This window comes from Malania oleifera, chromosome 5, assembly GCF_029873635.1.
Source record: "Malania oleifera isolate guangnan ecotype guangnan chromosome 5, ASM2987363v1, whole genome shotgun sequence".
Classification (NCBI taxonomy): domain Eukaryota; kingdom Viridiplantae; phylum Streptophyta; class Magnoliopsida; order Santalales; family Ximeniaceae; genus Malania; species Malania oleifera.
In genome coordinates this window covers 76,455,340-76,599,518 of record NC_080421.1, presented here as the reverse complement: position 1 = coordinate 76,599,518, position 144,179 = coordinate 76,455,340, and the positions used below count along the sequence as shown (strand labels likewise).

The following is a 144,179-nucleotide window of genomic DNA, read 5'->3' as shown; positions in this document are numbered from 1 at the left end:
ACCTTGATTTTGACACTTTCAATTTATCATCTGATTTAGCAACGATATCACTTCATTCAACATCTGAGCATTTATTTGAAAACTTCTAGCATCATGGCTGGAAATGAAAACATGTAGGGAGTAATCCGAATAGAATGCTCAGTGAATATTTTTCATCCTATTAGGACCACCACTCCATCATGCATCATTATCCCTTTGAATGCTTATAATTTCAATTTAAAACCTGGTATGATACCATTGCTACCACATTTTCATGGGATGGATTCCAAAAATCCCTATTTGCACCTCAAGGAATTTGAGGAAGTATGCTCTATATTTTTGAATCAAAATTGTACCAAGGAGATGATTATATTGAAGTTGTTTCCTTTTTCTCTCAAGGATAAAGAAAAAATATGGTTAAATGCATTAAGGCCAATATCCGTTGGAACATGGTAAGAAACGCAAACTGAATTTTTGAAAAAAAAAAAAAATTTCCCAATGCTTTAAAGAGGCAAATCATGAATTTTACTCAAAAGGAAAGTTAGAAATTTTATCAATGTTTGGAAAGGTTCAAAGATCTTCCAAATGCTTGTCCACACCACGGTTACGAGGATTGGTGCATTATAAGTTTTTTTTTCCTTTTTTTTTTTTTTTTTTTTTATGAAGCTTTGATACCTAAGATGCGCCAATTTGTCAAATCATCTATAATGGAGAATTTTTTAACAAAGAGCTTGAAGAAGCATTTTCTTTTTTTGATTACTTGGCTGAGAATGCTCAATAATGGGACACTTCTTGTGTTTATGATCGAGCTGAAACATTAAGGACCGTAAGTGGGGGAGGCAAGTATACTTTGACTAAGGAGGATGATTTGCAAGCCAAATTTACCTTATTGTCTAAAAAATTAGAGGCAATTGAGTTAAAGAAAGTGCATAAAGTTCAGAGTGTTCCAAAGTAAGAAAAATATAGCATTTGTGAGGATGTTAGACATGTGACATCCAAATTACCTACCATTCCAGCTTTTAAGGAAGTTTTTTTTATGCTTCTGTTGACTTTTTGAGTCCGATTCCTGTTTTGATTATGACAAACCATAGTATCTCATCTATGTGCTAAGTGTATGAATAGGTTCATTTTTCTAAACACGGATGACATATGAGAATTGGAAGCCAAGAAGCACTTAAATGCGCACACTATTCAGTGCAATCCATGAAATTGCAAAGGAGCAGAGCATGAAGAATTTTTTTATTCTTTCAAGATGCATTGTAATAGTACTAAGTTTTATGGTATGTAATAATTGCACTGTATGCATGATTGGAGTGACAGCTCAATAACGACCATAGATTGACTATTAGGTTCCACAGCCCTTTAATTAAAATAACATAACTTGTTCACGCAGGGTTGGAAAAGCTTAAAAGCTAAGTAGGGCCAAAATTAATATCACAAAGACTTAGTTGACGGACATCGCATTTTTAGGCTTAATTAAAAAGCCTCAACCGACCGACCCCTCATGTACTAAATGACTCGGTCGACCGAACTTGCCATATGAGGCATGTGCTATAAAGCCTCAGTCAACCGAGCCATTTACTACTGAAAGACCTCGTCTGCCCGACCTTGACTTTGGCCTACCTCTTAAGCCTTGGCTGACCGGCCTATAAGCTTTAAAATTGGCTCAGCAAATTGGCCTTGTCCTCTCGGCAAATTGGCCCTTTCCCTCGGCCGACCGAACATATGATGGTTTGGCAAATCGCCTTGGTCAGCTGATTGGTTACACCCCACAGCCAACTGAACCCAAAAATTGATTTCAAAATTCTGTTTCTAGCCAGTCGACCGACCGAACCTATCGGGTTTAGCAATTTTTAACCGCGGTAATGAGGGTTAATTTTTAACTAAACTTTTTCCAAAATCCCCTCTGTAACCCCAACGGTGTAAAATTTTGGAAATTCTATATATACCCTTTCATTTTTCCATATTAGTATGAGATTAAAAACTTGAATAGCATTTTGATTAGAAAATTTTCTCTGAAAATCTTTTTTGTGCCAAAGCCCTCATACTCCCACATTTTCATAAGCTCATTGTTGAAACTCTTTCTCATACTCTATTGATTGCATATTTTTAAAAGAGTACATTTGTATTATTCATCATCATTTGCAAAGTTATTGTAACATGAGGTTTGAATAAACACTCAAATCTTGTGGGCATTTATACAATCTGTTTAAGCTAACTACTCTCACATACTTGCATTGTTTGAGATTGATTTTTTATAGTTAGCTATAGTTTTTCCCATTGTATTTTATTCATAAATATTATTTGGGAAAAAATCTGCAGTTCTTGTGAATCTTTGCATCGTTATTGCAAGATTCAAAAGCTTGCATATTGCTTTTGAAAAATATTTTTTGGCAAGCTTGAAAACCCTAATATCTGTTGTGCTTAATATTTGAAAAATATTGTTGAGATATTTTCTTAAGCCTTAAAGATTTTTGATAATACATATAGTAAATATATTGTTGACTTTATGAGTCCAATCCTATTTTGACAATAACTAATCACTTGGTACTGGACTTGTGCAATTGAGTTTGTGAACAGGATCATGATTTAGAATGCATGAATGGTGAACTTGTATGGAAGCTACGAGGAACCTAAAGTACATTTCACTTGGTGCAATCCCTGGAACTACAGGGATGAAAGGATGATGAAGCAAGCTTCAAGTTCTAAATCTTCAACGGAACGGGTATTTAGAATTAAATGTATTTACATATGTCACATGATATATCACGAAACTCTAATATGCCCTAGACAAACCTTAGAACTCATGCATTTCATGAAAAATACATTTACATTAGTTCTAAGTTGAAAGAAATTTTTTGTGGCAAACTTTAGAGGCCTCGTCGATGAACCCAATGGCCTCGTCGATGAACGTATGAAGGCCACTCGGCAATGAACAGTGTTGTCTCATTGATGAACAAATACCGAGAGCCCAAAAATTTTAGACAGTGCTCTCGTCGATGAACTCATGACTTCATCAACGAACAAGTGTTATACACTCGTCAACGAACTTACCCATTCATTGATGAAGGTCGGGACACTAATTCACGTTTCAGGATGGACATGGAGTAAAACTCTTATTTTAAAATGAACTAACATCCAGGATTTAATCTAGGGTCGAGAACACTTATAAAAACATTCTCTAAACCCTAGAACACCACTTTTTTGCCCATCTATTGAGAGCCTTAAGCTTATTGCATCAATCTTTGGAATATTATTGAGAAGCTTTGAACATACTGTTAAGAATCGTTGCCTGCACTACAAAGAAGTCACATTTTTTTGGGCATTCACATATTCAAGACCTAAGCAAATACAAGCACAACTTCTGCTAAATCTGGTTTGATCTTGATGTTTGGAAAAATATTTTATTGAGCTTTAAATTTTTTATTAATTGATCATCTTCTCCATTATTCGTTTAATGAAAAATCTTTTTGGGAGCAAGAAACTAATTTTCCCATAGCTATTTATTTGAAAAATATTTTGGGGACAGTATTGTAAAGTTTTGAATCTTTGGGATATTCAAAGTTATATTTGCATCCAAAGAGATCTATCTTTTTGGTGCAAAAAGTATTTGAAAAATAGTGTTTTAAATCTTTGAAATATTCAAAGTCATATTTTTATTCAAGGATTTAATCTTACGAGTTATTTAATAGTAAGAACTTAGATCTGCATAATATTTAAGACTATTTTTTTTAAAGATCTTATTTGGTATTTTTGCATAAAATGATTTGAACTCAAACCCTAAGTTCTCCAAATCATTTATTTATAAAAATTATTTTTGGGAGATATTGGTAAAAAAGTAGATTTGTGAAGCATATCATTCTTCTTATAAAGATCATATTATTACATACATACTGAGCTTCAAGTATTTATCACATGATTATGTGCTAGGATTTATCTTGTACTCACTAGTTTGGTTAGAAGCATTTTGAGTTGTTGCAAAAATTGTAATCTTTATTTTGCAATCACGGTTGGGACTGTGAATCGGGATTGAGGAGGAAGCTATGCCTCTTGTAAGCAGCAGGTTGAAAGGGAAGCTCCATCCCAGTTAAAGGAGTAGACTTTTAATGGAACCCTTCAATGGGTTGCTCAAGGCAAGGACGTAGGCTAAGGTAGGCGGAACCTCGTAAAAATCAAGTTTACATCTCTCTTACCCCTACTTCTCTTTAATTTCCATGTAATCTCATTGTGTATGTGTTGAACTTTTAGTATATGTGTGAGTAATTGGGTAACATTGTATGCTTGATAAAGACACACATAAAATTAATTAATTGTGAAACATTGAGGTGGTCTGAAATTGATAGTTTTCAAAATTAGAACCTAAAAGACCTATTTTTTTAAAATACCTAATTCACCCTCCTTTTGGAATAACACTGTAATTCAAATTTGGTGTCAAAGCAGGTTTACATAGACTTGACCGTTATTTTTGTAAAAGATCAAAATGGCACACACTGGTGTAACCCCATTCGATGAGGGACACTCGTCCACTAGACCACCAATTTTCTGTGGTATGAATTACACCTACTGGAAACGAAGGATGATTATATATGTTTTAAATATTGATTGGAAAGTGTGGAGAATAGTTTCTAAGGGAAACCATGTTCCTATGAAAGTATTTGATAAAGTAACTGTACCTAAGACAAAAGATGAGTATAATGATGATGATTGGAAATCTGTTCAGATAAATGATATTGCTATAAATCTTCTATACTGTGCACTAGAAGTTAGTGAGTTTAATAGGATAATGGCCTGTAAAACGGCTAAAGAAATATGGAAAAAATTAGAAGTAACATATGAAGGCACTAAGGAAGTAAAAGATAATATGATAGATATGCTGACTAGTGAATATGAAGCATTTAAAATGACTGCTGATGAGTCTATTCAATCCACGTACACTAGATTCGCACACATCACAAATTCATTAAATGCTCTTGATAAATCTTACCCTACTTATGACTTGATCAGGAAAATCCTTAGGGGATTACCGCCAGTTTGGGAAGTTAAAGCTATTGCTATAGCCGAAGAAGGGAATATGAAAGAGATGACGGTTGATGAATTGATTGGTTCACTCATCACATGTGAACTAGCAATAAAAAATAGGAAAAATGAGTAGAATAAAGCAAAGAGAGTTACAACTCTTAAGGCATTGTCTAGCAACTCTAGTGAAGGAAGTGACTTAGAATCAAAAGATGACATGGCCATGATAATAAAGAAGTTTGGAAAGTTCCTGAAGAAGAATAAGAAGTTTAACAAAAAAAATTGGAAGTTGAAATTAGGAAGAGGAGAGTCTAGTAAGAGGAAATAGAAGGAAGAGCTACCAACTTGCTACAGCTGCCGAGAGGTTGGACACATCAAGCCTGAATGTCCTAAACTAATGAAAGTCTCCAAGAAAAAGAAAAAGAAAAAGGCTTTAAAAGTCGATTAGGGCACGCACAACACAAGAAATTCTGACACTGAGTCCAGTGATGATCTGGTAGCCAATTTTTGTCTAATGGCACATGATGATATTGATGTACAATCATCTTTCTCAGCATCTTCTTATTATTCCAGCGATTCTGAAAATGAAAATAGCATGTTTTCTTACAATGAATTGCAACAATAATACTTGTACACTCTTAAAATGCTTGAGAAGAAAAATAAGAAAATTTATGATTTGAAATATAAAGTAAAATAACTCTCAAAGCATATTGAAAAACAGAATGAGTTCCATGCATCTGTGATAAAAGAAAAGGATTTAGAAATCGAGGAATTGGAAAGAAATTTGAAAGACAATTCTAAAATTATTCATAAATTCACAGAGGGCCAAAGTAACTTTGAAAGACTTCTTGGGACACAAGGAAATTCCCTAGATAAAGAAGGACTTGGTTTTAATGGAAAGGAAAGTTTGAAACAAAAACATCTTTACACAGGTTATTTTGTAAGAGAATCAAAAGCTTATACACCATCAAATGACTCTTATAAATATACTATATGTTTTAAATGTGAAAGGATGGGTCATATAAAAGTTGATTGTCCTTTTAAGAATAAAGATGTTAAAATGAAAAAGGTATGGAGAGTTAGAGGAGAGTCAAGCACTAACCTCTGTGGACCCAAGAAAAAATGGGTACCAAAAACAGTTACTTAAATGTTTATTGCAGGTATGCTTGAGATCATCCTCCTCGAAAGATAGATGGTATATGGACAGCGGATGTTCACGTCATATGACTGAGGATAAAACAAAATTCACATCCATCACACTAAAGGTTAGAGGACTTGTCACTTTTGGGGATAATGCAAAAGGAAGGATTCATAGGTGTAGGTAAAGTTGGTAACTATTCATCACTCTATATAAATGATGTTTTACTAGTTGATAGTTTAAAACATAACTTATTAAACATAAGTTAACTTTGTGATAAAGGTTATAAAGTATCTTTTGAACATGACAAGTGCATTGTTGGACATAAAACTAATAACAAAATTCTATTTACTGCTAAACGTCATGAAAATGTATATACCACCAGCTTTGATAACTTAACTTCTTAAAATGTGACATGTTTCTCTGCTATGAATGAAATTAGTTGGTTTTGGCATAGGAGACTAGGATACGCAAACATGGACTTAATAACTAAACTAGTTAAGGGAGACTTAGTTAAGGGACTGCCTAAGACAAAATATGTGAGAGAAAAAATTTGTAATGCATGTCAACTAAGAAAACAAGCAAAATCTAGTTTTAAGAAGATGAAAGTAATCTCTACTACTAGGCCACTCCAAATGCTACACTTAGACTTATTTGATCCAAACTCAATTCAGAGTTTAAAAGGAAAATCACACACATTTGTTATCATTGATGATTACTCTAGATTTACATGGGTACTATTCTTAGGTCGCAAGGATGAAGCATGTGAAAAATTTAATAAACTGTGCAAGAAAATTCAAAATGAAAAGGGATACACTATCACAAAAATCAGAAGTGATAGGAGTAGAGAATTTAAAAATCAAGGTATGGAAGAGTACTATGATTCATTAGGAATATCTCATAATTTTTCATCTCCTAGAACACCACAACAGAATGGTGTTGTTGAAAGAAAGAATAGGTCTATACAAGAAATGACCAAAACTATGCTTAAAGAACATAAACTACCTAAGTACTTCATGGCCGAGGTAGTAAATACCACTTGTTATGTTCTAAATAGAATCCTGATTAGACCATCTCTAAATAATACTCCATAGGAATTATGGAATGGCCATAGACCAAACATCTCACATTTCCATATTTTTGGCTGCAAGTGTTTTGTACTTAGAGACAATGAACATTTAAGAAAGTTTGATGTGAAATCTGATGAAATTATTTTTCTAGGATATGCCTTAGATAGTAAAGCCTACAGGGTATATAATAAACGAACATTAATTGTTGTAGAATCCATTTACGTTGTATTTGATGAATCCAATCCATTTGCTTAAAAGATTTATGAAGATGAAATTGAGATGAATAAAGAATTTGAAAATTTGTCTATTGAAAATAATTCAGATAAGAACATTGAAACTAAGGAAACATCCTCTAAAGATATTCAAGTAGAAAAAGAGATTAATGAACCACCTAGAGAATGGAAGTACATAAAGAATCATCCTATAGATCAAATTATAGAAGAACCATCACGTGGAGTAACTACACAATCCTCACTTAGAAATATGATTAGCCATTTTGTTTTCTTATCAAAATAAGAACCTAAGAATGTGAGTGAAGCAATTGAGGATGAATCATGGGTTATATCTATGCAAGAAGAATTAAATCAGTTTGAGAGAAATAAAGTCTGGACATTAGTTCCTAGACCTGAGGATAAGGCAGTCATTGGAACAAAATGGATATATAAGAACAAGAAAGATGAACATGGAATAGTTGTTAGAAATAAGGCAAGACTAGTAGCTCAGGGATATAACTAGGAGGAAGGAATAGATTTTGAGGAAACCTTTGCACCTATAGCTAGAATGGAAGCTATTTGAATGCTATTAGCTTATACTGCATTTAAGGATTTCAAGCTGTATCAAATTGATGTCAAAAGTGCATTTCTAAATGGCTACATGAGTGAAGAAGTATATATAGAACAACCCCCAGGTTTTGAAAACCATAAGCATCCAAATCACGTTTATTGATTAACTAAAGTCTTGTATGGTCTAAAGCAAGCTCCTACAACTTGGTATGAAAGGCTAAGTAGTTTTCTACTAAAAAATGGATTTACTACAGCAAAGATTGATACAACACTCTTCATAAAAGCTAAAAATGAAAATTTGCTTGTAGTACAAGTATACGTAGATGATATCATATTTGGAGTAACAAATGAAGAGTTGTGTAATGAATTTGCAAAGTGTATGCAAAAAGAATTTGAGATGAGCATGATGGAAAAACTTAACTACTTCCTAGGACTTCAAATCAAACAAGTAAAACATGGAATTTTTATAAATCAATCAAAGTATATTAGAGACTTGCTTAGAAGGTTTAATATGGAAGATGGTAAAACTCTAGGAACACCAATGAGCTTTTCTTTAAAATTAGACAAATACGAACAAGGCATACCAGTTGATGTTAAGCTCTATTGTGGGATGATTGGTAGCCTACTTTATTTGACTACCAGTAGGCTTGACATAATGTTTAGCGTATGTTTGTGCGCAAAATTTCAAGCTGCACCTAAAGAGTCCCATTTATTAGCTATTGAAAAAAATACTTAGATATCTTATTGGAACCATTGAAGTTGGATTACGGTATCCTAAGTATACCTCCTTTGAGATTATTAGCTATTCAGATGCAACTTTTTATGGTAGTAAAGTGGATAGAAAAAGTACGAGCAGAATATGTCCTTTCCTAGGACATTCGTTAGTATCTTGGTTTTCAAAGAAGCAGAATTCAGTTGCTCTTTCAACAGCCGAGGCAAAATATATAGCGGCAAGAAGTTGTTGTGCTCAAACGATGTACATGAAACAACAACTTATGGATTTTGGATTACACTATGACACAGTTCCTATAAGATGCGACAATATGAGTGCAATAAACATCTCAAAGAATCCTATATCACTTTCACAAACTAAACATATACAAATTAGACATCATTTTCTTCGTGATAATATGCAAAAAGGATATGTGACACTTGAGTTTGTATGCACAAATGAACAATGGACAAACATATTCATGAAATCTCTTCTGGAGGATAGATTTATCCAAATCAGACATGAATTAGGTCTGATACATAGTCGAGAATTTTCTTAGAATTATATTAGACTACAAAATTAAGGGGGAGCAACTTATATTAACATTAATATTTGGTTAAATATTTCACATTTGGAAAAAAATTTCTTACATTTGGTATTGAATTTAAAGCGAGGTTATTGCATGTTAAATTTTTTTTTTTGACACATGACAAATGTTGATGCAAAGATATACATCAGAAAGCGGGAGAAGTAAATTGAGTAACATGGGAAAAAATATTTTTGATTGCAAAGATGAGATATATTTATTTATTTTTTTTATATGTTTTTGTTGATATCAAAAAGGGGGAGAAATTAAAGCAAAAATGAAAAAAAGATTTTTTGGAGAAGTTTGTAAGAAAAAATAAATTATATTTTTTCTGTTATCAAAAAAAGGAAGAAGTAAGCAATATTTTTTTCTTTTTTAAATAAAGGAGGAGAAGAGTATAGTATAGATATATATGCTAGCAAAGATATTGCATATTCTACAATGTGTATGGACTTTATTCTTTGTAACCTATATTACTGAATTCTAAATTATGCATTATCTTAGGGGGAGCCTTGTTAGGCATAACCCATTTTTGCTCGTGTATTTGTCATCATCAAAAAGGAGGAGATTATTGACTCTATGAGTCCAATCCTATTTTGATAATGGTAAATCACTTGGTATTTGACCTATACAATTGAGTTTGTGAACAGGATCATGATTTAAAATGCACGAACGGTGAACTTGTATAGAAGCTACGAGGAACCTAAAGTACATATCACTTGGTGCAATCCATGGAACTAGAGGGATGAAAGGAAGATGAAGCAAGCTTCAAGTTCAAGATCTTCAATGGAGTTGGTATTTAGAATTGAATGTATTTACATATGTCATATGATATATCTTGAAGCTCAAATATACCCTAGACAGACCTTAGGACTCATGCATTTCATGAGAAATACATTTACCTTAGTTTTAAGTTGAAAGAAATTTCTTGAGGCAAACTTTAGAGGCCTCGTCGATGAACCCAATGGCCTCGTCGACAAACATATAAAGGCCACTCAAAAATGAACAATGTTGTCTTGTCGATGAACAAATACCGAGAGCCCAAAAAGTTCAGACAATGCTCTTGTCGACAAACTTATGGCCTCGTCGATGAACGAGTGTTATACACTTGTCGACGAACTTACCCATTCGTCGACGAAGGTTGGAACTCTAATTCATGTTTCAGAACGGACACTAACTAAAACTCTTCTTTTTCAATTATCCAACGACTAGGATTTGATCTAGAGCCGAGAACATTTATCAAAACAATCTCTAAACTCTAGAGCACCACTTTTTTGCCTATTTCTTAAGAGCCTTAAGCTTATTGCATCAATTTTTGGCATACCATTGAGAAGTATTGAACACATTGCTAAGAATCGTTGCCTGCACTACAAAGAAGTCACATTTGTCTGGGCATTCGCATATTCAAGATTTGAGCAAATATACGCACAACTTTTGTTAAATCTGGTTTGATCTTGAGGTTTGGAGAAATACTTTATTGAGCTTTAAATTTTTTATTAATCGATCATCTTCTCCATTATTCGTTTATTGAAAAATCTTTTTGGGAGTAAGAAACTAATTTTCCCATAGCTATTTATTTGAAAATTTTTTTGGGAACAATATTCTAAAGTTTTGAATCCTTGGGATATTCAAAGTTATATTTGTATCCAAAGATATCTATCTTATTGGTGCAAAAAGTATTTGAAAAATAGCGTTTTAAATCTTTGAAATATTCAAAGTCATATTTTTATTCAAGGATTTAATCTTCCAAGTTATTTGATAGAAAGAACTTAGATCTGCATAATATTCAAGACTATTTTTTTAAAGATCTTATTTGGTATTTTTGCATAAAGTGATTTGAACTCAAACCCTATGTTCTCCAAAGCATTTATTTATAAAAATTATTTTTGGGAGATATTAATAAAAAGGTAGATTTGTGAAGCATATCATTCTTCTTATAAAGATCATATTATTACATACTTACTGAGCTTCAAGTATTTATCATATGATTATGTGTTAGGATTTATCTTGTACTCACTAGCTTGGTTAGAAGCATTTTGAGTTGGTGCAAAAATTGTAATCTTTATTTTGCAATCACGGTTCAGGCTATGAACCATGATTGAGGAGGAAGCTACACCTCTTGTAACTAGCAGGTTGTAAGGGAAACTCTGTCTCTGTTAAAGGACTGGACTTTTAGTGGAATCCTTCAATGGGTTGCTTAAGGCGAGGATATAGGCTGGGGTAGGCCATAAAAATCGAGTTTGCATCTCTCTCACCCTTACCTCTCTTTAATTTCCATATAATCTCATTGTGTATGTGTTGAAATTTTAGTACGTGCATGAGTAATTGGGTAACATTGTATGCTTGATAAATACACACATAAAATTAATTAATTGTGAAACATTGAGGTGGTTGTGAGTAGCTTGCAAGTTTGAAATTGATAGTTTTCAAAATTAGAACCTAAAGGACCTATTTTTTAAAATACCCAATTCACCCCCCCTCTTGGGATAACACTGTAATTCACACATATTATCTTGAAATCAAAGATCTTACTCTCACACACATATATTGATATATACACATGTCTGAGAGTAGATATATTGTTTACCAAAATCTCATTGAGCTTAAACTCCTATCATGTGTGAGTGTATTTGAGCTTCATTGGTGTACTTATTTTCTTAGTAGAGAAGCACTTGTATTGTACACAAAATTCATATATGTGTTGTAATTCCTAACGTGTGATTGTCGGAATAGGATTGCACTGGCCTATAAAGTAATTCAGATTTCTTAGACCCGATTAAGAAAGCATCGGATGGTTTAGACCCGATTAAGAAAACCAGGTACACCTTTCTATGGTGTGGTTGTAAAGGTTAGGGTCAGCCCTGTGAATCTTACTTGGGATATTCCCTTGCCCACTAAGGAGAGGGTAATTGTAATCAGTGTCGCTCCACCCATAAGTGAGTATCTAGTGGAATCCTTTTGCTTGTGAGCTTGAGGCGGGGATATAGACAGTATTGGCTGAATCCCGATAATAGATCTTGTGTTGCTTTCTCTTTCTCTTATATTTTTACATTTGGTAAGTGTATGCTTGCTCTTAAATTGTTGTGAATGTTTTATATGCTTTAAATATCTACGTACATATTTATTTGGGAGAAACTGAGCCTGCTATACTTGTTTTGATTATCTGCTCAGTTTGATATTTGTGATATTTTTGTTTGCATAGAAAGACCCTAGGTTGTGTAATACTATCTGTGACTTGGATTCAACCTAGGAAGAATTGTAGAATACCCAATTCACCCCTCCTCTTGGGATTACACCAATTACATTAGCTTCTTACCCCGTTAACATGATTTCTAAGCCTTTTTTTGCACCATATTCTAACACTTATAATGTAGGTTGGAGAGATCAGCATAACTTCAGTTGGAGAAATGATCATCCCACGAGTTTAGCACATCCCTGAGTTGGTGCACCTTAATATTCAGTTCATACCCAACAAAATGCACCACCTCTAACTTGAGAATTAAGGTGTATCCCCAAGAGGGGGGTTAATTGGGTTAAAAAATTTTCTTTGTAAACTCTTTAGTTGAGTGTTATTGCTTTTCAAATTAATTCCCAACAATCACACAATCACAATAATACTAATCAACAACCTCACAATAACAATCAACAATCCTTAGTATGTAAGTATATTACCACAAACCAAATTCAATCTTCTATGAATAAACAATGTTCAAGATCAACTATAAATTTCAATGGGAAATATCAAGATAGAATTTCAAAGGATTGATCTCAAATATCTTGCAATATACCTTCAATGGGATATTCAAAGTCACAAAGTTTACTTCAGCTATTTTCTCAAAATTTCAATATTTAGAATTTTTCAAATCATACAACCAATCAATTACTTGATCCAAATACCAATTAAAATCAGGATTTCAGTAAACTCCCAATATTCAGCAATTTAGTATTCAAGTATAATCTGATTTTTCAATCCAACAACAAACAATTAATACAGTTCCTTGATCAGTATTCCAGCAATTCCCCAATATCCAATAAGTTCTCAACAATAAAATAAGCATACACACAGTTGATATAATCGCAATAATTTAAAGAGATTAAGGGAAGAAGAGAGGAACACAAGATTTTTTACAAGGTTCGGCCAACAGCCTACGTCCTTGCCTCAAGCAACACACTGTGAGGATTCCTTTCCAACTTCATTACCTGGTGAAGTTACAACCTATCTCCCTCAATGTTGAAGTTTGCCTCTCTAAGGTAGATAAGTCAATCTAGGGTGGTCTTGGTTAAATGTGGCGAGTAGGTGAGATGACACTAGGGTGAATGACCTGACACCTCATAAATAGGCTGGATTCCATTCTTATGAGACTAGTTCACTCCATTTTTAGTGTTAGTTCTTCAAAATATGTGGAATGCTTGATCATGACATTATTCCTCACATATGAGAGTGAACCTATCATCTTGAGTGTTTTTGAGAGTATGCCCACGTGGTTGAGTCAAGATGACCATTCTGCAGGTGTCCAAGAGTAATCTTAGCGTTGGAAGTAGTTTATTCCCAAGAGGGGGTTGAATTGGAATTTTATACTCTTTCCTAGGTTAAACCAGATATCAGTAATACACAACCTAGGGTCTTTCTAAGCATATACCAATTACATAGATAAAAATAATATGTAGCAATTAAATCATGCGCAACATTCATAGTATACAAAATATAACATACATGTGCATGAATATAAAGTGTTGGAAATTAAAAGTAGACACACGATATGTTATCGGGGTTTAGCCAACATTGCCTACGTCCCTACCTCAAGATAACAAGAAAGAGGATTCCACTAAGTTGCTCACTTCACGGGTGGAGCAACACCATTTAGAACACCTTACTAGGATGGTGCACCTAGTTCTCTTAACCGAGTCTGAACCAGTCTAGGACTATTCATAGGGCTAGTCTCCCACTTCCGACCATATGTCAGGAAGTTGACCTTATAGGTCGCGCCCGATTTTGATAATGACAAATACTCATTACATCTAATGGGTGTTTGAGGTTATATGTAAGAACTAAATTTGACAGATCATAATGCACAAAGAGAGAGTGAAGTTTGAAGACCAAATTTCTATTGAAGAACCAATTTTTTATGTGTTGTAATGTATTTCATTTAAGTAAAGGGTATGAAATAGTAATTAAGGTCTTCGGTTTGTAATAAGCACACACACATCACATGCATGATCTAATACGTAAGCTCAAACCAAGAATAACTGAAACAGGACTTAGAAATGACCCTAGGACACTCACTCATGCATACACATGTTTGATTATTTGAAATAGGGTGTTTGTTGGATGAAACAGGACCGAATTGCACGAAATGTGCATCTTCGGTTGATTGAAAATTCATGTTCATTTTTCCCACGGTCGACCGAACCTGGACCGGGTCAACTAGTTTACTACGGCCCGGTCGACCAAACTCCTACAGTTCAATTGGCGTCGGTCGACCGAACTTCCAAGGAAGTCAATAGTTTGACTTCTTGGTCGACCGAGTGATTTTTGACTACCACCAACCTGGTCGATAGAGTTCCCACGTGTGGGAACTCAACGGTCTTGTCGACCAATAGGCTTAGTTCAATTCAGCCTAGTCGACTGAGCCTCGCAGATGTTTAAAATTGCCTTTGAACTTACATATCCGGTCGACCGAAGACCACAGTTCATTTCACGCTCGGTCAACCGAACCCCAAGAACTTGGGTCGACAAGTGCTCTTAGGTTGGTTCGAATTTTTTACCGCAGTTAGCTCGTTTAAACAAGGTTAAATTAATTAAATATTATTAAAACTTTTATAATTATTCCACTTATGTCCTTAACGGTTATATTTCTGAGGAAGTTTATAAATACCCCCTCATTTGGAAAAATTAGAAGAAGATTAGCAATCTTAATTAGGAGAAATTATCTGAAATTCCAAAAATCCATAATACTCATTTCTAAGCTCTATACACTCATACTTACCTTCTCTTATTGTCAAAAGTCTTTTGTAAGTTTGATTTGAGTGTTGATTGCTCTATAGGTTTGCTCTCCTTTGTGTTGTGCATGATTGATACGATTTTGTTTGAGAGCAAAACCTTAAGTATTCTTAGGGGACTTTGTTAATAAGTCAATCCTAAGAAGACTTTGTTAGATCTTATGAGATTGCACCTTCATTGCAACATCTTGAGAAGCTCGTACCTTCGGTTGCAAAATCTTTTCAAAACATTTTCAAATATCTAGTGCATTTTATCTTGATAAATATTTGAAGCGATATTTGTTTATGTGATAAAAATATTTGTTGCAATATTTATTGAGTTATATCTTTTGTTGAATAAAAAGATTAAATTTCTTTTTGCAAACCCAATGTATACACTACTTGAACTTTATACGATTGAGAAAATCTACTGTTTGAAATATACGAGGGTTGATTGATACTTTGTTTGAGCATTTATACTAAATACATTTTGTGATACAAAGTTTATACTGGTTTGCACTCTCACGCATTGATTACATCAACTGCAAATATATTTGAGAGCATACATTAAACCATATTGAGCTTACATATTATATCATTTGGTGGTGAATATGATTGCGCGTAATTGGGTACATATCTGCTTTACCTGAAAGCATAATCACTATACCAATCTCATTGATTGTGAACATACTATTGTAATTCTAGGCACGGGCCTGAAGTGGGAGACTAGCCTTGTGAAATAGTCCCGGATTGACTTAGATCCGGTTAGGAAAGCTAGGTGCACCATCCTGTTAAGGTGTAGGTTGAGGTCAGCCCCGCTAATTGACCTGGTTATAAAGGTTGAGATCAGCCCTATGCTAATTGACCTGGTTGTAATCGGTGCCGCTCCACTTGTTAAGTGAGCCTTTAGTGGAATCCTTGGGCTTGCGAGCTAGAGGTGGGGACGTAGGCACAGTTGGCCGAACTCAGATAATATATCGTGTGCTTTAATTACATTTCTGTACTTTATATTTACTGCACATGTATGTTATGGTGTGAATGATGTGCTTGATTTAAATTTCTACACATTATATTATTGGCTCATTTGGAATTGCATAAAAAGACCCTACGTTGTATTATACGGGTATTTCATTTAACATAGGAGATAAAATTTTTAAATTCCAATTCACCCCCCCTCTTGGGAATACACCAACTCTAACAATTGGTATCAAAGCCTCGTAGCATTGACTTAAATGTTTTTGCTAAATGATCGAGATGACTCATATTGGTGTATCCCCATTCGGTGAGGGACAGTCACCTTCTAGCCCTCCATTGTTTTGTGGTGTAAACTACACTCACTAGAATATTAGAATGAGCATATTTGTAAAATATATGAATTGGAGGGTCTAGCAGGTGATTAATAAGGGAATTTGTATGCCAGTAGAAAATGATATTAATTTTATGCATTCAAATTCATATGCCATGGATCTACTGTACTGTGCTTTAGATACTAATGTTCTTCATGAGATTATGGCATGTAGTGGTGGTGCACAGGAAATCTAGGTTGAGCTGGAAAAGAGATATGGAGAGACCCAGGAAAAGAAGATTGCCACTTTAGAAGCTCCAAGATCAGAAGATCTAGTAGTGGCGAATCATGAGCTAGTAATCAACGAGGAGGTATATGATTCACCTCCTATTTCAGTTTGTTATACGGTTGATGATTCTTATGTTGATTGCTGCAAAACATTATGTGGAGAATCATCTGTTAATCTTTGTGAAAATACTACTGTTGTTGCAGGCAATGATTCATGTGAAAATTATTGTGTTAATTCATTTAATGAATCATTTGATATTCCTTGTGATAATCCTATTGAAAAAGCATGCAATGATTCATGTAATAATTATGATATATCTTATGATGAATCATGTATTGAATTTATTGTTGAAAGCATGCCTTTGTGTGAAAAACTAGAAAATGCTTTATTGAAAATGAATAGGTCTTTAGTTAGGGTGAACAAAAAGAAGGTATCTTTCAAAAATGAAAATGAAAGGATAGCTCAGCAATTAGAAAAATTGAAGGATTATCATGCTATCCTTAAGAAGAAAAAGATTAAGAAGGTCTTGAAAATCATCTGCTTAGAAAGAAAAATTGAAAATTATTCTGAAATGATTTTCAAATCTAAGAAGTATAGTTCAAATAAACTCTTAGGAGCTGAAAGAAATAAATTTTTCAAAAAGGGTTCGTCAATGAAATCAAGTGGTTCATCGACGAACCCATGAAGGAACTTTGTCGACAAAGAAGCTATTTCATCGACAAACCTAAAATTCCCTAAGCTTTCTCAGTAATCTCTCATCAATGAGACACATGTACCCCGTCACCAAAATCTATGGGGCATTCATCGACGAAGACCCTGGATTCGTCGACGAAGCCCTGTTTTCTCCCTTTTTAAAACATCCTTCCCTTTACTCTTTCCCTTGTTATTTTTATTATCCATGAATAACCTTTTTTGGGTCTCTACATGCGCTATCTCTCCACTCTTTTTAGCTGCCTCTCAACTCTCTCTCTCTCAATTTTTTGGCAATACGTGCGCCGATTGAAGAACAAAAAATGTGCCTAGGTTTCATTTCTAGTCACCAACGTTTTAACTTGAGTGATTTCATCATTAGGGCATCGTAAACACAACTCCTAGGATAAGGTAAGGGGAATATATTATGTTAGTTTATTTTGAAAATAATCCCAATTAAATTGTAGGAATTGGTCTCAAGAATAATATACATTATTTTATGAGTATTTAGGCTTATGGGAATGGTAATTTTGAATTATTATATGTATGTTTTGGGGAATAAATTTTAGTTAAATTAAACTGCAGGGTTTTGATCAGATTGGGATTTTTGGGAATATATACTAATTAAGTTAAATTCCATGGATTTGATCAAATCAGATTTTTTTTGGGAATATTTTGGAGTTAAATTAAATTGCTATGGTATGATCATATTCAAGGTTTTTTTAAAAATATGTTGGGGATTAAATTTAAAAATGAGGAATTGATCATACCAGCGTTATAATTAAATTTACCAATTATATATTTTAAAAATTATGTAGGCAATTGGTGAAAATATAATTATTAAATAAATTGTGTGGTATGAGATTTAAGTATATTTTACTGCATAATTGAATCTGAGTATTTTTGTGGTATTATAGTGGAAAAATGTGATTTATACTGATTGATGAAAATACTGGAAATGTGGGAAATGGTGAAACTTTGAAAATGACAGCTGAATGCCAAGATTGATTTGATGGCTAAGTGTCGGGTTTTGAAATAACGGTTGTATGCCAAGGGTTTGATATAACGGCTGAATGCTAAGTTTTTCTATGACATGTTTCATAATGAATGACAAAATGAGTTTAAATAATAGTTTTTATTACTTAAATTGCATTATATGATTTAAGAACCCTGAGCACCAGTTGTGATGAGAGCACGGTACCATAGCTAGTGATTGAGATAGTGCAATCACACTGTTCTGGATAGAAGTGTTGGTATTGACAAGTCAAGTTGGCCACGGAAGGGTTGTGTACCCCCTTGGAGTCTAGACCAGACTGGGTAGGCAAATCAAACTTTTAGATATGAGGTTTGACTTAGCCTGGTAGGCCAACCAGGGCTAGGTCCAATCTTCAGACCGCACAACCTGATCATGGGTGTTTATGCATGATGATGTTGTATATCCAAAAGGGGGTTTCTTCTACGCATATATGTGAATTTATGTAAATGGAGTTATTTAACGAACTATTTTATATTCTGAAAGAAATGTGTTTTTTCAACTGTATAGGTGTGAGTTATGTTGTACAAATATCATATCTTTCAAATAAATTAAATTAAAAAATGTGTTTAAATTCGTGAGAACTCATATTAGCTACACATTGACAACAATCTATCCGTCTTACTGAGAAGTGTCTCACCCCATTAAATATATGATTCTTTTAGGACCTTCAAGAAACCGAGTCTAGGAGCTTTAGGGCGGGACCTAGACGAGCAAGCTGAGAGTGAGTAGTGTTGGGACAATATTTTGTTTGTATCTAGTTGTTTTGGTTATTCGGTGTGGTAATATGTTTTTGGGGAGATGTTGATAGGTTGAGAGGTAGTACTCTCGTATGCATGGTTGTAAAAGTGTTTTTTTTTTTCCCATTATTTGTTTGTTTAAATTAATTATATAATGGTATTACTTTGGACCCCACTAGGTCTGAGAATATGGTGTGTGTGTGTGTGTGTGTGTGTGTGGTATCAAAAATAGCATTGATGATGTCATTATTATGATTATTTGTGGTTAAATTTCAGGCGCATTATAGTTATGGTATCAGAACCTATGTTGCTAGGTTTTGCAGACTCTAGAGGAATTATACTACCAGATTATAGGAATGATTGGTGATAAGAGTAGGAAAGGGGTAGCCTAGGTAAGGTAAAGTGGGTCATGTATAGGGGGGGATAGTGGATCAGAGTACTTGAGATCTTGGGGTTTGTCTTATAGCATGGAGGAAGAATTTCGTTGATGATCTTCTGTGGTTTTCCTGAGGCAATGGTCTCAGAAAAATCATGGCAAACCATTGATGGTTTTGTTTCTGGGAGGTAAGGCTGACCCTTAGGTTAGGGAGTTAGAGGTTAGATGGTTTATTTGTGCGGGAAAATTCTATCATGGAAGGTCAAAGCATTCTAGTACGGGATGTAGGGGAACTATATAGTTATAGTTACTTAATTGTATAGGTAGTGTTCCGCCACTAGAATTCTAAGAAACTATTCTTTACTTTGTTTTCAACATGGATCCCAAGGATAAGGGCGTAGACACCAGAGGTAATAATAATGTGGATACTTCCAGTGAGGAGGATGTAAATATCTCGGCGGTGCTACGATGTTTAGCCTGACAAGTTAGGAAGGAAATTCGGCGTGACCCCAAAGGCACTACAAAAAAAGTGGGTTTTAGTGACGAGAGTATTAGTGACGGTTTTAAAACCATCACTAAAAATGTTGTGTTAGTAATGGTTTTTAAGAACCGTTACTAATAGTGTAAGCATTAGTGACGGTTTTAGCAGTCGTCACTAATACAACACTATTTGTGACGGTTTCAAAACATTCACGAATACTTTCGTCACTAAAAAATGCGCAGTAAACAATTTTTGCTCAAATTTTTTTTTTGGGAAAATATTAGTGACGATTAACAAACCGTCACTACTAATATTTATGAATATATGAAAAAAATTTAGTTAATGGTATTAGTGACGAATCCCCCAATCCGTCACTAATACCCCATTATTAGTGACGGTTTGAAACCATCACTATTACTGTTTTTAGTTAAAAAATATATAAAAAAAATTTAGTTAAGGGCATTAGCGATGGATTGGGAGATCCGTCACTACTAATAGAATATTAGTGACGGTTTTGAAACCGTCACTAATAGTGTTTTTTATTTAACAAATATAAAAAAAATTTAGTTAAGGGTATTAGTGATGGATTGGGAGACCCGTCACTAATACTTCCTGTTTTAAAAAAATAAAAAATTTTAAGTTCGGAGTATTAGTGACAAATTTATAAATTCGTCACTATTGGTCCATTATTAGTGACGAATTTGAGAACTATCACTAATACTTCCTTTTTTAAAAAACAAATAAAAAAATTTAAGTTTAGAGTATTAGTGACGATGTTGTATATTTGTTACTAATAAGGGACCAATAGTGACGAATTTGTAGATTCGTCACTAATAGTTTTTTTTTTAAATTTCAGTTCATTGTATTAGTGACGAATTTGATAATTCGTCACCATTGGTACTTTATTAGTGACGAATTTCTAGATTCGTCATGACTAGTTCATTATTAGTGACGAAATGTGGGCCATCACTAATGCTATGTTGTTTATAAAAAAAATAGACGGAGAGTAGTAGTGACGGTTTTGAAACCGTCACTAACGCCCAAAAACCCTTATGCCTTTCCACGGGATATTTTCCCTCCCTCCTGCTCCAGCTGGCCTCTTCGTCTCCGCCTACTCCCGCGAACCTCTCTGGCTCTCAGTCTCCTACTGCTCTCGCCTGGTGCACCTTGTTCGCCGGACATCTTAGTCTCGTGCTCCCGCGAACCTCCTAGTGGACTGCCAGCCTAGTAAACCCTCTCCCAGTCTCCCGCTGCGACCCCCATCAAACCCCTTTCCTTTCCGTTGTTCCTAGCCGATTGACGACCTTCTTGCCAAACATCTTGGTCGGAGCCCTAGCCAACTCACGATCCCTGTCAAACCCCCTCTCCCAGTCTCTTGCTACTCCTAAGTAATACTCAAAATTTATTTTCTATCTTTTGCTTTCTTTTCTTTTTTTTTGAGTAATACATTGTAGTTTATCTCTTAATTTATTTATTTATTTTTATTGAAACAAGAATGAAAAAAAATTTATTGTTTAAAAACTTATAAAACTATAACTAATGAGTTATAAAAAATTTAAACTATAAGTAATGTTTAAACAAGAATGAAATTTTTAGAAAGATAACATGTTATGCATGTTGTAGGACTAATTACTCTTAGTGTGTATTGTAAAAATTTTGGGTATCCATTTCAAAATTTGGGCGATTCTATCAATTTATGCTTGCAAAGCTAGGTTAGAATTGTGATCTGTTTCTATTCATACACGAACATTATTCTGAACTCCAAAACATTTACCAACAGTTGTAGCCTCATGGATCTAGTATTGTATGTGCTTGCTTGATTAATACAAGTCTTTTTTCTTTTAAAAATTGTTTTTCAAGTGTTTGGTTAATCTAGGAAAAAAAAAAAAAAACTACTGGCTAAAAAAGACTTTCACAAACTCTAGTTGCATTCTGACGGGGTGCATACAAAGCAAGTTTAAATCCCACAAAGAGAAGGCCCATTCATTTTTCATAATTTGCCACATAACTTGTCGTTTTTCATCATCATATTGGAGGCTGAAATTATTTTTATATTTGAGTGAAAAAACAAGTTGTTTTTGTACTGTAAAATCTATTTTAATTTCTATATTTTAATTAGTACAATCAACAATTTATACTAATTCATATTTATATAAATACTTAAATGTAAATGATCCTATTAAGATAACAATTGTGTTGGGTAGGACCATTTTTGTATCTCTTAGTCTTAGGCATGAAGAAAATTGTTCTTCCCACTTACAACCTGAATGGACCATAGTTTTTCTTGTTATTATTTCATGAAACAAATGAATTAAGTTTCAAATTATATTTTTGAATAAAATTTGACATAATATTTTTTTTCTTAATTAATTAAACTAGTGATTGCACACACAAATACAGTTTTATTATACTTTATATAATCAATTGCCACATTTTATATTTTTCCATTTCTTCAACTTAGGGTGATTTTTTCCATCTTTAAAATTACCCCGCTATTGTAATATGAATCGTTACCCATTTAATACCCATGTGACCTTCATTTTCTAATATACTTTTTTCCTCATCTAATCCCCCTTTGCTTATTTTCTTGTAATCACCGTGGTTAGAAAAAAATTAGGGAATCTTCTAACTTTTTGTTTGCTATATTTCTTTCCGTTCTTATAGCAATTAATGGATCTTATTCTACTGATTAATCTTTTAGTCATTTTCTATGCAAGCAACATGATTAGTACTTTACTATTATTTTGCTAGTATTTTTATTATCATTATTATTTTTTTTTTCATTTTTATTATTATTATTTTCTTTATTTTATTTTTACTTTACTATAATAATTTTTATTTTTCATTTATTTTATTGTTTTTGATATATTATTATTATTATTATTATTATTATTATTATTATTATTATTATTATTATTATTATTATTAGCATTAGTATCTTATTTTGGCTATTATTATTTTTAGTAATGCTATTATTATTATTATTATTATTTATTACTTTTAATATTAGTATTATGACTTTATTTTTTAATATTATTATTATTATTATTATTTTACCAATAAGTATCTTAATTTTTATTTTTGCTATAATTATTTATTATTATTTACTATTAGTAGTAGTATTATTGTTATTATTACCTTTTTGATACTTATATGATAATAATTATTATTATTATTTCCATTTTCATTATTACCATAAGAATAAAAGCATAAAAAAAAAGAGAAAAAGAAAAATAAAATAAAAAAAGGAAGTTTGTTTTTAGGGTTTTCAAAAAAATTCTTTTATAAAAGAGAGGCCAAGGGGCCAAGGAAGAAAGGGGGTGGGGGGGGAGGGGGGGAGCGCAGCGTAGCCGGAGACCAAAAAGAAGCCAAGAAAAAAAAACCCTAAGCCTATTTTCTTTCCCTCTCTCTCTCGCTGCAATAGCAGCAGCTTTTTCCGCTCCGTCGCCCCTCGCCACCTCTCCATCACTCTCTGTTTCTCTCAATTCTCCTCCAGCTCCAGCAACCACCATCCCTCCTCTACTTCTCTGCAACCACAGCTCTCGGCCTCCTCCACACCAGCAGGTCACACAGCCGAACTCCAGCCCGAGGATCCCCTTCTGTGCCAGTAGTTCCTCCAGCCTGCAGCAGAACCCCCAGCAGACCACTCCACAGCCACTCCAGCAGAGCAGAACTCACGGCCCCCTGCTGCCACCGTCGCAACTCCACGGCCACCATCCTCTAGCAACCTCCGATCCGCCCACACCGCCATGAGCACCAACCGAGACCCTCATCATCTCCGGCCATCATCAATCTCTCCCCAGGACCTTCGGCCACGCACAGCAACTCTGAATACCAGACCCAAGCTTCCCCTGCTGCAGTCTTCATCACAGCAACCCAGGCTCTACTCCAGCAGATCCTCACAACTCCCTACCACCCTCGGCCACAGTCACCAGTCGAAATCATCAATAGTAGCAGCGCCAACCTTCTTTAGTAGTCTTGCTACACACAGCCCCTCTGGTGAGTCCCTGCAGCAAAAACACACTGCACACACACAAAACACACACACACACAGCACACACTGCACACCCAAAATACACACTCACAGCACACACAAAAACACATACACACAGCACACACTGCACATACAAAATACACACACACAGCACACACAGCACACACTGCAACACTCACACACAGCACACACAAAAACACACACACACACACACACACACAGCACACACTGCAACACCCAAACACAGAAACACACACACGCACGCACACACACACATTCACGTGCCCTTTTTTTTTTTTTCTCTTCTATTTCTTTGTTGACTTTTTTTTTTTATTTGTTCTAACATCTAATATCTGGTTTTTTTTCTTATATATGCAGGTATGTAGGTTTTTATTTTTATAGTTAGTTTAATATTTAGCATTCATGGTAAATTTTGGTTGTATTATTTATATAAGTTAATTGTCTTTATTGCGGAATTTTTATAATTGGAATTTGTCTAGATATTTAAAGTTTAATTTCATTTTATTCGTTGGATTGTTAATATTATTATTGCATTGTTTAATACGTAGTTAGAATAGTTATTGTAATTATTTACTTAATCCATATGTTTAGGGCTATTTAGGGTTTTCATCGTTGTTGTATGTTCAATTTTAATTACTTAGGGTTTTCTTTATTGTACGTGTTATCTATACTCATATTAATATTTTCTGATATTTAGTATTCGTATTCTAATATTTTATCATGTTTACATATAAAGGTATCAATCATTATGGTAAGTTTAGTATTTTGGTATATATTTTGCTATTATATTTAGTATGATATTGTATATGATATTATGGTATAATTATTATTTAGCTTCACTTATTAAGGCATTTTTTTTATATAGATGGTATTACCTTGTATAGTATCTTAAGTGTTTTAATATATATATACATATTATATTTTATTGCCTATTTTGAAAGTTGTAATATTTTAACAGATATGCTTATTATCATTACTATTCTTATATGCATTGTGATAATTTAATATTTTAACTTATTATCTTATCAATATATAGTAAAACCTCCCATACTAGTATTTTCCTATAAAAATTTTATATACAATTTCAAAATTTGGGAGCGTATTTTCTTAGATATCTTATTGATTTTTAATCCCTATGATTTTATTGCGGGGGTATGAGCCTTCGGGCATCACGTACCTTAAGCTCTGAGGGAATATATATATATATATATATATATATATTATATTTATTTATTTATTTACTTATTTATTTTTCATGTATATTTATAAATTCATAAAAAGGAGTAATTTAAAGACTTATTAAATTAACTTAAGGATAATTTCAAATTAATTAGGTACCATTCATAAGAACGGGCGCGTAGGGGGTGCTTATACCTTCCCCTCGCATAACCGAACTCTCGAGCCTAACTCTGATAACGTAGACCCACTCTACCCCTAATGGGGTAGTAATCATGTGTTCTAACCACACTAAAAGGTTAGTGGCGACTCCAACATTCCATATTTTCCTTGAAAATTAAAAATAATTTTTTATTTCGCCGCCCGAGGCACACGCGCTCTCGGGACGTCGCGACAACTTAGCAGGAGCAGAATTTTTGTTTGAGAAGTTCTGGCTCCATCCTAAAATCAGGGTAAGTAGGTTACTTTAGGGTATATATAGTTAGTAGGCTTTTCTGAATTCAAATCTTATATTAGATGAAAATATACTAAAATTTGAGTTGATTAAATTAGGGTGTTGTGATTTCAGGATTTGGGTTTTCGAACACCACAGACATGGGTTGAGGAGTCCAGCAGGTGTTTACTTAGGAACTCAGGTAATGTTGACAAATAATTAGTAATTTAGAATTTTATAGATAAAGAAATATGTGAGCTTGGGGAATGCGAGTATAGTTATCATTCTAAGTTGGGTTGATTGATTTGGGAAAAATATAATTTCAGGGTGTTGAGATTCAAACGTTGTGGGGGCGTAGACTAAAAGTTCCAGCAGGTTCAACAAGAAACAGGCAAGGGAAATATATTATGCCATCTAAACTAGAGATTTTTACCAGTGAAATATAGTAGTAGAGTAGGGATTTTTTCAGAATAAATATTATATAGTTTTACAAATTATAGTACATGGGTTTTACTTATTTAATTGTGTGGCATGAGTAAATAACAAGTTCAGTATAGAATTTGCACAATTTGCATAGGATCATGATTTACAGTTTTGAAACCTAAGGTGTAGTCCCAAGAGAGGGGGAGTGAATTAGGTCTTTTAAAAATTCCTTAGATCCTTTTTGTTCCTTTTTACAATCTTTTAAGGTTTTCTTATATTCTTGTTAACCAGGCAATCCACACAAACTCCTATTTCCTCTAATTAATCCACAATCACAACAACCACAATCAATTAATCAACTATTCAAGCAAAACAACCATACACCAAGAAATCATTTTGGAATATTTAGTGACCCTGTATATGAATGTGAAGTTCCTATAGTTGGCATTTGAATTTGAATATTAAAATGACATCCAAGCACCTTTTTAATATCAGAATTTAAATAAACCTTCAGCTAATAGGTTTTGGGATGTTAACCAATCAACGTACTTCCTTTCGGTTTCCACAAAAGATCAATTAACCAACGTACTCCCTTTCAGTTTCCGCAAGCCCAAAAACAAATTAGACTTTGGGCTTACTTAATTTCCAATATGCGTTACTTTATGATTAAAAATATTAAAACATCCATGCAGGTTATATCGTTGCTGAAATGTAAAAGAGAGTAAGGGAAAAAGAGTGACACCACCACTTTTACGAGGTTCGTCTTACCCCAGCCTACGTCCTCGCCTTGGGTTAAGCACCTAAGGAATTCACTATACCTTGTTCCTTTCGGGTGGAACAAAAACCTTACAACAATTACCCTCTTTTTTAGGAAGAGAAACCTCTCCAAGCAACAACTTGTGCTTGGTTCAACAATCCAACAAACCTTTGAATCATTAAAGATCAAGATGAAAGAAATAGATTTGCGTACAAAAACACTCTCACAATTCAGAGCAGGTTGTGCAAATTAAATTCTAAATCGTACTTCAAAAAACCAAAGCTAAATAGAAAATGTGAAACTTTAAAGGTTTAGAAGTCACCAATGGTTCTTAAAGAAAATTTGAATGCAACTTAGAACCAATCTCTTGTTTGTCAATCCACCAATATCGTATAGTTTTTCTCCAGCAAAATGATGTGAGCACACAAAAAATTTAAGGAGAATTTCAGTGCAGGGATCATATATAACTTCGGCGTATTGCTCGTTTGATCTTTTTGCTATTTTTGCTCGTGTATTTTTTTATTGCTCAAGGAGGTATTTATAGGCCTTTTCAAAGAAAAGTTTCCTCATTTAATATGAAGTATTTAGGTAACTTTTCAAAAAGTATTAAATTATATAATTAATTTTGAAAATCTTCCATTTAGGTAAATTTTTCAAAAAATATTAAATTATAGAATTAATTTTGAAAATCTTCCATTTAGGTAACTTTTTTAAAAAAATAAAATTATAAAATTAATTTTGAAAATTTTCCCACAAGTTTGAAATTCAAAGATTTTTAATTTTGACAATCTTCCTGCAAGTCAAAAATTCTCAATTTTGACAATCTCCCCATAAGTTTGAAATTCAAAGATTCTTAATTTTGACAATCTTTCTACAAGTCAAAAATTCTCAATTTTGACAATCTTCCCTCAAGTTTGAAATTAAAAAAATTCTCAATTTTGACAATCTTCCCACAAGTCAAAAAATCTCAATTTTGACAATCTTTAAAACTCTAGTTTACTTGAAAAACTTAATTGGAACATTTTAAAAACATTTGAAAGAGTTTTTCAAATAATGATCTTTGGGTCTTTGATTCTTAAGGAGTTTCACATATCTAAATAGCGTTGACTTTGACGTACAATCCTTCTAATCATAGTCTCGTTAGTCACTAAGTCCTTCAGCCTCCTTCAGCCTCTCGAGGTTCACTTTTGACTTTAAGATTTGTTTGGCCTTTAACTTCTTCATTTGTCATTCATTGCTTCAATATTCTAAGGAGCTTCCACTAGATTGACATTGATCTTCAGCGTATCAACTGTGAGTGTATTTTTACCTAGATCTGAAATCAAATCACTCAACACCACATGTTAAAGCATCATTCGCTTTGTTAACATCAAAACAAGATTGAAAAGCTCAATTAGGTCAACAAGTTTATACGTACAGAAATATGTTATACAGAATTTATTGAATTATGATTTACAATATATACACAGAAAGATATTTTACAGCATTTTCAGAATACCATAATATACAGATTACAGAACCATAACGTTCAGATATCAACGTTTACTTAGATAAGATATTACAGTTGAAATAGAATCATGGTAAAACCAGTAAGATATATTAAATAGTATTATATATTATCATACCCTAATAGGACAATTCAGTTTACAAAGCACGGTACCGTAGCTAATCAAATCAGAGTGCAACCATCTCAAATTGTGTGTGGATTTTGTGAGTAGTCGATGGTGCCTTGGGAGAGATTGCAGGCTTCCCAATAGTCTGGGTTGAAGCAGCCAATTTGACGATAGAGGTTTCAGTTAACTTATCTTAGTAGGCCAACCAGTGTTAAGTCCCACCTACGGGCCGCACAATCCTGTCATGAGGGGTTAAATCATGACATACAACCATTTATGGAAGTTTTCACAGTTTTGTATATATATAGATTTACAAAAAACAACAGTTATATTTATAATTACTAAAAGTATAATTAAATAGAAAGTTCAGAAACAATTGTATTTTAAGCCACATAGGTGTGAGTTATACTGTACATTATTTTCTATGTTATCTCAGTTTCGGTTGTTTAACAGTGTATTATTCAAGTAAACGCAGCTGCCACACAGTGGTAATAGTATATTTCATCTTATTGAGAGTTGTCTTATCCTAATATTTTTAACATATTTTAGGTAACCCAATTAGACGAGCAGATCAGGCTCGGAGATAGAGGGGACATTTGTACTGCCCTGTCTGCAGGGTAAGTGTTTCAGCAAGATGTATTTTTGAGTAGATCTTAGGAGGTCTAGTGGATGTTTCTAGAGTGATGTGTATGCATATTTTTGCGAAAATAATGAAATTCTAGTATTGAATTTATGGTATTATGATTTTATATTTTCCACTGCATAGGTGTGTTATCTTATGAACAAGCATTTCTCGGTGCCCACTTTGAGATAGAGATATTATAGTAGATGTTATAAGGGGTATCAGAGTAATACGATTATATAGAAAAAAAATGATATGAATTTTTGGGTCGTTACTCTCTCTCTCTCTCTCTCTCTCTCTCTCTCTCTCTCTCTCTCTCTCTCTCTCTCTCTCTCTCTCTCATCTCATTACTCCATCTCTCTTCTTGAATTAAATATTGTTGGAATTTATTTTCATTGTTAAGATTTTAGTTTATTTCAATTAAAAGTTTGGATTAAATGTATGTTTAAGAGTGTTTGTTTAATTTAAGAACCTTTTATTAGATAAAGTTTTGTTTAATCTCTTCAATCTCTCTCTTGCATTTAAATCTTTGTTTAAGTTATTATTATTGTTAACTTCAGTTTTGTTTTATTTAAAGTTTTTTTTAGGATTTAAATATTTGTTGGGTTAAGTTTAACTTTTTAGTTGGTGTTTAATTGATGATTTTATGGTTCAATGCTTAATTTGGTTAATAAAGTTTTGATCTTTAGGTTTTTCTACAAAATTTTGAACGTAGGATTTATTACCTGTCTGAATGGTTAAATGTAAGATTGTGTTTCACATTTAATTTTGTTATCGTTTATTTTATTATGCGAATAGATCGCTGAGTAGGGATATTAATTGTGTTAAATTTTATCGTTGTCTATTTATCGTTATTAGTTTCTTGTCATTAATTTTATTCGTGAGATATCCGTAGTTTATGTCTTGTTTCTTTTTAATTTCGTCACAAAATCTCAAAAATCCCAGAAACTGAATCTGAATCGTGTTCAGTAAAAAATTATTTTTTTTTATTTTTTTGGGATTATATGAAGTTTATAATTAAACAACATTCCCTGAGGAGACGATCTCACCCTTGAGTTAATTATTACATGACTAAATTCCTATACTTGGAAAAGTCTTTGCGCTGCTTATTTTTAAACTGAGTCAAGAAACTTGTTAAAATTCCATTCTTTTTATGCTTACCCAACTTTTGGCTTAATTTTTTTAGAGCATATTGTGGCGTGTGTTTTTAAAGCATAATGAATTGTTTCTTGCTCTCAGTAATCTTAAGTGGAAATATGATGTATTTAGGATCTATGTGATTGCTCATTCCGATTGAAGCATAAACTTGACTTGATCTATGTTTAAATGCTTGTTAGAAAAATGAAACATGATTGAACTTTGTTTTAAAATCATTTTGAAATATAAAAAAAGTATAGTTCCTTGCACCTTTTGATGATGTCAAAAGGGGGAAAATTTTAAAATAAAATGAAAATTTTACGGCAAGAAAAGAACTTAGAACACAAAAATATAAATCTTATCTGATTCTATCAAGCCACAAGTTAAAAGATTAAAGACATTCATGACATGTGGTATTAGGAATGTTATGAAACACAAATTTTTTTCATGAAGTTCAAAAATCTTAAGGGCTTTGTTGTTTAAATGATATTCTTGAAAAGGGGAGAAGTCTAACCCTTTTGCTGATGACAAAAGAGGGAGAAGTTTTTAAGCAAAATTCTTATAATTCATTTATAACTTGTATTCTCCTTCCTTTTGTGTTTCAAGATTGGAAATGATTTTTAGTAGAGGCTATTGTGACTATGGTTCTTAACTTTATTTTTTTAAAACTCACAGTAAAGCTAAAACATAGACATGATACTAGCTTGTTACCAAACTGTAATCATTTGTGTATCATGTGACTTAGCTTTACCTGAATATTCTTTCAAAGTCAATACTAAATGTAATTGAACTGAACTGAAATTATGCATATTGTAAGGGGGAGCCTTGTCAGGCTAACCTCATTTTGCTCTTGTGTTTGTCATCATTAAAAATGGGGAGATTGTTGATATTTTGAGTCTTATCCTGTTTTGATAATTACAAATTATAGCATCTCATTTGTGCGTTAAGTATACGAACAGGGTTAAGTTTCAGACAACACAGATGACTGATACAACATGAAATCTATGAAGCACTTAAATGAGCACATGTCTTGGCACATTCCATGGAAATCTGAAGAGCAAACCTTGAAGACTTACATTTTTCAGTTGTAATGTATCTAGATTTCAATTGTGCATGCATATTTCATTTGATTTGATGTGAAGCTCTCAACCATGACCTTAGTTGAACCCCAGGTACTCTATATTTCATGGAAAATCATCTTACAAATGTGCAAAAATTATTTCAAGTGTAAAATTCATTTTTGGAATGAAAAACTCCAAAACAAGATTTTCAAAATCCCCTTCATGTTTCTGCCGTCACATAGATAAGCACTTTCTCTATCAATATGTTCTCATCTTAAACATGTTCAACATGAAAGTTGTGGTATTTTCTCTTGATTTTTTGTAATACCAAGAACATCCCATTTAGAGTTTCCTAGAAAACGTAATGCCCAAAATACTGAAAGATGTCCGCAGTAGAAAATTCCCTTCATGTTTCTTCCGTTGCATTGATGAGCAATTTTATAAATCAATCAATTCTCATCTTAATATATGTTCAACATGAAAGTTGTGATATTTTCTCTTAGATTTCTTTCGATATCAAGAACGTCCCATTTAAAGTTTTCTAGAGAAAGTTATGTTTGAAATACCAAAAGGTGTCCGCAGTAGAAAACCCAGATTCAGTCAACTGAACCTCATTTCAGTCGGCCGAAGTTCATCCTAGTATGATCTAGTCAACTGAATCATGCTAAATTGGAAAATCACCTTGGGTTTAGTTGACCTAACCTCAGTTCAGTTGACCGGATCTCTCAGGTTTCACCAATAATGGTAAGAAAACAACTATATTTTCAAAGAATAAATATATTTTAAAGCCTTAACAGTCATATAACAACTATATCTTGGTTTTGCCTATAAATAACAAGCTTAATTAAACACTTGGACAAAAGTTGTTGATCATCCTAAGAGCATATTTGAATATTCTTTGATTCTTGAGCCTTTTTGAAACTCACTTTGCACATCATTTACAAACTTTTCCTATTCTTGTTTTGAAAATACTTTTGGAGAAAATATTTTGAAGTTCTCTTGGAAGCTTTGAGCATATTTTACTCTCACATTTATTAGATCAAAGCTATCTTACTTTTGATATTTCAAAAGTCTACTTTGAGAAAATCATTTCCATACTCTATTGAACTTTATCTTCAAATCATTTGAGAATACATTTTAGAAATATTTTCATTGCACTAATCAGCTCTTAAATGAGCATTCATTGTACGCCAAATTTATTTCCATTCATTTCTTTGCGATTCGGGCTTTAAACAGTGCTAAGTGAGGGTATATCACTTGGAGATGTATCTCCACCTATAAGGAGGGATTACGGTTTGGACCATACCGAGCAAGGGTATACCGCTTGGAGAGGCTTCTTTGTTTGTAAGGAGGGATTGTAGTGCCAGTTCCACCCAAGTTTAAAGGAGTAAGATAGTGGAAATCCTTAGGTGGTTTGCTTGAGGCAAGGACGTAGGCGGGAATAGGTGAACCTTGTAAATCACGGTGTCATTTTATCTATCCCTACTCTCTTTAAATTTCTGCAGATGCATGTTTATGTCTATTTTGTGGTGATTATGGTACATGCTTTAAATTTACATTTGATATTGATTGGAAATCGGTTAAATAGTCGTTAAGTTTTTTAAATACCCAATTCACCCCCTCTTGGGATTACACCAATCCTAACATTATACTTCCCGCATAGGCATGAGAGACGAGAATAATAAACTCTATCTTATTAGCATATTGAATACACTCACAACTTACTAAACATACATATGCAAATTTAATTGTCATGCAATATTACAAATTAAATATGAAACTTAAGCATGTTCCAAAAAGGAGGCACAAATCCGTGTGGGGCTCATGGAGTCGTGTGGGGCCGACAAGACCATGTGGGCCCACATGGGTTTTGGACTCGAACTTGCTTCAATATTTCACTTGGGTCTTCAAGCACCTAATTAGTCTTGAAATAACATATCCAAGCAAAATAATAATAAAGCCTTCAAACAAAGTCTTTCATCAAAAAGTCTTCAAATAATCCATATGTACCTACAAACAATTATAAACAGAAGTGGACATTGGGAGGTCGTTCACGTGTCACCATGTCTGTAAAGGAAATGAGTAAGGCATGTTGAACCTCATCAGTAAAAGGTTGAGAAGTTTTTAAATTGATTGATGATGTTAATTGAGGCAGCTTCCTTTCTTCAAAATTTCAAAATACTTAACTTTTTTATTTTTTAATAAAGAAATTTTTGATTAATTATAAAATAAATTTATTAAAAAATCACCGACCCATAAAAATTGTTTCCCAAAAAATAATTAATTCCAAATTATCAATCCTAAAACCATTTAATAAAAATCATTTTCTCAAAACACAACCACTTTATTGATTTTATTCTCTCAATTTCAAAATTAATTACACAAAAGACTTTATTACTTGTAATTTTATAAAAAAAAAATTTAATAGCCCTAAAATCATTTAACAAAAAATTATTTCCAAAAATACATCCACTTTATTGATTTTACTGTCTCAATTTTAAAATCAATTATACAAAAGATTTTATTTCTTATAATCTTCTTAAAAAATTACCAACCCATAAAATTTGTTTCCTTAAAAAAATAAGTAATTTCAAATTTGTCGACCCTAAAATTAATTCCTAAAACAAATAGGATCAACAAAATAATTGAAGTTTTGATTTTTATTCTATGTTTAAAACTCAATTTCTGTATTTGTTTACGTTTGAAAATTTTACAAATAGATTTTGTTACTCTAAATTTACTAATAATTAATATTTTAAGTTATTCTCAAAATTTGCTTTTAGATAATTATTGTTGAATATAATTTGGCATGCAAGAGCAATTAATTTGTTATTCACCAATAAAATTGTGTACGCTTATTCACTTATCTTCGGGAAGTGGTTTAGTGAATATGTTCACCCACTGTTCATTAGTGTATACAAACTCAAGAACCACATCTCCTTTTTGCACATGATTACGAAGAAAATGATGTCTAATTTCAATGTATTTAGTTCGTGAATGTGAGATAGGATATTTAGAGATATTGATTGCACTAGTATTATGACATTTAATCGGTATTACATCATAGTGCAATCCAAAATCCATAAGTTGTTGTTTCATATAAAGAATTTGAGCACAACAACTTCTAGCCGCAATGTATTCTACTTTGGCTATGGATAAGGCAATTGAGTTCTGTTTTTTAGAGAACCAAGAAACAAGAGATTGTCCTAAGTAGTGACAAGTGTCGCTGGTACTTTTTCTATCAACCTTACTATTGGCAAAGTCAGCATTAGTATAATTCACAATCTCAAAGGTAGTATGCTTAGGGTACCATAATCCTAACTCTATAGTCCTAACTAAATACCTAAGGATATGTTTAACTGCTTTTAGATGGGATTCCTTAGGAGCAACCTAAAACCTAGCACACATACACACACTAAACATAATATCAGGCCTACTAGCAGTGAGGTATAAAAGACTCCCAATCTTGCCACGATATAATTTTATGTCAACGGGGATTCCTTGCTCATCTTTATCAAGTTTAATGGAAGAGTTCATAGGTGTACAAAGAATCTTACAATCTTTCGTATTAAATATCTTTAGCAAGTCTCTGATATATTTATATTGGCATATGAAAGTTCCACATTTACCTTGTTTAATTTGTAGCCCTAAGAAGAAACTAAGTTCACCCATCATGCTCATTTCAAATTTGCTTTGCATGTATTTGGCAAATTCATTACACAACTCATCATTAGTTGCTCCAAAAATGATATCGTCCACATAAATTTGAACAAGGAGCATATCATCATTTTTGGCTTTGATGAAGAGTGTAGTGTCAAATTGCCACGGGTAAACCCATTTTCTAGTAGAAAACCACTAAGCCTCTCAAACCAAGCTTTAGGAGCTTATTTCAATCCATACAAGGCCTTAGACAATTGGTAAACATGATCTGGATATTTATGATTTTCAAAACCGATTGGTTGTTCTACATATACTTCTTCATTTATATAGCCATTTAGAAAAACACTTTTAACATCCATTTGAAACAATTTAAAATTTTTAAAAACAGCATAAGCAAGTAACATACGAATGACTTCTAACCTTGTAACAGGAGCATATGTTTCATCAAAGTCAATCCCCTCCTGCTAATTATAACCTTGGGCCACCAGTCTAGCTTTATTCCTAGTTACTACCCCATTCTCATTTTCTTATTTCTATATACCCATTTAGTTCCAAGAATGGTATGATCACTAGGCTAAGGAACTAGGGTCCATACTCTGCTTCTTTCAAATTGATTAAGTTCTTCTTGCTCGGACATCACCCAAGACTCATCCTCTATGACTTCTTTAATATTTTTAGGTTCTTCTTGGGACAAGAAAACATAATAACTCACTAGATTTTTCAAGGAGGATCTTGTGGTTACACCACGGGTTGGTTCACCTATGATTTGATCTATAGGATCGTTCCTAATAAATTTCCAATCTCTAGGTAACTCCTGAATTTCATTTTCATTATCTTCAGATGATTTTTCATTTAGTTTTGGATTTTCACTTGCATTATTTTCAATAGATAATTTATCTAAGCATGTTCTAATATCAATATCCTTTTCATCATCTTTCTTAGAAAATGGATTAGATTCATCAAACACAACATGGATACATTCAATAAGAGTCAATGTTCTTTTATTGAAAACCCTATATGCTTTACTATTAAGTGCATAACCTAGGAAAATACCTTCATCATATTTAGAGTCAAATTTCCCTAGGCTTTCGTTATCCCTAAGCACAAAGCATTTACAATCAAACACATGAAAATAGGAAATATTAGGTTTATGGTTGTTCCACAATTCATAAGGGGTTTTATTTGTTGATGGTCTAATCAATACCCTATTCATGACATAACAAGCAGTATTTGTGGTCTCGGCCCAAAAATATTCAGGTAAGTTATGTTCATTCAGTATAGTTCTACCCATTTCTTGTAGTGACCTATTCTTTCTTTCTATCACACTGTTTTGTTGAGGTGTCGTAGGTGCAGAGAAGTTATGTGATATACTTTCTAAGTCACGGTAATTTTATATGCCCTCATTTTTAAATTCTGTGCCTCTATCACTTCTTATATGTGTTATCTTATATCCTTTTTCATTTTGAATTCTCCTACAAAGTTTGGTAAACTGTTCACATGATTCATTTTTATGTGCAAGAAATAACACCCATGTAAACTTAGAAAAGTCATCTACAATTATAAAAGCATATGATTTACCACCAAGACTTTGCACAGAATTAGGACCAAACAAATCTAAATGAACCATTTCAAGTGGTCTAGTGGTAGATATGAATTTCTTTTTCTTGAAGCTAGATTTTGTTTGCTTACCCATTTGACATGCATCACAAATTTTATCTTTTACAAATGACATTTTAGGCAAGACTTTTACGAATTATTTTCAAACAAGTTTAGATAACAAGTCCATACTAGCATGTCCTAAGCGCTTATACCATAACCAACTAGCTTCATTTACAATAGAAAAGCAAGTTACTTGTTGTGAAGCTAGGTTATCAAGAGAAGTAGTGTAAACATTTTCATAGGCAATAAAAAGCACTTTGTGATCTGATTTATTTTCTACTATGCATTTATCATTTTCAAAAGATATTATATATCCTCTATCACACAATTGACTTATGCTTAGTAAATTATGCTTCAGTCCATCAACCAACAAAACATTATCAATAGTAAGAGAAGAGTCTTTACCAACCTTACCTACCCCGATGATGCGTTCCTTTGCATTTTCGCCGAATGTCACATATCCTCCATCCTTAGGAATTATTGATGCGAATTTTTCTTTGTCACTGGTCATATGCCGTGAGCACCCGCTATCCAAGTACCACTTGTCCTTGGAGGAGGACGATCTTAGGCATAACTGCAAAATAAGGTAAGTGACTGATGCTGGTCCCCAAATCTTGTTGGGTCCATGGGGGTTAGTAGTTGGACCGCCCTTAACTACCCAAACTTTCCTAATTCAAGCATGTTTGTTCATATGTGGACAGTCAAATTGAATATGGCCAATTTTTTTACATTTAAAGCATTTTATTCTACACTTAGGATCTTTAGGAGGGACATGAGATTTTGACTTACGCGTGAAATGTCCTAAGTAAAGATAAGGTCGTCTAACATTTTCAACACCATTAAAACCAAGACCCTCTTTACTTAAGGAATTCCTTTGGGCACCAAGTAGTTTTTCAAAATTGTGTTTGCCCTCAGTGAATTTAAAAATAATTTTGGAGCTATCCTCCAATTTCCTCTCAAGCTCAACAATAGCAACATCTTTTTCTTTTAAAATAAAAGCATGAGAGGTTTTTGCAATATTAAATAATTTTGACCAATTTTCACATTTCTTTTTCAAATCATCATTTTCTTTGATCGTTTTACTCAACAGTTTAGATACATGAATATATTCAAATTGTAATTCTCTAAATGTAGGCATGCAATCAGAATCACAATCATCAGATGAATAATATGAAGATAATGAACTAGAAGACGATACCTCATCGTCCTGTGCCATCAAGCACAAATTAGCGACCTCTGAGTCACTGTGGTCTGATTCTGAGTCACTGCTACTTAGTTTATCCCACGATGTCCCAGCCTTCATGGCTTCCTTCTTTCTCTTAGCCTCCTTTTTTAGCAGTGGGCAATATGGTTTGATGTGCCTGACCTTGTTGCAATTATAACACGTGGGAGCACTTGACTTTTCTTTTATTTTTCTAGACTCTCCCTTCTCAGTTGTAGACTCCCTGTATCTTTTATATGGCTTTCTGTTCTTCTTAAAGAATTTGCTAAATTTTCTAGTTAGCATGACCATATCATCACTGGTGTCAGATTCATTGCATTCACTAAATGTGTTAATGGAGGTTTTCAATGCAGTCACTTTATTTGCCTTATTATGTTCATTAAGTCTCTCATTTATGGCCAGTTCATAAGTTATCAAGGAACCTATCAATTCATCTAAAGTCATGACCTTAAGATCTCTATCCTCAGCAATGGTCGTAGCCTTGGCTTCCCAAACAGGAGGTAAGCCTCTAAGAATCTTCCTAATCATCTCATATGTGGGATAGGTCTTTCCTAATGCATGCAGTGAGTTTATAATATGTATGAATCTAGTGTACATGCTCTGAATGGACTCACCTACATTCATCTTAAAGGCCTCACACTCGCTAGTCAACATATCTATCCTACTATCTTTCACATCCCTAGTACCCCCATATGTGACCTCTAGTTTATCCCATATTTCTTTTGTAGTAGAACATGCCATAATTTTGTTAAATTCATTTACATCAAGACTACAATACAAAATATTCATAACAATGACATTTAAACTAACAACTTTCATATCATCATCATCATATTCTTCTTCAATCTTACGAATTCTTGTCGTACCCTTAGTTTTCATAGGGACATAATTTCCCTTAGAGACAATCCTCTAAACTTTCCAATCAGTATTCTGAAGGTAGATGCGCATCCTTTATTTCTAGAATGTGTAATTAATACCACTGAAAACAGGAGGTCGTGTGAAAGATGGTCCCTCAAGGAAAGGGGTCATGGAGCTATGAGCCATATGTGATCTTTTGCAAAATAATAGCTAGTTTATGCTACGTGGCTCTGATACCAATTGTTAGTTTTACCGTGATCCCAAGAGTGGGGGGGGGGGTGAATTGGTACTTTTAAAATTTAAGCCCTAGGTAAATCTCCTAACAATAGTATATTCACAAACCCTATGGTAAATATAGTGCAAGTAATGTAAATCAGTTGCAATATATACCAGTAATTAAATAAAGCAGTCTAATTAACAACACAAGCACCAGGAAGCAGTAAAGGAAGTGTGACATGCAGAAATGTTATCGAGGTTCAACTAATTGCCTACGTCCCCGCCTTGGCTAACAAGCATAAGGATTACCACTATACTTGCTCACTTAAACGGGTGGAGCGGCACCTAAACAAACCAAGTCAATTAGTACAGGGCTGACCTCAACCTTTACAACCAATCCTTACTAGGTTGGATTACTGCCCCCTCAAGCCATGCCTGGTAACACTCATATTTCACAACAATGATATTGGTACAGTGATTGTACTTTTATGTAAAGTAGATATGTACCCAGTTAGGTGCAATCACATACACCACCAAATAATATAATAAGTAAGCTCAGTATGGTTTAATATATCAACTCTCAAATATATATGCAATAGATGTAATCAATGTGTGAGAGTGCACACCAGTATGATCTTTGTATCACAAGATGTTCAATCTAAATGCTCAAACAAAGATGTCAGTCAAACTTCATACATTTCAACCAGTAGATTTTCTCAATCATATAAAGCTCAAGCAACGTATAAATTTGGTTTGCAAAAAGAGATTCAATCTGCGTGTTCAACAGATGATATAACTCAAAGAATATTGCAGCAAAGATTTTCACCTCTTAAACAAATATCTTCCCAAATATTTTTCAAGATAAAACACAATAGATATTTGCAAATGATTTTGAAAAGATTTTTGCAACCAAAATAATATACGAGCTTCTCAAGATGTTGCAATGGACATGCAATCTCATAAGATCAAAAGAAGTCTTCTTAAAAGAGACTTATTAACAAAGTCCCCTAAGAATACTCAAGGATTTGCTCTTAAACAAAATCGTAATAATCAAGCACAACACTTAGGAAAGCAACCCTACTCAACACTCAAATCAACCTACAAATGATTTTTGGCAATATGGGAAGGTAAAAACGAGTGTATGGAGTTTAGAAATGAGTAGTATTGATTTTGGATTTGAGAGAAAATTTGCTAATCTGATTTCCTAATCTTCTTGCTAATCATTCCAAATAAAGGGGTATATATAGACTTATGCTGGATTATAACCGTTAAGGACTCAAGTGGAATTATTAGGAAAGATTTAATATTATTTAATTGAATTAACCCCATTTAATAGAGTTAACCGCGGTAAAAAATTTGGACCAACTCGAGAGCACCGGTTGACCAGGACAAGTTCGGTTAACCGAAGTTCTTGGGGTTCGATCAACCGGCCGTGAAATGAACTGTGAGTTCGGTCGAATGGACTCATATGTCCAATGGCGATTTTCCATTTTTTGCGAGGTTCGGTCGACCGGGACCATTTTGAACTGAGCTGGTTGGTTGACCAAAAAGTTGAGTTCCCACACGTGGGAACTCGGTTGACTAGGTTGGTGATATTCAAAATATGCTCGGTCGACCAAGAAGTCAATAAGGTTGACTTCATGGGGGTTCAGTCGACCGGGATCAAATGAACTGCAAGAGTTTGGTTGATCGAGCTATGGTGAACCCATTGACCCGGTCCTTGGTTGGTCGTCTGGCGGCAAAATGTACATGAAATGCCGGTCAACTGAGTGTGCAAAGTTAGTGCATTTCGGTCTTGTTTCAGCAACAAATACCCTATTCAAATGACTAACACATACAAGTGAGTGAGCGAGTGTCCTAGGGTCATTTTTAGGTCCTTTTTAGTTTATGTTTGGTTTGAGCTTACTTATTAGATCATACTTTGGAAGTGTGCGTGATTATTACAAACTAATCCCTATTTACTATTACAGACCCTTTGCATGAAAGTGAAATACAATGCAATAGAAATTGGGTTTCAACTTCAATCTTTCTTTGTGCATTATGATCTGTCAATTAGAGTTTCTACACATAACCTCAAACACCCATTAAATATAGTAAGTATTTGTCATTATCAAAACCAGGAGTGACCTATAAGGTAAACACTCACTTTGCACATCATTTTCAAACTTTTCCTACTCTTGTTTTGAAAATACTTTTGGAGAAAATATTTTGAAGTTCTCTTGGAAGCTTTGAGCATATTTTACACTCACATTTATTACATCAAAGCTATCTTACTTTTGATATTTCAAAAGTCTACTTTGAGAAAATCATTTCCATACTCTATTGAGCTTTATCTTCAAATCATTTGAGAATTCATTTTAGAAATATTTTCATTGTACTAATCAACTTTTAAAGGAGCATTCATTGTATGCCAAATTTATTTCCATTCATTTCTTTGCGATTCGGGCTTTGAACTGTGCTAAGTGAGGGTATATCACTTAGAGAGGTATCTCCACCTATAAGGAGGGATTACGGTTTGGACCATACCGAGTAAGGGTATATCGCTTGGAGAGGCTTCTATGTTTGTAATAAGGAGGGATTGTAGTGGCAGTTCCGCCTTGGTTTAAAGGAGTAAGATAGTGGAAATCCTTAGGTGGTTTGCTTGAGGCAAGGACGTATGCGGGAATAGGCGAACCTTGTAAATCACAGTGTCATTTTCTCTATCCCTACTTTCTTTAAATTTCTGCAAGTGCATGTTTATATCTATTTTGTGGTGATTGTGGTACATGCTTTAAATTTACATTTGATATTGATTGAAAATCGGTTAAATAGTCGTTAAGTTTTTTAAATACCCAATTCACCCCCCTCGTGGGATTACACCAATCCTAATATTACACTTCCCACATAAGCACGAGAGACAAGAATAATAAACTCTCACAACTTATTAACATATTAAATACACTCACAACATACTAAACACACACATGGAGCCGTGTGGGGCCAACAAGACCATGTGGGTCCACATGGGTTTTGGACTCGAATTTGCTTCAATATTTCACTTGGGTCTTCAAGCACTGAATTAGTTTTGAAATAACATATCCAAGCAAAATAATAATAAAGTCTTCAAACAAAGTATTTTATCAAAAAGTCTTCAAATAATCCATGCGTACCTACAAACAGTTATAAACCGAAGTGGACATTGGGAGGTCGTTCACGTGCCGCCATGTCTGTAAAGGAAATGGGCAAAGCATGCTGATCCCTATCAGTAAAAGGTTGAGAAGCTTTTAAATTGATTGATGATGTTAATTGAGGTAGCTTCCTTTCTTCGCAATTTCAAAATACTTAATTTTTATTTTTTTTAATAAAGAAAATTTTTATTAATTATAAAATAAATTTATAAAAAAAACACCAACCCATAAAAATTGTTTCCCAAAAAATAATTAATTCCTAATTATCAATCCTAAAACCATATAATAAAAATCATTTTCTCGAAACACAACCACTTTATTGATTTTATTCTCTCAATTTCAAAATTAATTACACAAAAGACTTTATTACTTATAATTTTATAGAAAAAAAAAAAGTTAATAACCCTAAAATCATTTAACAAAAAATTATTTCCAAAAATACGGCCACTTTTGATTTTACTATCTCAATTCTAAAATTAATTATACAAAAGATTTTATTTCTTATAATCTTCTAAAAAAGTTACCAACCCATAAAATTTGTTTCCTTAAAAATACGTAATTTCAAATTTGCCGACCCTAAAATTAATTCCTAAAACAAATAGGATCAACAAAATAACTGAAGTTTTGATTTTTATTCCATGTTTAAAACTCAATTTCTGTATTTGTTTACGTTTGAAAATTTTACAAATAGATTTTATTACTCTAAATTTACTAATAATTAATATTTTAAGTTATTCTCAAAATTTGCCTTCAGATAATGATTGTTGAATATAATTTGGCATGCAAGAGCAATTAATTTGTTATTCACCAATAAAATTGTGTACGCTTACGTCATCAATGCAATTGAGGTGATTGCTTTCTGAGATTTTGTGTTTTACAAATAATTGAAAAATGCTTTTTTTATTTTTTATTTTATAAATTTATTGTGTATTTTAAAATTATTTTTTTTTTAAATAGCCAATGCTAAAATTTTATAGAAAATTATTTCTAAATTTTTTTTAACTATACCAATAATTGAAATTTCATATTTTAAAATATTATAATAAATAATATTTAAAATTTTAACTTTGAAATTATATCATGTGAGTAGCAAATCCCTACTAATATCTATACTATTATAAAGGAGATTCTCTTATTTGGCGTTAATTTTTCAAAAAATTCAAATTTATCCCTATAACTATCAATAATTATTTTAAAATACTCCTTTAGCTACGCACAACTTTTTCAAAATATCCTTACAATTATGTCAAATTTATTCCTATAACAACTCGTAATTATTTCAAAAGATCCTTATAACTATCTCGTAGTGTCCTCATACTATTTAATTTTTTATGCATTTTTTTAGAAAAAAATTTTAAAAAAAATAGAAAATCGTAGAACATTCATCTAGTTGACTAATATATATTAATAGGATGAAATGCTCATTCCATGAAAAATCACATCTTATATTGTTCAGTCAAAATCTGTTAGGTAGGTGACTCACAACTTCAATACTTTTTTCGATTCCTTTTACCCAAACATGGCGTTAAGGTATAAGTTCCTTAATGACAGAGGTTATGACCTTAGTGGATCTACTTGAGCTCCAGCTGGGAGTCACCTGTGAACACAATTCTTTGTTCTTTGATTCATTGATTGATTTATTTTAACATCTAACAAAGTAAAGTACTGCTGCACATTATTCTCATCATCCTTCAACGAGAATAAGCACTTTCCACTAAACCACCTGCCTTCCTTTTTTGGAGCCCTGCAACTGTTCTGCACACCTTCAGCTTGTATCAAGTTGTTTCTGTGCATTCACGCTGTTTATTGAATGTGCTAAATAATTAAATAGGTGTTTATTGAATGTGCTTTGTCCACCGCCATTTCTTTTTTTTTCAATTGTATGTGCATGACAGATTTTCTGCATTGGGCATGTTGAATTGACCCGCACTTGGTGGATCTAATCGTCTAGTTTTCTTTTCTGAAAAAAGAAAGAAAATAACAATGAGAAACAGGAGTAAAACCTAGAAAATCAAAGCCAGCGGGATTTTGGTTTATCTAAAATAAATAATGTCAGGCCTTGAACTGGCTACTATTTAAAATCTTCATTCAGACATTTCATCGAATGAGATGGGCACATTGAGATGAGGGATACATAAAAGCAAGCATCATACATGTTTATGCCAAGAGGAACAACTTTCACTTCTAAAATGCATGGTCAGGTTCATTTACATAGTTATTAATGACGAAAGTTATTTCATGATTCATGAGAGGCATTGTCGGCTTCAATTGATGGATGTTGTGATTTTTTTTTTATTAATTAAGAGGGCAAAGGTAGGGTGACCCAAGGCCGCCCAATCTTACAATGTCAAGGTTTCTCGCAACTCTTAACCAATGTTTCGAGCTCATATTGGCCATTTGAGGTAGAGTACTTAGTGTATATTTAAATTGTCTTCTCATAGAAGGATAACATCTCAATTGCTTACGTCAAAAGTTCTTTTATGGCTCAAGCATTATTTACTTTTACTCGCAGCTCATTTTGCTATTTTTTTTTTGAAAAAAAAAAAGTGGAAAAAGAAAAAGGCAGCTCATGCAAATGAGGTAAGCCTTATCATATAAGTTGAAGAGTTCCTATCAACTCGATCATCGTTAGGACAAAATGTTGGATGATATTCCTAAGGCATTGCAACTAGTATCATTTCATGGCCTTAATAAACAAAAATTATCTTCATAAAATTGTCATACACAATGTACCTCGCAACTGATTTCAACCATTATATTACACCTTTTTTGGAGTGTTCCCGCTGTAAAAAGGGCCATCTTAGTTAATTACGGAAAAAATCAATCAAAACACCATTGAAAATTTCTCTTGTATTATTCATAGTAAAATTTTATTTGCTTTAAGCAAACAATTCCTTCACCTATTCGCAATATGTATGGTGGCAAAAATTGACTTGGATGGGGTTGACTATAATTTTTTATTGGTTTGGTTTGAAAATGTAGACAAGATATTAGGAGGAAAAAAAAGGTATGTAAAAGGCTGGAGGAGATACGGTAGGAGCAAGCAATAATCCAAGTCAAACCACTCACTGGTCTATTGCACTCCATTTTCAATGAAATTTCCAACCAAGGGAGGTTGTATTTACATATAAGTTATTATGAATTCACGCGTGATCGCGGGTAATCAATGAAAGAGGGGAAGGTTGCAATGTTAATTATGATTCACTACGCGTGATCGCCGGAAAAGAGGCTTCTAAGAATTGAATCAACGCCTTCATCATCATCTTCTGCTTTCTCTCACGGCCACTGCCGTGGAGATCCCAGCGTCTGGCTTCATGGGTCTGTCTTTTTTCTTCATTCTGTCTTTTGGAGGAATGGGGACGTGCTGACCATGGAGGAGCTACCAACTAAACATCTTAAATTGCTTTCTGGACTCCCCTGCAGAGTGCTGAACGTGGCGTAGAACGTAGCTGCCAGCCTGCCAAATATATATATACATATTAATATCTGTGTAGAGAGAAAGAGAGAGAGAGAGATGGGAGGAGGAGAAGGGGGCACAGCGACGACATTAGAGTACACGCCGACATGGGTGGTGGCAGCGGTCTGTACAGTTATTGTCCTCATTTCTCTTGCCGCCGAAAGGTTCCTTCACTACTCTGGAAAGGTCTCTCGATCTCTCGCTCCCTCAATTATTCACATTGTTTCTTTTTCCTCTTCCCTGTTAACCCTGTATTAGTTATCTCGTGTATGTGCATATTTCATTGAACATCTTAATGACTGGTTAACGCTGCATGCACGCGCGGCTGCAGTACCTGAAGAAGAAGAAACAGAAGCCTCTATTTGAAGCCTTGCAGAAAATCAAAGAAGGTCAAAGCCTCTCTCTCTCTCTCTCTCTCTCTCTCTCTCTCTCTCTTAATGGCATCTGATGTGTTTGTGTGTGTGTGCGCGCCTGTATGATTGCAGAGTTGATGCTGTTGGGGTTTATATCACTGCTGCTGACCGTGTTCCGAGGTAGTATTTCTAAAATTTGCATCCCAAAGGACTTAAGCGATCGCTGGCTGCCTTGCAATGAGAAAGAAGAAAACACGGGGAGTAGTACTACTGCACGTCACCTCCTTGCTGAGGCATCTGCCGCTGCTTCCTCTGGTTACTGCCACCAAAAGGTATTTTCTCAATTTTATTAATTTATCAATGACCTTCTCCTTCTACCCCATCAAATTCATTAATGGGGCCAATTAATAATTTGTTTTGATCAAAGAAGCAGGACCATAAAAAAATTAATTAATTAATTAAGATAAATAATATCGACAAATAGATTATATTTTAGAAACAAAGATGCAAAAAAGATTAATTAATTATATGAGGTACTACCACTCAACTATATTGCTTTTCACGACTTTCTTTCTAATTTCTCTTTGTTTCCCATAAAATTATTTAATGTGGCAATTTATAATATGTTTTTGTTTGGAGGAAGGAGAATCATCACAAATATTGTTTAGTGATAAAAAGGAAATAAAATTTATAGATTATATATGGAAACAATGGTGCTCATTGAAAAATGTGCGGCAATTATGATGAATAGTACGAAAAATAAAGAGATAGAGTAACAAACACACTTGAATTTAACGTGGTTCGACAGTATGCTTACATCCACAGGAGTGAGCGGCGGTTGAATTTCATTATTGTAGGAAGTAGGATTACATCATATGTATTTATAGTAACCATGCATAGTTGTACAGAGTTATTAGAAAAATTCCTCAAATACCTCTGTACCGTAGCATCCCAACCCATTAGTCATCCCAACCAATAAAATAATAAATTTCAAATTCAAAAAATTGATACTGGATAAAACCATTGACAATTTCATCAAACCATGGGCGATTTTCTTCAGGCTAGCTTTCTCTATACATGTGTTTCACTTGATATAAGCCACATACTACAACAATCTCTACCTTGGTGAATATTCATCCCTTAGGAGAAAAAGAAAACATAACTTCGAAATCCACCTGGGATAATAGGTTGGGACGCCTCCCATTTAGCATTTGGATATGTTAATAAAGTCCAAGTAGTGCTTGAATTTATCTGTGGTAACATGCTTTGCCAACTTGTCTGCTGCATTCTTAGAATTGTGAACTTTCTCAATCAATAGTTCATCAGAAGAAACCAATTCCTTAATCCTGTGAAATCTCACATCTATTTGCTTGGTCCTCACATGATACACCTGGTTCTTTGCCAAATAAATGACACTCTAACTATCACAATGTAACTGAACTCCATCTTACTGAATACCCAGCTCCTTGATCAATTTTGTAAGCCACAAAGCTTCCTTGGCAGCCTCAGCCACTATCATATACTCCGACTCAGTAGTAGATAGTGCAACTAAAGACTGAACCATGAGCCTCCAACAAATAGCCCCCCTCCCCCACAAGAGGGAATACATAACCTATGGTAGACCTCCTGTTATCCAAGTCCTCCGCATAGTCTGCATCCACATATCCCACAACTGAAGGATAACCCTGTTATTTGCCAAACATGATGCCATAGTTTGTAGTACCCCTCAAGTATCTGAAAATCCACTTGATTACATCCCAATGTTGTCATCCCGGATTCGATAGAAACTTGCTCACCACACTGACAGCTTGTACCAAATCTGGATTTTTACAAACCATAGCATACATCAAGCACCCCACTACACTGGCATATGAAATCTTTGACATGTCTTGAACTTCATCATCAGTATTCGAGCATTGGGCGATATACAATCTAAAATGATTCGCCAAAGGTATACTAACTGGTTTTGCATTATCCATGTTGAACCTCTCCAACACCCTCTCAACATAGCTATGTTGAGATAACTATAATATCGTGGAAGCTCTATCCTTGCGAATCTCTATCCCAAGAATCTTTTTTGGCCGCACCCAAATCCTTTATGTCAAATTTTTTTCTCAACAAAGTTTTCAACTTGTTAACCTTACTCATACTCTTCGCAGCAATGAGCATATCATCCATATAAAATAATAGAAAATAAATGAATCATCATCAAGGCTCTTTACATAAATACAACAATCATACTCACATCTCTTGTAGCTAATTTGGATCATGTAGGAGTCAAATCGCTTGTACCACTGCCTTGAATTTTACTTCACCCCATAAAGTGATTTCCTTAATTTACAGACCAATGTTCCTATCCAAGTTGATTGAACCCTTAAGGTTGTACCATGTAAATCAGCTCCTCCAAATCACTATGAAGAAAAACTATCTTTTCATCCATCTACTCCAAATGCATATCAAAATGCGCTACCAAACCCAACCTACACCACATGCTCATTGCTACTGCAATTTTCTAACACCTATTTCTCTTCTTCCTGGGTACGCTGCAATAGGACTTTCTTATCAAAAATCATATCTTTAGTAATCGCTACCTTGTTTGCCTTCAAGTCCCAAAGCTGTAAGCCTTTCACCCCTTTTTGATACCCTAGAAAGATACACTGTCTAGATTTCGCATCAAGCTTCGATCTCTCCTCACTAGAAACATGCACGTAGGTTGAACATCCAAACAATCTCAAACCAGAGTAGTGTACAATGCTTCTTGTCCATACCTCCTCTACTACTTTCCCATATAGTGCTACACTAGGTGACCTGTTAATCAAGAAACATGACACATTCAGTGCTTCTGCTCAGAACTTCTTTGCAAGCCCTGCATTCAACTTGAGACACTGAGCTCTTTCAGTTATTATTCTATTCATCCTTTCCGCTACACCATCCTATTGTGGTGTATTGCATCCTGTGAAGAGTCTCTTAATCCCATACTGCTCACACAACTCTGTGAACTTTGAATTTGTGTACTCAGTACCATTGCTGGACCTGAGGCATTTGATCTTTCTTCCTATCTAGTTTTCTACTTTAGCTTTCCATAACTTGAACTTGGCAAATGTTTCTCACTTGTGTCGCAAGAAGTACACCCGAACCTTTTGCTAGTAGTCATCAATAAAACTCATGAAATATGTATGTCCTTCTCGTGATGCTACCCTTACTAGCTCCCAAACATCTGTATGAACATACTCAAGAATTCCGTCTATTTTATGTGTGGCTTTCTCGAATTGCACCCTAACCTATTTCCCAAGAACACAATACTTGCAGAAATTAAGCTTGCATGTTTTGACACACTTCAATAGATTTCTCTTATGAAGCTCCATCATCCCATCAGAGGTGCAGCCCGACCCGAAAAGCCTTGGATGAACCTATGATAATAGTAGTTTACCAAGCGAATAAAGGATCTTTATTCATATACATGTTATGAAGGATCCCCATGCTCACCCATATAACCTAACTGCATATTCCACAAGATTGTCATGTGATAGGAGCATTCCAGATCTAGAATCCAAGAATCTATGAGATGATCTGAATTGGATGAAACAGATAGTATATCCCTGTCACCACTCTTTGAGTCTTCTTATTCCACTGCATTCGTAGACTTTGATGGACCCTTTTTATTCTCCTTTTTTTTTAGATAATCTCGTTTTATGTGCCCTCTTTCCCCACACTTATAACACTATATGTCTTTCCTCTTTCTGGATTTAGACCGAGATTGTTTCTCCCACGTTCCTGGTTATGCCTCACCACAAGTCCTTCACCTTGTAAATTATCATCACCGGCTTTCTTCCTTTGATGAAAACCTAATAGAGCACTTGTGATCTCCTCCAATTCGGGAGTTTCTTTTCCCTACATAAGAGTTGTAACTAAATTTTCATACGTAAGAGAAGCAGGTAGGGAATTCAGTAACATCAACGCCTTGTCTTCTTCTTCAAACTTCACATCAAATCGCTTCAAATCACTGATAATCTAGTTGAACACGTTGATGTGCTAATTCCAATTTGAGTTCTCTGACACCTTAAGACCGACCATATAGTTTCTGCTTAAGATAAAGTTTGTTTGTCAACAACTTGGACATATGCCAACTTTTTAGTTTCAACCAAACTACCTGCTAATTCCTCATCCATGAATATTATGAAAAAACAAAGAGATTGAGCAACAAACACACAAAGATTTAATGTGGTTTAGCAGTATGCCTACATCCACAGGAGTGAGCGGTGACTAAATTTCATTATTATAGCAAGTAGAGTTACATCATATGTATTTATACTAATCCTAGTCATACAAAGGTATCAGAAAAATTCCTAAAATACCTTTGTACCGTACCTCAGGGGTGTTGCTCCTGCACCCTTAACCCATTAATCTTCTCAACCAATAAAACTATAAATTTCAAACTCAAAAAACTGATGTGGAACAAAATCGTCTTGTAATTGAATAAGTCTTGAATTCATTTGTGTAGATTATTAAATTTCTTTTTTATCTCCTGCTAGTTGCTTTCTTCTTCTTCTTCTTCTTCTTCTTCAAGTCTTTCTATTTGACTAGATATTTTTCCTATTAACAGCTGACTTTGTTGATGGCTATATTATTGATGATCTTTCTAAGATCTCTTGTTGTAGCTTGCTTCCTTGAAATGGTTGGTCTCCTTGCTTTCTGTTGATTGGAATTTTATTCATCTACATGCTACAAATTCAATTGAGTTGTAGATCTGAAAATAAGTTGGATAGTCATCCCCTATGATATTTTAACTCAATATAATGCCCACAAATCTTTTTCTAAAACTTGAATCAATCCTTTATTCTCTGCAAAGGGGTGTTTATTTTGCTGAATCTTTCAAGATTCCTAAGAATGTGATGTTCATGAAATCTTACTCTCATATTTGTTTAAGCATGTAAACTTGACATGACAGACATATTCATATTCCTGAAAAATATAAGAATTCCTATGAAACACGAGCATCCTATTCCCACCTCACCCTATGTATAGGTTTCATGAGAATTATATTCCCACAAAAATTCTACTCCCATGGGAAACCTATTTTAGTGCCCCACTAATATAATATACTCACGCTTTATTATTATATTCAAAATAATAAATTAATAATAAAGTAAAAGTAAAAATTTTAAAGTAGCATGAATATTAATTATTTTAATTAAAAATTTATAACAATTAAAATATCAATTAAATATATTAATTATAAAATTTTAATTAATTACTAAATTGGAAATAATTAAAATTTTAATTATAAAATATTAAAATTGCAATTAAAAATATTAATTGATATTAATTTTATTTAAAAATTATTAATATTTATGTTAATTACCATTTTAATTTATTCAATAAAATTAAGATTATTATTGTTTTTATAAAAAAAATAGTATAATAGTTAATATTTAGACACTATATTGTCCTCAATTATTTTGATTAGTCAATTATCAAGTTTTAAAGATATTGAATTTACAATTATGAAAATTTTAGGATACAGATTTAATTCACTACACATTCTTAGTAGATATTTGTATTGAAAAGTACAATTGTTCTTCATATATTTGTTGCACACATGTCAAGGGTATAATGGTCATCTTCTTAAAATACCTACTAGGATTCTTATGTTGAACCAAATAACATTGACATGGGAATCCTATGTGCAATCATGAGAATCTTACAATTTGAATCAAACAAAAATATTGACATGAGATAGGCATCCTATTCCCAAAAATGTCATTCCATTAGAATATTTTTTATGCTATGAACCAAATGGCCCCTAAAAGTCTTATATCCTTTTGGGAAGGAAATGGAACATTTTTTATAGCACTTCTATAAATAGCTAGAGGGTTCCTAACTTCAAAATGTTGCAAATCATTGTTTACCCATTTTCCATGCATTGTAAAACTATCGAGGGTGTGTGGTAGAGCTAGTTGTCGACCGATTATGAACTCAGAATGACTTTTGACTTTTGTTATGGAAGATTTTTTAGAATTAAAGAAAAAACTAAGCTACATCTAAAATGAAACCCAATTCTTTTGATTGGTGCTAATAAAATGTCAAAGATATTCTTATGACAACCCATTGAAGCACTATATCAGATTGTCTATTCATGGATGGTAGCTTATGGAGTCATTGAGGCTTAATCCCATTAAATGAAAAAGTTTCACCTAGAATTTATCAATTGTATTGAATCCCTTCTTTGTGAGGGTTCTTCTCATTATATAGCAACGTTTGAGCTAATTACAGGGTAGTTACATGACAGCAGCTAATTACATGGCAACTAATTACATGGCAACTACATGGATGCAACTAATTACATGGTAGTTAGATGGCTGCAGCTAGATCGTTTCAACTTACATACATATGAAGAAGAGGAAAAGGAAAAACTAGGTGGGAGGGCCATATAAATTTCCTCTTTGAGGTCACCGTGAAGAAATGTGTTTTTTACATCCATTTGATGAAGTGGCCAACCTTGTGAAACAACAATAAAAATAACTATACGCACTATAGTCATCTGGGCTACTGGAGCAAAAGTCTCCATATAGTCACCCATACTTTTGCTTGTTCCCAAGGGCAACCAACCATGCCTTATACCGGTCCAAAGTTCCATCAAAGCGGAGCTTGATCAAGTAAACCCATTGTAACAACCCCAAATTACCACCAATTTTTTTTCTTTATATATATATATATATTCTGCAACAATATAATATTACTTTGATACCTATAATAATATCCACTATAACGTCTTGGACCTCAAGTGGTATCGAGGATACCATTTCAAAAAACATACCATCTATGCAATGAAAAACATAAAAATACATCAACCTTATATACAATACCAAAGTTTTAGTATTTCCCAAAACATACATATACATCTCCCAGAAAATCCACAAAAACTCATAGGGACTACTCAAAATACATCCCCTAATACAACACTTACCCCTTCAGCGAGGGCAATACTAAAGTCCCCTCTATCTAGGAGCTCGCTCTGCATGCCTATTTGGATCACTTGAAATGTTTGGAATTCTGGGTGAGACATCTCTCAGTAAGACAGAATAAGTTACAACCAGTGTGTGGCAAATGAGTTTTACTCGAATAACATAATTATTAATTCAACTGTAACTGTGATAACATTTCAATGTAAAATATATCATAACTCACACCTGAGCCTTTTAAAATAAACTTTCTATTTGAACATACTTTTAACTGTTATAGATAGTTCCTATTCTCTGTAAAACTATATGCATTTATTTATATAAGTGTGAAAGCTTCCTTGGATGGATAACTGTAATGATGTATTAACCCTGCATGATCGGGTTGTGCAGCCCGTGAGCTGGACTTAACTATGACTGACCTACTAGGTTAAGTTAAATTATAATATGTTTGTAGTACGATTGGCTTACTCAACTTGGTCCGGACTGCCAGGGAGCTCTTCGAGTCTCCTTTTAGGCACAATCGACTGTCAACACCACACTCTATCTGAGATGTGTGGTTGCACTATCTGTACTGTAATAGCTACGGTACCGTACTCAGTGATATGCTTTGGTCCATTAGGTTCTGATACTATATAATTCTATTTCTGTATATTACTGTTTTACCATGATTCTGTATAAACTGTAATACCATGATTCTGTAATAACTATAAATCATAGTTTTGTAATAACTGTATATCATGGTTCCGTAAAAGCTGTATAGAATTCTGTATTAAACCTCTATACTATATTTGATATTTCTCATGCCACACAATTTAAATGAAACTCTTATATTATAATCTGTATGGGTAAAACTATATTTTCCTACTATATGAAAATAATACTTGTAAAACTTTCCTGTATCCCAAAATTTCTAAATTTTCACAAACATTTAATAGATGTAAAATTCAAATCCCATACTCTAGATTTTATATTCTATAATATCCAGTAAATCATATGCTAAAATCTCATAAACACATGTTATACTTTAATTGATAAATTCCCGAAATTAACTGGCCCTTACCTGATTATCGAGAGGCTTGCTAAAAATCTCTATATTCACACCCGCGGCGTTTAGAACTCAAAAACCCTAAAATCATGTATCCCCCGGAATAATATCACATTCACATTTTCCTGGACTATTTTATCAATGAAACTCCTAACAATTAAATATTTATCACCCTTTCCTCATTCCCTGAGAAAATGCCTACAAGAACAGTGAACCTATGCCTGCTGTGTTCACACCAAAACCTTGTATTCCACAAATCCCAATTTATCAGTTCAACCCTAGAATTATGTTCATATTCACATTCTTAGACCTATACACCCATTAAACCAGTTAAACCACCAATCAACATCATAAACAACTTCCTTACCTCAGTTTTGGGGTAGTGTCTAGGATCCTCCAAACATAATTCTGCTATGGTAAAATTAATAAGGATCGCTGCTAGGCCTTGAATTCAATGTCTGATCGTTAATTGGGCGAGTTTAGAGTGAGAAAATGAGGGGGGGGAGAGAGAGAGAGAGAGAGAGAGAGAGAGAGAGAGGGAGAGAGAGAGAGAGAGTCTTCGCAGCTTAAAGAGAGAAGGGAGAGGGTTTTGAATTTTTACAAGAAAAATGACATGCAACCCTTATATAGTATTCTGTCCCTAGCAAAAAATGTCAATGATTTTATTGGGCTTTCAAAAAAACCGTTGATGGTTTGGTCTTTAACCAAACCAGTTTTCACTATTTTACCCTTAACCTAGCTGCAGTTGAAGTATAACCGTCGACGATTTTCTTGGGCTCTCCCAACACTCTCGACGATTTGGTCCTCACCAAACCATTTTCCTCTTTTCTTCTATTTTTCTTATCGTTTCTATTTTTCGAGTCTCTACACGCATTTACAACTGATGGCTTTAATATTAGACGGGCATGGAACCACGTCCCATTTAAGATTATCTTGGAGTGCCCTAAGTTCCTCATCCATCGCTTTCCACCAACATTAATGTTTAATAGCCTCATAAAAAACATGTGGGAATGGGAATAGAAGTTAAAGTAGCATTAAAACCATACCGATTAGGAGGGTGTGATACTCATGTAGAGCGTCGAGGACCAAGTGTAGGAGCCATGTCAGGCTTAGGAGGCGCAGACGACATTGGATTAGATGTGGTGGAAGAGTAAAGCTCGAGAGAGGGCAAAGTTAGTAGACCTTGAGTATACAAAATTACAGGTTTGAATCATTTAGGAAGAGGAAAAAATTCATCATAACACGAAAAAACACTAAGCTCAGGCAAGGGCTCAACATGGGTAGAAAAGTAATATTGATTTTCAAAGAAAACAACATTACGAGAAGTACGAAATTTGTTAGAACGAGGATCATAGAAAGCATAGCCTTTGTGAGAAATACTATAACCCATAAAGACACATTTAATGGACTGAACAGAAAGTTTGTGATGTTCATGATAAGGTAAATGAACAAAACAAACACGTCCAAAAGCATGCAAATTAAGATAGCTAGGATGGTGATGATGCAAACGAAAATAAGGAGAATCAAAATTCAAGACCTAAGAGGGCGGTCTATTAATTAATTAAACTGCTATAGATAATGCCTCAACCCAAAATTTAGAAGGAACAAAGGACTCAAGCAATAAGGTGTGAACAACGTCCAATAGATGTCGGTTCTTACGTTTAGCCACCCTATTTTGCTGTGGGGTATTAGGACAGGAGTGTTGAGACACAATGCCTTTGTGGTGTAAGAAATCATGAAACTCGTGGGACATGTATTCCCCACTAGAACCAGACCGCAAAATCTTAATACCTATAGAAAATTGGGTCTCAATATATGCTATAAAGATTTGAAAACTAGAAAAAACTTTATATTTGGACCGAAGAAAATAGACCCAAGTATATCGACTAAAATCATCAATGAATGTCACAAAATATTTGTATCGAGCATAAGAAATTACAAGAGAAATACCCGAAACATCACTATGCACAATATCAAAGCATTTTGCAGCACGACTACCATGTGAAGGAAATGAAAGAGTTTTATTTTTTCCAAGTTGGCATACCGAACAATCAAATGACAAAGCTTTAGAAACATGTTCTTTATTGCCTAACAAACGAGAACTTTACATATGATACAAAACAACAAAGTTTGGATGACCCAAAAGTTTGTGCCATATTTCACTTTAGGAATTAACTATCATACAAGCCAAAGATAAACTAGGAATGGAAAAGTGTAATGGCAAAAGTCTGCCAACTTTAGGCCCCTTCGCGAGTATCTTCCTTGACACTAAATCTGCATAAGACAACCATTATGGGAGAAATGAACATCAAAGTTATTATCAACTAACTGGCCAACTGAGATAAGACTAGTAGAAAGTTCAGAAGATACATAAACATCTCTGAAAGAAGAATTAATATCCCCGGCCTCATTAGTAGCTAAATGACCCCCATTAGCTATCTAAATCTAGGATGAACCATGATAAGGGCAAACATTGCAAAGAGTGTCAGACAATCTAGTCATATGATTTGATGCAGCAGAATCAGCAAGCCAAGATTGAGATGCAGTAGTACCATTAGCTTGGAGCCTTAAGGAAAAAAAGGCCGACATAATCATCTTCTGAACCATTTATGGAGTAAGGACAGATTGATCACAAGTTGTAGAAGAACCAGCAAAAGAAGAAGGACCAACCGCAGCCTAATAGACATGAGCTTGACAGTTTTGGGAACGAATAGGACATTCTTTGATAATATGGCCCAACTTCTTGCAGTAATTGCAAGATTTCTTTGAACAGTGAGCAGCAATGTGCCCATACTCCCTGCAATTGAAACATTGAACCTTCCGCATATCCCTGCCCTTGCCTTTCCCATGAGCTGCATACGCAACGACATTAGATGTCATTTTATCTTGTTGAAAAATGACTTATGTTGCATGACGCTACTCCTCCTGAATTAATTCTCCAAAACACATATCCAATGAAGGAGAAGGGTCATGGTTCATAAAATTAGAGCGAGTTGCCTCGAATTCAGGCCATAATTTCATAAAAAATTGGTCTCTCTTGCTCTGTTCATGAACTTCCTAAACTGTAGATAGAGATGCAGCTGGCACCTTAGCACAAACCATGTCAGCAAATTCACCCAATAAGTTTTGAAACTTAGAAAAATAATCTTGAATGGAGATATTGCCCTAAGTGTAATTGGCAATCTCATATTTCAACTGAAAATGTCTGGTTGTGTTGTCTTGATTATAAACTATCTTAAAAAATTCCCATACTTTTTGCAGTCTTGTATGACCTTAGATATAGTACAATACGAGGATCAAAAGATCCTAAGATCCATGACATTACTCGAGCTAATCATTGACCTTCCATTAAGCCAAATTAGGAACCTTAGTTGGAGCCAAGTCACTACCATCAATATGACCCCATAACTCCTTCCCTATAACAAATACACAGAATTGAAATTCCCAAGTACCATAATTTTTACTTGTGAAGTGCACACTATAAGAATCTGAGTTGGTAGTCATGATGCATGTAACACAACAATAAAAGACAAGACAAAAAATGCCAAAAACACCAACCAGCAAAGCACAAACTATAACGCCCTAACCTAGGTCTGTTAGGGAGCACTGTGTCTCTCCTCCTCCACCTGGACCAAACAAGAAGGGGGCTGGTCTTATCAGACTAATAACTAGCCCCACATACCAACACGTGTCCTTTTTAGTGTGTTTTGTCCTCACTCACACACTTCTTGAGAAAACTTCCCGGAAGGTCACCCATCCCAAGATTACTCCAAGCCAAGAATGCTTAACCGTGGAGTTCTTATGGGAAAGCTTTCGAAAAGAAAGATGCACCTTATTGATATGGTAGTAACATCTAATCCTTTTAAAGCTTTTCTTCCAAGGGGTATCACATTCTCCCCCATTTACAGAACGCAACGTCCTCGTTACGAACCCACATTTCCAAACTCAAGTAATGTGAGTCTTATCACACTTCTGGTTGGGTAATATCTTTGATACCATTTTGTAACACCCCAACCTGGGTATACCAGGGAGCACTGCGTCTCTTCTCCTCCACTTGGACCAGACAACAGGGGGTGGGCCTTATCGTACTAATGACTAACCCCACAAACCAACACATGTCTTTATTAGTGTGTTTTGTCCTCACTCACACACTTCTTGAGAAAACTTCTCAGAAGGTCACCCATCCCAAGATTACTCCAAGCCAAGCACGCTTAATTATGGAGTTCTTATGGGAAAGCTCCCGAAAAGAAAGGTGCATCTTTTTTATATGGGTAGTAACATCTAATCCTTTCAAGTCTTTCTTCTTCGGGGTATCACACAAACCACAAAGGCCAATACAGCCCAAAAACAATTGACTTAAAATAACCCTCTTACTTAAGGCACTAGAAGCATGTCAAAACCAATCCAACCAGTAAAGGCCAAACAACCCAACACAAAGAAAACAAGCCCAAAACAATTACTTGCCCTAGAAAGAGAAGCAACCGTGTGTGCAATACAATCTATCCAGCACAACTAGCCCCCCTAGATCAAGCCGATAGCCTCCAAGTCTCTTAGACAACCACAAACTCACACTAGAATGTCTCTATAGCACCACAATTATGCTCATAAACTACTGACCACAAAATTCTCCCAAGAATGTCTTAGCAGCACCACCCAAGAATGTCTTGGGAGCACCACAATGATGCCCAAACACTACCAATAGCCACAAAACTCACACCATTATGAACCTCTAATGCCCAGAGATTCCCGAAACCAAAGAAAACTGCCTAAGGTGACTCAACAACCCTCACAATCATGAAAGAAATTAACCTAGAAAACCTAATTCAAGTTTTAGGCTCTGATACCATATCAATTGTATTGAATCCCTTCTTTGTGAGGGTTCTTCTCATTATATAGCAACGTTTGAGCTAATTACATGGTAGTTACATGGCAGCTAATTACATGGCAGTTACATGGCAACAACTAATTACATGACAGTTACATGGTTGCAGCTAATTACATGGAAATTACAGTTATAATACAAGAATCATGCCATAAATAGATAGGCTAATTATAGGCTCATTATGGCTTGATAACTGACAGAATTCCCCAAAGAATCTGAAACTTTGATCACTAACAAGGCTCTCTAGAACTCCCCACTTTTCACCAAATTTTTAAGTGAGTTGAGTTGTTTTCTCCTTGGAATAAGTCTTTTAAACTATCATACTTTGAAAAAAAAAAAAAAATTGTCAACTATCACTAAAATTGCATCATAGTCTTCAATTTATGGAAAGGTGGTAATTAATTCTAACAAAATGCTCTCTCATAGTCTTGCAAGTATCAACAAAGACTCCAACAATCTTGGAGTCTTCTTCCCTTACACTTTATCTTGTTGATAAATTAAACAAGTCTTTTTATATTTCACAACATCCTCCATTTGTGGCCAATCATAACCTTGTCTAATTTGGTTATATATATAATTCATCCCAAATTACTTGCCTACAATGTGTTGTGATGGTATAACCATTGAGCATACATCAACTTGCAACATTCGAGTTAGTGACTAATTTTGAATGCTCCAAATTGCACCACTTCAAGACACCTAATTTCATATTTTGGACTTCAAAATTTTGATCAAGCTAGCCATCAAGCTCTTCCACTTGACTCACCAGTTTAGTTTGTCGGTAATCTAGGACGTAATCAGTATAAACATGACCTAACCTATTTGTATAAATGTAAGTGCATATGCAAATGGTATAACACCATCCTTATTAGATTGCACCCATTTAAGGAACCTCCTAAATATAAATCTTTTCAAAGTGCCTAGGCATGTAAGGCAACAAAGGTTCCTTCCTTTTTCTACATTGGATATATAGCTCCCACTAGCCTTCTTTCTTCATTGAAACCAAATCAAACTTCAATTTGAAAAAACAAAAAAAAACCCTTTAGCAGTAGTTAGTATAGTATATGTTTAACTATTATCTTATTCTATAAAATCTTTGAAAACCTTGCATACCATGCCCATTTGTGTGTGTGTGTGTTACAATGTATACAAGTGTTTGCACAATGCAACATATTTTTGCATGTAACTCTTTGAATATCTCGTTACAATGCAAAATTTGAATCATTAATAATTAAAAAATTAATACTTCGAATATAGAGTTGTGTGCTTGTTTACATTTTAGTGAATGTTCATTTTGGCCTATAGTAAGAAAAAAGTTAATCTTAATTTCACATAGATATGATCAAATGCTATGCATTTCTTATTAAGGAAACCAAGGGACCATTTAAGTGTGGAAAATAGTTTTTATTTTTCATTTTTTTAGTTTTCCAAAGAATTATAAACGTTTTGACCAATTTTTTCATTTTTTTTTTCAAGATTCTTATTAAAAATGTAGAAAATAACATAGTTTGTTTAAATGTGCTAAATAATATTTTATTTTTTATTTCTAGATTTCAAAATAATTACAAAAGACAATTTCTTTTTCAATTTTCCAAAAAAATATATGAGGAAGCACTTGGATTTAGAAGAAACTCATTACGTAATCTATACAAATCAATGCCCAAGATCCTGATTCCATGCTTTCATACATAAAGTAAAAGTTAGAAATGTTACACTTTTTTCTATATAAACTTGGAAAACTAGAAACAATGTGGCATTTTTGTAATTATTTGACGAATTAGAAATGGAAGTAAAATTGTTTCCACAAGTGAATAGCGTCAAAACAATTTCTCATTGATCATTTATTTTGTACAAATTAATGCTGTAAAATTAAAAATTTAGCTAACTTCTTTATAATTTTTTTTAGAAAAATAAGATGGAAAAAGAAAACTATTTCCACAACTAAACGAGCCCCCGACATCTTCAAAAGTTTTTTTCTTAAAAAGTAGTATACAAAACATATCTAAACATGAAGGGTTTTAGAAGATATCAACAATTAATTCAACTTCCCAAGGCAAACATTGAACAAAATTGTAAACACCATTCATTTTGGTGAGTACTCAAAAGCATTGTATTAGTAGTTCTTTGTTGTATTACTCCAAATTTTTCAAACGAGTTCAGATTTTGTAATTCATATACAAAGTTAATGTCTTATAATATACAAGACCATAGACATCGTTTACCCCTAAGAACTTTTTTGTTTGGCTAAAAAAGGTTTTTTATGATTAATGCCCCCTAGCCAAGTCAACTAAATTTGACGTTCTCCTTGTAGAAATAACGATGAGTTGCTCAATTGATGATAGAATGAAATTTTCAAAAATTTATAGAAATATAAATTTTCTTAAAATTTAGGAAATTAATAATTATGAGCATTACTAGTTTGGCAGTCATTATTTAATAATAAGCATATCACTTGGCAGGACTACATCGAGAATTAATCATGGGGCAAGTAACATGCTTTATTTATCAATGTAATGTTCCACACGAGTGCACACAATTCGTAAATGGAAAATTTATATGCTAACTGTATTTCTTTTTTCAGGACAAAGCCCCATTGTTATCAATCACAGCGTTGCATCATCTTCATATATTTATCTTTGTGCTAGCAGTTGTGCATGTGACATTTTGTGCTTTGACGATTCTTTTTGGAGGGGCAAAGGTTAGTGTGTGCTAGTTGTAGTTACCAATACCAACCCATTTCTCCTTTTTTTTTTTTTTTTTTTCATTTCATCTAGAATTTTTAATTGCTTTGGTTATGCTTTATTTTGGGTTTTCTTCACTATTTAGTCTATATTTTCATATCAATATTAACCTAAAATATACTTTTTTCCGTTGGTATAGGTACGTCAGTGGAAACATTGGGAGGATTCCATCTTAAAGAAAGAAGATAATTCAAAAGAGGGTAATGCATATCAATGATCATCTTCTCCACTAACTCTGTACAACATTGGATTAGTTTTATTTATATTTTGTTAGCCCTGGGGGGGAGGGGGTTTGCATATGTTTGAGCTACTACTCCTTGTTGGGAATTAAAACCAAATTCCGAAACATGTGAGAAACAAAATAGAAAAAGAATACATGTCAAAGAAAAATGAATCACACGCACAAGACAGTATTTATGTGGTTCGGTAATTTTGCCTACATCCACGGAATTGTAAGGATTTCACTATTATTAGGGAGAAATATTACGGAGAGTGCAGCAGTACAATACTTTCCCTCTCGCTCTCTCGCGATGTTTGATCACAAACCCTAATCACCCAAAAACAATCCTTTTATATGTTACGCATAGGGTTCCGTTCCGAATGGGCCCAAGCCTTCGCTCCATGGACTAAGCCTTAGGATAGAAATCTCTCATTAAATAAAGGTCGGGTCATCATCCAAATTTAACACAACTAGGCTCCACAAAAGCCCAACAAATCTCCCACTTGGAGACTAGTTCAATCACCAATATTAACTGCAATCCTCCCAAATGAACAATCCTTCATCCCTGCAACTCAACCTCCTGTCCTCAAGCTAGAAGACCAACTGAAGCTACACACAGCTTCAGTTTCTCAATAGTAACACCCTTAGTCAACATGTCTGTCAGGTTCTTAGATCCACATATCTTCTCAAGTATTACCAGCTTATCTTCAACAAGGTAACAGATAAAGTGGTATTTTGTCTGTATGTGTTTCGACTTTGAATGAAAAGCCAAATTTTTGGCAAGAAAAATTGCACTCTGACTGTCATTGTGTAGAATGTCCATCTTCTGCTTCTTACCCAATTCGTCTAAGAAACCATGTAGCCAAATCATCTCCTTTCCAGTTTCAGTTGCTGCAACATACTCAGCTTTTGTAGTAGACAAAATAACAATCTTTTGCAAATTTGAAGCCCAAGATATAGTTGTACCACCAAGAGTAAATACAAATCCAGTAGTACTCTTTCTACTATCATTATCACTAGCAAAATCAGTGTCTACATAACCCTGCAATTTCAAACTTGGCACCTGGGAAGCAAAGACATGTATTTGATGAACCCCTCAGATATCTCAGAATCCACTTTACTGCCTCCCAATGCTGCTTTCTTGGCCTACTTATGAATCTGCTCACAAATCTCACTGTATGTGCAATGTCTGGCCTTGTACACACCATAGCATACATCAAGCTGCCAATAGCTGAAGCATAGGGCACCTTGCTCATATGGTCACTTTCTTCTTCTATCTTCGGTGACTGTTCCTTGCTTAGTTTGAAATGACTACCCAAGGGTGTGCTCACTGGTTTAGCTTCATTCATGTTGAACCTGCTGAGAATTTTCTTCACATACTCTGACTGTGAAAGCTTCAATGTACCATTAGCCTTGTCTCTAATGATTCTCATTCCAAGGATTTGCTTTGCAGCTCCCAAATCCTTCATTGCAAACTGTTTTGACAATTGCTTCTTCAAATTATTAATCTCCTCAATGCTAGACCCTGCAATGAGCATATCATCTACATATAAAAGTAAAATCATGTAAGAATTGTCAAAGAACTTAACATAACAGCAATGATCAGCTTCACATCTCTTGAACCCAATTTTAAGCATAAAACTATCAAATTTCTTATACCACTATCTTGGAGCTTGTTTTAGACCATACAAGCTCTTTCTCAGTTTACAGACTAAATTCTCTTGTCCCTAGACAATGAAGCCTTCTAGCTGAATCATATAGATGTCTTCCTCCAAGTCACCATGAAGGAATGTCGTTTTCACGTCTAACTGCTCAAGATGTAGATTTTCTGCAGCCACCATTCCCAGTACTAGTCTAATTTTTGACATCTTCACAGCTGGAGAAAATATTTCTGTGAAGTCAATGCCCTCCTTTTGCTGGAATCCTTTGACAACTAATCTGGCTTTGCAACGCTTTCTACCATCATGTTCGTTCTTTATTCTGTATACCCACTTGTTGTGCAAAGCCTTCTTCCCTACTGGCAATTCAGTTAGTTCCCATGTCTAATTCCCCAACAAGGAATCCATCTCACCCTTCATGGCTAACTTCCACTTGCTTGAACTTTCATCCTGCAAGGCTTCATCACAACACTCTAGCTCACCACCATCAGTTAACAGGAAATAATTTAGAGCAGGTGAATAATGCTATGGAGGTCTAATGGCCTTGGAAGATCTACGGACCATAGCTATATGTATATTTTGATTTTCCTGTGATTCTACATTCTCCCTATCATCTTCACCCCTTTCCTGGATAGTACTTTCAGTCAACTCATCTAAGTTAATAAACACATATTTCTTCTGATCTATCGCTGTGACATCTAACACTACAGTTGACCTATCCTTGTACATAACCTGTTCGTTAAATATAACATTTCTACTTCTGATGATTTTCATGTTTTGTTCATCCCAAAACCGATAGCCAAATTTCTCATCACCATAGCCAATGAAATAACATATTTTGGACTTTGCATCAAGTTTACTACGAGCATCAGAATCAATATAAACATAAGAAATACAACCAAAAACTTTTAAGTGAGAAAACTTTACCTCTTTATTGCCCCAAACCTCTTCAGGAAGTCTAAAATCCATGGGAACTGAAGGTCCTCGATTTATCAGATAAGCTACAATACTAACAGCATCAGCCCAGAAAGTTTTTGGTAGTCCAGCATGCAACCTCATACTCCTAGCATGCTTATTGAGAGTTCTGTTCATGCGCTTAGCCACACCATTCTGTTGTGGTTTCCCAGGAATGGTCTTTTTCATTTTGATTCCATGTGCAGCACAATACTCTCTGAACCCTCCATCTATGTACTCTCCTCCGTTGTCCCACCTCAAACACTTTACTTTCAAACCTGTCTTTGTCTCAACCACAGCCTTCCACTTCTTAAAAGTTTCAAATACATCATATTTATTTTTCAAAAAATAAACCCATACCTTTTTGGTTGAGTCATCAATGAAAGTAACATAGTACCTTGAATCTCCAAGGGATGCAACGAGAGAAGGCCCCACAAATCTGTGTGCACTAACTCTAATTTTTCAGCCTTCGGTGTTTTGCCACTTTTCAAGAAACTCACCCTTTTCTGCTTTCTTAAGATGCAGCTTTCACACAAGTCAAAATCAACAGACTTCAATTCCGGTAGTTTCCCTTTTGACAACAGCATCTTCATTCCTTTCTCACTCATGTGACCAAGTCTGTGGTGTCATAAGCTTGTATCAGTACTTGCTTCAGCAATTGCAATTGTGTCTCTTAGAGTACCAGATTTCTTTCCATAAGCCAATACTCTGGCTCCCTTTGTAACCTTCCAAGTGCCACCAATAAACAACATTGCATGCCCTTCATCATCAAGCTGTTCGACAGAAATTAAATTCCTTCTCAGGTCAGGAATATGTCGTACCTTCTCCAGTAACCAAACAGATCCATTGGGCAACGACATTCAGACGTTTCCCATACCCACAACATCTAAGGCTCTACCATCAGCCAAATACACCTTACCAAAATCTCCTGCTACATAGTTCTGTATGATTTCATGGTGTGAAGTGGTATGAAATGAAGCTCTTGAGTCCGAAACCCAATCATCAAGTGGACTGTCTACTGCAAGAAGTAGTGCATCCTGTACCTCTTCTATTACAACATTAGCAGAATCATCCTCACTCTTCTTCTTAAGACTTTTGCATTGTCTCCTAAAGTGACCCGTTTGCCCACAGTTCCAACATTGTCCCTTTTGGCCAGATCTAGATTTACTTCTGTTGCGATTATAGTTTCTGGATTTTGATCTACCTCGATCTGAATTTTGGTCATTACCTCTACCCCTGGTCTCAAGGTTTAGGGCAGAGCCAGATCCTAAGGTTTCACCCGCATCTCTTCTGCAAATCTCCTCAGCTAGAATTAAATCCTGTTTATCATTATACTTCAGTTTTCCTTTTCCGGTAAAGTTGCTCACTACCATCCTCATTGCCTCCCAACTATTTGGCAACGAAGCCAAAACGATCAGTGCATGAATCTCATCATCAAAATAAATTTCTACAGACGATAATTGATTTGCGATAGTATTAAACTCATTTAGATGTTGTGCTACTGATGCATTCTCTGCCATCTTCAAATTAATGAATTTCTTCATGAGATGTACCTTGTTATTTACTGACGGTTTTTCATACATACTAGACAAAGCTTTCATCAGATATGTTGTAGTCTTCTCCTACACAACGTTGTGTGCAACAGACCTAGATAAAGTTAATCTTATAACTCCCAATACCTGTCTATCAAGGAGAGTCCATTCCTCGTCCTTCATAGTAGTAGGTTTTTCTCCTAGAAGTGGTAGATGTAACTTCTTCCCATAGAGATAATCCTCGATCTGCATCCTCCAGAATCCAAAATCTGTGCCATCAAACTTTTCTACTCCAGACGCCTTTCCTGCTTCCTCTACCATTGCTCCCACTCGAACCTAACCCTAGGCTCTAATACCAGTTGTTGGGAATTAGAAAAGTTATAATTCCTTACGGCCCAAGCCTTCGCTCCATGGACTAAGCCTTAGGATAGAAATCTCTCATTAAATAAAGGTCGGGTCATCATCCAAATTTAACACAACTAGGCTCCACAAAAGCCCAACACTCCTAGGACTCATGTGCATGTAGTTAACATGATAAACTACTCAAAAGTTTAAGGCATTAGATTATGGGCTTACTCATGCATAAAATTCATCTTTTAATTCCCGTTGTCTCTATTATATATAGTAATTTTGCCACTTGCACATGCAATACAAACATTTTTTTTTTTTGCTTTTGTGTGGGTATTTTTGTTCCTATTCTTACTAAACCTATATGTATTTCCTAGCTCAATTAACCAATAAAAATTGAAGATATCCTTAATTCTTGGATGGTATGCCATCAAATTTTTCAATAAGTATTTGATTATTTTCAGTTGGGGATTAACATGACATTACATGCTAAATTCGTTACTTTTCAAAATAGTAGTTTGCTAATTTTTTTTTTTCATCCAGTTCTTTAATACAACTCCAATTTTTGCAGTTCTAGAAACAAAGTTCACGCATGTCCCTGACCATGATTTCATTAGGGGACGTTTCTTGGGAATTGGTAAAAATTCTACTTTGCTAGGGTGGTTGGTAAGTTTGTCATATCTTTTATGATAAAATCATGCTATTTGTTGATGAATTGAAATCTATGACCAACATTCACTAACCTTTTTACAGCATATAATCTATATCAATAATAATGAGTTCATTACAATTATTAACTAAATCACAAAGTTGATGATTTTATTTGTGGATATAAAACTCCTATATAATTGGCTACTAAGCAAATGGATCTCCTATTCCTTTACTAAAAACTTTACTTTTGATTAAGCATGTCAACTAATAAAAAATACTACTTTGTTGTACAAATGCCTTGTCAAAAAATTGGTCCCGCCCTTTTTAGATTTGAAAATATGTGGTTGGTATGTCCTTTTATATAATAAGTGCATTAAAACTTTGTGGAGGGGGGTAGTATTAGGGGTGGGCAAGTTTCAAATTTATGTGTATGATGAATTTAGAAAAAAGCAAGTAAAATTATGGAACAATGCTATTTTTGGTGATATACAAGAGAAAAAAAAATATGATTCTGAATATGGTTAAGTATTTGGATAAATGGAAAGAGGGTAGTTTGGTTGGTGAAGAGGATCAAATTAGAAGGAATTAACTTTGTAAGGATTTGGGATTGATCCTTTCTTAAGAGGGTGTTAGTTGTAGTTCTAAGTCTAAGGTGAAGTGGGTGAAGGGCTTCGTATTGTATAGAGTTTGATGTAGGAAGTGTGGTGCAAGACTCAAAATAAGTAGGGAGGTCATTATAAATTTTTAGTTGTGTACTAAGAGCTATATAAGTTGATTGATGATAGATGGTTTTGGTTGGAGTCTCATAGGTGAAAACCAACCAATTTGGTTAGAAATACTGATAAAGAGGTTACAGAGGCAATGCTTGACATGGATAGAGATAAGGCACAAGGCCCTAATGGTTTTACTATGGCTTTTTTTTTTTTTTTTTTTCAAAAATAGCTTGAAGATGGGTCAAGAATATTGGTAAGAAAAAAAATGTGAATCACACTTTTGTTGCTCTTGATTCTAATGAGTGCTCTAAAAGGGTGAGAGACTTTTTGACAAATCAACTTGAATACTACTCTTTAAAAAATCTTGCTTGAGGTTTCATCTAAGAGGCTTTTGTGCAGTTACTATGGAACAATCTACCTTCATCAATAATAGACTTTATATATATATATATATATATATATATATATATATATATATAGCCGCCCTCTTTTAGTAAATATATATATATTCTTTTGATTGCCAATGAAGTGGTGGAGGATGTGAACAAAAGGGGAGAGAGGAGTTTTGTACAAATTGGACTTTTTAAAAAAAATGGGATGGCATGGTTATTTAGGATTCTTTTGGACTACATGTTGGTTACGAATGGGCTTAGAAGTATTTGGAGAATTGGATTAACTAGGGTTTGTCCACAATGGCTATGTTTGTGATAGCAAATGGTCAACCAAGTGAGTGGTTTAAGGTGAGACAAGGGGATCCCATTTCCTTATTTATTTATGTCAACCATGGATGGTGCTAACTTGGGTGATTAATCATGCTCATGGTATTAATGTTATTTGGGGCCTTAAGGAAGGTGGAGTGGAGGTTTGTAGTGTCTTGTATTCAATTTTCCGATACACCCTTCTTTTTCTCAAAGATATTGTAGTGAATTTTTTTAAGGTTCTTACCTTACTCAAAAATTTCAATAAAATTCAAGTCTAAAGAACATTATGTCTAAGGGAGGGGATGAGGGTGTTATTTTTGGTTGGATTAAGTTAGAAAGCTTTGCTGATGCAAGTTGTTTTATTATGCATTGGCCTTTGGCTTGTTTGGGTTCACCTCTTGATGGTAATCCTAGTTGCTCCACCTTTTGGGACCAAGTGCAGAGAGAGTGGAAAGTATGTTGGAGGGTTAGAAAAGGACTTATTCATCCTTAAGAGGTTGTACTACTCTCACCAATACTGCATATTTTCTATTTTTCCATTTATTTTCTTTCTCTTTTTAAATTTCTAGTGGGATGGCTGCTGTGTATGGTTCTCTTTGTGCTTGCTCCTCACATATTTGTTATATGGTTTATTTATCTCCATCAAGTGCAATATTGTTTTCATTATTATGTCTTCATCTACACAAAAGGTTGCATTGGTTCTCTCCTTTTGTTTTCATTTCAAAAATTTTCTTCCAATTGTTTTATGCATTTGAGGAAAAGAAATTTTAAAAATTATGTTTTTAATTGAAATAATAAGCTAATTTTTATTAATTTACGTTTTAAATTTGTTTTAATTTTCTTTTTTTTAAGCATTCATTTTGCAAGCAATTTTATGGATCTGTGACTAACTCAGATTATACGACGCTACGTCTTGGCTTCATAATGGTAAGCTAACTGATTTTAAGATCTTTTCTACTTTATCTTTGTTTGTCATTTTTGTGTTGCTATTGTTTTTTTCATTAAATTCTATATCTTGATTTTTGTTCCTTTAGACCCATTGTAGGGGAAACCCAAAGTTCAATTTTCATAAGTATATGATGCGTGCTCTTGAAGCTGATTTCAAGAAAGTCGTTGGAATAAGGTTAGCTTCATTGTAAAATTGTTAAGTTTCGTTTTATCTTGCAAAAATTCAAATATTTTTATTCATCTAAACTTTAGGTTTTATTTGGTTCACAAAGTCTCTATTCCTAGAAATAGAGTGGTTGTTACTTGTCAGAGAAGATTTTGATATTTTACACAAAGAAATGTGTTATTATCATAAATCAAATAGCAATGCAAAAAAAACTTATAAATCCACAACAAGGAATAGACAAGGAATAACTATTTCCATATTTCACCATAAGATTGTCTCTTTAGTTCATATTCTATGTTGATTATAATAACACAAGCTTTTGCTTGAGTCACCTCTTGCTAAATTTTGCCTCTCTTTACAATGTTTGTTACATTTTCGTGGTATTTCATCCTATGCATAGGAATATATATTCTGCAAATAAAACATAACTTTAGTTTTTCTTAGAATGACACATCTTGATGATGTAAAATGGAAGAAGAAAATGATACATTTAAAAACAAGAGGAAAAAGAGTTGGACTGAAACTCTACACTTCATCGATAAGGAAATGACCATTATATAGGCTGAAAAACAAATGGTTACAAGCACAAAAATAGGCACCACTAATATCATGCTAAACAACTCCTAGGCACCACTAACATCATGCTAAACAACTCCTACAAATTAGGCAACAAACGGAAACAAAACACATTCTAATGTGCTGCAACTAATTTATTCAATAAACCCTCCCTCAAACTGATATTCCATACATAACATCAGTTTAATAAGACTCAAACTTTGAAGCGCCATCCCGCAGATAAAGTCCTTTGAACTACAAACACCAAGTAACTTCCTGAGTTTTTGAAATGCTGGAAATTTGAGAGGCTTTGTTAGAACATCAACAATCTGTTCTTCACTTATGTAGTAAACTAGATTAATAACTCCATTATTCGTGAGATCTCTCAAGAAATGATACTTCACGTATATATATATATGCTTACTTCGACCATGTAGAACATGATTCTTTGAGAGCTTTATTACTGAACTGTTGTCACAGTAAATGAGAGTAGGCCCATCTTCTTTGAACTGCAGCTCTTCAAGAATCTTCTTCAGCCAAATAGGTTGACAAGCACAAGCTGTTGCTGTAACAAATTCAGCTTTAGTGGTTGACAATGTGACAATTGACTGCTTCTTTGATGACCATGAAATAAGTCATGTTCCCAACATGAAAATATACCCAGATGTGCTTTTTCGATCATCAAAATCTCTTGCATTATCACTATCTATAAAGCCAAACAAATATGACTGTTCTCCCTTCTTCAAGAACAACCCAAACTTTTTAGTACCTTGCAAGTACCTAAGAATTCTTTTTGCATCCAAAATATGAATCTATATTGGGCACTCCATGTATCTACTAATAATACTTATAGAATTCATTATATAGGGCCTTGTTGTAGTCAAATACATTAAGCTCTCAACAATCTGCTTGTAAAGAGTAATGTTAACCTTCTTTCCTCCATCAACCTTGTTTAAATTCAAACTAAAATTAGACGATGCATTCACAGGATTACAATCCTTCATCTGAAACCTATCCAAGATTTCTCCCACATATTTCTTTTGAGAAATAAGAATGCCAGTAGAAGACTGCAACACTTCTATTCCAAGAAAGTAACGCATCATGCCAAGATTAGGCATATCAAATTCAGCCATCATGGTTTTCTTAAAGCTTTCAAGTATGACTGTATTACTTCTAGTATATATTAGATCATCTACATATAAGCAAACAATGAGCATTTTCCTTCCATCCTTAACTTTTATGAAAAGTGTATGTTCATAAGGAAATTTTTGAAATCCTTCCTTCAAAAAATAAGTTTCTATACGTTTATACCAAGCCCGTGGGGCTTGTTCTAATCCATATAGAGCCTTCTTTAGTCTATACACTTGATGCTCATTTCTAGATTTCATATAACTAGGAGGTTGATCAATAAATACCAGTTCCTTCAAATCTCTATGGAGGAGCACTGACTTCACGTCCAACTGGAAAATAGGCCATGAGTTCTAAGCTGCTAATGCAATCACTAATCTAATTGTGTCTTGCCTTGTAACTGGAGCAAAGATTTCTTTATAATCAACACCGCACTCTTGCTTATAGCCCTTGGCCACCAAGCATGCCTTGTATTTGTCAACTTCACCATTCTCCTTCAGCTTTGTCTTGTGAACCCACTTCACACCAATTTTTTTGTGCCCTTCTGGAAGATCAGATAACTCCTAAGTGTCATGCTTTTTTATGGCGGCAATTTTAACATCCATAGTCTTCTGCCATTTTGATTCTTTGATAGCACTTTCAAACACTATAAGTTCACAATATGAAAATAGAGCAAAATGAGTGAGTGGGTCTTTTGATTGATAAATTCTAGTTACCTCATAATCTGACATCCATGCTAGCCTCCTTTGAACATGATAAGAACCTGATTCATCTGCTGCTTCTGGTGTTGTTGGAGTGACTTCAGAGGCCACAGGAGTTTCATTTTGAGGATTCTCAAATGCATCCGTTGCTGGAGCAAGGTATTGTTGCGGCTGGTCTGCTTCATCACCATCTTCTCAATCAAAACTAGTTGGAATTGGCTCTCCAACTACATTTTTGCTCCATTCCTAGATTTGATCTTCATTAAAAACAACATCTCGACTGATAAGTATTTTCTAAGTGTTGGGATTGTAAAGCTTATACGCTTTTGACTGATAACTAACACCAAGAAAAATACATTTTTCTCCCTTGTCATCCAACTTCTTCCTCTTCTGATCTAGAATATGGGCATATGCAACACACCCAAAAATTCTAAAGTGATCAACAGCTGGTTTTCGTATGCTCCATGCTACCTCTGGTGTCTTATTTTGAACAACAAGTGTCGGACTTCTATTTAATATATGAATGCTCTAGTTAACTGCTTCAAACTAGAAGCTTTTTGGAATACAACTCCTTATTAAAAGACTTCGCGCAATATTTAGAATAGTGTGATTCTTCCTTTCACAAACACCATTATGTTAGGGTGTATAAGCTACTGTAAGCTGCTGCTTGATTCCATGAGTCTCACAAGAAACTTGCAAATTCATGTTTTATATTCTCCACCAAGATCAGTGAGAAGAATTTTTATGGGGCTGCCAACTTCTTTCTTAACTAGCACTTTATAGCTTTTAAAGGCTAGAAAGGCTTTAGACTTATCTTGCAAAAAATAAACACAACTTTTGCTACTAAAATCATCAATGAAGGCAAGTATATATCTCTTGCCTCCATTAGAGCATGGAATTATTGGCCTTCAAATGTCAGAATGAACAAGCTCCATTGCAGCCTTCGCCCTCTATGATTTCCCTTGTGGGAATTGATTACGGTGTTGTTTGCTAACAACACATTCTTCACAAACTTCAGAAGGAGCTGTAATTTGAGGAAGACCTGTCACCATATTCTTCTATTGCAAAGTCTTTAACCTGCCAAAGCTAACATGCCCATAGCAAAAATGCCATGGCCATTCCTTTTCTCTCAATCTTATAGAAAGACATGAGTGAGCGGTGTCATGGAGATACAATGGAAACATTTTGTTGGCTTTCATGTTGACTTGAGCTATCAAACCCAACTTCTCATCTTCAATTCTGCAAACTCCATTTTTTATAAAGATTCCATATCCCTTTTCTTGTAGCTGACTAACATTGAGTAAATTTGTTCTCAAATCTGGAACAAAGAGAACGTTTGAAATAGTTTGAATAGAATTTCTATTGGTTTGAATTGCTACCTTTCCCTTTCCCATAACAGAGACTGTAGAGTCATCATCGAACTTCATGACATCGCAAAAAGATTCATCCAATTCAAAGAATACATACTTCTCTCCACTCATAGGGTTGCTGCAGCTAGTGTCTAAGTACCACAAGAATTTCTTGTGGGTTTCCCCCTTCACGTGACAAGCCATCAACAAAAACACTTCTTCTTCCTTCTCTGCAAAATTGGACTATTTTCCACTATCTCTCCTTAGATTATTATGACACTCTGAATTTTAGTGGCCAAACTTATGACACCTATAGCGTTCAACTCTCGATTTGTATGCTAACTTTGACTTGGAAAATGTTGAATGATTGTTGTTGTTGTCATGGCCTTTTCCTCTCTATTGAGAATCAGAATCTTCAGATTTCTAATTTGAGTGCCTACCATCATTGCTGCCTCTACCTCTTCCTTGACCTCCTCCTTTTGATGTCAAGGCTTGTAATGCTTGCTCCTCCTTGTCTTGTCGATTCATTTTTTGCTCATGAACCAACAGAGGACTCTACAATTCATCAATGGACATACTGTCAATGTCATTAGATTCCTCAATCAAACAAACAACATACTTGAATTTTGTTATCATCAAACGAAGAATCCTCTCAATGATAATGACATTTGTCATTTTGTCACCATGGATTCTCATCTTATTTGCGATTTCCATCATTCCTAGAGAAGTAATCTGTCACTGATTCTCCAAACTTCATGTGTAAAGTTTCGAAATCGCCTCGAAGTGCTTGCAGTTGTGCCCCCTTTGCCTTTGTTATCCCCTCATACTTTTTATTTATAGAGTCCCAAATCTTCTTGGAAGTTTCTTTACAAAGAATGGTTTCCAAGATAGAATGATCAATTGCCTGGAAGAGATAATTCTTTGCTTTGAGATCCTTCAAGTTCTGCCCTTCAAGCTCCACCTTTTGTGAATCTATCAGCACAACACCTGCTGCTGGTTCTGCTATTCTAGAAACAACAATTGTCCAATATTCTTTGGACCTCAAAAAATTCTCCATAAGCATGCTCCAATGGTCATAGTGACCATCAAAGCGTGGAATGGCTGGCTACACAAAAGTTTCAAAAGCCATTGCGGAACTCAAACCTCGCAATGTAAATGGAAGAAGAAAATGATAAATTTAAAAACAAGGGGAAATAGAGTTGGACTAAAAACTCTACACTTTATTAATAAGGAGATGGCCATTATATAGGCTTAAAAACAAACAGTTACAAGCACAAAAATAGGAACCACTAACATCATACTAAACAACTCCTAGGCACCACTAACATCATGCTAACCAACTCCTTCAAACTTGGCAACAAATAGAAACAAAACACATTCTAATGTGCTGCAACTAATTTATTCAACACTTGGAGGTTTGAACCAAGATATAAAGTATAGGTCTAGAATGGCTCTTTAAGAGTGTGGTTAACTTTATATATTTCAAGTTTACATTTTGTTTGCAGAATTTATCTTTACTATGAATAAAATGGAATAAGATGAGAAAGTAATATAAATAGTATAAATATATAATAATTTAGAAAAAAAAATCACTCATGCAAAATCTTATGTTATTCCATTGTACATGGATATGACAAGAGGTGAACTTTGGGAATAGTCATTCCTTATCAATTATGTATTATGAATTAACAAGAAATTTTGCAATGTAAGCTATATAATTCTTATATTATGATTGTTTCTATTCTTATGAATAGAATTCCAAAAACCAAATATAGTCTTGTGACATTTTTAATTCATTAGTGGAGCATTTCACCATTTACTGTAAAATTTTAAATCTACTTACCTATTTGATTTGATTTTTCTTGCTTTGTTGTTTTCATTAGCTTCTGACTAATTGCAGCTGGTACCTTTGGTTATTTGTGGTTGCTTTCTTGTTGCTGAATGTTTCTGGTAAGCTATTTCATTTTGCTTATGGATGACAACAATCTCACTTTACACCTTTTTTTTCTCAATGTCAGAAAATTCATGCTATGGTTTTATCTTTGTATCTTGATTAAAAGAGCAATATTTTTCCTACTTTTGACCCTAATTTTACTTTTATTTTATTGACAATCAAGTGTAATTGTGCAAGTTTGGATTTTCAAGAGTGGCCACTTCACGCTATAAATGTTGAAGGTCATGACAATATCCAAACCTCCCTTCTGAGGGCCTACTTAGTGGGACTAGCATTATGCAACTACCTTCTCTATTATATATATATATATATATTTACTATATTCTATGCTTGAAACTTATATGTAGCTTCTATTAGAAATAAATCCTAAGTTATGTATTCTTGTGAGCAATTATATACGTAGTATCCTTTGTTTGAAGTAAATTCTAAATTGTAGAAGGTTATGCATTTGCTTTACCCTACTTAGGAACAACCTAATGGATCTAAGAATAGGAATTCAAGAAAGAAACAAGAAAACTTGACATGGTCTTCAACTCGGTTATATAGAAATCCTCTCCACCTTATGTACAATGTAGCGCCCCAAACCCAGTAGAGCCGAAGTGCTATTCTTTATACATGTATCTCTGATACCATCATTATAACGACCCGAACTCAAAGGGGATTTAGGGTACACCTGTCCATAACTCAATTTAAAACATGCAGTGGAAAAACATCAAACCTCAAAAACTATATCAGAGTTCTAAAACCTCAAAAACTATATCAGAGTTCTAAACCTTCTTAATTACATAAGTATCTCCCCAAAAACAATAATACAACCCAAGGTATACAAAACATATCTATAAACATGTATATATTAGTGTCTCACAAGCACTTACTTCAACCCAAAACTATCTAGTCCCACCCCAGGGCTCCCTTAGCTCGGTTCCTTGGATTTCCTGAAATGTTAAAATTGTTGGGTGAGACACTTCTTTGTTAGACAGAATAGATTATTATCAGTGTGTGTCAAATGAGTTTTTATGTAAGCAAAATATAACCATTAATTTAACTTTAAATGAAATAGCATTTGAAATTTGTACTTATACCTATATAATTGAAATAATTCATTTTCTTCTCAAAACATGCTTTATTTCAATAAATTTCTTTGTTTACATAAATCTACATATATCTATATCTATACATATATATATATATATATATATATAGACACACACACACACACACACACACACACACACACACACACACACATGCATAAAAGAACCTCTCTGACTACTGACTTGACAATCATATAACATCATGTATTAACCCCACATGAACGGGTTGTGTGTTTCGAAGACTAGACCTAGCAATGTAGCCAGCCGACCACTACTAAGTCAACATAACATGCTCTAAAATAGGATTTTTCTACCCTAACTTGGTCTGGACTTCAGGGGGTATCTTGCTCTTCTCAAACCAAATCGACTATCTAATTACCAACACTCTCTGAATAGTGTGGTTGCACTGACTTATCATTAACTACGGTACCGTGCTCTCAACATAATTGGTCAATCAAGGTTCTTATACCATATAATAGAATCTATATAATAAAAATAGTTACATGATCTCATTTTCTCAACTTGGTATCAAACTACCATTTCATAATCATCATTTCATACATTGGTACAAGACTGTCTTTTCGTAAATCACATTATTGTCAACATTTTCTAAGGTTAGTATAAAACCATAACTTTTACCATATCATACCATAAAAACCAACAGGTTTAGTTATGCAATAATAATCGTCCTTATGCCACACGATTTGAGTGATAATTCATAATATAATAAATTGTTCAGAAAAAATATACTTTGTTGAAAACAAGGGTATGATCATCTCCATAATTTTATTTAACTCACAATATAGGTTTTATAGGAAAAAGGAGATGATTACCCTTACTCACTTTAGTTTTTCCAAATACACACACACACACACACACACATAATAAACCCAAGATCATCATTTTCATATGCCCAATTATTCAAAAAATCATATTTAACATTCCTGTAATCACATGCTTCATTTTAATTGGTTAACTCCAAAAATAATTGACATAATCTATTCCCCTTACCTTATCCCTCCCTAGAGTAGTGCCTACGATGCCCAAATGATGAATCCACTCTAGTTAAAAGCCTGAGGATTTGAGCTAGGACCTAGAAAAGGTGTTTTTTCTTCAATTTGGCTAAGGATTGGAGAGAAATTGAAGAGAGAGAGAGAGAGAGAGAGAGAGAGAGAGAGAGAGAGAGAGAGAGAGAGAGAGAGAGAGAGATTAAGAGGGAGAGAGAGAAAGAGAAATCATAGAGAGATAAAGAGAGAGACAAATTTTTCAAAAGAAATGAGCTAAAGTCCTATTTATGGGCTATTGCCCCAGAAAAAACCATCGACGGTTTCAGGGAAACCGTCGATGGTTTGGTCTTTAACCAAACCATTTTTACCACATTTTTATTTAACAGCCCTCAGTAATTCGAAATTGTTGATGGTTTTCCTGAGCTCCACCAAACCAAATTCCCTTTATTATTATTATTATTATTATTATTATTATTATTATTATTATTATTATTATTATTATTATTATTATTATTATTATTATTATTTCCTGGGTCTCTACATACAAGCCCTTTAAGGGTGGATTTGTTTTAGTGGCTAGGCTAGGCGAAGGATCCTTAGCCTATGTTGGGTGCAACATACTAATGGAATAGGATTGGCTAAGAAGGGGAAGCTTAGCCCAGTCATATGGTATAGATCTGCCCGGTCCTCCCCTTATTTTCCAACCTTAGTTAAGCTTCCATAGGAAAAATTAAGATGCCCTAATGACATTGCCCTAACGCCCTTCTCTTCTTTGACTAGTATTCCTTTGCTGAGTAAGTATTTTTTGTTTCTCCACTCGATATAATTAGGGTTGATCTACACATAGGAATGTCAATCGTGAGATTAATATAATGAGGTTCTAGCCATGATCTTCTTTGAAGCCAAGTTGTGAATCTTGAGATACCTATCATTGTCAAGTATCAATACTTATGATTAGAAAGCACCAAAATATACAAAGTGGAACTCACCTACATCTTGGATTATCTTCCCATTGGATCCAAAAAGGAGTAACCTGGTTGGATATTTGAAGATTATGTGAATTTGCCTTTAATACTATGGATATGAGGGTCTTTGTTCTTGGAAAATGACTCTGTCAAACAAACAGAAAAATAATGGATGAAGCTAAAAGAAGAAAATAGCCTCTTTCTCAACTTTTCTTTATCTTCGACTAGAAGTTGGTGGGGGAGTAAGTGGTGCACAGAGAGAGAGTTGTCACTATCAAGACAGGTGGTACGAGATCTAACGCTTCAATTGGGATGGCGACCCTAAAAATGATTTGGCCAAAGTTTAATTATGTTAAGAGTTCTATGGAGTTGCTACTAACCTTTTTTTCCTAGGTGTGGTTCAGCTAATTTCTATAAATTAGTTGGTCTCTAGTTAAATCTAGGTCCAAGAATTTGGTAGTCATGGTCTACAATACTAAAGTCAAGTTTATGAGTATGATTGCATTAAGGGAATGTTCTCACACTTCCTACAGACTCCTCCTTTTAAATAGTACCATGATAACTTTGAAATATTCAAACATTAATCAATTTAAACTTTAAACTCTTCATTCTTAATTATGTTACTTTCATTTAAATATCGTTCTACCTTATGATCATTGGGGATCTCATCAGAATCGATAAGTCTTCCCTCACATCGATAATCCCAAAAAAAAAAAAAAAAAATTAGTGTGTCGCTTCCATATTTTGTTGTTGAATTAAATAATTTAGGCATTTTTTTGGTTCATTCAATTCAAGGAATTCATGTATTCTCAATAGAAGTTCAAAACCATATCACACAATAATATGTTAAAAAGGGTCCTTCAATTATATCATTCATCAACATATCTCAAAGCTCAAACATGATATATAGCACATAAGGTACTAGATAAAATAAATATAAGTTAAGCTAAATGGAGCACTCATGCACACAAACAGTCCAAATCATGCATCAAATACCATTCTATATAGACCAAATGGAACTAATGAAGCACCTTTATGAGATTGGCCATTTATGAGCGTGTTTATGGCGCTTGGCGTGAATCCCTCCGATTATTACAGCGCTAGCATAGGTCGCTCTGGTCATCATGGTGCTGGCATCAATTGCTCTGGCCAAGCAATTGACTTGGGTGGTAACTGACCTCATCAATGCGAGACTGGGTAGTCAGTTTATTCAAGTCGATGTCGATGTCATTTCGGCTCAACTGAGTCAATCTCTTGCGTGTTATACGGCTTGCCAAGCCAGTTGTTGATGAGTACACGGCTAGCCAAGCCAAGTTCGTTGTGGTGTTGGCTTTAACTGAGCTAACTTTTGTGGGTACGCAACTTCTCGAGCTGAGATTGAAGTAGTGGCAGCTTTAACCGAGCAGGTTATTGATGAGTACGCAACTACCGAGCCAAGACCATTGCAATGTCGGCTTATCCAAGCTCGACTATTCTGGGTATGTGGCTTCCTGAGCTAAGATTGAAGCAGTATGAGATTTTTCGAGCCAATCGCCGCTAGGTATTTTGTTTCGAACCATCTTCCAAGGGGTATTTCGTATCGAGCAGCTCTTCGAGGGCATTTTGTGTCAAGAAGCTCTTCAAGGGTATTTTGTGCTGAGCAGCTCTTCGAGGGCCTTTCAAGCCGAACAGCTTTTTGAGAGTGTTTTATGTTGAGCAGCTCTTTACGAGACTTTTTGTGCTGAGCTGCTCTACAAAGGGCATTTCATGTCGTGCGGCTCTTTGAGGACATTTCGTGTCGAGCAGCTCTTCGAGAGCATTTCGTGTCAAGTAGCTTTTCAAGTTTGTTTCGTGCTAAGCAACTCTTTATGAGGCTTTTTGTGTTGAGCAGTTATTTGCGAGGCTTTTTGCGTTGAGCAGCTTTTTAAGGAGCATTTCATGCTGAGTAGCTCTTCGAAGGCATTTCATGTCGAGCAGCTCTTTGCGATGCTTTTGTGCCAAGCAGCTCGTTAAGGGGCATTTCATGCCAAGCGACGCTTTGAGGGCATTTTGTTTTTAGTAGCTCTTCGAGGGCATTTCATCCCGAGAAGCTCTATAAAGGGCATTCCATGTCGAGTGGCTCTTTGATGGAATTTCATGTCGAGCAGCACTTCGAGGGCATTTCGTGCTGAGAAGCTCTTCAAGGGCATTTCGTGCCAACATATTTTTTAGTACATTTCATGCCAAGCAGCTCTTGTGAGGCTTTTTGTGCTAAGCAACTCTTTGAGCTATTTTTACCTTACCTTCATGTGTTTTGCTTATCTTTTGGGCTGTTTTTGAGCCTCAGTTGTGTTGGTTCTTCTTTGTTTAATTAGTTGCGCTCATTTTTTGGGCTATCTTCATGCCTCAGTTGGGCAAATTGTTCTTTGCCTAATGAGTTGTGCTCATATTTTGTTCTGTCTTTGGGCCTCAGTTGAGCTAGTTCTTCTTTGCCTAATGAGTTGTGTTCTTCTTTTGGGCTCTCTTCGGGCCTCAATTAAGCCGGTTCTTCTTTGCCTAATGAGTTATGCTCTTTTTTTGGGTTGTCTTCGGGCCTTAGTTGGGCCAGTTCTTCTTCGCCTAATGATCTGTGGTCTCCTTTTGGGTAGTCTTTGGGCCTTAAGTTGATCGGTTTTTCTTAGCCTAATGAGTTGTGTTCATCTTTTGGGCTATCTTTAGGCCTCATGAGTGTTGCTTATCAGTTGGGCTAATCTTTCTTTGCCTAATGAGCTGCACTCATTTTTTGAGTTATTTCTTCCTGATTCGAAGATCTTTCTTTTTGTAATTTTACCTTTAGATCTTTTGTAATTAGCTTTTAAAGCGTAGAATCCTAATAAAATTGCAATTCATAAATAATACTTCTTTAGTATATCAAAGTTCCATGTGTTTTTTATCTCCTTCCCTTCTTAGTCTTTCAGTGTGTATGCCCCCTATTTGATTTCTGATGCTATTTGGTATAGTCCTTCCCAGTTGGGCTTCAACTTGTTTGATTTAGGTTCTGTAGGGTTTTTTTGTACTTTCCTTAGGACCAAATCTCCTAAGTCAAACTTTCGTTCCTTTACCCAAGCGTTGTAATGCCTAGCCACCTTCTGTTGGTATGCTGTTGTTCTGATCTACGCTTGGTCTTATCTTTCCTCCAAAAGATCTAATTCTACCCTTAACTCTTTATTTTTGTTTTCTTTGTTAAAATGTTGCCTTCGCTAAGAAGAGACGCCTACCTCTATGGGGATGATCACTTCTACTCCAAAGGCAAGCATGAAAGGGGTTTCCTTAGTAGCTGTTCACCGAGTCGTACAATAGGCCCAAATAATGGACGGGAGTTCTTCTAACCATTTACCATGTGAAGACTCGAGCCATGTTCTTAGACTGTGCAAGATCGTCTTGTTTATATTTTCTACTTGTCCATTACTTTATGGGTGCACAACAAATGTGAACAATAGTTTTAAGCCTAGGTCAGGGTAAAATTTTTTGAAGCAGTCATTGTCAAACTTTCTCCCATGATCTATCACTATAGCCTAAGGGATGCCGAACTTGCAGAGCACTAAAGTACATACGAACTTGGTCATGTTGCACTCTATTAAGTGGACCAAAGCTTCTACTTCTACCCACTTAGTAAATTAGTCAATAGCCACTGGCAACAACTTTCGTTGCCCCGTTGCTTGAGGTGGCAGTCCTAGAATGTCCAGTCCCCATTGAGCGAAGGGACAAGGACTTGTCAAGGAAGAGAGAATATTGGCCTGCAGGTGTTGTCTGCTAGCGCACCTCTGACATATGTCACACTGCTTAACCAGCTCAATTGCATCCTCCCTCAGCATATATTCTCCTTCTTTGATGCCTATGCACTGTAAATAGGCCAGCGTTAAGGATCGCTTGTACAACTCTTGGTTTATGAGTGTGTACCTAGCTGCATTTCTTCTTACTTTAATGGACTGTTTCTTGTTGTCTAGTAGGGACCTGTCCCAGAGGTATTGTATCAAGGTGGTCCTCCAGTCTTCTTTGTTATCTCCTACCACCACCACCTTGATGCTGACTCGCTCGTAAGATGGCTTCCCATATCTTTCCAAGTAAATGGAGTTCTCCTATTTGGCTTTGAAGCTGAGGCCAATCTCACTAGTGCATCTTCCCTTGTGTGTTTTTGCTCATGGTATGTGCTCTGTGTTGAACTGAGCAAATGTTCTGATGTACTCTTGTGCCCTCACCAGATAGTTATTTCATTTTTTGGTCCCTAGTCTCAAATTCTCCCTTCACCTATTTAATCACAAGTTGGGAATCACTCGAGACTCAAATTCGGGCCACCTCGAGCGATTCTGATAAGCGCAAACCTTCCAGCAAGGCTTTGTATTCAATGTCATTTTTGGTTATAGCAAACTCAAACCGCAATGCAAACAAAATTTTTGAGCCTTCTGGCACCGCAAGGATTAATCTTGCTCCTCCTTCATCTCCATTGGATGACCCATCCATATGCACCACCCAAACATTTGGCCCCTCTGATTTTTCACAGGATTGTTCTACCATGAAATTAGCCAGCACCTGAGCTATACTTGCAGGCCTTAGCCTGTAGTCTATGTCAAATTCCCCTAACTCAACTGACCACCTCACCATTCTCCTAGAAGTTTTCGGCTGCTAGAGGATCTGTCTCAGTGGTACGTTGGTTAGCACAATTTCCTTATGAGCCTGAAAGTAAGGTCTCAACTTTCCGGTTGCACAGATGATGGAAAAGGTTTCCTTCTCCGCTGTTGTGTAGTTGATCTCTGCCCCACTTAGTACTTTGCTTGTGTAATATATGGGCTTGTGCCATGTACAAGTAAGGGACCTCTTCTGTTTTTGCCTTTTTCAATAGGGGTGGGAAACCGAGGTATTGCTTTAGTTGTTCGAAAGCTTTGCCTTGTTCCTCTCCCCATTCGAACCCTCCCGTCTTTCGTAATGCCTTAAAAAATGGTAGGCTCTTATCTCCTGAATAGGAGACAAATCTACTAAGCGAAGCAATCCTCCTGGTCAGGATTTGAACCTCCTTTTTTGTTCGAGGAGTTTTCATTTCCATCAATGCTCTTATTTTTTCAGGGTTGGCCTCTATTCCCCTATGAGTCACCATAAACCCTAGAAAATTTCCTAGCGAGATACCAAATACACATTTCGTAGGATTTAACCTAATTTTGTACTTGCTCAGTAGCTCGAATGCACCTTTTAAATCCCTGTAGTGCTCCTCCTCCTTTAAGCTTTTCACAAGCATGTCATCAATGTATGCCTCCATGGTTTTTCCCAATAGCTTCTACATTTTTTAATTCGAAGGGCATCACCCTGTAGCAGTAGAGCCCTCTCTTGGTGATGAACGACGTCTTCTCCTCGTTTACAGGGTGCATACAGATTTGATTGTAACCTTAGTATGTGTCCATGAAACTAAGGAGCTTGTGTTCGGACATGGATTCCACCAACTAGTCGATCCGTGGAAGGGGGAAGCTATCCTTTGGGCACTCCTTGTTCAAGTCTATGAAGTTGATGCAAGTCCACCACTTTCCATTTGGCTTCTTCACTAAGACCACGTTGCTGAGCCACTCTGAGTAGTTGACTTCTTTGACAAAATTGGCTTTCAAAAGTTGTGTTACTTCTCCGTTGATTACCTTGACCCTCTCTAAAGCAAAACTCCTCTTCTTCTATTTCATAGGCCTATGATCCGGGTCCACTTGCAATCTGTGCTCCATAATTCCAGGGTCAATCCTTAGCATGTCATTAGTTAACCAGGTAAAGACATCTGCATACTCGTTTAGTAGTCAACTCAGCTCTATTTTTATTACCTCTAGTACGAGGCTCCCATTTTAGACGCACCTCTCTTTCTCACTATTCATTGGGATGCTTAAGAGTTCTTCGTTCAGCGTGCTAATCTGTGGATATTCTCCCCTTACCTCTAGGTCCTTTATTGCATGGTTCCTCTGTGCCTCAGTCTCACTTTTCAACACTGTCGCGACGTCCCGGGAGCGCGTGTGCCCCGGGAGGCGAAATTAAAATCAATTTTAATTTTTAAGAAAAATATGGAATGTCGGAGTCGCCACTAACCTTTAGTGTTGTTAGAACACGTGATAACTACCCCGTTATGGGTAAAATAGGTCTACATTACCAGAGTTAGGCTCGGGAGTTCGGTTACGCGAGGGGAAGGTATGAGCACCCCCTACGCGCTCGTTCTTACGAATGGTACCTAATTAATTTGAAATTATCCTTAAGTTAATTTAATAAGTCTTTAAATTACTCCTTTTTATGAGTTTATAAATACATAGGAAAAATAAATAAATAAATAAATAAATATATACGTATATTCCCTCAGAGCTTAAGGTACGTGAAGCCCAAAGGCTCATACCCCCGCATTAAAATCATAGGGATTGAAAATCAAGAAAATAGATTTATAAAATATACTCCTAGGATTTTTTTTTTTAAATTTATAAGATTTTTCTAAGTATGAACAATAATACTCCAGGAGGTTTTGGATAATAAACATAATAATTTAAACATATAATAAAGATAAAAAATAATAATAATAAACTAAAATATTATAATACCACAATTCATGCTAGTCAATGTACATAACACAAACTAAAATGTTAATATTAAAATACTACATGCGCGTTATGAACTAAAATGCTCAAACATACCTTTATACATATAATAATAATAATAATAATAACAACAACAACAACAATAATAATAATAATAATAATAATAATAATAATAATAATAATTAATATCTACAAATACTATAATAAATAACAAATTATCATAATACTTTATATACTAAATATATAATATAATAGCATGATACCAAAACACCAAATATACATTATTAACTAAAATGTCAAACTTACCATAATAAATAATACCTTGTATATTAACATACTAAAAATATAATAATAATATATAATATTACCTAAAATGTTATATTACTAAATGTACACGGTCACCTAAAATACTAAATTAAATGTATAATGTTACTTAAAATACTAAGTTGCTAAATATAAATATCACTTATTCAAATAAATATTATAGCATTAAAAATTCCACAACAATATTATGAACACGAAAAAAATAATAATACAATCATATACAAGAAATAAATAAATAATAAAAAATAATGAACATAAATATATACGCAATAACAATATAAAGTAAATTAAATAAAATACTACTCAAAACCCTAATAACGTGAAATAGCCAAAACCCTAAAATAAAACAATAACCCAAAACCCTAAATGGTCGTATTATGAAAATAATGTAAATAATCAAGAATCCTAGATGTGCATAAATATTACAATCCTAAATAATAAACAAAATCCCTAAATATTGAATGAAAAATAAACATGATAAATATCCTAAATACACCAAAAACCTAAATAATATCTACACAACAACATGATATACGAACCCCTTAGATATATATAACAATAATAAAAAATTCTATGATAATATACCCACCATAATATATAATATACCACAAATATGTAACAATGACAAAACTATATATCATAAATACATAATAACAATAAGGAACTAAAATGATAAACTATATACATGATAGGACAACAATAATGAGAGCAAACCGGGTAATATTTATAATAATTATCACAAAAAAATTTAAACAAACATCACCGCAATTAAATAAGATCGTGAACACAATATTTAAAAATTTATCATATATATAATAGAAAGCCTAAATGCGAATGTTTACATACTACGATAAATAACATATTAATATAAACACCTATACAATGAAGTCTTAAGCTTTAAGTATTAAAACAAGTTAAAATATGAAAAGAAACAGAGAAATAAATAAATTCATTAATTAACAAATGAACAAATGGACATCAAATATATATAAAACCTGCATAAATATTATTACACAAGATGAAAAATAAAAAAAATCCTGCAAAAAATAAATTAAAGTTAGTATATATAACATCAATTAAATGTATGATAAAAAATAAATAAATAAAAAAGAAAAAAAGAAATTAAACTTCACATATACACGTGCGCGTGTGTGGCTTGCGTGCTGTGTATGTGTGTGTAGTGAAGAGGGACAGCAGTGAAGAGGGACAGCAGTGGGTACTTACAGAGGGGGGCTAGAGATGGGAGTCGTGGCTGGAGGGGGCTAGGTTTGCCTGTGAGATGGCCGGATACAGCCGCGGCTGGGACTGGTGCTGGAGTGGTCGCCGGATAGAGTTGCAGAGGCTGCAAGGTGGTTTGTGGTGAGAACGAGTGACAGCCGGAGTTGGAAGGAGTTGCCGCTGCTGCTGTGTAGTTCTCGGATGGTTGCAGCGGCAGCAGTTGCAGACACGGCGACAGTGATGGGGCTGTGAGTGGCCAGAGGGAAGCTAGCCTGGGCTGTTGTGGTTTTGGCCATGAGGTAGCCTCTTGGCTGTATTTTCGGGACGTGAGGATGAGTTGCGAAGAGGATGGATGGCCGGGGGTTGGGTGTGCGAGAGAGAGAGAGAGAAGAAAGGTTAGGTTTTTTTTTCTGTTTTGGTTCCTGCTGCGTGCTGTGCGTAGCCTCCGTGTCCTCCCCCCTTGGCTGTCTTGGCCTCCCCTCTTATAAAAAAATTTTTGAAAACCCTAAAAACATTTCCTTTTTGGATTTTATTTTTCTTTTTCTCCTTTTTTTTATTTCTTATGGTAATAATGAAAATGGAAATAATAATAATAATAATAATAATAATAATAATCATAATAATATAAATATCAATAAGGTAATAATAATAATAATACTACTAAATAGTAAATAATAATAAATAATTATAGTAAAAATAAAAATAATAAAGATAAAATAATTATAATGATCATAATAAATAAATAATAGTGATAATAATAAATTACTTATAATAATGTAGGAAAATAAATAATAATAATAATAATACTAATAAATAATAAACAAATAACAGTAATAATAATAATAATAATAATAATAATACATCACAAACAATAAAATAAATAAATAAAATAATTATAGTAAAGTAAAAAGAAAATAAAGATAGCAAAAGTACTAGTAATAATAATAAAAATGAAAAATAATAATAATAATGATAATAAAAATACAAGCAAAATAATAGTAAAGTACTAATAATATAGGCAAATAATAATAATAATAATAATAATAATAATAATAATAATAATAATAATAATAATAATAAGAGGAGACCCCTTGTTCTATTTGGTTAGGGCAAAAATTGGGTGTCTACAAACACCATCACACAAAAGTTGCAAGCCGCTGTCTTGTCCCCTTTGATCATCCCGACCCCTTATGGAGTAGGAAATTTCACCTTCAAGTGGTAGGTGGAGGTTATCGCCTTGGCTGCATTGTGCATTTGGTGTCCCAATATGATGTTGTAAATTGAGGGGCGATTGACCACCAGGAAGTCCGTCATCAGGGTGATTTTCTATGGAGATGCTCCCATTACCATTGGGAGTGTTATTATGCCCATTGGATGGACCACATCTCCTCCGAACCCAACCAAAGGTGTAGGGAACGGTTTCAGCTGTTCTTTCCTAATTTCCATCTCCTGTAGTACCATTTAGAAGATTATGTTAGCCGAACTGCTATTGTCTATTAGCACCCTTCTTACTCTGTAGTTCGCCACCAGTAGCGACACCACCAGTAAATCATCATGAGGTTGTTGCACACCATCTTTGTCTTCTCTAGTGAAGGTGAAAGCATCCTCTTGCCTCTAATTTTGGTAGTTTAACTCCTTTCCTTGCGTAAGGAGCACCTGCTTGGCATACCTTTTTTGGACACCTCCACCATCTCCTCCTCTGGCAATTCCGCCAAAGATTATAGCAATCTCCTCAACTATCTATTGGGGAATAATTTTTCCATGGGAAGCTGTCATGCTTTCAATTCTCCTCTGGAAGGAAAGGAATTCTCCCCTTTTTCATACCATAATGGTCACTGGTTGTAGAGTGAATGGATTAGGGTAATTGATTACAAGGCTCTGAGTTCAAGTTGTTGGACATGGTCATGACTTAAAGACCGAAGATCGAAAGAAAAACATCTTTGAAGCTTCCCACAGATGGCGCCAACTGTTGCAGAATAGAAATGTCGAATGACCACTAATGAACTTTTCAATCTAGATCACTTGAAAAGGATGAAATAAGAGTGGCTTCGAGGACCCGGGGTATACTCTGGGGTATCTCTCTGATGCCTAAGTAAGGGATTGGCTTGAGAGGTTGTAAGCAACACTAGAATAAGTTAGGATGATCTTACCTCTTTGCAGTGGTCCCCTTTTATATTGGCGAAGTTTGATCTTTATGAGATTGGCCATTTATGAGCACATTTATGGCATTTGGTGTGAATCCCTTGGGTTATTACAGCACTGGCGTAGATCGCTCTGGTCATCATGGCGCTGGCATCAATTGCTCTGGCCGAGCAATTGACTTGGGTGGTAACTGCCCTCATCAATGTTGGGCTCTAGTCTCCTCTTGACTTATGATAGGTGATATATTTTGGATATATCAGTTGTCATCCCTTCATAAAGGAGCTTACCACTGTTTACTTGGGTTATTTTCCCACTAGATATAGATTTTTGCAGTTGTTTCCATCGAAGTGTGGGATAAGACAAGTGGAGTTTGATTGTTGATGGCTTTCTACATCCATAATTTTCAATCAAAGGAGTTAAGGACCTAATTTCTATCATGGAAGATGTTGGCGTTTGTTCTAAAATAGGATTAAAGGTGTCTTGGTCTTTGTGAAATCTTATCCTATTTAATCAATCTTGGAATTCAAATATGGGTTAGGATAATATTTATAGCCAGTCTAGTCCAATCTAATTTAGTTTAGTCTAGTCTTGTAATTTTTATCCAGTGAAACAAATGCACCTTAAAAGCATAAATCATGTATCCATTGAAACAAATGCACACTTAATTTTTGTAGTAGGGAGAGACTTACCCATCATATCAACTTGATTATATTTAATACCAAGTTTATACACAACAACATTATCATGCACAAAATCTTGAACAAATATAAGCCTAATGAGCAAGCCTCTTACCTAGATAGCTTCCTTGACGACCTTTGTAACAACCACATAGACTTTGGTGTAGATTAAAAATAGGTTGCAAGGTGAATTAATAATAGATAGAACAACCACAAAGAACACATACCCTATAAAAAAATGTTTTAATTATAATTGTCTCCTGAATGTCTAATCATCAAAGCTAGCACATTATCATAAATCCCGTATTAAGTCACCACGGTCTTATCTTTGATATGTTATGATATTTAAACTTATACCTATGTCCAAAGCTAGAATACTAGTCCTCTTGTGGTGTTTCTTCACCTTCTATGGGACTAGGAACATTTGATGAACTTGGTTTATGGCAACTAAATTTTTATAATAGGCTAGGCTACATAGAAACATTTTATCTAACTTCACCTACTCAATATATATATATTCTCCTACATTAGAGGGACCAAAGTAGTTCTCTCTTAAGTGAAGCATGACATCTCACCAAATATAGATCCTCGGTAGGAATTAACTCAGATGCTTTAATTTAGTACACTTAAACCTAATCTAATTCACTTTTTACTATATGCAAAACCAAAGAAAAATATATTTCGTGGGTCTAGGTTCTAGCAATCTATCAATAACATGTGAATATGCAAGCATATGAAGACTATTAAATTAGAAGAATTAGTGGGGTTTTGCAATGAAGTTGAGGAAGAGGTGGAATTTTGAACCACATATTAGAGGATGTTTGCTCGCCAATGTTTGCATGACAAAAAAAGGTTATGTTCCATGTGCTTAATGACCTAAAGGAAGGTAGTTGACTATTAGTTGGCATAAACTCATAATTTCAATTTTCTTTGTTAAGAATTTGAATGTTATTTACGAGGCAAAATTTATAAGAATTTATGAAATTGATTTAGTCAACCAAAGGTCTTCTTGGACTGCAAGCTTGGAAATGTGTAAAACATGAATCACACATAGTGAGTGCCTAACGCGGTGTGTCCAACCCAATGATAAATTTTTTTGTGAATATTGTGGACATATTCTTAAACAAGTGAAATACATAATTTTATGTTGTGTTCTCTTATGTTTTATTGTGTGCATTTTATTATTCTTATTTTTCTCTACAAGTTTCTACAACAAATTAAATATCAAATTGAGGTTGGCCATCACTAGTAGTTCAATAAAATATAATAAGGGTTTTTTGCCCTTGTTTTTGATGCGTATGAAGGGATCATTACTAATTTTGCATGTAAGGTTATGTAATCTTTGGGCCTCATATAAGATATTTGTAGTCACTGGTGTTATTATTAATATAATAAATTGTATTCTTGGAATTGGAGATTAAATATTTCTAGTTAACAATTATTATCATTTTGTTTCCATTCCATTTCCAAAATGGAGATCAAAACTCCAAAATAATATGCTTTTTTTTTTTTTTTTTTATACACAGGTTGGCATGCATACTTTTGGATTTCTTTCATTCCTTTTATTGTAAGTATTCTTAACCCTTTTTGGCTAGCGATCCACATACACACTTAAAAAATATTTATACACAAAAATACATGCACCCATAGATACATATACATATTTATAATTTAAATCATTTATGTTTGCAAAATTGTTTCATTGTGTAGATATCCTATTTTAACAAGTCCATTCAAGAATGATGTGCCAAATTGATACAATTTTTTAGGAAATTAATGAACATTATAATTCAACAACATAGGTACATGAAAGTGAGTGATTGCATTTTATATTGCCTGAATTCAACGATTCCACATGAAAATTTTGAAATTTGGTAAGTAATTCCATTTGAGCCTTAGTTTTTAGGGTTTTATACATTTTTGCGTGCCCAAACCAACTTCTATTTGATCTTTCCTTGAATGGCTAAATAAATATTTGGGAAATAACTGATGAGTCAAATATAAGAAGGATATTGCCCATTCAATCAAATATACAATTTCAAAACTTAGGCAAGAGGATTAATGAGCATTTCAGAGAAGTCTCATAACCTTATCACTATGTATCATAGGGAGATCATACAAAAGATGAACTATTGATGGAGAGACATTAAAAAACCTAATTAGGGTTTTGAAAGGAGGATCTATAAAAGAGAAAGTCAATTTTGGCTAGATTTTTCAGAGCCCTTATGCTCTTTCAGTCTCTTATCCCCACACCCCCCCCCCCCCGACGCGGCTCCCCTCCCCCCTTCTCTTTATCCCTCATCCTCTATGTGTTATTTGTTTTAAGTTCTACTTTAAACTAGATAAAAACTAATCTAGTTGGAGAAAAAGCACAACTGGGGGTTTTGTGATATTATAAATCTCCAACAATATTTTGATTTTTTGTTCCTTAACAACCACTTTTGGAAACACAGAAATGGCAAACACAAAATATTTCATCTCTTGGAAATTTTGACAATGACAATCTTCGTTAACTTAGCAACATAGCCTCATAAGCTTGCTTCATTGAAGCAAGTTATGGCTTTGGCTTAAGGTGCTACCTATGTGTTGGTATCATAGTTTTTCCATCTAAGCAAGCTAACATGCATGTTAAGCCTTTTCCTCTTACTTGGGCTATGAGCGAAGCAAAAAATTAGCTACATATGAAGGAGACCTTGGTGGAGGACATGGATATGGTCGAGGATGTGGTGACGATGGACTAAAATTGTAATGAATTAATACTGAGAATGTGTTCACTAGCAATAATGAGTTTTCTAGAGGGTATAGTCATTTTGAAGATGGGGAAATTGAGAAGCATTTTAAAAGGCTGGCTATAGTGCATCTCGTGGTGGTTTTTGTTGGGTGTAAATGATAAACATGAAAGTAGCAGGCAAATTAAAAAAATTTATAACTACTTTTGCTTTGTGTGTGGAGGTAAAAATTTAAAGAACATAGAGCTTTACTTGTCATTGGTTATACATAAAGAGAGGCAGAGGACTCCCAAAATTAGGGCAATTTTATAGAAGATTATAAGAGGAGCATGCCTTAATGTTAAAGTCAAGTTTCTATAGCCAACTTAACCAAGTTAGAAATTGTTCACTTGATGTACTTTAGTAGGACACAACTATCCGTATTCTTTATCCCATGTTATACACTCAAGTAATAGAAATTACAAAATTACATTTTATATACACTATTACTTTCAAATTTTACAAATTAAAAATTATTCAAAAATTTTCATTGTAACTACCTTGGTAAATAATTCTACAAGTTGTCTTTGGTAATGATGAACTCAAACTAAATTTTCCCTTTTTTAACAAGTTCTTTAATAAAGTGATGTTGAACAACTGCCCATTTTCTTTATCCTATGTTATACACTCTCAAATAATAGAAATTACAAATTACCTTTTATATGCACTATTAATTTCTAATTTTAAAAATTATAAATTGCTCAAAATTTTTCATTGTAACTACCTTGGTAAATAAGTCTACAAGTTGTCTTTGGCAATGGTAAACTCAGGCTAAATTTCTTCTTTTTGTACGAGTTCTCTACTAAAGTAATGTTGTATTCAGTATGCTTGGTCCTACCATGAAATATTATACTTTTTGATGTTGCAATTGAAAACATATTGTCGCAAGAATTCGTTGTAGGATCTTTTATTTGGTAAATCCTTAACTATTTTCCTTAACCATATTTCCTCATGTGTTGTGCATGTTTATGCAATATATTTGTTGATGTTGATGAAAGTGCCACGTCTTTTGTTTTTTGATGCCCATGGATTTACTTTTGATCCCAAGCAAATTACTATATTTTGAGATATTTTTATGGTTATCAATTAAGCATGCCTAGTCATTGTTAGTATACGCAACACACTTATTTTCATTTCCTTTTTTATATCTAGTACCAAATTTTCCTATTTCTCGAAGAGAACATAAATTTCTCTTAACTGCTAAATAGTAACTTGATAGGTTAGTGCATAAAACTTAAAATTAAGATTATCATACATTATATCTTACAACAATAAGATCAAAGAAAAATAAGTTACCTTAACTAACACCCCAAGTGAAGGAGTTCAATTTAATTTTTTACACATGCACACACACAGAGATGATGAAGAACAATGTCTTGTTGCCATAATCTTCAAATCATGTTGCCACAAGTGTCTATCCTGTGGACATACTTTGCAAATCTTGTGGCCATAGCAAGTTGAATAAGAAAACAAAACTCAAGAAAACTAAGAAATCTAATGAAGATCTCAATATGCTTCATTCTTCTCAATATGAAAACCTCTCCTCTCCTTAAAATTGAGTTCCCCCAAGCTATCCTCTCTTTAATGTAGCTTAATCTCCTTCCTTTAATTGAACGTAGTCTCTTCGAGCTTAAGTGTCTCTTCTCATAATCTTCAACGTGTGTCTATGTAGGCAGTTATAGCTTCCTTTTTATAGACTTTTTGGAAGCTACAATGCTGCCCTAATCCATCTTTTCCAAAAATACCCTAAAGAAACAAGGAAATCCTTTTCTTGTCCTACAAGGGTGCTTGGATACAAACTCGCCCTATTCCTACGGATAAATATCTAACCATGTTAAGGATATTTTGACAAAGCAGAGGAAGCTAAACCTTAAGAATAAAAATTGGAGGCGACAAAATTGAATTACACTAGCATGAACTTAAAAAAAAAAAAACATAGAGGAATCTTAATTAATTGTTCCATAACTCTGTATTGTCTATTATCTTATAATTAATTGAGAAATAAAGTCAACCTCAGAAAAAAAAAAAAAAAATTAGGCTTCAATAGGTGCAACAAACAACATTGGAGCCACCCTAATAATTCACACGAATTTCATCCCAAGTATCACTCAATAATCATCCACTAGAATGACAATGATTGCATGTTCCTCCCACAAACCAAACTTCATGATCACCTTTTTGGCTATTGTAGTGTAGGTTACAGAGTGTATTTACAACTTTCATACATCTTGAGTATTTATCAAGATTCAAATTGAATCTTTGTGGTTCATCTAGTGACAAAAAAAAAACAAGAAGTCATGGTAGCCTTGGTATCCACCATAGTACGGTGCCCTCCCCATTAAACTATAGACCCAAAAACACTAAATTTTTAATTTAGGCAAGATTGGGTTCTTTTGTTTGCCTTTCCAATGCATTAAGCAACCATATTACCCGCATCCTCAAGAGTTTACTACTTATACACATCTTGTCCTTGTGGCCATTTAACAATGAAATCTTATAACACATTGAGTAATGACTTGCGAAGGTTTTTTGACAACTTGATGAGGGCTTTAATATATGAAACACACAATTTTCTCTTACGACCTAATGTGTTAAAAGCCTAAGACAAGGATGACTCAAACTAAAGATGAAGTGTTTGCATTGGTTCCTACCTCTTGGTTCCCCTTTTTAAAATACTTTCCATTAGTTCTATCTAATGATCCACCCTCTCTAGGCATAGGAAAAAATATTACCAATGTAGTTAGTCAAGAATTTTTGCAGTAACCTGTGCGGTTGGAAAGTATTGAATTCTTCGTCAATGAATTTTATCCCCTACTCACAACTTTGAACCTTGAAGGAAGTAGAATGGCTTGTCGCCATTGCTTTGAAACTTCAAGTAGAATAGATTGTCTTTCTTTGTAACATCCCCAATATCAACATCAAAGTTGGGAGTTGTTTCACATATTTTCTTATTGTTTTTGTGTACTAAATATCTTGTAAGTTGCATCATGCATTGTACATGACAAAATTATAAAAGAATTGGGCCCTGAAGTCTTCCTAATTATCAATAATACACTTGCCATTTTGGATTTCATCATATTTAATATGTTATCACAACTTAGTGTTGTTATTTAAGTAAATTGTTATAGATACTTTCTCTTCATGCAAGTCATCCTTAATTGCATGACATAACTACTACACATTAAATTGAAAAATTTAGAAACTCCTGAGAATTATTGGGATTTTAGAATGCCTGTAGTTTTGGTACCTTTGGCTTATTATATTCTATCCCTGTAGAACTACAATTATTAAAAAAAAAAAAAGAACAACATGACTCAAAAGGTTTACCTTGGTAGTGAGTTCCCATATTTCATGTTTTATAGTTACCAACATACCCCTTAAATCTTTTGAAAATTCATTATGGGCCCTTGGTTGTCTTTAGGACCCCTTTAATACACCAAATCATTCGGCCACCAATATAATCATCATGTTCACATATTAAATTGCAATTAGCAAATTAAGTCCCTCTGAATTAGTACAAAATACGTTTCTATTATCAATGCTTCAACAAGAAAACACAATTTGAAGGCATCTAAATCATCAAGCTATAAACCATACTCTGATTGAAATTTTCACAGGCCAATGAATTCATTCCATGTGAAGAGTTTAGCGACACTAGTATAATTAGTTAGCTAAGTTTTATCCACAAAACATGACATCTGTAGTAAGTAGTAGCTAAGCAAGAAGTAAACGTGCATTTCATGTGGTAAGTAACAAAGCAATGCAATTCATCTTACTACACTTCCTTAGGCAACATGTGTTTAATAAGGGGGCGAGTATGCCAAATATGTTTACAATTGATAATGAATTTTACAGTAATTGTGAACACTTACCCTATTATAAACAACATTCTTTACACTTCCTACTTTAGCAAAAGGAAACATCAATACCCTCGATGAGTCATACTCCCTTTTTTATCTTGGATGCCCCAAAAAATAAATAATGAACACTATGCTACTATTGATACGATGGTTACCCACCCAATAAGTACTATGCTTGCAGTAAATGGCAAGTATAAGGCCTTAACAAAGTTGGCTCGTGCTGTTGGGGTTGCCATATCTACATTACTTGGATATATTGTGTTCTTTTATTAGATGCATTCTTGCATGGATGCTTTATACATTAGAAATCTTGACATAATTGAATCTGATGATGGAGGTTCAAAGTAGGGAGGTAATGATCTTTTAAAATTTCTTAAGGTAGCTAGGAGACACTTTGTATGCCTAACTGAGATATCATATGGCTGTAAAGGGACTCAATATTTTAAATGTTGTGAATTAATACTTGCAAAAGTTTCATATTCGAAAAAAAGTGGAGGAACATTAGTTTATATACATGAATGGGCTTGAAAACTATTTGCAAAACTTTTGGATCAAGTTGGTGTTCACTAATGTTCATAAAATCCAAACAATGACCCCTTGATGTTAACAAATGGTAACAAAGTTGATTGTGTTGGGAGCGTGGTTGAACAGTATCCTTATACGTGAATAGTAACATATACAAATTCAACTTTAATTTATCTGGCACCACTTATTTTATACCCAATTCAAGATCGAATTGACATAGAGAAAAGGTAATGAAGAATAAGCCACACAAATACAACACTGATAATTTTATGTGGAAAACTCTCCAATTTGGAGAGAAAACCACATAGTGGCTAGAAGCAATTCACTAATTCAAATGAGAAGAATACAACAATGCAACAAAAAAAAAATCTCAAATTCTCTCTCCACACTAAAATACAAAATTGGCTAGCAAGCCTTAAAAATACAAAGAATTCTAAGTTTTTGGGGATGACTGAAATGAGATGGGATGAATCTAGTTATAATCAAAATACAAGTAATGTATTAGTATTGTGCAGTACAATAATAGTACTTTGCAGTATGGTAGTAACAACAACTGCCACCCCCTTTTTACCAAATTTACACCATCTGGTACCTTTCTTCAATCTTCTCCTTTTTTTTCCCCCTTATTATTCTTTTGACGTGGGGCCCATAAATTGGTGGTGGACTCTACTTACCTGACAAATAACCCTCTCACTACCAATTTGGCGATGTTTATGATCTTTAAGATTTCCTTTCAAAAATCATAACTTTTGTGTTTCTCCATCTCTAGTTCAATCCTCTCGTTGCTCTTCATTGTTTTTCAGACATTTACAATATTGGCTAAGTTCAGGGAATGGTTGAACTTAGCTCCATTTACTATCTTGGTCAACATATCGACAGCATTCTCCTTCGTGACTATTTTCTGGATCGAAAACTATCCATTATTCATTATATCATGAAGAAAGTGATACCTTACAACAATGTACTTAGTTCTAGCATGATAGGCCTAATTCTTTGCTAAATGGATAGCACTTTGATCATCACAGTAAACCGTCACCTTTTCTTGGTGGATTTCCAATTTTGCAATCAAACCATGAATCCAAATGGCTTCTTTTGTAGCATCTCCAGCTACCATATATTTTGCTTCTGTAGTAGATAATGCAACTATGGGATGCAAAGTAGACCTCCAGTTGACTAATCCCTTTGTCAAAGTAATACATATATATCTTGTAGTAGATCTTCTATTATCCATATCACCTACATAATCTGAATCTACATATCCAACAAGAAATTTATCTAAACTACAAGGATCTTTTTTTTAAATTTCAAACCAATATTCATGGTACCTTTAAGATACCTCAAAACCCACTTAGCTACTTTCCAATGTTTTTTACCTGGATTGTGCATATATCTACTAATTACACCAACAACTTGAGAAATATCAGGTCTAGTACATACCATCAAATACATGAGACTTCCCACCAAACTAGCATATGGTATTCGTTCTATATCTCGTTTTTTTTTTTTTTTTTTATCATTGCTTGGAGACAGTTTTGTACTAAGATTAAAATGGAGAGCTAGAAGAGTACTTACTACTTTTATATTTTTTTTCATGCCAAATTGTTGTAGTGCCTTCTTCAAATGTTTCTTCTAGTTTAGGCACACAACACCCTTTTCCTTGTCACGAGTGATTTCCATTCCAAGAAGTTTCTTGGCTTCACCGAGATTTTTCATCTTAAATTTCATCTTCAACTTGGTTTTCAATTCTTTAATCTCCTTGTACTTTTGGCTGCAATCAACATGTCATCAACATATAAGAGCAAATATATGAAACAACCATCATTCAATTTCCTAAGAAAAACACAATGATCATATTAGCATCTTATGTAGCCATGGTCTTTCATAAATTGATCAAACTTCTTGTACCATTACCTTGGAGAATTTTTCAAACCATACAAAGACCTTTTCAACTTACACACCCAATCTTCTTTGCCTTTTGTTTTGAATCCATCTGGTTGCATCATATAAATTTCTTCATCAAGATCTCCATGTAAGAAAGCCATTTTCACATCAAGTTGAACCAACTTCGAATCGAAATGAGCTACCATGGATAGAAAATTTTGAATAGAGGACTGCTTCACTAATGGAGAGAAAACTTCATTATAATCAATTCCCTCCTTTTAAGCATACCATTTTGCCACCAACCGAGCCTTGAATCTAACTTTCTCTTTCTTACTTGGATCTTCCTTCTTGGCAAAGACCCTTTTGCAACCAATTACTTTCTTTCCTTTGGGAAACTTTAGAAGCTTTTAAGTATCATTCTTCTAAAGAGACTGCATTTCTTCATTCATGGCTTTATTCCATTCCACAATTTTAGAACAAGCAATAATTTTTATACGTGGAAGGAATTTCATCTTTAACTACAGGCAAGGCATACACAACCATGTTTGTATACCGCACTAGCTTCTTAATCTCTCTTCTAAGTCACCTGGTTGCTATAGACTCTTCTTGTTGTTGGGGTACTTCTGCTAGTTCCTCCTCTTCATCATCTCCTTGATCATTTTCTTCTATGATTAGAGCAATATATTCAAATTGAGGTCTTGTAATGGCCTTTCTAATTTCTATATATTGCAAATTACCTTTATTAGTCTTTTCCGTGGGTGCATCTTCTTTTCTTTTCTTTAGGGATCGAATTTCATCAAAAATTACATTCCTGCTAAATATCACCTTTTTTACTTCTTTACTCCACAACCTATAACCTTTCACACCATTGCTAAAGCCAAGAAAAAGGGCTTCTTTTGCTCAGAAATCAAGCTTACCATCCATTACATGGTAATAAGCGGGACAACCAAAAATACGTAAGGAATCATAACTACTGGCAAGTTTTTCAGTCCATGCCTCAATAGGTTTTTTTACTTCAAGTATTGTGGATGGTGGTATGTTGATGTTATATATAGCTAGCATATGTAACAACTTCAGCCCAAAATGCCTTACCCAAGCCAGTGTTGGATATCATGCATCTCACCTTTTCCAACAAAGTGTGATTCATTCTTTCTGATATGCCATTCTCTTGCGGAGTTCCCTTTATGGTGCAATGTATCCTGATTCCTTCATCTTTGCAAAACTTCTAAGACAAATCAAACTTGTATTCTCCACCATTTTCTGATCTTAGGCACTTGATCTTTCTTCCTGTTTGGTTTTCAATCATCTTCTTCCAAGCTAAGAACGCATTTAGGACTTCATCTTTATACTTCATGGTATACACCCAAAGTCTTCTAGAGAGGTCATCTACAAAAGTGATAAACCAATATTTTCCGCCTAATGATGGAGTCTTAATGGGACCCCACACATCAGTATGTACATAGTCAAGAATGCCTTTTGTTTTGTGGACAGCAATACCAAACTTCACTCTTGTTTGTTTTCCAAGTACACAATGTTCACAAAATTTTAATTTACAAGTTTTGGCACCTTTCAACAAGCTTGTTTTGCTACCCCTTGCATAGCTTTTTCACTGGCATGTCCAAGTCGCATGTGCCAAAGCCTTGTTGTATCAAAAGTGTTTCCTAATGATTTTTTCAACAGTAGTGTTGGCTCCACCTACAGCTACGTGTCCTTGCAAAAACAAAAAAGGTTATTTCTCCTTGTGCCCTTTAGAACAAAAAAAGCACCTTTAATCACCTTCATAACTCCATTTTCAATGGTGATTTTGAATCCTTTGGAATCTAAATAACCTATTAAAATAAAATTATTTTTTAAATCAGGTACATACCAGACAATTTTTAGCTTTAGAGTTGTTCCATTATGCAACTCCAATTAGACAGTACCAACCCCTTTCTTTTCGCATAGGCGGTTGGCTCCCATGAGTACTTCTCCACCATCTACTATTTCAAGACTAGTGAAATAACTTTTATTGTACGTCATATGGTGGGTGCATCTTGAATCTCGGATCCATTCATCAGGCTAACATTCTGTTGTGGAGATAAGTGTTATGTCTATATCCTCATCAAATTCATCAACTACATTAGCACTTGTGTTGGTGTTCGCATTTTGCTTGTCCTTGTGCTTCAATTTAGGGTAGTCCTTTTTTCCAATGGCCTTTGTCATGACAAAATATGCATTCATCTTTAGCAAGGAATCTTCTTCCATTCGAAGAAACTACTCTCAATTGAGCGAGAGTTAAACCTTTTGGATGTTTTTCGACTTTTGGACCTCCCCCATACCGCCATAGCTTTTAATGAATTACTTTCAACTTCTTTATCCTTTTTACAAACTTCATGATTCATCAATGCATCTAATACATGCTTAGAAGAAAAAGTATCTTCCCATACATTATAGTGGTTAAAAAATGATCATAAGGATAAGCAAAAGAAGTTTGGTAAAATAATAGCTTTATCATTATTTTTAATTTCTTCACCTAAATTTAACAAATCAACGAGAAATTTTTTCATAACATTCAAATGATCGATCATAGACATACCATCCTTATATTGGAATCAAAAAAGCTTCTTTTTCAAATGCAACCTATTTTGGATGCTCTTCATCATGTATTTGTCTTCCAACTTCTGCCATAGCTTCTTCGCTATGTTTTCTCTCATGGCGGCATACTTGACATCTTTCACAAGGAATGGCCAGATCGTCCTGCAAGCTATTCAATTCCATTGCTTCCAATCAACCTCCTTCATGTCATCAGGTTTATCTTTCAACGTTATTTCTAGTCCTTGTTGATTAAGGACATCCATAACTTCACATTGCCACATTCCAAAGCTATTACTTCCATCAAATTTTTCAAATTCAAACTTTGTGTTTGAAACTGTAGTGGTTGTAGCTTTGGAATCGCTTGTATTTCTGCCTTCGCTTGCCATCTTTCTCTAAATTAAATATATGGCTCTAATACCAATTGTTGGGAGCGTGGTTGAACAATATCCTTATACATGAATAGTAACGTATACAGATTCAGCTTTATCTGATACCACTTATTTATATCCAATTCAAGATCGAATTGATATAGAGAAAAGGTAACTAGGAACAAGCCACACAAATACAACACCAAGAATTTTATGTGGAAAACTCTCCAATTTGGAGAGAAAAACCACAGAGAAGCTAGAAGCGATTCACTAATTCAAATGAGGAGAATACCAAAAAAAAAAAAACACTCTCAAATTCTCTCTCCACACTCAAACACAAAATTGGCTAACAAGCCTTCAAAATACAAGGAATTCTAAGTTTTAGGGGATGATTGAAATGAGATGGGATGAACCTATTTATAATCAAAATACGAGTATTGTAGTAGTACTGTGTGGTACTATAGTAGTACTGTGTGGTACGATAGTAGTGTTGTGTGATATAGTAGTAGTATTGTATGGTTCGATAATAGTATTGTGCGGAACAGTAATAATAATGTGCGATATGATAGTAATAACAACTGCCACCCCTTTTTTACCAAATTTACACCATTTACTACCTTTCTTCAATCGTCTCCCTTTTTTCTTATTATTCCTTTGATGTTGGGCCCACAAATTGGTGGTAGACTCTACTTACCTCACAAATTGTTCATAACTCGTTGCAAGTAACATCATTAAGTCAATATGTAAAAGCTAAATCTCCTAACATGTTGATAGTTGGGGGAAAAAGGTGTCACCAAGGCCAATAAGGATCATTGATTATAGTAGATGAATATGAAAGGAGTTAAAACATGACTCATAAGATTTATTTGAAGGCATATGGAATGGAATCTGAAGCACTCAAAACATAGATGTAAGACTCACTTAAGCAACTATTAGAACTTTTCATTTGTGAGAGAGAGATAGCAAAGTTTTTCACTTGTGAAAGTGTTCGTACATTAGGGAAAAAAACTAAAGTGGATGAGTGGAGGCTTATATACATGAATGGGCTCAATATGTAATAGTTTAAACATTTGGTTCAAGTTATTTCGCATCTCAACCTAGGTAAGGGCTCCATGGTGCTAATAATATAAGGAAAGGTAAAACAACTAAGATAGGAAATAGCTGAATTGAACCCGATGGTGTAGCTTATAATCAGGGCAATAGAGTCCTTTTAGATTTTTTGAGATAAGAGAACCCTCAATACTTGATCATGATAGGTTATTGCTCCGATTAATAATGTATTGATGAATAAATCAAGGATTATGTTAGGTTAATATTTGAGATTATTTAAATTTATCAAGGAAATGTTTGTGGATCATATTGAGCAAAAATCACAAGTGTCGCGACGTCCCGGGAGCGCGTGTGCCCCTGGCGGAGAAATCAAAAATTATTTTAATATTTTCATGGAAAAACATGGAATGTCGGAGTCGCCACTAACCTTTAGTGCGGTTAGAACACATGATTACTACCCCGTTAGGGGTAGAATCGGTCTACATTACCAGAGTTGGGGTCGGGAGTTCGGTTACACGAGGGGAAGGTACGAGCACCTCCTACGCGCCCGTTCTTACGAACGGTACCTAATTAATTTGAAATTATCCCTAAGTTAATCTAATAATTCTTTAAATTACTCCTTTTTATGAATTTATAAATACATGTAAAAAAATAAATAAATAAATAAATAAATATATACATATATATATATCCCTCAGAGCTTAAAAGTATGTGAAGCCCGAAGGCTAATACCCCCCCGCAATAAAATCATAGGGATAATAATTAAGAAAATACACTCCCAAAATTTTGAAATTATATATAAAATTTTTATAGGAAAATACTAACATGGGAGGTTTTTAATATATGGTAATAGAATAATAAGCCTCACATACCTACTAACATATTATGAATGTCAAAATAAGTAACTAAATACTATATATATTAATATATTAAGGATACTTAATACTAAATATAGTAAGATTCTAATAATGATTAATACTAAACATATTTATATACTAAAAATAGCTGATACTAAAAATACTAGGATACTAATAATTAATACTAACTATATTAATATACTAAAAAAAATAATTGATGCTAAACATGCGATTAAAATGCTAATTTACTAAACCTATAATATCCATTAAACCCTAAATCACTAAATATATAATATTAAAAAAAATACAAAAATGCTAAAAATGTAATATTTACCAATATGCTAATATGTGATATACATATAACTAAAATTATTAATTGACATATAATATCAATAAAACACCAAGCTTAAGATCCTAATTTACTAAATATGTAATATTACCTTACTACTAAACATGTAAAATTCCTACCTTGATAATACATCATTTAACATTTACAATGGATACCACAAAAGTTTAAAATTAAATATTAAGACATATTTTAACCATAACAATTTTGCAATGACAACAATGATTATTAAATAATACACATAGCCAAAATACAAACATGGATATCAACTTAACAAATATTAAAAATCCTATAACAGTAAAAGTTTAACAAGAAAATTCTACAAATATAATCATAAATACTACAAAAGATACAAACATGAATATCAATGTTAAACAAATAAGTACAACAATTAAAAAAAAAAAAAAACTACCCTAATTACACAAATATTAAACATAAAATAATGACAAAAAAAAAATCCTAAATATGAAAATCAAACACTTAAGATTGCTATAACAATAATAAAAACCCACAACGTGAATATAACAACAAAAACCCTAATCATGAATATTTAATATTAAAACAAATACAACAACAATTATACAATAATATTAAATATTTAATATGTACAACGAATACAAATATATGACCTTTACACAAACTCTGACGATTAATATTTCATAATAGTAATAAATTTATTAATAATAAATACAACAAGAAAAAATATAAACATGAATATAAGCTATTAGAACAATTATTATAACATTAGAGATCTCACCACAATATTATATATGTAACAAATATGATAAAAATTTAAACTTTAAATATTAGAACAAGTTCTTACAATAAAAATTCTATAATAACAATAATACAACAATTAATACAACACAAGTAAAATCAATATAATAACGTTAATACAATTAATATAATGGCAATAATAATATCCAAGCAATTTACTAATAACAATATACAAATAATAATAACAATATGATCAACATAAAAAAAACCTTCAATAACAATTTTAATATACATATAAAGGATAAAATAAAGAAAAATTTAAACTTAAAACATAAGGTGTGTGTGTGCATGTATGTGACAGTAAAGGAGACTTACTGTGCGGGGAGCGGATGGCGGTGGAGAATGCCGGAGTTGGAGGGGGGGCTTCACGGCGTTTGAGTGGAGAGGCCGGAGACAGCCTCGGCTGGAGCTGGAGCTAGTGCTGGTGGCCGCTGCTGCTGGCGGCGTGAAGAGAGCTGAGAATGGTCTCGGCAGGAGGCTGGGAGGATTGCGGAAGTATGGGCTGTGGCCGGAGAGGGAGTAATGGCAGCAGAACCAGCAGGAGGCTGGCCTCGGGCACAGCTGTTCTGTTGTGATCGTGGGAGACGACAGCGATGGCTTGCCCGGGGGTTGGCTCGGCTGTGTAGAAGAGGGTGGTGCAGGCCGTGAGCTTCGCAGCTGGTTCGGAATGGGGTGTAGCCAACGGCGACGGTAACGCCGTGCCGGATCTGTGCGATGTGAAGGTGAGTTGCTGCGCTGGTGTGGGAAAGCCGTGAGTTTTGTGGTGGTTGCCGGGGAGTCGCTGCTGTTGCAGCGAGTCTGGAGCAGCGAGAGAGGCAGCAATGGTTGCCGTGGAGGATGGCTGAGAGAGCCAAGGAGAGCAGGGAGGTCTTGCCTTGGCTGGAACAGGAAGAAGAAGAAGAAAAAAAAAAAAATTTTCTTGGCTTGCTTTCCGTGCTGCTGTGCAGCGCCCCCCCCCCCCCCCCCCCCCCCCCCCCCTTGGCTCGGCTGAAAGAGCCTATAAATAGGCTCTCCCACTTAAAACCCTAATACCCACATTCCATAATAATAATAATAATAATAATAATAATGATAACAGTTGTAGAATAATAATAATAATAATAATAATAATAATAATAATAATAATAAAGTAAGATAATAAAAATAATTATAATGACAGTAAAAATAATAATAAGGATAATAGAAATAATAATAATAATAATAATAAATATAATAATAAAAATAATAATAATAATAATAATAATAATGATAATAAAAATACTAAAGATAATAATGATAGCAAAATAGTAATAGTAATAATAATAATAATAGTAAATATAATAATAATGCTACTAATAATAATAATAGTAAAAGTAATAATGATAATAAAGTAATAACAATATTTAATAATAATTTTATTAATAATAATAGTAATAATAATAATAATAATAATAATAATAATAATAATAATAGTAATCAATAAAATAAAGAAAATAAAAGTACTAATAATAATAATAATAATAATAGTAATAAAAATAATAATAATAATGGCAAAATAATAATGATATTATAAAAAATAATAATAATAATAATATGGGGTCTGGGTAAAAATGGGGTGTCTACAACAAGCATACTCACCTCTCATCACAAGGCTCGTTCTTTTCTTAGGAGTGGCCCCCATTACCACCAAGCAAGGTTTTAAGTTCTAATACCAATTGATGCAAAATGGCCCCACAATCATGATATTGTTTGCTTTAGGGAATGGTTCCCCCTCACTACATAAAAATGCATCAAGTTGGGGAAGAGGACCTAATCCACATACTAGGCCTAGCATGCCCATGGCTTTTCCTAATAGGTTTCAATAAGGGATGAAGGAATTATTGGGTGGGAAGGCTAAAAGGGAGGGCCTCTTATGTAGGTTGGTATATATTTTAAATCCATTATGAGTAACCACTCTCTAAAGAAAACAATATCCTACTGGTAGGGCTAGTTTGTTTTAATTAGTATTGGAGTCTTGAACCTTGTCTTGAGGTGTGCTATTATTAAGGACAATGAGCCTCATAAGGAGGGATAAGTGTAACCATGGTTTCTTTGCCTAACAAGCTCCAACGAAAGAAGAGGTAATTGTTCTATATAGGCTAGGAAAGCTAAGGGGGAAGGCCTTCTATGTGGTTTGGGTTCTTTTCCCCAATATGATGCATTTTGAAGCCATAAGGAGTAAACATTCCCCAAAGCAGAGAATATCATGCCAATGGGGTTAGTGTTGTTATATGGATGTGATAAGTATGAAGCACAACAGAATAAATATAACAAGAATATGATACACAACCACAAAATGATAAATAATAAGAACAACAACAAGATTTACGTGGTTCAGCAAAGCCTACATCCACAAAAGCAATGGCACCAGAATTTCACTAAGGAAATCTCAAAGTACACAACACACTTCTCAAATGATCACTCTCATTATCAATACATGCCCAGAATGATATATATATATATATAACAGTCCCTCGGAGATTTCCCCTTAATTACCCAACGTTCACATTCTAAATTCAAAAAACTCCTTGCAGCTTAGGCCCACTTTTCAACGAGCACAAGGGATTTGTTGATGATCCAGAGAAGGACACTCGTCAACTAGAACAGGGCATTCGTCGACGAGCTCATTGTTTGCTCTCGATATCTCCAGAACTATAATATTTTTCTGTTCTCAAGATCTACTCGTCGACGAGCACAGGGCGCTCGTCAACGAGTCCCTGCTGTGTTGCCCCTTTATGTTTTTCTTCCTTCTTTATTTATGAAATCCAAAGTATAAGAGCCACACCATAAACAACAATCTCCGCCTTGGCGATCCCTTAAGAGAATCCCGAAAAACATGTCTAACAGCTCCATATTGAACTTGAAAATGCTCCGTTGGGTTTGTCTCCCTTTTATCAATTGGAGACATGGAATAAGTCCAAGCAATTCTTGAACTTCTTAGAAGTTACTGATTTCGTTAGAATATCCATTGCATTTTTAGACGTGTGAACTTTCTCCAACACAACCTCACCTGAAGCAATCAATTCCCGAACCCTGTGGAACCTCATATCAATATGCTTCGTTCTAGCATGGTATATATGATTCTTCGTCAAATAAATCGCACTCTGACTATCACAATGTAGCATCACTCCATGTTGATGTAACCCCAGCTCTCTAACTAAACTGGTAAGCCATAAAGCTTCTTTTGCAGTTTCGGCAACTGCCATATATTCCACCTCAGTCATGGATAATGCTACCAAAGAATATACCATGAATTTCCAATATACTAGTCCTCCTACAAAGGTAAATACGTATCTCGTTGTAGACCTTATGTCATCCATATCTACAACATAATTAGCATCAACAAACCCCATAACTGAAGGACAACCCTATTTCTTGCCGAACATGATGTCATATCCTAATGTACCCCATAAATATCTGAGTATCCATTTGACAACTTCCCAATGCTGCCTTCATGGATTGGATAGAAACTTACCTAGTCAAATCTAGCCTCATACGCACCATGACTGTGATGACCTGATTTATCTACCATTTTTTTTCAATAAACAACAATAATAATCAATCATATGTCAAATAACTCTGATACCATATATCATACATAACTCAACCCGAAGTGGGTTTCGGGTAATCAGTCCATCAAACCTACTATCCACGCAGCGGAATACATACTGTGTCTAGGTCCAAAATACAATACAATACCAGAGTGCTATAATCTCCACACACATATACATGTACATCCCCAAAAGTCGAGAGGTACTCTAGGGGTTACACAGCATATCCCAACTCTAACACTTACCCTAAATCCCAAGGTACAATAGTCTCCTCTACCTCAGAGCTCTCTCTGTTAGCCTTTCTTGGTTTCCTAAAATGTTTAGATTCTAGGTGAGACACCTCTTAGTAAGATGAAATAAATTATTGACAGCGTGTGGCACATGAGTTTTAATATATCATCACATTCATTTAAATAATTATAACAATTGAGAAAATATACCAATATGTACTCATAGTCATATATATAAAACATAGTGTCATAAACTTTCATATCACTTTCATATTCATATACATAAGCTTTCATATCTCATATCATACATATAATCATTCATTTCTTATATCATATACGTAGTCTTTCATTTCTCATATTCATAATCACATTCTAGCCCATGGGTATCCACCAGCATATAGCACAATGCGTCTGTAACGCATAACTGTTCATTTCACTTTTCACTTTTCATAAACATTTTCTAGCTCATAAGCATACACTAGTATATAATACACGTCACGTTTGTAGCTCATGGCTACATATTATCGCGTCTGTAATGAGAAACCAACCTATGGATATGCACATCGTCATGTATTCACCTCACATGACCGGGTTGTGTGGCACGAAGGCTGAACCTAACTGTGATTGGCCTACCCGGTTAGATCAAAACAGGGAACACATATGTAGTACGATTGGCCTACCCAATCCTGGTCCAAACCCCAAGGGGTAACACAACCCTTCACAGGCCCAATCGATTGTCTCGCCACACTCTGTACCAGATGTGTGGTTGCACTAATCACAAATACTGGCAATGGTACCGTGCTCTATATACTATGGTCCATCAGGGTTTTCATTTCCACATTTCTATGTTCACATTTCATCATTTCTGTATAATTCTTTGTTCAACATTTCTATATAAAATAGCTCTATGTATTTCACATATCATCATTTCAGTATAAAATATATATGCATTTCTCATTTCATCGTTTCTGTAAAACATTGTTGTATATCTCGTATATCATCATTTCCCAGTAAAAACATATTTGTATATCATATTTTAATCATTCCTTAGTAAAAGTACATATGTATATAAATCTCATATCATCACATATATATATATAACATAACTGGGTTTCCCATATCTTCATATCTGAATAAAAACATATCTCGGTATCTCATATTATCACATATTTCAATATCAACCACAATCCAAAATAAAATTGTTATTTCTTATTTCTCATGCCACACAATTTTTAACTGATAATCATAATATAATGATCACAGGGAAAATATCAATATCATTGTTTTTCCAAAACATAAACAGTATTCACAATTTCACATATACTTAATTCCAATTAGTTATTTTTTTTCCAAAAATATTTGTTATAATTTATCCCCCTTACGTGCTTACTGAGAGAATTCCTATGAAAATCCTAAAACCCATGCCTGCGGCATTTCGAAGCTTAAAACCCTGAAATCACATTTCCCCAGTTCAATTAACTCGACCACATAATTACAATTATCTTAATATTCTTAAGCTCACACGCTCCCATTAACCGATTAAATTCTAAAAACACGGGTTTGATCTTTTTCCCATATTTAAATTTAATTTCTAACATATTTAAAAACACCAATATGATCAAATCCCAACAGTTTAATCTAATTCAAAAATATTCCTCAAAAATCTATTTAATCAAATCCCTACAGTTTAACTTAATTCCAAAATATTCCCCAAAACTCTAATATAATCCAATCCTGCAGTTTAATTTAATCCCACGAATATTTGCAAAAATCTAATATTACCCAATCCTGCAGTTTAATTTAATCTCAGGAATATTTTCAAAAATCTAATATAATTAAATACTCCAATTTAATAATCACATATTATAATTAAACCAGTTGAATTCCAAAATAAATGACATAATTTGTACTCCTCACCTTTACCTTAGAGTGGTGCCTAGATCCCCAAATTAAAAATCTGCTCCGATTAACTTGCTCAGAATCGCAGCTGGGACCCTGCGGTGGTGTCCGATCGTCAAATTGGCTGAAAATTTGAGAGAATTGAGGAAAGGGATAGAGTTTACCTTATCTCAGGAGTGGTGCCTATGACGACCTAATCACGAATCCACTCTGATTAAAATGTTAGTGACCGAGAATGGAATCCAAGGGTATTTTCCATTCTTCAATTGGCCGAGTATTCGCCGAGAAAATGAGGAGAGAGAGAGAGAGAGAGAGAGAAGGCGTGAAGTGGGGAAAGAAGATGATTTTAATCTCTCAGGAAGTCTCTAGCTTCCTGAGAGCATATGCTTATATATATGTGTGTGTGTGTGTGTGTGTGTGTGTGTGTATCTATAATTTTATTTATTTAATAAATTAAATTTAATAATTTTTAATTAATTAATTCAGTTCAATAATTAATTAATTACTAATTTTTTTTTTTTTTTTTTTTTTTACACTTTCATATATAATTTTCTAGGGCATTACAATGACATACATTAAACTCCCCACAACACTCGCATAGGGGACTTTGACATGTCCCGAATGTCCTCATCCGTACTTGGGCAATCTATAGTAGACAGCTTAAAATGATTCGCTAAAGGTGTACATATCGGTCTTGCATCAACCATGTTAAACCTTGCTAATACCTTTAGTACATAACCGCCCTAAGATAGCCATAATCTCCCTGTAATTCTGTCACGGCGAATCTCCATCGCAAGTATTTTCTTGGCCGAGCCAAGATCCTTTATGTCAAATTCCTTATACAACAGGTCCTTTAATTGATTCACCTTAGTTAAATCTTTTGCAGCTATCAACATATCATCGATCTACAATAATAAGAAAATAAGAGAACCATCCTCAAGCTTGTTCACATATATGTAGTAATCATACTTACACCTCTTGTAGCCAATTTTGATCATGTAAGAATCAAATCGTTTATACCATTGCTTTGGAGACTGTTTTAGCCCATAAAGAGATTTCTTCAACCTGTAATCTAAATTTTTTTTTCCCAGTTCAATGAATCTCTCTTACTGTACCATGTAGATTTGTTCCTCCAAGTCACCGTGAAAAAACACAATCTTCACGTCCATTTGTTCCAAATGAAGATCATAATGGGCTACCAATCCCAATACAATTATGATAGAAGTATGTCAGACCACTGGAAAGAAGATCTCATCATAATCTATCTCCTTATTTTGTGAGTATCCTTTTGTCACCAACCTTGCCTTGAATTTCTCACCTTCCTTTTCTAAAATTGCCTCCTTCTTCCTATGTACCCATTTGCAACCTATCGGTCTCTTCCCATCTGGAAGCTCCACTAAATCCTAAGTTTGGTTCTTATGTAGTGATTCCATCTCTTTAATTGTTGCACACATCCACCTATCTTTCTCCTAGTCGTGCACTGCCTCTTGAAATATAGTTGGATCATCGCAAGTAGTAAGGAAAGCATAAGATACTAACTCTTCAAATCCATACCTTGGTGGAGGTCTGATAGTGCATTTGGATTTCCGTATAGGAATATCATCGACTTGCTAGTTTCCCGAGCTAGAGCTCCCTACAACCATAGGACCATGATCATTTCCATTGCCCTGATCTTCCAACTCCACCTACACAACATGTTCATCACTGCCCCAGCTTTCTAGCTCCTTTTTTTGTTCATCACACTCTTGAGTACGCTTCACTATAGCCTTCTCATCAAAGACTACATTCCTACTGATCACCACCTTGTTTTCCACTGAGTCCCATAGCTTGTACCCCTTTATACCCTCTGGATATCCCAAAAAGATGCAACGATAAGACTTTGGGTCAAGCTTATACCTCTCCTCACCATATACGTGAACATATGTTAGACACCTGAATACCTTCAATATGGAGTAGTCTACTACATTTCCTATCCAAACCTCTTCTGCCACTCTACCTTCTAGTGATGCCCTTGGTGAATTGGTTTATCAAAAAACAAGTCATACTCACTGCGTCAGCCCAGAAGTTCTTTGGTAGCCCTATATTTAATCTAAAACACTGAGCCCTTTTAGAAAGAGTCTGGTTCATCCATTCTGCCACACCATTTTGCTGAGGTGTCTGGTGAACTATAAAGTGTCTCTTGATACCCTACTCCGCACAAAACTCCATAAACTGAGAATAAGCATTCTCGGTACCATTATCTGACCTTAAGTATTTGATTCTCCTCCCTGTCAGGTTTTCCACTTCAACCTTCCAAATCTTAAACTTGACAAGCGTATCTAATTTATGATTCATGAAGTAAACCCAGATCATCGGTGAGTAATCATCAATAAAACTCACATAATACATGTCCACCCTTTGATCCAACTCTAACCGAACCCCAAAAATTTGAATACACATAATCAAGAATACCCTTTGTCTTGTGTATAACTAGTCTGAACTTTGCCTTGTTCTGTTTTCCATGAACACAAATCCTACAAAATTCCAGCTAACATGATTTCAAGCCCTTCAATAGTTTCCTCTTGTGTAGTTCCTTCATGTCGTGTTCCCTCATATGCCCAAGACGCATATGCCACAAGACAGTCTCATCTAATTCAACATTTACAGCTACACCTCCTCCTAGAATGGCAGTTCCCTGCAATGTGTAGATTTCTCATCTAGTTTTTGCCCTTTCATTATAGTCACATTACCTATCCATACCGTTAGAACTCCACCTTTGGATTTAAACCATTACAATCCAAAGTACCGAGTGATATCAAACTCTTCCTTAACTCTGGTATATGTCTTACATTACACAACGTTCTTACAGAACCATCAAACTTTTTTATCTTTACATTTCTTATGCCAATGATCTTGCAAGAAGCATCATTACTCATAAGAACTAATCAAAAATTCACTAACCTGTAAGTGCTGAACCACTCCTTGTTCGGAGTCATGTGATAAGAACATGTCGAGTCAAGTATCCAAGAGTCTATTAGATTTTTCTACCCTAGTGAAACTAATAGAACATCACCATCACTACACGCTAAACCTCCTTCTTGAAAAACATTCACAAATTTTAAATTACCCTCATGTTTTTCATAATTTCCCTTCTTCCAATCTGAACACTCCGGTTTCACATGCCCTTTTTTACCACATTTGTAACACTAGGTTTCTTTCTTCTTCTTGGATTGATTTCAGGCTTTTCGACTTGATCCATGTTTGGATTTTCCTTTTTCTCGCTCATTATTACCCTTTACCACAAGTCCTTCTCCTTCATCACATATTTTCAACCTTTGATGACAATTCAATAAAGCACTTGTTACCTCTTTAAGATCAAGAGTTTCTTTTCCTCATGTAAGAGTGGTCACAAGATTTTCATAAGTATTAGTCGAGGGCAAAGAGTTTAACAATATCAAATCTTTGTCATCCTCATTAAAATTAACATCAACTCTCATCAAATCACTAATAATTTGGTTGAAAGCATTAATATGTTGATCTAAGTTTGATCCTTCAACCGTCTTAAGCCAATACAAACGTTGTTTAAGAAAAAGTTTATTATTAAGAGATTTGGACATGTACTAGCTTTCTAGCTTTCACCATATAGCCGCTGGAGACTCCTCCTCCATCACCCTACAGAATACTTCATTGGCCAAACACAAGTGTATTGTAGAAGCGGCCTTTGCTTGCAATTCTCCCTATGTTGCCTCATCCATTCCATCCGGTTGAATACCAAGTAATGCCTTTCCCATTCCTTGTTGTACAAGAATGTCTTTCACTCTCCTCTGCCACAAACCAAAGTTTCCGGTTCCATCAAATTTGACAATGTCAAATCTTGCAAAAGACGATCCCGATGCCATAACAACGATCACTCTGATACCAATTTGTTGTGATATGGAAGGGATAAGTATGAAGTACAGAAGAATAAATATAACAAGTAAATGAAACACAACGAGAAAATGATAAACAATAAGAACAACAATAAGGTTTACGTGGTTCCACAAAGCCTACATCCACGGAAGCAATGACACAAGAATTTCACTAAGGAAATCTCAAAGTACACAATACACTTCTCAAATGATCACTCTCACTGTCAATATATGTCCAGAATGACATATATAACAGTCCCTTGGAGGTTTCCCCCCAATTACCCAACCACCCCAAATTCAAATTCAAAATTCAAAAATAGCTCGCAGCCTAGGCGCACTCGTCGACAAGTATAGGGGATTCTTCAACAATCTAGAGAAGGACACTCATCGATGAGAACAATGCATTCGTTGACGAGGCCATTTTTTGCTCTCGGTATCTCCAAAATTCTGAGATTTTTTTGCTCTTGAGATCTACTCGTCGACAAGCACAGGGCACTCGTTGATGAGTCCCTACTATGTTGCCCCTTTATATTTTCCTTCCTTCTTTGTTTATGAAATCCAAAGTATAAGAGTCACACCATAAACAACAGTTAGTTTGCATCACTTGCACTCTTGTAGACCAAAAACCTACCTTTTACTTTATAAACAAACTAGTATTCAAAATGGTAGTAATTAGATGATGTAACCACACTTAGGATTAAAAAAAGGGTTAATGACGGTGTCATCAAATTATTTAATTGATAATAAAATTGTCTTACTAACCCATTGAGGCATTGAATTTTTGAACATGCACATATTGTCACATTATATATAGTGCATTAAGGCATTAATGTGCTTTCTTGAAAGTAACTAGCATATTGTTGAATAGAATTCAATTTTTTTTCCTCTTTATTGGGCAAATTACATTTTTTTAATGAATAATGAATGCCTATGTGGTTGCCATCAAAAGACTCACCTCATGATTCTTTTTAATTTGCATTTTCCTCGTTCCATTGTGAAATTGTTACTATAAATTTCAAAATGAATTTATTAGTTTCCTTAATAGCTTCTAAATTTTTTTTTCTAAATGATGCTTAAGTAATGTGGATTATTAAATAAGTAGATCTTTTGTATTTTACATATAGATTTGCATGAATTTATGGTTTCAAGTGAAAATTTGATGAGGAATGCATGTGGATCTTGTGTTTACCTCTTATGTTTTCTCAAAACAATTTTTATAAGGACTAACAAAATGCATTTCTATTCTTTTTTTGTGTGAAACAATTTCCTTATATATTTCTTCCTCCTCTATGCCCACCTTTCCCCTTGAAGAAAGAATCTTGTTGTGAAGATGCCCCAGTGTTATATACATACGAATCAAAGACAAATGGAAGAAAAATAATAATAAAATGGGGTTTGGTAGTGTGCCTACATCTGTGAAGTTTTTACGGAATCTCCATCATATCATTGATGAACTTGCTTTAGGGTTTCAACCCTTAACAACAAGTGTGTGTAGGTCCCATGTAGAAATAACAAATTTCCTCATACAACATTATATTAGCATTATACATAGAGGATTTAGGGACCCTTAGGAGCTCTTTAAGCCCTCTCACTCTCCACACAAAACCTCCCATTTATTTACAAACTTCAAGTGAATAATCTTTTTGAATATAAGCCCCAACTTAACATATCTTAACTAGCTAATATAGGTAATACAACTATATACAGAATAACTTTTAGCCATTATACAATCTATATTTTCCTATAATCTATTTCTTCACTGCTCTCAAATGCATAAAACAAATTTATGAATAAAGATTTGTACATATATTTGCATACATATTTATTTATTTATTTATATTTGCATTGGACTCTTTGATGTTAAGGCCTTATTTGGATCATAAAAAAAACAAGTATATATGACACATACACACACATACACACGCATACATACACATCAAAATAATGAACAAAATTTTGATTTACACATCATTAACATTTCATTTTTATTAATTTTTAATCATTAGAAAAAATTTTCAATTTTTAATAGTAGTTGAAATTAAGGAAAAAACAAAAATAAAAAATGGATTTGCTCCTTTTATTTTCTTTTTATTTTCTTCCCCCAAATAAAATTATTGATCCAAAAAAGAACATAAATATATATTTTTAATTTATTAAATAAAATTGTATCTTCCCACTTTTATATACATATGAAAACCTTCAAACATGTTATTGTATGGTATGTGATGGGGACTTTACCTTCTTCTTTTTTGTAGCTTTTACTTGCTGTTGGCACTAAATTAGAGCATGTAATTATCCAACTAGCCCATGAAGTTGCTGAGAAACATGTTGCTATTGAAGGGGACTTGATAGTTCAACCATCAGACAATCACTTTTGGTTCCATAGGCCCAAGATTGTCCTCCTCCTCATTCATGTCATCTTGTTCCAAAATTCTTTTGAGCTAGCATTCTTCTTCTGGATATGGGTAAGGGACAGTTCATATTAGTCCTTTAAATTTTTTTATGGGCTGGGAGCCTGCAGGGCAATGCATGTCTTCTATCCCATGTTGTATATTTTCTTCATTTGTTAATTTCTATAAATCATGTTTCTTGGATGATAAAATATATAAACATTACAGTAAAAATCTTCAATCTACTACAGGTTCAATATGGCTTTGATTCCTGCATCATGGGAAAAGTTGGTTATATTATCCCAAGACTTATTTTAGGGTAAAATCCTAAAATACTTCTTTTCCTTTACGCATTATATATTGATTGAAAATTTATTGTTCTCCATTTGGATGCCAATTGTCATTCTTAGGGCGTTTGTTCAGTTCCTCTGCAGTTACAGCACCCTACCGCTTTATGCAATTGTCACACAGGTTAGCTTCGACACTGAACAAGCATTTTCCTTAACATTTAAGGGTTGAAAACTGAAATATATAACTATCATTTTCTTTTTGTGTGATTTGATGAAGATGGGAACTTCGTTCAAAAAGGCTATATTTGAAGAGCGTATACAGCAAGGGCTTGTTGGTTGGGCACAAAAGGCTAGAAAGAACAAAGGAGTGAGAAAGGCTGCCAACAGCTCTGGCCAAGTGAGGCCTAAAAATGTTTCTCCTGTGGCAACCCAGCTGTCCAACGTAAGACAGGAATCCCAAATGGAAGAGAAGTATGCAAAAGGAGAGATCAGCCTGCTACATTCTTAGTTTGAACTAAATGAACATCTTAAACATCATGTTTGGTTTGTGGATGGAATGAAAGTGGAAAAGGAATTGAATCACAAGTTGAATGGAATATATGACATGATCAAGTGATAAATTCCATTCCATTCCATTCCATTCCTACGTACCAATTAAACATCTAGTTATTTGATTCAAACGTAACTAAAAATTCAGGCAAAGCTGCGCATGGAGCTCTCTAGTCTTGTCAAAATAAGGCCATGGAAGGGTTAAATGTGCAGATTCTTAGGTCTCTGTATCTAACTTATATGAAGTGGAAGCAAAAATATGCCTTCTGCTAAGAATTTGCATTGTTAACAAAATATTTAATGTGCTGCCATTTTTCTTTACTACTTCCATACTAAAAGTACAGAGGCCTTGGGCTTGAATATTCTCATTCAACAATCGAGGTTATCTATTAATTTGCTTTTGTCAATGTCAAAAATCAAGTTTGATATTTATGTTCATAGTACATGTCGACCACTTGCAATCAAGATGATAGAGAAGTTTGGCAGACCCCTAGTAGTCTCAGGGAACCCTCTCTAATGCTTAAGTTAGGGCTAAGAAATTGAAAATATTGCCAATAATATGGAGAGAGAGAGAGAGAGAGAGAGATTATGAAATTATGAGATCATGAGATCGAGAGGTAGCCAAATTGTCCCCTTGCCTTCCTTCTGAAACCATTTTTATAGTTGCAAAAATTATATTCTTGAAATTAATACATACTACCTTAATTCTTAAGGAAGCTATGAGAGTTATATGTCTCTATACAGTCTTTATTTAGGGGTTACAAGTCCTTTAGTGATCTACCATTTAATTCCTTAAGTTACACTTTTTGTGCACCATCATTGCCCCCCACTCATTAGCCTTTGTAGATCCATCCTTTTCATTCCTCATTTTGTCTTTTTTTTTTTTTCAAATAGAGAAAAATATTTTTCCTCCACGAGTAACTGAGCAAAGCAAACTACCATATCCAACTGACCAAAATTATATGTTCATATATACTTGGTGGCTTAGCAAACCCTTCTTGGAGTTGAGCAAGATTTTGCCCTCTCCTTTTTTTGTGTTTCCATTTTTTATGTAAAGCTGAATAAATCATTAGCCGATCAACATTTTCAGCTTTTTTCGAGTTGACCTAACTGTGTTGATGCCAAAATTGAACTGCCAAGCCCTTCATTAGTTCATTCTATAATGAATTTAATCTTTTATGTGATGCCAATTTAATGTTAATGGATGTGTTAACATATATAAAAATAAGTCTTTCTTCCTTTTTTTCTTTTCTTTTGATTTCAAGATGACTGAAAAACAACCTAGTCACCAAAAGATTTACCAAGCCAGCTAGAAATTTACTGAGGTTATCAAAGATTTACTACACTAAATAGAAATTTAACAATCTAATCAATGATTTCCAAACTGATAAAAAATTTACTGAGTCAATCAAAGAATTATGGATCCAACCAAAAATTTATCAAGCGGAGTAGAGCTCACCTATCGAATAACATGAGCATTGCTCATCTATTAAGGATTACAAGCATTGCTCTTCAGTCTAATAATATGGGCATTTCTCATCTATCAGGTGCATTAGAATTGTTGATTTGTCAAATTATATGGGCTTTGCCCATTTATCAGGTGATATGAGCATTGCTCATCTTTCGAATATATGGGTATTTTCCATTTGTTGATATGGGCATTGATCATTTGTCAAATTATATGGGTATGTTCCATCTATTAGGTGATATGACCATTGCTCATTTATCAAATTATATGTGTTGTGTCATTTGTCGAGTAATATGAATGTTTCCCATCTATCAAATAATATAGATATTTCCCATCTATTAGGTGATGTGAGCATTGCTCATCTGTTGAATTCTATGAGCTTTGCCTATCTACCAAGTGATATAAGCATTGTTCATCTGTCGAATTATATGGCCTTTACCCGTCTATCAAGCAATATGAGCATTGCTTATCTACCGAATAATATGGATATTTCCCATCTGTCATTGCTCATATGGGTATTTCCCATCTATCATTACTCATATTGCTTGATAGATGGGTAAAGGTCATATAATTCGACAAATAAACAATGCTCATATCACTTGGCAAATAGGCAAAGCTCAAATAATTCAATAGATGAGCAATGCTCATATCACCTAATAGATGGGAAATATCCATATTATTCGATAGATGAGCAATACTCATATCACTTGACAGATGACAAAGCACATATAATTTGATAGATGAGCAATGCTTATATCACCTGTATTTTGCGAATCAAAGATAGTGTGAGTGTGTGTGTGTGTGTGTGTGTGTGTGTGTTACACACACAATAGAAGGTCGAAGATGATAATGACGACAATATTAATATTAATATCAAAACAAGCTGCCCTTCGCTCATATTGCCTTCAAAATTAAAATCTAATTTTCATAATTTTGAATTTCTTATTTACATAAATAATTTTCAATTATATAACCACTTAATGACTCATTTAACAACTAAATTCTCATAATTTTGAATTTCTTATTTACATAAATAATTTTTTATTGATTAATTTAAATTTTTAACTCCTACACTCCTATCAATGGTCATTTAACAAATTAATTATTTTTTTACAAATTCAAATAATTACGATACATGTTATATTTTCTCACAGATCTATAATTGGCATATTTCGTTTCTTAGTATATTTTTTTTATCTTGGTATTTTGTGCAAGTTAAATAAAGTTGTTGACTTTTTGAGTTCGATCTCAATTTTGATGCTGACAAAGCACAAACTACTTATGTGTGTATTTAGCATGTGAACAGGTTCATATTTCATATCATACTTTTTTTTGTTTTTCAAAAAAGAAGGGCGGGACCTCCATTTATTTATTGATAAACCCTCACTTTTGGGGGAGGAATACCGTGGTTACAAGATATTTCAAGGGAGGGGCCAAAGACAAACCTTTAAAGGCCTTCCAAATAACAACACCAACATCCAGCCAAAAAAAAGATTACAAAACCAAACAAAACAAAACAAAACAAGGACCAACAAACCAAATATCATGCAACAAAACAAACAAAAGATAAATAACATAAAGCATAGACCAAAACCAACAGGAAATCAGCTAAACATACCTCAAATAAGCCGTACCCATCTTTTCCAATTTATATAACTCATTGATAACTCTAGGGAGTTGACTACTATTTGTAGACAACCTATTCCTCCCCCTAGCACCTTGACGAGCCAAGGCATCTACCACTTTATTTCCTTCTCTATACCAATGTTTTATCAAAAAGTATACTCCCTCCAATAAACCAATCAGCTGCTCCCAAAAATCCCATAAATACCACAAGGAGCACCTCCTTGTTCTTATCTAATTTACAACAATCTTCGAATCACATTCAATATCAATACTAGTATGGCTCAAATGTTTGCAAATCTTTATTCCCTCTAACACAGCTCTCAATTCAACTTCATTATTTGAACAAGAACCAAAATATTTTGAAAAACCAAACACAAAAGTACATGTATGGTCTCTAAGGATGCCACCACCACCCGTCGGCCCTGGGTTCCCCAAATTGCTTCCGTCCAAATTTAGTTTCAACCTCCTTTGCCCCGATTTTAGCCATCTCACACATTGCATAGTTTTACTTCTTATATTGCACTTCCAGATTCTGCAATATCCGAAAATCAACCTCCTTTAATTGAGTCAATCCTGTCATGTTTCTGCTCAAAACCCCCACCTAATACTTAATGGACGGCCACACATCTTAAATATTCTCCAATTTCCCCTCTATTCTAGCTAAACATCTCCTTCTCCACAGCCTCCAAACTACTAAACAAGGAATCAAATGCATCAATAATCCCAATTGAGAAAATTTGGAAGCCCTATTAAACCACATTTGGACTCTTTCTTTCCAACTTTGTTGTCTAAGAAAATGAACACCAACCTCCACCGAAACCTTCCTCCAAACCTAAGTAGCAAAGTCTCCCTTATTTAACACATGCTCGATATCTTCTAGCTGCCTCATTTCATAACAATTACATGTCGAAGCCAACAAAACCCCCACCCTTCTCACCTTTTCATCAACACTTAAACACCCAAAAGTGGCTTCCACATGCCGACAGCAATTTTCTTCAATAACCATTTATTCCAAACCCATTTTGCCTACTCAAACTTTGGATCTCTAACTCTGATAACATCCCAAGCTGACTTTGTATTAAAACAACCATCCTTTTCTGGGAGCCAAAGCAGTATGTTCAAAGAGTTTCTAATATTTCCCACCTTTTCCATCACTTCTTCTGCTTTATTAAACCCCAGAATTCTCTGCAATTTTCAATTTTCCACATCCCACGCATTATTGATAACCAAGTCTTTAATTTGATATGAGAATGTGCATCATCTGAACACTCTGCAACCAAAGGTCCTGAGTTTATAAACTTATCATACCACAAATTTATATCTCCTTCTCTCACCTTCCACTTAGATTTACTTAAAAGTTCAGGCATACCCTGTAGAACTTTCCTCCAAAAGGAAGAATCTGATCCATGAGGTCTGCAAAGAGCAATGTATCCTCCCTTCACATATTTAGCTCTAAAAAATCTAGCCCATAAAGAATTTTGAGTTAATAAATGCCAATCAAACTTCATGAACAAAGACCGTTGTATTTTCGAAATATCCCTGACTCCTATACCCCCATCCTCTACAGGAACACACAATTTCTTCCAAGCCCTCTGTTTCATTTTTTTCTTTTCCATCCTTAAAACCCCAGAAAAAAGAAACAAACATACCTTGTATCCTTTTTAACACCAGTTTTGGGACATTTAGAACAGCTAACAAATGTAATGACATACTCGACAACACATGTCTCAACAAAACAAGACGACCTCCTTGCGACAACAGTCTACTTTTCCAGCCCTCAACTCTCTTACTTATTTTTTGAATTAAAGGGTCAAAATGACAGCCCTTTAATTTACCATCCACTATTGGCACACTCAAATATGTAAAAGGAAATTTACCCTCACTAAAACCAATTTCTTGAAGAATTTATCCTTTCCTCGAAATACCCAACTTCTTTGAGAAAAAATAGCTGATTTATCTTTATTCACCCTTTGGCCAGTCCAACTTTCATACTCCTTGATCACTTCCATTATCTGTCTAACATATTTTTTTCCAGCTTTAGAAAATATAACAACATCATCTGCGTACATTAAATGTGATATAATAGGTGCGCCACATGGATGTGCAAACGATAAAATCCTCTTCTCAGACATCCTTTTTTGAACTAATTTAGAAAAAAACTTCTTCCATGATGATGAAAATATATGGCGACAACGGATCCCCTTGCCTCAAGCCCCTTTTTGACTTGAAGAAACCTCTATACGTGTCATGCATCATGACAGAAAACCAAGGAGTAGAAATACAATTTTGAATCAACTTACAAAACCAGTCTAGAAAACCAAGAGCATGGAAAATCTGATCTACCACCTGCCACTCCACTCGATCATACGCTTTGCTCATATCAAGCTTTAGCATTATATTACCTCCTCTCACCTGCCTATGTAATAATTTTGTCATCTCTTGAGCAAGCGTTATATTTTCAAAAATACTCCTCCCTTTCACAAAAGCACCTTGTTCTAAAGATATTAAATCACCCATCACCAATGAAAGCTTACCAACAAGGATTTTGGAGAAAATTTTATAGATTACATTACAAAGGCTTATCGGGCAAAATTTATCAAACGATTAAGGATTCTTTACTTTAGGAATAAGCACTATGTAAGAGGAACAAAAAAATCGAGGCAACATATCACCTCTGAAGAATTCTCTTACCGCATCCATCACATCATTTTTAATAATCCTCCAATAGGTACTATAGAAAGAAGACCCAAACTCTTCTGGTCCCGGGCTACTATTCACGGAAATAGAAGAAATAACTTCATAAACCTCCTCCTCAGTTGGTCCTTCCCTCAACCGACCTATAGCCTCCTCAGAAACCACCGAATGGATAAGACCGTCTAGATTTGACCTTTGCATAGAACTATTTTGCCTCAAGAATTGTTCAAAATAATTTACAACTTCATTGTGGACCATCTGCATATTTTCCAACATCGAACCATCAGGAGCACCATTGAATTAACACAAGAGTTACACCTTTTTTGCGTAATCACAGCATGAAAAAACTTTGAATTCTGATCACCATCAATCAACCATTTCAATTTTTCTTGCTGAGCCAACCTAGCATCTTCCCTTTTATACCAAACCTCCAATTCAGCCTTAGAAACAAGGAACTCTTCTTCAACTGATTCCGAGTACTCTGTCTGTAGTAAATTCTTATATTTTTCCACCCTTTCCTCCAACTCTTGAATAAAACCACCAACACGCCCAAAAGTCTGTTTATTCCACACCCTAAGTCTTTATTTTAACCTTTTCAATTTACCCGCCAATTTACACAAACCTGAATTTGTCACAATGTGTTCTTTCCAAGACGATTCAACCATTTCCAAAAAATCCCCATGCAACGTCCACATGTTTTGGAACCTAAAAGGCGTTGGCCCATACCTCTCCATATTCGCACACAACTGTAAAATGATAGGAGAATGATCTGAAGTATTTCTTTTCAACAAAGATGTCTTAGCTTCACCATATTTTATAGAAAAAAACATTATTAATCAGCGCCCTGTCCAATTTCGCCCAACTTCTCATCAAACCTTGTTGGCCGTTACACCATGAAAATTGACTTCATTCGAATTTGAGGTCCAATAAACCACATCTATTAATACAACCATTGAATTCAACCATAGATGAACCCAAGCAAGGTCTACCTCCAACCCTTTCCTCATATGACCGAATTACATTAAAATCCCCTAACAACCCAAGGCACATCAAAACTCGACAGCCCCTGAAGCTGATCCCATAACTCTCTTCTCTCAATATGATTACATTTGGCATATACAAAAGTAAGAAACAAGGGGCCTCTATCCTCTATTAAAAAAACTGTCACACATTGATTAGAGGCACCCACCCAATCCACTTGAATATCCTTTTTCCAGAACAGCCAAATCTTCCCACCTTCCTCTACATTAGAGCAAAATTTAGTAAATTGCAAATACACCGCCCACCTTCTTATCTTTTCTATATCTTGAAAAGGTTACGAAGTTGTCAAAATCGAAACTTTCTGATCTTTCACAATATGTTTAAATCTTCTCTTCGATATGCCCAACCCTCTTAAATTCCAAAACATAATTTTTTCCATCATAAGTTCAACTTTTGAGGCACTGCCTTAGCCCTCTTAGAATTTCTCACTTGACCATCATTTTTATATCTTCCTTCCGACTCACCCATTGTCACATTACCTGGATCAGAATTGTCGCGACGTCTCGGCGCGCGTATGCCCCGGGCGGCGAAATAAAAATTAATTTTAATATTTTCAGGAAAAACAAGAATATCGGAATCGCCACTAACCTTTAGTGTGGTTAGAACACATAATTACTACCCCGTTAGGGGTAGAATGAACCTACGTTACCAGAGCTAGGGTCGGGAGTTCGATTACGCGAGAGGAAGGTACGAGCACCCCCTACGCACCCGTTCTTACGAACTGTACCTAATTAATTTAAAATTATCCCTCAGTTAATTTAAAAAGTCTTTAAGTTACTCCTTTTATGAGTTTATAAATACACATGAAAAATAAATAAATAAATAAATGTAATATATACATATATATTCCCTTAGAACTTAAGGTACGTGAAGCCCGAAAGCTCATACCCCAACATTAAAATCATAGGGATAAAAAATTAAGAAAATACTTAAGAAAATACACTCCCAAATTTTGAAATTGTATTAAATTTTTTTATAGGAAAATACTAGTATGAGAGGTTTTAATATATAGTAATAGGATAATAAGTAACAAATTATCATAAGATAATATATGTATCAAGATACTAAAGATATCATAAGAGGTAATATCATATATATTAGAAATAAAAAAAAAGAATATCTTAATAGATAATACCTAATATAAGTATAATAGTAATATCATAATATTCTATATATTATAATAGCAACTTACCTAATGGGAACACACAATCAATACATAAACAAAATTACCAAAACTAAGGAAACAATCTACTCATCAAATTAAATCAAGTAACCCTAAGACTAGCAGGTAATTATACAAAAGGTAAGCAAGCTGTGAAACTATGGAAACAATTTAAAGCTAATACTAATATGTAAATATCCAATATGACCATCAAATGGGAAATTATGGAAATAAATCAAATCAAAAATTAATGTACATATAAAATAAACACTAAATATACATAATAATAATAACCCCACATGTGAACCCTAATTATGACAAAAACCCTAAACGCAAAATAATCAACACATATTATAATAGTAATAAATACATGACAATACGTGAAAAACGAACAGATAGAACTTTAACAATAAATAATAAAACAAATGACGAGAATAACAATAAATCAATTAACATCTACAACAAATATATGTAAACAAGAAAATTATTAAAATCCTACCATAACGAGAATAGGCTGGTTAATGTCTACAATAAATACTACAATAATAAAAAACCCAAAACTCAAGATAAATATATATAGTGATACTATGATTAAAAAGCAATTAACTTACTAACATATACACCTTAAAAGATCTTATGAATAATATCATATAATAGAAATATAAGAACTTGACAATATTATAATAAATATAATAATATACAACCTATATTTAGCGTGTGCAGTGTACGTGTAGGCAGTGTGCTGAGTGTGTGTAGTAGGTGTGTGGACAAATTGTCCAAGAGATGAAGATAAAATTACGAAACTCAAAGAAATTAATCAAACCAGTAAATATTAACAAGGGAGAGTCAAAAACAATCGAGTAAGGCTTCAGATCGATCAAATAAGAAATCGCCGCTCGATTCGCTTCATCTAGTTGAATGCGCAGACACTGACGATTCAACTGCTGCGGCAGTGAGACGGCTATGCAATAAATTAAAATGAAGTCATAAAACTCAAAATAATAATCTGAATGGTGAAAATTAATAAAAAAGGGTAGAAACAACCTGGTAAAATTTCGCATTGATCGGATAAGAAATCGCTGCTCGATTGGCTTCGTCCAGTTGAATGCGTAGACGCCCAGTTGAATGCGCAGACGCCGATGACTCCACTGCTGCGGCGGTGATACAGCTGTGCAAGAAATTAACACAAAGGGGGAAAACTCAAAAGATGAATCTGAACGGTGAAAATTAATAAGAAAGGGTTAAAAATGACCTCGTAAAGTTTCGCATTGATTGGATAAGAAATCGCCGCTCGATTGGCTTTGTTTAGTTGAATACGCAGACGCCGATGACTCCACTGCTGCGGCGGTGATACGGCTGTGTAAGAAATTAACACAAAGGGGGAAAACTCAAAAGAAGAATCTGAATGGTGACAATTAAGAAAAAAGGGTTAGAAACTATCTTGTAAAATTTCGCATTGATCGGACAAGAAATCGCCGCTTGATTGGCTTCGTACAGTTGGATGCGCAGACGCTGATGACTCCACTACTGCGGCAGTGATACGGCTGTGCAAGAAATTAACACAAAGGGGGAAAACTCAAAAGAAGAATCTGAATGGTGAAAAATAAGATGAAAGAGTTATAAAAGACCTCGTAAAATTTCGCATTGAACGGACAAGAAATTGCAGCTCGATTGGCTTCGTCTAGTTGGATGCGCAGATGCTGATGACTCCACTGCTGCAGCAGTGATACGGCTATATAAGAAATTAACACAAAGGGGGAAAACTCAAAAGAAGAATCTGAACGGTGACAATTAAGATGAAAGGGTTAGAAAAGACCTTGTAAAGTTTCGCATTGATCGGATAAGAAATCGCTGCTCGATTGGTTTCATTTAGTTGACTACGCAAACGCCGACGACTCCATTACTGCAGCACGAGACTGCAAGGTAAGGTTTCTTTTTTTTTTTTTGGTCTGTGCTTCCCCCCGGCTCTCCCTGTGTCCTTTTGCTGTGCGCCACCCCCCCCCCCCTCTTTATAAAATTTTTACCAACCCTAGCGCCCCCTTCTTTTCCTTTTTCATTTTTTCTTTTTCTTTATTTTTTATATTTTTATGATAATAATAGATATGGTAATAATGATCGTAAAAATAATAATAATTAGTAAATAAAGTAATAATACTAATATTAAAAACAATAATTAATAATAATAATAATAATAGCAAAATAATAAAAATAATAATAAAGTAATAATAATAATATATGAAAATAGTAATAATAAAAATAACAATAATAATAATAAATATATCCAAAATAATAATAGTAAAGTAATACTAATAATACTACTAGTAATAATAATAAAAATTACAAATAATTATAAGAAAGTAATAATAAAATAAAGATAAGAAAAATACTAATAATAAGAATAAAAATAATAACAATAATAAATAAAACTAATAGTGATAATAAAATAATAATAATAATAATAATAATAATAATATTAATAAGGTAATAATAATAATAATGAGAATATACCCCTTGTTCTATCTGGTTATGACAAAAATAGGGTGTCTACAAGAATGATATTCTTTTTTAGTATCAACGCAAACCTCCATATCTCCCTCAGACAACACATCATAATTCTCCCTACACCCTACACCCTCCACATCACTCTCTCTCTCATCCACCTCCTCCACCAAAATCACCTCCCTATCCTTGTCCTTTACAAACTTTTCCCCTCTCTCCTTCATCAGCAACTTCAATTTCCTGGGCAGACCTAGAGCAACCTCCCAGTTCTACCTGCACCCCTACTACCTCTGACTTCTGGTCTTGACAATGATTGACTTTCTCTCCACTCTTTTTCTCTATCAAATTAACTTCATCCACTTTTTGAGTGCCCACATTATTAACCTTATTCACAATTTTTTTTATTTTTCTCAATCTCCTTCAACAGCCCACTCACGTTTCCATCCTTCTTCTCCTTCATCCTCTGAACCTGAATCTTCAAAATAGGACCTTCCTCTTCAACTAACATATTCTCTTTTCTACCCACTTCTTTCCAAACCCTCTCATCTCCATCCTCCCTCATACCTACCTTTTTTTTATCCTTAGGTTTAACTCTAAATCAGCATACTACTTCAGTGTGACCTTGTCTACAACATTTATTACAATAGAAACCTCTTTTCTCATATATTACCCTTTGCCAATTCTGGTTTTGTCCTACCACCAATGGAAAACCCTCCACAAGATCTTTCTGCAAGTCCACTTCAACACATAATCTCGCACCAGTGGCTCGTGTTCTATATAATGTGGCATTATCTGTCTCCAGGAATCTACCAAACCTAATGGCCAAACTTTGCAAACAGTCCATTCTATATAAATGTAAAGGCAAACTTGGTAGGAAAATCCACTAAGGTTCGATCGATGGCTCCTTGTTTACATCAAAATTCACAAACCAGTTAAAAAGCCGAAATTGGCACCCTGCCACCCATCTTCCTTCTCGTGCCCATGCATGAATGTAATCCTTTTCGTTTACCAAATTCAACAGAACATGGTAGTTGTCCATAAAACTTATCATTGGGACTTCAGAGAGACCCCATGATTGGATAATATGCTTCCGAAGCACATCAATAGACGACCTTACAGAAAGAAATTTAAGAACCAACGCAAACTTCAGATCCTCAGCAACCTTTTCCATCTCCACATCCGAGAAAACAAAATCTAATTCTCTATTAATTAATTCCAATTTCCTCAACTGGATTTTGAATTTTGAAGATGGGATTGCCCTTTTCAAGGCTTCCGCAAACGATTTTCCCCTAGCGAAACCTTCCCCCTTTTCGACATTATTATCCCCCGAACCACTCCCCTCAACCTGTAAGCTAGCGTCGACACCTCCCCTCAACCCTTTGGTAACAGCTACGGTAGACCTACGTCTTCCGTCACTGTATGTCACCGACGCAAGCTCGCCATCACCACTTTGTCGTTGTCTCCATCTCATATTACCTCAGCCCAGAAGCCTCTACTGCTCTCCGACGAGTACCGCTGCCACTGCAACCTACGGCTGAGGTGGTTGAAGCGACGGAGATGGCGGCACTAGCGAACTCCTCCTCCAGCCGCCAAAAACACCGACAAACTCCCCACACCGTCAGGGGCAACGTAGCCTCGCTGAAGTCCAAGCAAAGCTCCAAACGCCATGGTCGTGGGTCGCGGTTGCGACAAGAGATACACGGTAACCTCACAGGCAGAAAGAGAGTCGAAGAGGACCCCCAAACGCCGTCTAGGCGACAGCTCTAACGCGTGCAGCCGGAGACAATGAAACTCTCAGTCGTTGTTAACAACAACGACAAGAAACAGCTCACAGCTCGTCATCTTCCTCGTCGCGTAAACTCCCAACTCCATCATCGTTTGGACATCGGCTAGAGACAGCACCTCGTGGCAACAGAGACGCCGGAGAAGGACCCAACGCCGTCATCACAGAACACGCTTCAGGCCATCGTCGTCTTCCTTGTCACGTTGGCGGCTTGTGGCTCCTCGTCCCAAAACTCCCAACTCCGTCTACGTTCTTGATCGGCTAGTAGTGACACTGGAGAAAGGACACCCAAGCAACGCCATCGTCACGGAATAGCGCCAGGCCGTCGTCGTCTTCCTTCGCGACGGTGACTAAGGTTTCACCATAGCAGTTTTTTTCATCTTTGAGTGTATGTCATACATTTTTTTACGAAATAAATTCATCTTTGAGTGTATTTCATATCACACATAAGGGACAGAATAATGGAAACCAAGACGGATCTTAATGCTTATATCGTGTGGTTTATTCCATGGATGACAGAGGAGTAAAAGAAGAAAGAAGAAAACATTTTTTTTTCAATTTGTAATTGCATTTGGATTTCTAGTTTGTAATAATACACTGAATGTGTAGCGACGTGCTTAATTTACATTTTTTTTTCTTTTATACTATGACATTCTACATGCTCTGATACCAAACTATAACGACCTGCTTAATTGACATGTTTTTTTTTCTTTTATACTATGACATTCTACATACTCTGATACAATACTAGGGGTAAACCCAATCATTAACCTAAGCAGCGAGAAGCAGAAATCACATAAACATAACCATATATATTTATATATACAATACCAGAGTACTAACATGTTTCCCCAAAATATACACATATATCGGTTTCCCAAAATACCCTTAACTATGCTGGGATATACAAAAATCCTCCACAAACATACTCACTATCTACTGAAAGGGCAGTATAGTGGCCCCTCTATCTTCGGGCCTAGTTTGCTTGCCTACCTGGATCACCTAAAAAATGATTTAACACTGGGATGATCCAACACTCAGTAAGACAAAATATGCTATTACTAGTGTGTGGCAAATAAGCTATAATATTATGAAAATCTGTTTTTATATAATCATGTATAACTGAATATGTAAATACAGTACAAGTGATAAAATCCACCACCCTTTCCATGTTGCTTAACATAACAGTATTGTAGGTTACTATTTAAAATACTTTTAGTGTACATAAGTATATTTCCTATTTCTATAAATCTATATATGCGTAATAGTAACTGAAAATTTCCCTATGGATAACTGTGTGTCATGATTTGACCCCTCATAATAGGGTCGTGCGGCCTGTAGGCAGGATCTACACTGGCTGGCCAACCAGGGTAAATCACTATACTCCATCGGTCTAATCTACCCACCTCAACCCATATCTGATGGGGAGCCTATCCACATCAAGGGCCTAGGTGATAGACTTACTACCACATGTTATCTAAATAGGTGGTTGCACTCATAACATAACATAATATCTGTAGCAAAGGTATCCTGCTCTGTTGTATGGTCCAGCAGGGTCTGATACTATATAATATATCTCTATATACAACTATCTGATTTACCATGATTCTGAAATAACCATAATAACCATGATACTGAATAAACTATAACTATAATCCATACATCATAGTACTGAGAACTATATAATCATAACATTGAAACTGCATAATCATAGTACTGAAATTCATATAATCATGGTACTGAGATTCGTATAATCATGGTACTAGAATTCGTATAATCATGGTACTGAAATTCATAAAATCATGGTACTGAAATTTTTAAAACATATCTCTGTACTATATTCATATTCTCAAGCCACACCATACTTTAATACATAATATTCATAATTTCATAAACTGTATAATATTTTAAAATTACCTAGCATAGCATATTTCCTTTACTTGACTACTAGAAAGACCCTATGGTATACTGGCCTAACACCCGCAGGGCCTCCTACATAACACCCTGAAAACAACGTTTGTCAGAACAAAATATCAGTATTTCTTCTCCTACATCATTTCCTATAACTGTCATAAGGCCAAAAATGGACTAAAAGGTCTTATCCTGAATTTGGGATGAAATCCAACTTCGTTTCACTAATGATTTGCTCCGGCAGACTTGCAGAGAACTTTTCCAGGAGCGTTGTGGTGGCTTCGGATTGTTAATCCGGCTATTGGAGGGGCCGAAATCGAAGAGAGAAGGGAGAGGGACCGTAGGAGAGAGAGAAAGCACTGAAAATACGATAAAAATCTGATTTTTCACTACTTATAGAGCCAGATTCGTCGACGAGACACGTCACCTCATCGACGAGTCCTTCAGTAAATTTGTAACGACATGGATTTTTAAATGAAATTTAATTGATAAAGAAAGGGGAATGGGAAAAAGAAATAGAAGGAAGTTGCCAAGCTTCGTCGACGAACACAGGGTTTCGTCAATGAAGGCTTTAAGAATTTCGTCGAAGAACACAGGGTTTCGTCGACGAGAAAATACCGAGAGGGGGAAATGAATCGACTGAATTTCGTCGACGAATGACTGAATTTCGTCAATGAAATTAATGAGAATTCGTCGACGAAGGTCAGTCTTGTCGACGAATCCTGCTGTTCTATAAATATGGGAAATCCGAAATTTAAGCTTCTTAAGGAAGCTAACACTCTCTCTCTCTCTCTCTTCCCTTCGGTCCTCTCTCCTTCTTTCATCGATTTTGGGTTATATCTTCGCTGGATAGATAATCCGAAGTCACCACGACGCTCCTGGGGAAGTTCTCTCCAAATCTACCGGAGCGGATCGTTGGTGAAAGTAAGGTGGAAATCATCCCAAATCTAGGGTAAGACTTTTTACTCAATTTTTGGATTTGTGACAGTTGAAAAAAGTGTTATACGCGTTAAAATATTAAAGTTTAATAGTGGGAGTTTTCGTTTCTAGGGGTGTTGATTGGGAACGTTGGAAATCATCCCTAAGTTGAGGTAAGGCTTTTAAGCCAAATTTGACTCAATGATAGTTATAAGAAATGTTATACATGTTGAAATACTAAAGTTTAATTCTGTGAATTTTCATTTTTAGGGTGTTCAGTTAGGAGCCCTGCGGGGGCGGGGAAGACTTTTTTAGGGACTGTTCAGGAACCAGGTAAGGGGATAAATTAAGCTAGTTTCTATTTTTGAGAAAATGCTTATATATATATATATATATATATATATTTATTTATTTATCATTTGGTTTATGGAAAATGTATATGTTTATATATATGTTTTATATTTGCAAAATACTGTGAAAATGATCATATGTTGAATATGTGAAAAATCGGTGGTGTGGCATGAGTAAAAATGTTGTGAAATACTATTTTCTGGGAATGTGGATGATACGGATTTTTATGATGGAAAACCAGCATACGGGCTGAGATATATATATATATATATATATATGATTTACCGGCGTACGGGCCGTGCTATGTGGATATGATTGCCGACGTACGGGCCGTGCTATGTGGATGAGATTTGCTGGCATATGGGCCGAGCTATGTGATTTGCTAGCGTACGAGTTGTGCTATGCAATTTTCCAGCGTACAGGTTGTGCTATGTGATTTGCCGGCGTACGGGCCGTGCTATGTTAAAATGTGTAATACCGGCGTACGAGCTGATGATTTTCATGATACACGTATATATGTGAAATGATATGATTGATGTGAAAATAAATTATATGAGATATTTATGTATCACGGTTTGAGTATATGTATATGATATCAGAACCTGGTTGGCTTAGTTTAGGCTAGCACTTGCACGGTACCGTTGCTATGTGTCCATGGTCTTCATGATCATGATATCTGTGTTAACGCCACTGTACGGAGTGGTGTGAGATTGGATGGTCGATGTGGTTATTTTCAAGAAGTGTGTTGTTATCGCCCCTGGTGTATGGACCAGTCTGGGTAGACCCATCGGAGCTACAGACTAAACTATTGACTTGGCAGTGGTTGACCAACCATTGTCAGGTCCCGCCTTCGAGCCACACAACCCAGTCATGTGGGGGTAATACATAACAACAGCCAGCTGACCTACCAGGGATGTTTTTATGTTATTATTATGATATGAGATGAGATATGCTTATGAAATGCTGTATGTTCTGCCATGTTTTGATATACATATGTTTTCCCAAATTTGATAAATAGTATTGAATATGTTATATATGGTATATGTAGAACACGGTATACTCATGTTGCCACACACTGGTATTAGTTGATTTCCTTTACTGAGAGGTGTCTCACCTCTAAATTTCATAAACTTTTCAGGAACCCCAGATAGGAGAGCAGGAAAAGTCCCGCTGATATAGAGCAGTTATCTGCCCTTGTTGGAAGGGTGAGTCTTGGTAGGGACAGTTAGATTTTTGTGGGAATTGTCCCTAGATTTATTTTTGGGATGTATATATACTGAGAGTTAGTGTTTGTAGTACTCTGGTATATGTTATGCACATTATGATGAGATGTATATGATTTTATACTTTCTGCTGCATAGGCTTCTGTCGTATGTTCTGTTATATCCCTGGTACCCACGGGTCCAGGTGGATGGTGAACTGCTGAGCTGGAATATGAGATGTGTTTTGTTGATTATTATTAATAGAAAAAAAAATATGTGAAAATGAGCAGGTCGTGACAAAATTCGTCGATGAACCTTACCCTTTGTTGACGAAATTTAGAGTAGCCCAAATCCGTCGCTCAGTATTTTCTCATCGATGAGGTCACGAAATGGGACCTCATCGACGAGATCCTGAAGACCTTCATCTACAAATCCCTGTATTCGTCGATGAAGCCTGGCAATTTCCTGAAATTTTCCTCCTTCTGTTTCTGTTTCCATTTCTCTCCCTCATTATTATTAAAATACTATTATTCTTCGGGTCACTACAACATGCATGATAGGACTTTATGCTCAAAGGCCATAAGCTGACCATAGGGACCAAACCTTTCACCTAAACCCTATTTTAGTATTGTTTAAAACTTACAAAGGGTTTAGAATATCTTTAGGGTTATAATTGGAGCATAAACACTTCGATCCACCTTCGGTCGACCGACATTGGATTTTTTGGTCAAATTAAGGGCAAAATTATAAATTTAAATATCCTCAGTCGAAAGACCATCCTTGTGTAATAATCTAACGGTTGACCAAACTACTGTTTGCCCAAAGTCAAAATTTGACCAAGCCTCAGTCGACCGAACCATGTATGCTTAAAACATCTCGGTCAACTATCCCCTCTGGCAGCCCAAAGTTAAAATGTTGACCACGGCTTAGTTAACCGACCAAACTTTGAACTAAGCATCCACGTTCAACCGACCTTCGCTCTACCATCCTCAGTTGATCGAACTTGTAGTTCAAAATTATCACAATCGACTGAATCCCCTTAACGGCAAACCGTTCCTTTGTCATGGTCGACCGAACCCATGAAGGGTTTTAGTTCGCCTGCAGTTTAGTCGACGGACCCAATCCCTGGTCAACCAAGCCATGCTTGAAAATATTATTTTTGCCTTGGATGGTCGACCAACCCGAGCTTAGGTCAACCGAACCTCTCGGGTTCCGATTTTTTTTAAGCCCTTAAACAGGGGTTAATTTTTAATTAATATTTTTCAAAATGACCTTCGTGTCCCCAATGGTAATATTTTTAAGGATTAGTAAGAGATTAGTAATTTTAATTAGAAAAAACTCTTTGAAGGTTTTTTTTTTACTCCATTGCTTACATCTTTCAATCAGAGAGCATATTATACATTCTCTCTTGCATTCATTCTTGCTAAAAAAATTTCAAGAAAAGAGAATCATTTTTGTAGAGAGCTTGATTATATTGCTATAAGCACATTCGTATATCATTTCAAGCTTACTACTCTCTCATACTTACATTATTTGATCTTGAATTTTGAGAGTAAGTTAAAGTTCTTTTCCAATCATATTTTACTGATAAATATTTTTTGGGAAGAACTCCTCTTTGCTGGAGAACTTGCGTCCTTATTGCAAGGTTCAAAAGCTTGCACGTTATTTTTGATAAAAATTTTTGGCAAGCTTAAACCCTAAATATTAGTTGTGCTTAATACATACATACATACATACATACATACATACATACATACATATATATATATATATATATATATCTTTGAGATATTTGCTTAGGGTTTCATAAAGTTCCTTTGATTATTCTTTTATTGAATATATTATATTGAATCAAAAGTATCACTCTCATGAATATATCTATATACACATTTATTGAGAGCTGACATATTGTTTAACGAAATATCACTTGAGCATAAATTCTTATCATACTAGAGTGCATTGTGTTTGGGTCAGCACAAGCCTGAAGGAGGGTTGCACTGGCCTGAAACGTGCACCGGATGGTTTATACCCGGTTAATAAAACCAAGTGCGTCTTTCTAAGGTGTTGTTGTAAAGGTTTGGGTCAGCCCTGTAAATTTGACCTAGGGTATTCTTCGCCCAGTAAGGAAAGGAAATTTTAATTGGTGCCGCTCCACTCGTAAGTGAGCAAATTTAGTGGAATCCTCTTACTTGTTAGGTTGAGGTAGGGACATAGGCAATATTGGCCAAATCCCGATAATATATTGTATGTGTCTCTCTCTTTACTATTTATCTTTCCTGCACATGTATGTTCATACTTGATATATCGTGTATGCTGTGTATGATTTAAATTGCTTACTGTTTTAATTGCTTCACATACACATGTTAGATAGTTAGGAAATACTGAGTGTGCTATATCTATTTTATTCATCTGCTCAATCAAATATTGTTGGGTAATTGGAAGTTGCTTAGACAAACCCTAGGTTGTGAAATACTGATTGTGATTTTGATTAAACTTAGGAAGAATTTTTAAAATACTTAATTCACCTCCCCCCTCTTGGGAATACACAAATTCCAACATAAGTTTACTTCAAAATTTTTTAACGTAATCTAGATTTTTAATGTTTGAGTTTTGTGCATATGATTTTTAATTTGTATTGGTTTTACATTGTATAATTTTGATTCAATGTGTACTTTATTTTAACAAATATTTTTTAAATAGTATAAAGGCTTTTATTTATTAACCCACTAAACTAATTGTGTTTCTCTTGTTAGACAAATGATTAACTAATTGAATTCTCTTTATAGGTATAGTGAATGGTGTTGAGCTACAGAAGGGTGGAGTCGTCGATAGCCACCAACCCAGCCACTTCTGTTGAATTTAGAGACCGACGACCACCAACCCAGTCCACCTTCATTGAAATTAAGCCACCTACCTTTGAATTTTACCCCCTATCCATGGCTATATAAATGAGATGTGTGTGTGTGTGTAATCTGTGGTGTGCAGAACAGTATATGCATAATAGAGAGTGGAAGAGTGTGTGTTCCTCTATGTTGAGAGAGAGAGAGAGTTGAGTTGAGTAGTTGCTCCTCCTCCTTATAATTATTCTCCCAATGATTAGTGAGATTGGTGTGCTTCGTGGACGTAGGTCAGATTGGACTGAACCACGTTAAATCTAGTGTCCCATTTTCGCTCGTTTATATTTTGCTTGTGTGTGATTATTGTTCGTAGATCTCCAACCAATTGGTATCAAAGCTAGATCGGAGCAAAATGGCCAGATCGGAGCCTCTGTCTAGTATCTCAAAACTGAGTTTTGAGCCCAGCATCGTGTTCTTCTTGTTGAGACGAAACCAACCGTAATAACCCAAGGAATTTAATCAGGGCCTCGTCGATGAACACATGGGATTCGTCAACGAGGGTACAAAGGATCTCATCAACAAAGGCACGTTTCTTCGACGAGGAAATATTGAGAAACTGCTTTTCCAGGTTCCGAATTTCGTCAACGAGGAGAAGGCATTCGTTGACAAACCTCCTTCTTGACCTCGTCGATAAGGTGATGTGGCTCGTTGACGAGATCTAGAGTATAAATAGTTCTAATCTCGGATTTTCAGTGAAATTCTCTGTAAAATCTTCCTTTTCTCTCTCCTCTACGATTTCTCTCCCTTCTCTCTTTGATTCTGACCCTGTTTCTCGTCAAATCGACGATCTGAGGCCACAACGACACTCCTAGGAAAGTTCTCTCCAAGTTTTCTAGAGTGGATCGTTGGTGGGACGAAGCTGAATTTCATCCCAAATTCATGGTAAGGTCTTTTATGCAATATTTGGCTTTCTAACTGTTGTAGGAAATGTAGTAGTCGAAAAAATAGTGATATTTTGTTCTATTAAATGTTATTTTCAGGGTGTTGAGTGGGGAATCCTGCAGGTGTAGGACCCGTCACAGTAGGGGATTTTAGCAGGAATCAGGTAAAAGAAATATGTTATACTAGGAAACATTTTTATGATTTCTATACAAATTATATGTTTTCATTAAATAATTATTTTGATCATAAATATAGTTTTTAGAGTTTGATAACATGGATATTTAGTTGTGTGGTATGAGTTTAATATTATATCAGCACAGAGTTTATACAATTTTCAAAATACCATGATTTACAATATACGTATAGAAATCTATATTTTACAGTATTTTCAAAATATTATGATATACTAATTTCAGTACCATAACATCCAATTATTACAGTTAATCAGATATTTCAGTTATTCAGTTATGTAGATATCTCAGATATTCAGTTATTACAGTTTATTCAGATCCGTTTATACAATGTTATGGTTATTTCAGTTGTTACAAAATCATGATAGAAATGGTATTTTGGAAATAACTGTTACTTATATAGTATCAGACCCTGATGGACCATATTTAACTAGAAGAGCACGATATCATAGTTATATTCAGTTCAGAGTGCAACCACTACTCAAATAGTATGTGGTATTCAAAAGTCAATCGTGCCTATGTTGTGGACAGACTCCTCATCAGATATGGGTTGAGCGGGCCGATCTGACTGTCGGAGTTCAGTTGACTTACCTTGGTCGACCAGTCAGGTTAGGTCTCACCTTCCCGCACAATCCTATCATGAGAGGTTAAATCATGACTTTCAGTTTTCCATCCAAGAATCTTTTTAGTTATTACGTATATGTATGACCATATTTACAGAAAATAGTTATACCTATAAATATTAGCAGTATTATGAATAAATATTTAGGAAAATCATTTTATGTTAAGCAACATAGGTATGATTTATATTGCAACAGTTATATAGGTTTGACTCAGCTTTGTTATTTATGGTACTTTCTACGTCAGATTTTAATAGTATGTAACTCACTTGCCACACACTAGCAATAGCATATTTCATCTTACTAAGCGTCGTCTCATCCCAAAAATTAACATTTTTTTTCAGGTGATCCAGCTAGACAAGTAGATTAGGCTCACAGGTAGAGGGGGCTACAGTGTTGCCCTATTAGTAGGGTGAGTCTTTTTGGGGAAGGGAGTACGGTTGTGTAGCCTAGTTCAGTTATATACGTGTAATTTGAGAATAATCTAGCACTCTAGTATCGTATTGTATATATGTGGTTGTGGATTTATGTGAATTCAGCTTCTTGCTGCTTAGGTTGTAGTTAGATTTAATTTAGCAGGTATTAGAGCAATGTGAACTTCAGTTTACATGTATAACAAAAATAATTAATTAGCAGGTCATTACATCAACAGTGCAAATCGGAGCTCGAATGGAGGTCCCATGAGCCCGCATGCACCTACAACAGTACGTCGTAGTAGCCACACACCTCCACAAGCCGTCACGCACTTCTCGGTAGTCAATGAGTAACCACATACGCCCACATGTTCCAGTGAGCTCACGACAAGAACTGAAGGAGAAAGAAGAGCTTACATCAGCATCCAGTCAGTGCTGAGTCAATGTCCTGTCAGTGCCACGTCAGAGCCCAATTAGCCTACCACATCAGCGCCTAGTCAGCAGCCACGTCAAAGTGTTGTCAACTTAGTTAGCCCCACCAGTAGTGGGGCCTATCATACAATGTCAGCAGCAACATCATTAGTGGGGCCCACCATTCCACGTTAGCTATCACGTTATTAGTGGGGGCCAGTGTGCCACGTTAGCTGCCACGCTAGCATTTGGGACCCACCCTCTGCCACGTCAATAACGGTTGGTCCCGCATAGGATACCTATATTATTATTATTTGATCATATATTTCTACAATTTATGTCAATCAAAACATCATTTTATGTACTTATTTACATATACAAACAGTGTCTACCCTATTTATCTTATGACATTCTATTTTGACCAGGCCGACGTCTAGGGAGTGACTAAACCGCAATGGTCTCTGAGCACTCGCTTAGACAAGGTCTTTCTTAAGCATCAAATATGGAATCAAGGATCGTAACATAAAAACACTTTCATTTTGATACTAACTAAATGACCATTATTATTATTCTATACATTTTTTTTTTTGGTTATTACAGGAGTTGTCGACAACCACCAACCCAGCCGCTTCTGTTGAATTTGGAGACCGGCAACCACCAACCCAGCCCACCTTCATTGAATCTAAGCCACCTACCTTTGAAATTTACCCCCCATCCATGGCTATATAAATGAGATGTGTGTGTGTGTGATTTGTGGTGTGTAGAACTGTGTGTGCATAACAAAGAGTGGAAGAGTGTGTGTTCCTCTATGTTGAGAGAGAGAGAGAGAGAGAGAGAGAGAGAGAGAGAGAGAGAGAGAGAGAGAGAGAGAGTTGAGTTAAGCAATTGCTCCTCCTCTTTGTAATTATTCTCCCAGTGATTAGTGAGATTGGTGTGCTCCGTGGACGTAAGTCAGATTGGACCGAGCCACATTAAATCTGGTGTCCCATTTTCTCTTGTTTATATTTTGCTTGTGTGTAATTATTGTTCCTAAATCCCCCAACAAATGGATTAGTGTTAATAATATTGGTTGCAAATTGTATCAATAGTGTGTGTAAATAAAATAGAAAATTCTGGATGATTATTTGTAATCATAAACAGCTGTTGTAATTGTTGATAAAATTGATTTCAATCGTTGATAAAATGCTAAACACTTTTTAAATCATCTTTTTGACTCCTATAAAAGAGTGTTTTACAAGTTTATCTTTCCTTCTAAACAAAACATCTTTCTTATTTTTAACTAAAACATTTTTTAAATATTTCATTAATTTTCTTCCCTTCTTAACAATAAAGAATTGAAAAGCTAAATTTAAATGTGAATTTCTAAAATCTCTCCATCATGCATCCAGAAAACTAGTATTTACTAAAATGCGCATTAACGGAATTTTTTATTTTCAATTGAACTTTTTTGTTGAAGTAAAAATAATAATAAATAAAAACATATAAAAAATTGTCATATGTTTTTTTTTAAATTAATAGCATTATGTCATACCTGATATGCTGAAATGAAATGTTTATTCTCACATTTTAATTTTTCATTTTTATGTTCGGGTGTGTTTTAAAAGTGAGAATACCCATTTCTAGATGCCAATTTCCCAAAAAATGAGAATGAACATTGGATTAAAATATTTGAGAAATGCCCATTTTCACTTGAAATAAGAATTAAATGCAAATTCTTCCCAACCCTCCTTTCTACATTCAAGATTGGCTCAATTGAGATTGTATTTCAAATTTTCATTTCTGTTCCCAGCATCTTAAATTTCACTTCTTTTTCTTGTGGATCTTTACCTATTGCTCGACGAGTCTTCGGGGGTTTTTTTTTTTTTTAATACACATAAATTTCGTTGAAAAAAATAATAATGATATGAATTTGAGATCTTAAATTTAAATTTGAATAAATTTTATCTAAATTCAACACCCATTTAAAAAATTACTATATAACTTTATCTTAAAATTTATGTGAATTTATTTAAATTTATCTAAATATAGAAATTGAGTAAAGTATATATAAGAAGTGATGGAAAGTGGAGACAGTGACATACTGTCAGCGGGGGTGATCAGCTTTAGCTGCGGTGAGAGGAAAATTCACGCAAATCACATTAGATGGGAATTATAATTATGACTGTACTTTTAATTATAATTATCAGAAAGCCACAGCCACAGGGAAACCGCCCACTGCCAAATGAATGACGACGTCACACATAAACACGCTCATCTAAATTGCAAAATCTACACTTAATTTCTCTTAATTATTATTATTTTTTTCTCCGTATAAATATAATTATGACTCTGCTTTTAATTATAATTATAATTATAATTATAATTAAAGAAACAATTTGTATTAACACCTATCAAATTTTACATTTTGCTCATGCTACTCCGCACCCCTGAGTTCCGAATTAGAATAACCGAAAAATAAAACAAAAAAAAAAATTACAAACTAATTAATCAACATGAAGTTTTTTTTTTTATAACTTTTTTATAAATATTTTATTGCTATATTAACAATTTTTGGATGAAAAAAAAATAAATAAAAGACTCTAAAGTAAAGGTAAGGTGGTGTACTGGTATGTGTTTCTTATTCTTCATATGTGAATTTCTAAAATCTCTCCATCGTACATCCCAAAAACTGGTATTTACTAAAATGCGCATTAATGGAATTTTTTATTTTCAATTAATCTTTTTTGTTGAAGTAAAAATAATAATAAATAAAATATATTAAAAATTGTCATATGTTTTTTTTTTAAAAAAATAAATAGCATTGTGCCATACTTGATATGCTGAAATGAAATGAAATGTTTATTCTCACATTTTAATTTTTCATTTTTATGTTCGGGTGTTTTTAAAAGTGAGAATACCCATTTCTAGATGCCAATTTCTCAAAAAATGAAAATGAACATTGGATCCAAATATTTGAGAAATGCCCATTTCCACTTGAAATAAGAATTAAACTTCCCAACCCTCCTTTCTATATTCAAGATTGGCTCAATTGAGATTGCATCTCAAATTTTCATTTTCGTTCTCATTTTTAGCATCTTAAATTTCACTTCTTTTTCTTCATTGAAATTAAGCCACCTACCTTTGAATTTTACCCCCTATCCATGGCTATATAAATGAGATGTGTGTGTGTGTGTAATCTGTGGTGTGCAGAACAGTATGTGCATAATAGAGAGTGGAAGAGTGTGTGTTCCTCTATGTTAAGAGAGAGAGAGAGAGAGAGAGAGAGAGAGAGAGAGAGAGAGAGAGAGAGAGAGAGAGAGAGAGAGAGAGAGAGAGAGAGAGAGAGTTGAGTTAAGTAGTTGCTCCTCCTCCTTATAATTATTCTCCCAGTGATTAGTGAGATTGGTGTGCTTCGTGGACGTAGGTCAAATTGGACTAAACCACGTTAAATCTAGTGTCCCATTTTCGCTTGTTTATATTTTGCTTGTGTGTGATTATTGTTCCTAGATCTCCAACCAATTGGTATCAAAGCTAGATCGGAGCAAAATGGCCAGATCGAAGCCTCTGTCTAGTATCTCAAAACTGAGTTTTGAGCCCAGCATCGTGTTCTTCTCGTCGAGACGAAACCAACCGTAATAACCCAAGGAATTTAATCAGGGCTTCGTCGACGAACACATGAGATTCGTCAACGAGGGTACAAAGGATCTCATCGACAAAGGCACGTTTCGTCGACGAGGAAATATTGAGAAGCTGCTTTTCCAAGTTTTGAATTTCATCGACGAGGAGAAGGCATTCATCGACAAACCTCCTTCTTGACCTCATCGATAAGGTGACGTGGCTCGTTGACGAGAGCCAGAGTATAAATAGTTCTAATCTCATATTTTTAGCGAAATTCTCTGCAAAATCTTCCTTTTCTCTCTCCTTTGCGATTTCTTTCCCTTCTCTCTTTGATTCTGACACTGTTTCTCGTCAAATCGACGATCTGAGGCCACAACGACGCTCCTAGGAAAGTTCTCTCCAAGTTTTCCAGAGTGGATCGTTGGTGGGACGAAGTTGAATTTTATCCCAAAATCAGGGTATAGTCTTTTATGCAATATTTGGCTTTTTAACAGTTGTAGGAAATGTAGTAGTCGAAAAAATAGTGATATTTGTTCTATTAAATATTATTTTCAGAGTGTTGAGTGGGGAACCCTGCAGGTGTAGGACCCGTCACAGCAGGGTATTTTAGCAGGAATTAGGTAAAAGAAATATGTTATGCTAGGAAACATTTTTATGATTTCAGTACATATTATATGTTTTCATTAAATAATTATTCTAATCATAAATATAGTTTTTAGAGTTTGATAACATGGATATTTAGTTGTGTGGTATGAGTTTAATATTAGATCAACACAGAGTTTATACAGTTTTCAAAATACTATGATTTACAGTATACGTATAGAAATCTGTATTTTACAGTATTTTCAAAATATTATGATATACTAATTTCAGGACCATAACATCCAATTATTACAATTAATCAGATATTTTAGTTATTCAGTTATGTAGATATCTCAGATATTCAGTTATTACAGTTTATTTAGATCCATTTATACAATGTTATGGTTATTTCAGTTGTTACAAAATCATGATAGAAACGGTATTTTGGAAATAATAGTTACTTATATAGTATCAGACCCTGATGGACCATATTTAGCCAGAAGAGCACGATACCGTAGTTATATTCAGTTCAGAGTGCAACCACTACTCAGATAGTATGTGGTATTCAAAAATCGATCGTGCTTATATTGTGGACAGACTCCTCATCAGATATAGGTTGAGCGGGCCGATCTGACTGTCGGAGTTCAGTTGACTTACCTTGGTCGGCCAGTCAGGTTACGTCTTACCTTCGGACTGCACAATTCTGTCATAAGAGGTTAAATCATGACTTTCAGTTTTCCATCTAGGGAATCTTTTCAGTTATTACGTATATGTATGATCATATTTACAGAAAATAGTCATACCTATAAATATTAGTAGTATTATGAATAAATATTCAAGAAAATCATTTTATGTTAAGCAACATAGGTATGATTTATATTACAACAAGTATACAGGTTTGACTTAGCTTTGTTATTTATGGTACTTTCTAAGTCAGATTTTACTAGTA

The 144,179-nt window shown here is 34.6% G+C and overlaps 1 protein-coding gene across 1 annotated transcript; it reads left to right on the top strand.

Annotated features, from left to right (window-relative positions):
• The first annotated feature begins 45,348 nt into the window (after positions 1 to 45,348).
• Positions 45,349 to 116,466, top strand: LOC131155510 (MLO-like protein 1). Its single transcript, XM_058108708.1, has 12 exons — positions 45,349 to 45,818; positions 45,964 to 46,021; positions 46,118 to 46,317; positions 61,456 to 61,572; positions 61,755 to 61,815; positions 66,899 to 66,993; positions 69,245 to 69,319; positions 69,427 to 69,515; positions 75,140 to 75,189; positions 90,689 to 90,729; positions 116,009 to 116,218; positions 116,395 to 116,466. Exons 1-12 carry the CDS (start codon positions 45,690 to 45,692, stop codon positions 116,464 to 116,466), a joined length of 1,197 nt encoding a protein of 398 aa, XP_057964691.1. The 5' UTR covers positions 45,349 to 45,689.
• The last annotated feature ends 27,713 nt before the right edge of the window (positions 116,467 to 144,179 follow it).

Excerpts from the sequence above, each read along its gene's own strand:
- LOC131155510 (XM_058108708.1), top strand. The coding sequence starts at position 45,690 with ATGGGAGGAGGAGAAGGGGGCACAGCGACGACATTAGAGTACACGCCG. Across the intron at positions 46,318-61,455 it reads CTGGTTACTGCCACCAAAAG|GACAAAGCCCCATTGTTATC; the intron begins GTATTTTCTCAA and ends TTCTTTTTTCAG. Across the intron at positions 61,573-61,754 it reads TTCTTTTTGGAGGGGCAAAG|GTACGTCAGTGGAAACATTG; the intron begins GTTAGTGTGTGC and ends CCGTTGGTATAG.